Genomic DNA, 144,179 nt, shown 5'->3' with positions numbered 1-144,179 from the left:
TTTTCCGAGAAAGTTGTTCACACCTGAAGGACATATTAAAGAACGAACAAAAAAGAAAATAAACCACAAAAACCAACGATTTTCTTAGCAATTAGCTGTTTGTTTTTTTTCTCTACAAAAATCCAAAACCCTAAGTATCAGAATTGTTTAATGGTTTCTGAATCAAAATCCTTGTCTAAAACTACTATATTTGGGGTAAAAAATTTCCCGTCCCTGAACTTTTATAAAATTTAAGTACAACTTTTGTTTTGTCAACATCGTCACAGGATGTAAAGAGTAACATAGCGAGTAATTATAAAAACATAACTTTTCTAACCCACTGCAAACTTTTTTCTTTTTGCAATTACACTCATTTGAAATCAACCTTGCTCGTACTGACCAAATGGTCAATACCTTCTTCTAATCATGTAAAGCAGCTCAAAGAAACATCACCTATAGCTGTAATTAAATTTACCTCTTTATGGCTGGCAAGGACATCTTTGACAAACGGTACCAAAATTCGAAAATGAATTAAATTTAAAAATACATCATCGAGACTTTGAGCAACTAGGATGCGAGTGAATTTGCCATAATTAATGTTTGAGCTTGATCTGTCCAGTAACACCGTTATAATAACTCTGAAAGATAATCTTGGTATGATAAAAGAAGCTGCAAAATTTGTGGGAATAAAATTTACTAACGCTCACAATCTAAAGATAATTCGATGTGCATTCTAAACCATGTTGAAAAGGAGAAGGTATTTCATGATTTTATTGTCGCAAAAGGTAAAATCACAGTTGTCTTCTTTACCTCCTCTGAGGGATAGTAAATGAACAAACAATGAAAAAATGGCACAGCCCCCCCCAATCAAGATCAAGGTCAGGGTAGTCGAAATAAATAAATAGATGTTTGCACTATAAGGTCAGACTTATCTACCACACTATTTCACATTTATGCCAAGAATAGTTCTTCCGATTTCTGCAAAGTGATGAACAGTTCCTGGAAAAATTACCAGCCCAAAATACCAGGAGTCGCCATGTTCGAGTGATTCTTCCACATTGATAATTTCAGCAATTACATTACAAGAAACACCAAGAATTTCATCGCTTGCAGTTCCATCAAAATTAATAATAAAATGTGTTATTTACCTATTCATAACCTTGAATAAGCGGTCTTTTTTTTTGTTCCCAAGGCCAAAGGACCCCGCTTAGGACATCCATTGAAGGTAATGATGTCACACCTGAGTTGAATATATATGGCCACATTTATTCAAATGCTTTTATTATTTGACAGGCATTGGTTACATTATATTTAATGTATTGTATATTTTGATAAACATACTACTTAATGAAATTAAAGTTCAATAAATAAAAGTTACATTGCTTTAAATCTTTCTTATGTCCATCAAATTAGAAGACATAATATAATATGATGTAGAACTATTCTATTTCGAAAATTTTAAACATCAATAAAACAATAAATAAAAGTTTTAATTAAATGCAACGGTAACACAAAATATTTCATTTCTTTGAGTAATATTTTTTTATGACTTATCAAAAAAGTAGATTTTATCGAACATTCAGATAAATTTTTTTTGAGATGGTATACTATATCTGATTTTATGGACTTTTTAGTTTTAAAAGATGGTGGATTACATTATGCTGTTGTAAAATGGAACATAATCATTTTAAGACTAATCAAAATGATTTAAATTCTATGGAGAATTTGAAAAAAAATAGACAAAAATATTTACTTTCAAGTAATATATATTATTCGATTTTTTACAATACATATTTTTTATCAATTGAAATCAAGATAAATTTATATTTATTTTCAAACACTGCAATTTTTTTATGTTAGTTAACACCAATTTTGGTTTAAACTTATATTTCTCTTTCAGGTCGAAAGATAACTTTAATAATTTAATAGACCAAACCATTATTTGTAGAAAATTTTCATTGTATTTCTTGTTTCTTGTATGTCTTAAACCAAATTAATAAATATGGGTTTCAGACTACGAGCATAACTATCCCTAAATTTTGTTACAAAGTGTAATTCTTAACAAAAAAATTGCTATATACTTAAGAAAGGCCTTGCAAATAATTGTCCTCAACCATGAATATTACTTTTCTAAAAAATACATATTATCTTTACAAAAAAAGCAAGAGCCAAGATTTAAACTTATTACATTATTTGAATTTCAATTTAAATAAAAAAGAAGCACATATCTTATTGCCATTTTTTACGATAAAATCTGCATTAAAATCGTCATCTATTTTTTATTTGCCACAAATCCTACTCAAAGTAAAATCAAATCTAGTCAGATTGTTAATTTAGGATTTTATGAAAATCTGTCTCCCTTTTGTACTTTTTATACTTATGCAATATTAAAAAGGGAGTATTATGTACAGACAGCACTGTATCAAATGAATGACATCTCTCAATTCAACTCATATTAAAAAAGAAAAATGTAAGAATTAGTTTATATAAAATTTAAAAAAATGAATGTAAATTGAAATGACGTTTAGCAACGAGCTAAAGTACTCCATTGCTCATCAAGCCGTTTTTTTTTCACAATCTCTTATAATCATTTTTTTTAAATTCTTGATGAGAGAATGTTTAAGTATTGAGTGAGTAGTAGCAAGTAATAGTAGTTTGAGTGTAATCATGAAAAATGGAAGGTAACATCAAGGATTTGTGTGTGATTTGGGTGTTATCTTCTATATTATTCAAACAAACTGTGTCTGCTGTTTGACTTCTAATAACTCTGGGCAACACGAGGTTTTACTACTAGTGGAATATTAAAATGGATATATTCGTAAAAATTTTTAATCTCTCCTATTAAAAAGTCAATTTTCGATTAAATGAAAATAGGGTTATAATTGAACTTTAACTATTTTTTGGAAATGTAAAAATTAAATTAAAAAAAACCTAATTTGATAGCAATTTTAATGCCCATCCAAGAAGCTGAAAGAAACAAATTAAATGATATTTATAGTAACTACATAATGAATAAAAAAACATCTTTTTGTCAAATTTATTACCATTTTACATAATTTATGATATTACAAAGATATATGTGAATGCATTGCAGATATGAAGGAGTATTATTATTTTTAGATGATGCACATTACAAATGTTTTTATTTGTTCGTGGGGTTCTTATAAAAAATAATACTACGAATTACTTTTTTATTTATGTAGCAAGAGTTTGGAATACCAGCAGTTATTTTCACAAAGATAAATAAGGTGTAAATATGTTATTTGATTAATAGATGATTAAGTCATGATTCTAAAGACAACATTTGAATCTTAACACAATTAATCCTTTGATCAATTAAATTAAAAGAATTATTATATTTACAAACATCATGCAGGTAACAACACGATATTCAATTGAATAAGCACAAATAAATATTAGAACAACTCGTAGTTTATAAACAGACCAGTATTGAAGTAATAATAAAAATACCATTATAATACTGTCTTACAATTGACCAATATCTCATTTTGTGGACTTGTTCTAGTTTTGAACTATTTGGTAGATAAGCCTCGTCAATGACTTGCAGCATATACCCAAACGTTTAAAGGAATATTTTACACATTCAGCCACTGAGGTTCTAATAAGGGATTCATTTTTGAGCCTGGAAACAGCATTGTCCTCCCCTTCGAGAATACCAGAGATTGCAAAGTCAATTAATTCAAGATTATGTACAGATGGAGGCAAAAATAATTTTCCCTGAAAGTGCTCATAAATTTATTACACCTTCTTGGACTTCATTTGCATTGTGGACCCCCCATCCTGTGTCAGAATATTACTGAATAGAGTAAAGGAATTTCTACACATAATCCCCTTCAATTAATTACATAATTTATTTGTAAAAAAATATTTTAAATTGTAAAAGACTCTTAAGTTGAGTCATTGTTACTTTTTTAATACTTTTTGAAAAACTAGCAAGAAAAAGAAGGAATAACATAAGACAAATTTCATTTTTTTTGAAAATGTAAAAAAATGATAAGGGATAAGCGGATTCCAATTTTTCTAACTTTTTTTGCTCAATAAGGCCGTTTTAGAAAAAACAAATACTTTTTAGTATTTAGAAAAATGTAACGAGGTAAGAGCAATGGTACAGTTTTAAATCTAATTATAGGAGTGAATCCTAATTTTCTCCATATCTTTGAGAATAACCTTTCGCCACTGCAGTGCTTTGAATCTTGCAGGCCTATATTCTTCATCTTTCTTCAATTTAAATACTTATTTTGTTTTTATAACACTTCTATTATCAGATCATTTCTCTATTTGATCTCTATTAAAAGAAGTTGAAGCTCCTCTTTCTGATACTTTTAAAATACTTAAAAGGTTGAACAATAAGCCTAGTACATATAATACATCATAAAGGGTGCATGGTCTATCCCAAGTAACATTCGTAAGATTTACATTGCCAATTCCAATTACTCTTCACGACCTTCCATCTCAAATTATAATCTTCATGGACCTTTCCCTCATTGTTTTTATTTCTTTAAAAACACTTTTATCACAACACATATGACTCGTAGCACCTGAATCAATAATCCACTCCATTGAATTACAATTATCTAACAGGGCAAATTGCTTAATAGTAAGTCCGCTCAAACTGCTCTTATGTTGATATTATGTAAATAAAGACCAGGGAGCGACTTTTGAATTTTTTTAGAGCTTGATAATCTTATAAGTGTTTTTTGTTTTGTTTCTTAGAGAGACTTGGTGAGTAAATTTGAACAATTTTATGTTCGTACCAGGGTTGTTATTATTTTTAAAGTCATTATGATTTCAAGAAATTTCAATAATTGTATAAAAACCTATATCTTAGATTCTAAACAATCTATCACTTTTTTGGTCTGTTTATTCACTCCAGAGAACAAATCATATCTTTTTAACCCTCCGTTGGTGACATGGGATATTATACAACCCACGATTTAAAAAAATGTTTCTTATTCCTTCGAATCTAGATTTTATTGCGAATACTTTTCGGTATGATGCTGAAACATTAAATCAGATTACCCAGTGGTCCATTAAAATCTTAAAACTTTGAATTTTTAACTTCAATATGACATAATTTATCAATTAATAATATAATTTTCAATAAAATTAATGCAATAAATAGATGTCTGTCTGAGATATCTTTATAATTAATGTAACTGCCCAAAACTGTAATGATAGCTTTTGGCCTGCAGCAGAAGGCCTGGCACATGTACAGTATGTAGTGGTCCTTCATGGTGTCCCAGTGATGAATAACAGTGGCTTCGAAGGGCGAATGGATGGCATTATACCTATATGTAGACCATAAGTGTCAAAAAAGAGTTCAAAAGAATTGAAAAGACTTATTCAAAGAGTCTTGCAACGGAGGAGATGGGGTTATTAAATTGCTGGTGTCAAAAGTGGCCTCTCCACCCTCCCACTCAATTTTTTTATAGCTCTCTTCACAGTCTGGTGTGAAACTCCGAGATCTTTTGCATGGCCCCTAATGAAGTTGAGGGGATTGACTTGAACTGTTATCTTTAACTCCTTTGGGTTCAGTTTGGCCCTTCTTTCTCTCGAACTTTTAGGACTTTTTGACGGTGTAAACGGTGGTTTGAAGACGCCCAACTACTTGGAGTACACAAATGGAAATTTGTCTATCACGTTCAAGTGTCATTTTCTGGACTTGTACGTAAGCGAGAGAGCTCAAGTTTATTTGATTTTGTATATATTTTAATATATCAAAATATAAATTAAATTCAATCACTCAACCTTCATAAATTATTAAGTTAGTTAGTGTTCAGATTTCAATGGACCACTAGGTATATGAAATTCTTTATGTATCTTGAAAATGAGAGAGTGCTTTATTTGTTTCTGAGCTATTGACAAATTATAGAATTATTTTCTACTGTATCAAAAAAACTTTATAGAAAATACATGATATTACTGTAAGTATATCAAATTTTATCTTTTTCAACCCCCAAATTCATGTTGTTAATATTAATTTATAATAAGGGTTTACTTTTTTCTCGATTATATAACTATGAAAAAATTAAATAGAAGAGAATGGGGAAAATATTTTATTTTGTTAAAGAACATTTCTTGTTCGATAATAGTTTTTCCATTCAAAATAAATAAATTCTTTACATTCTCAAAAATTTAATATTATTTTCTCCAACTACAATTTTTAGATTAAAAATTCATAGGTAGAAATGTAAAGATAAACATGTACATTGGTTAATTGATTTTGATAAAATATCCACTTTGATATTGGGGAAGATAAACATCTTTGGAAGTACATGTATTAGTATTTGCATAGAAGTAAATAAATATTAATATATGTTGTTACGATAGGAAATTTGTATACTTAAATTAATCAGCTATGAAGAATTAAAGCTTAAAAGTTTGGATAATCTATGTTCAAGAGCTGAGTTATTTATTTACAAATTAAGTAAGATGTCAATTCACATCAATTGTTCAAAAAATTTACATCTAGTTTAGTAGTATATATGTATTCTATATGTTATTTGAGTTAGAGGGTGATGAGTAAGCGAGAGCAAGAAATATGATATTACTGAATTAAGACCCATATAAATATTAGCTGTTGTTATATTATTATTATTATTTTTTTTTTTTTTGGTTGGGGGGAGAGAGAATGAATTACAGTTTTAAAGAGAAGAACTTTCTAAATTTAAAATTGCATTAGTGTGAGAGAAATATTATACATTATATTTAAAATTCATATATATTTATTTTATTATGTATTTTTAAGTCAATTTACACCAAAAATAGGGGAGGATTCTTCTTTAAGAGGGAGATGTTTAACATACACACTACATATTAAACAATAATCCAAAATGGAAGGACGTAGCTCAATATAAATTATTCTCTTGAATTCAAGGTGTGTGGCTTCGTACCCTGGGCGTTCCTAGAGAAGTAATAATATGGACTTCAAAGACTTCCTAGGTCAGATGCAGTAGAGTCAATATAATGCAATTAGGTTTACTTATACATAATCAATACAACTCCATCTAACCAATTAAAGGAACATTTTTGGAAGAAAATGAAAGATCACACTGATCAACCCTTTTTCCATTTCTAATCGATATAGTTAGTTTTTTTCTTTACGCAGATCACCTTCTTAGTTATCACTCACTATATCAATTAAAAATTGTTTACAATGCAAGAAATGTCGGTGGAGCTATGGTGGATATTACTCCACTAGTTTTTTTATTGACTCAACTTGTAGGTAAGCATTGCCCTTTTTTAGTCTGAGCTACTAATTTCTAAGTATATATGCCATTTGGAGGCAATGTTTTTATTATCTATTCAAAAATTGGTACACTTATGTTCGCTTTCAATAAAAAGTGAATTAGTTTGATTTTTTAAAATTTTCTCCCAATTATATAATGAAATACTCATATTAATGTTAAAAACATATTAAAATAAACCTGAAATTAGTTTGGTCTTCAAGATTTAAATTAACAAAATTATAATTTTTTTTATTTATTAATCGTATGCTTTATTTGTATGACCCATACATAATTTTCAAAATATGAATCAAATTATGTTTTTCATCTTGGCTAATATAATCGATTTGACTAATCTGCAAACTGTAGTCCGTACATCTATTTGCAAATTATAATTTACATCAACTTAATTATTTTAGGCATCTTAGAGAGTTAAAAAAACATAGCTCCAGTTTCTTCAACTAAAAATCTTTTTGTGTATACAACAAAAATGAAAAATGAAGAAGTGACAATTGAATAATGGGTATAAGCTCCAAATTTAATGACTTTTGATCTTCGGGTTTAATTGACAGTCAAATAAAATACCAAATAATTGGCTAATATAAAATGAACATTATAGAAACATTTAGGATATTCGAAGCCTGAATTCCACATAAAGTTTCGGGGTCAAAATTACCCATAACAACATATTTGTGTAAAACACCGCACCCAAATGTCATTCTTATTTTTCCACATAAATGCAGAAACATAAATATCTTAAAAAGAACTGAACGTAACGTAATGGTGAATTAAAATACAAATTTCCAATACAAACAATTTTCAGTATAGCATTTGTTGAATTGGACTTTCCTATTATATCTCGTTTACAATACTCTCTGTTATCTATAACCGCAACTCACATTTTTGTTTGTCCTCAGGCTCTCTTGTTATCTAATATGATATATGTACCTTATAGGTATTATTTGTTTTTCATACAAAAACGTTTTCTACATAAATATTACCATCGTTTTTTTGAAGTTTTTATGTACGACATAAGTCCTTCTCCCTATATTTTTTATATAAAAGCAAAGAAACTTAATAAAGTCAGTTTAATATCTAATCATAAAATATGTTTTTATTAATCTTTTAAATTGTAAATTAGCAAAGGAATCATATTAAAGTACAGGCATGACATTTTTATTTTATCTTTGAACCTCTTTTGGTTTAATACATCTGAGTTTATGACAAACAATATCAAGTAAAGTTTTATAACTTAAAAATAATTAATCAATCAAGACTTTTCCTTGAAAAATTATCTTTTCCAATTAAAAAAATGGATGCAGACAAACTAATTGTGATTACATGATGAATCTACTTGTAAATGTTTGATACGATAAAATACATATAAATATATTTATTTTTTTGGTTAACAGTTGTTATATTTAACAACTATTTGTCATTATTAAATCTATTATCTTTTCTATTAAAGTTTTTTACAATCATGAAAAATTAATGAAAAGATAAAGTTTGAAGGTAAAAATTGTTGTTGTACCAGATTTGTCACATTATTTGAAAGTCTTAGTTTTTACACCTACTGTATTTACAGATCAAAAATTAAAATATTAGTGATATATTTTTGTAGAAGTTATTTAATTGTTTATTAAATTTGGAGATCCATTAATAGAGAGAGAGAATGAAATAATGAACAGTGTGTTTGAATGAATGCCTTTTTGAGGAAATAAATAAAGGGTATTAAAAGTCTTCTTGGTAATTATTTTGTAAGTTAATTTTAAAGAAAATTATATAGTCCAATTAGTTTATTTTACTTTGACTTTGATGGTTTTCTTATTCATTCTTAAATAATGTATAAGTTATTTTCAATTACTCGTTATTTCGGTCCTTTCAAATTGAAGTTTTGCTGAAGATTAATATTGAATATTATTCAATAATTAATTTACCTGGGATTTTGAAATTTAAAAATAATATACCAATGAGCAAACTTAAATATAAAGACAAAGGGGAAAATGACCACAGAAATCTCTTTACATATTGAATATTTCTTTAAAAAGGTACATAATTCATGGGATTAAGAGAGTTAAGGAAAATCCACTTATAGATCCTTTATCACTTTGAAGCTGTCCCCCTCTATTAAATCCCAAAATATGAAGGGTTTGGAGGCTAACGGGATCCATGAAACTTATAAGGACAATCTAATCAATGAGGATGTGCAACAAGGCACCCAAATTGATGGGACTGTTTTGATTTATAAGCTTTTATCATTTTTGATTGATTTTTGATTTAATATGTATGAATAAAAATAAATGAATTAACTAAAATAATACATTTTTAGTAATAATAAAAATGAAGTTAGTATTTGCTAGGTGTTACACTATTACTGACTAAAATGTGTATCAACTACAAAAGTGAAAAAATGGAAAACATTTCATCAATTTACAAACTTTTATTTAATAATCATACATTCTTGAAAACATTACAATAAGATTTTCTGTGTTGGGGTTACGAAAAACATAAAGCAAGTTTTTACAAATTGATTGCTAGGTGCATTAACGGACATTTGTCGTTTAATTATATGTACCATAACGTAATAATGATCGTTCAAAAAATAAACAAAAAACAATGCTTAATTATTAATAGTTGATATAGTTTTTTTCTTTATTGGTTGATCAAGCAATAACGCACTTCTTCCATTCCAATTAATGTCGTGGTTGTTTATTATTAAATTTATTTAAAGTACTACATTAGTAAATATTTGAACTAAATTCGAACCACATACTACTGTGTTGTGTTTATGTTATGATTATCAATAAATTTAAAAAATGAAATAAATATTATTCTGCATAAGAACACTCATTAATTGACCTATTATGACATATATAGTGTATGAACAATACCTAAATGGTCCTTCAGATAAAATGTTTTCGGCCAATTTTTCTAGAACCTAATACAATATATTTGAATTTAGATATCAAAACAGTGATTTAAATAGCTGAAAGTACTAGTTTATGAAGAACTTTGCCCTATATTGCTTAGTAATTTTAAATGTAAAATGGAGTATTAACCTTTTTTTAGAATCTATTAATAAAACTTGGCACAAAATGAATATATTTTTGACTATTTGTATTTCTGTGTACTTTTTCGAAAAATACTTAACAAGTTTTTTTTTTGTGATCATACAGATTTTAGAACTTTTATAAACATTGAACAATCCTTATTTAATATGTCGTTTTTCATTCCAATACTTATTTATCCACCGTTCCATAATAGTTCAGTAATACAAATACAGAAAAAGTGTATTTTACATTACAATTCAAGGTAAAAGTAAGAATGTTATAAATGTTTTTGAATGCATTGTATTAATGTAGGTTCTATATGTTATTAGTAGGCCTTGTACGCTAAGGGCTGTACTGCGATTTGGTTCGATATAACCCTTATTATTCGCTAAGTTTTTACCCCCAGTGCAATAATAATCATATATTATATATTTATATAAATATATGGTTTACTAATATGTATACATAATTAAATTAATAGACTAAGATAGTGAGGTTAGATTTTAATCAATGAGCATCCTATGATATAAGAAATAATTTATATACAAAAAATATATAATAACTTACAAAATGATAAAATACAGTTGACAAATACCAAATGACGATATTATGACTGCTAATCAGTCTTGTTTATTAACAGAAAATGTAGAAAAGCTCATATGTTGGGCAAAAAAATATGTACATTCATGAATTTGGCTCGTAGTGAAACGTAAGCATAAAATAGCGTATTACCTATATATTACATTTTTTCAATCTACGACCTTAGTTGAATGCAAGACATTTTTGTAGTTGCAACTTGCATGATAAGCTATGGATAATGAACAATAACACTATGGATTAGTTGAAAAGTTATACTTATAAGGCCTTCTTGGACAAGAAGTAGAAAAGCTGATAAACATCTATGTAATTTCTGCATATATTATTGTTAGATGAGGAGTTGGATATTTCTTACTTCTTACGACCGATTGCAACTAATCAATTTAAACGTCATGATAGCTAAGCTGTTAATTTTTGGTTTCTGTTTTTTATACTGGACATATTTTTTACAACTATAGTTATTATTGTAACATAAGTGAATACATATTTTAAGAGGAAATATTTTATCGGGATGTCATAACGTCATAGAACATCATGAACATTCACCAATTAACTACATCTAGAGGCTATAAATGAAAGTTTAGAGATTTTTTTAGATGTAACTTGTTTATTACTAATTAGAGAACATTATTTATGAATTTGAGCACTTCCGGCCTCAATCATACGCTCTACGTGAAACCGGAACGCATTGTGTACGTTGATAGCGTATTGTTTCAACATTGATCGCCACCACTTTTTCCACCGATTGCTTTAGGCCTCAAAACAACTGTAACGTTGTCTACATGCATTGCTTTTAATTCACCACCAGATGCTATAATCAAGGTAATTCAGATCGGGGCTCTGCGGTGGCCAGAATTCCTTGGTCAGAATTTAATTTTATGGTCATCCAATCCTACGCAATTTTCCCGTATATGCAGGAGCATCTTCTTGTTGAAAGCAATAATCGGCTATCTTTGATTGCTTTGTAATCTTGCGAGCCTAGGGAAGCACTTTTGTTTACAAAATCATCAAGTAATCCGTGCTAGTCATTATGTATCCAACATGGCTTCATTTTGTGTCCTTCATATTATACAATGACGAGCATCATTACTGAGGCCGGATATTTGGTAGTGGATACTTCATGGAGGTTGCGTTTGACTACGCCAAAACGTACAACCTGATCAATTTCCTTATTGTAAATTAGATCCACTATAAATTTCTTCCCCTCCGAGAAGACCAAAAATCGGTTTATGTGATACCTCAATGCATTGTTAAGCTTTTTCCACAGATCAAATCGTAATTGTTGTTGAGTTAGCAAGGGTCGTTCAATATGTGGGATAGACTTCCCACTTATTTTTTTGCGACAATGGACACTGTTGAACGGCACATCGGTCGCTTCTTCCCAAAGTAGGTCATCGTCGTCTTAGGATTTTTCAAATAATATTTTTTGCCATTTGCTGCCTTAATTTGATCGGACTTCCGCTTCTTTGACGATCACAGATGCCTTCACGATTGTTCATCTAAACCCTGGCCCTCCATACGGTGATTTTGCACACATTAAGGATCTTTACAATATCAGAATGGCTAAATCTGGCGCGGACTAAACATTTCTTGCCTCTTTTTTCTTCATTTTCGTTGATATTTATCCACGAAACTCGGTAACTTAGGCGTTTAAATGGTAAACACTTTTTGACAGCCCAGTATATCCGTATAATAACACCTTAAAATATAATCAATTCATTAATGTTTCAGATGAAAGAAAGATTAATTATGTTGTAGCGTGTTGCCACGTTTTCACCATAAAAAGTTGTCTTGTATCGATTTTTAATGGACTTGTCAATATGTTTCTAAACATTTGATAGAATGTTATTTACCTCTAAATATTGAACGTATCGACAAAAACTGTACAAAAGTGTAAACACCTTTCTCATTTTTATGGTATAACTGGATCTAAAATGCAAATAAAAAAAGAAGAGACTATACAAATAAATTAATAAACTTTTTTCATGACAATATCCCATTTGGTCTAGATTTCAAGCTTCATGAACTTTAATTCCGATAAATTATGATTATTTTGAGTAGATATTTTATGACCTAAGTGAGAAATATTAATATATCATACAATACATATATAGCCTATCCTACACTACAAATAGAGTACAAAAACAGAGCAAACAACAATTTTCAGAACTTTTGGATTCTTCTATTCACCTGACTTTAACACTGTTAATCTTGAAATCGGAGGTGTGGTTGAGGGGCAACCCAATGTTGTTTTTAGTATCAACGAGAACTCCTTGATGGGATTCACAGAGGGTGCAATTTTAATTAAATATGCAATATATTATTTTATTATACTATTACTCATTTAATTAATTTATTGGCAAAACCATTTATTTGCATCCTTTATGTAAAAAAATAAGGGTAAATATACCATAGGTGAAAATAAAGAACATTGAATTATATGCATTTAAATTAATTTTACTTTTAATATGAATTATCCTTTAACCCTTTTGAACTCAAAAGGTATCAAAAAATATTTTTTGCTAAATTTTGATTTTTTATTTATTTAAAATTTATTAAAATATCTACAATGTACACACAAATACACTGAATCTAATGTATGAAATATATTTGCACATAACTAAATTTTAAAGTTTAAAATTTCAACTTCCGAGAAAAATAGTAAGCAGTTACGACAAATTATTACTTTATCTAAAATAATGCAATAGATTTTTATATCAAATAATATAAGGTTTTATGAAAAGATTCAAATATAAAATTGTCTATTTCACATTAAGAATTTATATTTCAATTCTTCGGATATTCTTCGTAAAGATTATTTATATTTATAAAATAATCAAGTTGATCCCATTTTCCAAAACAATTTAAGACACTTGTGAACCTTTGGGTGTTGAAGAAGCTTTTTATCTATAAAATTAAAACTGAATGATTTAATATCTCTTTGAGTACCTTGTATATAGTACTCTACTTGAAAAAGCAATTATGGAAGATACTTTATCTAGTAGTAATTTGGCATAGAGTAAAATATTTTAGCAATTTCTTTGATAATTTATAAAGGAATATTACAGGGGATATTATTAAAATCATTAAATAAATTCAGTAAGCAGATGGGGACACAACAGTCGATAATTATAACGGGAGTTATATAATCGTAATCTTTTCTTTGACAATAAACACATTTCATCTTAGTTTATGGAAAAATTTCACTCATTTTGTTGGCAATTATTGTAAGTGGGATCCACCATTATTCTAATCAATTGATTTATTGCAGTTACTACAGGAAGACTTAAATTGAGGGGGGGGGGTTTTTTTTCTGATAAATCTTAAAATAGTCTTATCAAGTAAGCAGTGCTAGTTCCTTCATTCGAGCAATTCAATCCACTTTTAACTGTTTTTATTTTTTTCAATCTATTGTAAAAGACTTGCATCAGTGGTTATAAAAGTGAAGCAAAGACTTGTTTTGTTCTTCTTCTCTTAATCTTCATACTTTTTTGTAGTAGTATTTAAAAACAATTTAAAGTCCGTAAGTAATATTTTTAAATACCAATAAATCATCTGAGTCATTAACAACAATTTGATCCTTCCTCGGATGCTGCAGATTCATTCGTTTATCTCGTACTTGATGGTTTGGGCTCGGTCGACAATTGAACAAGTTGAGTTATGCGGGGGTAGTGAGGATTGGGTGAGAAGAATAGGGGTGACGGGAGGTGTAAATGAATGACGTAAAAGTTTGTATTTTAGTAACCTACGTAAATGAGATAATTTCCGATATTTTTCCACGACTAAGGTGGTTTCTTTGGGTAGGACGGGCGTTTCGTAGACGCACATGATGATGGTTTGTATAATTTTCATGCAGTGAATGGTGTTCTTTCCCTTTTGAGCGTGAATGCCCCTATACGTGGAGGAAAGGTACATGTATTTTGTGCCAGCAACGACAGTGCCATTTTGAGCCAGCATATCAACACTGGCGTACATGGAAGCCAACGTTTTAAAAAATAAACGTTGTTGTAAAAATGTATTGAAAATAGCCTTTAGTGAATTCATTTTTCATCAAAAATATTAAAATTTAACTGTTTTAAAGTAAATACCATCAGCAATAATAAGTATATTGCGCAGAAAATAATAGATTGACCAAAATAGTCAAAGAACATCAACTTCACTACGAATTCCAACAAAAACAATTTCGAATCTATAGACTAAAACCAAAATTTATTGTAATAATAATAGATATATCAGTTTATATACATTCATATATTTGATTAACAGATCAGATCAATAACAAATCTTAATTAATCTTTTTAAAATTTTATATATAGTTTCAAGTCTTAGCTATTTAACAAAAAATTGAAAAGTCTTTTAAAAACAAGGGCAGTAAGCAATATTAATTTTATGGGACACAAGTCTCCCAAAGGAGTGTAATAAACCGTTAAAAATATTAGAAAATCAAATTTATATCTGAATGAATAAATAGTTTTTATAATTTATTAGATAAATAATATTTAAAGTTTTTAAATATCGTAATTAATATAAATAAAAGTAAACAATTGTATAATTTAATTACAATTAGAAATCAAATCGATCATTGAAAAAAAGTGGATGACAACAATCAAAAATGACATTATTCTTTTTTTCTGAATCGAGTTTTATTTAATAATATCGACATAGACAAAGTTATTGAAAATTTCACTATAACTTTTATGCTATGTAATTAATGTCTTAGAGGGTCATCATCTGGTAAAAATTTGCAAGATTGGCTGTTTGAACAATGTTTTTAATCTAGAAATATTTTACAAAAAATTAAAATCTATAATGCAAGTATTTTAAATGAATAACAAATTATTATTCATAATATTGAAAGTACTTTTTTCCTAATTGATGTATCTCATTTTCAGAAAAATAAATTTTACGCTGTTTTTAGCTAAAATTTCCTGATTTTGATATAGAAATATTTTTAGTAATTCAATGTATATATATATATATAAAAAATTTAAAAAAACAAACATTATTTAAATAAAAACTTCTATATTAATCTGTTCATAAACCCTATATTTAACATTTGGACAAGTTTAGTTAGTATTTTGCACACGCTTTAAATTATACTTTTAATTATTATTAAAAGCTTGAGATAAAGAGTGAGGAATTGAATACACTATTAAAACAAAAGTAATTTCCTTTGATCAGCTTTTACAATTACTTGTATCAATTTTAAAGTATGAAAGCCGTTACAAATTAGTTAAATTAGTCGACTTGAAAAAACTGTTGCAAAAAGTAAGAAAGTTCTAACACAAAGAGAAAAAATCAGAAAAGACAATTGTATATATAGTATGTTTGTGAAGAAAATGCATTTGTATATTAATGATTAGGCTCCAATGGAGCATAAAAGGGGAGACGTGACCTCAAAAAAAAAAAAAAAAAAAAAAATTGTGCACTGTCTGTGAAAATAAAATGTGACCTAAGCCATAATTAAAGTTGAAATGACATAAAATAGCTCAACCATCAAAAATACAAAAAAAAATCACGAGGCTAAATTAAGTATGGGCGAAAGATAGAGAAATGTACAAATTTTAAAATTAGAAAAGGGAAAAGGGTATTGGTTTCTTTTTTATTATTCTTTAAATGATTGTCCTTGTGTCTTTTTTTAAATGATAATTTCTTATTCACATTAAGAGTAATTTAAAAAAAATGAATAATCATTTTTATAATGTATTCCCTGGACTTATGCTAAATTAAATGTAGAAGGTTAGCTTCTTTATGGCAGTAATCATGGTATGAATCTCTGTAATTCTGTATAACTATAAACTTCGTTCCTTAATGTTTCTCGCTTTCTACGAAATGCCTTTCATTAGATATATGTAAGCAAGAGTTATAGTGTTACAATTAATCCATCTGACCTACAACATGTATTTTAAGCCAAAATACAAAATTTAAATTTATTTCCTTAAAATTGAGCGGGAATGGAGCCTATACACATTGAGTTAAAGAGAATATTTTTTCCTGACAGTAAGATTTGCTATCTTATGTCGCTCTACAAATATCCTCACATTTTGTTGCATAATTTTAAGTATTCATGGAATATTAATGAGATTTGAACTACATTTTATATTAAATACAAAAAATTCTACATTAATAGTCCCCTATAGCCTTGATATTCATATATGAAAACTGTTGTTGTCAAGGTGTACCTACATGTCATTTTAACAATCCTTAGTGTCCATATTTCTTGTTGGTTTTCGTGTTTTTTAACTTTAATATGTTTAATTTACCCAGATTAATATTTAATAGTTTTTATTTTTACTTAGAATACTCTTTGCTACTTTATTTTCGAATCCTACCGTGATTACTATTTAAGATTTTTCAGCACTCAATACAAAAAGTTTTATTACAATCATTTTTGAAAAAATAATCCTTGCCTCTACGATGGTGACTTTCTGTGCCATTATATCAAGCGTAAATAAGCTATTTTGAGGGTTGACTGAATCCTCTCTTATTTTTCTTTCATATATTTACGTAAATAATTTCCTAAGCTTTCCTGAGAACATATTTTGTGCGAAGTGATCCACCGGCTGGCCACTGCCACGTTGAAGGCAGTGCAGTTCAACTATCGGTGGACCATTTAAATAAAAATGAAGTAACATTATATAACGGGAGTAAACGGGAGAATTTTAATTTTTTGACTATTATTTTTAACATATATTGAGTCAACAAGTGAATGAAAATAATCAAGATTGTTAAACAGTATATTTCATAATTACTTGTACTGACATGGGGGACCTTATAATCTCCCGCAACGAAGTTGATAAGTACCAAATTTATAAATACATTTTTTTGATGAAGCTGTAATTTTATGACTCTTCTTGTTTCACTGATTATTTTATTTATTTTTTTATGTTAATTTAATTGATTGGATAGAGTTGCACTGACTAAGAATAAGTAAACATTTATATTATTACTTACTATAATTTATATTAATTTACTCCATCTGACAAAGGAATCTTCTATGAAGTCCATGTAGGAACAACCGTGACGGAACCTTGTGAACATTAAATTCAAGAGAATCATTTCTCTAAGTACGTTGTCCATTGAGCTACGTCGTTCCATATTAAATTGTACAAAATATTAAAACATTTAGGGTTATAAATAACTGCACATTACACATAACTACCTAAAACTTCCTGTGATGCCGAGCCGATCAGCCGAGTTGGTACTAAATCAAATACATTCTAAGACTTAAATACTTGAACAAAATTTTTTAACTAGATAATAAATATCAATCTACCGATACAAAATTCAAGCATTTTTAATATCAACTTTTATATCATTAATTTTCCCTATAAAAATATTTTTGAGATTGCAAATATCTGAAAATATGAACATAATATTAATAGAATTCTTTGAAACATTTTTCATGTTATTTCATTATTTAAGGTATTTAACACTTAAATTTTTGTTTGACATTGTAAAAGAAACAAAAAAATGAATAATTGATAATACCCTCTAGAGTATTTGAAGTTAATCTAGGAAATACTAAGTATCAATGATGACTTTATATCAAGAATTTAGTTAAAAGTGGAGCAAAACCCAAGTAGTACATATTTCATCATTTATCTTTTTGAAATTGGGGGTTTCAAAGGCTATCGAAGAGTAACTCAAGATTATAGTATGATATGGTTTATTAATAATTTCGAGTCATAGTGCAAAATAACCCATGAAAGAGGATAATTATTTACAACAGTCGTAATATTTCTACTTCAGCAAATTTATGTATTACTCGAATACAAAAGTCATATTAAAAGTACTGAAAAGGTCCATGGGACATGGGGAGGGACAACTTAACTTATCATTTAGGTGTCGGAATAGATAAATGCATTCAAGACATATTTGTTATATATTTACTGCACTCAAACTTTAAAAATATATATATATATATATTCATCCAGATAGATGAACTTTCTAGTTGTATGAAAATAATTTCAAGAACAAATATAACAATTAATTATGTATTTGCTATTGTTTGTAATAACTATAAAAGAAATGTGGATTTAGTTCAATATTGAACCTAGAACACTCCAATTTCGGTGTTTCATTACACATTGGACCTTAAAAACACCTTAACTGAGAGGCGGATATAATAAGCTGGGCGGTAATGTCTTTTCTCAAGCTTTTGCAAGCTTTTTCTATCCATATTCTAAATGGACAATGTGTCTTTTCACCTTTGTGCTATGTGTTAAGTTAGGGTATATTGTACAATATAACATGAGGAATTATAAATAAGGCAGATTTTTCATTTGTTATAGCTTTTATGCGTCGTCAAACTTGAACATCAGAAGCTCTACTGACTAGTTAAATAGATTCCACCACCTCTCCCTTCATCTAAGTATCCTTAGATGGACAACTATTATTTCATCTTTGAGAATAACTCTTCTTATTCCCTTGTTATTTTGAAAAATATCATATCGAATTTTCAGGTTTTCATACTCCTTTTCAACTCTTTCACCTTTTCCCGTTGAATATACAATATCTTTGAAATTTTTGTAGGGCAAGTTAGATGTCCTATTATTCAATGAAAAAAACATATTTTTATAAATCACTATGCTAACATTAATGGCGAGAGGTTAAATTTTTGACCACCTATTTTCAAAATGAAAGAAAATGTCAACATTAATTCAAGACTAAGGATCCCAAAAAATGGCAGTTAAATTTTAATATGTAGATTTTGAATGTAAACTTTACAAGATATTCGGATTTATTTTGAAGCCATAATTTAAAATTGAATAGCACTCTCAATTCGAACTAAACTATTGACTAATGTAATGCCTCAGTAAATAATTTACTCTGCAATAGTATTTCCCCCCCCGTCTAAAACCCACAGTTATTTTTGTTACTTAAGCTATAGCACAAGAAAATGACAATTAAATATTTCAAGGGTAGTAGGTGTTACCTTATAAGCAATTTTATTTTTAAATAGCGTTTTGAGTATGATTTTAATTCAAAACCATATTTTGAAATGAATAACTATATGGATGAAAAATATTAGTTTCTACTTAGGCTGCTATTTATATTTCTTGCCTAATAATGATAATGCGAATATTTATCATCAAAAACGGTGTGATTTTTTTTCAAAGTATTCTCCTTCATAATTTATAGATATTTGCATGCGCTCAAACCAACTATCAAAGGTATTTTTCCACTCCGATTTAGACACCTCCAAAACATGGTTTTTAAACGCTTCAACAGCATCCTTTGGCGACGAAAATCGTTGACCACACATTTTTTTCTTGATGTTCGGGAATCAAAATAAGTAATTGGGTGCCAAGTCAGGGGTGCACGGCGGATGACCCACCAATACTACATTTTGGCCTGCCAAAAAGGTGGTTTGAAACTATATGTGAGAGCTCACATTGTCATGTTGAACTTGTTCGTTTTTCGAATTTCTCCGAAGACTTAAGGCAAACAAATTGTGATGTACAACTCAGCATTGATCGTCCTACGATGTTCAAGCAGAATAGTCGCCGCATGCCCAGTTTTGCCTAAGAAACAGGCGACCATTTGTTTGTAAGTGCTTCTTCCACGAACAACTTTCGTTGGATTTGGCTCGTCTTCAAAAATCCACACGGTCGATTGTTGTTTTGTTTTGGGCGCATACGCATAGATTCGTGATTCTTCATCTGTAACGATCTTATTAGGATCTTTTGAAGCACCGTGAGTATATTTTTTCAACATTTACTTGCATCAATCGACACAAGCCTTCTTTTGAGCAAGTTTCAAATTGTGTTGGATCCAACAAGAACAAACCTTTTTACGGCCAGTTGGGCATGCAATATCGAACGTAGGCTGGTGGAAGAAATGCCCAAGGATCCTCTATCTCATAGTATGTCACATAACGATCTTGCATGATCACTTCACGCATAACATCAATGTGTTCTGGCAAAATGGCCGTTATTGGACGACCTTGACGGAATTCATCTTTGAGAGAGCGTCGACCACGATTGAATTCATTACAACAGTTTTTCACATTGCCATACAATGGTGCTTCATCGCCATCCAAAGATTTAAGTTCATCAATGCACTCTTGTCGTGATAATCTACGTCGAAAGTTGTGAAAAATGATCCCACGAAAATGTTCACGACTTTATTTCATTTTTTTGCGAAATTAATTTTTTCAAGTCACTGTAAACAACACAAATGATGGAATGTACGTCAAAACATTCTGAGTACACTTATGGTACAGAAATGTCAAACTTACCAAAGGAAATGTCAAATGGTAATTTTGGATAAATATATTAGTAAAAGTTATTCGAATAGTTGTTTGTATTATGAATGAAAAGAAAGAAACAAAAATATTTGAAATGGTTTTTAAGATAATATTATTTTGTTAAGAGAAGTACATATCCTTAGATTAATAATTTGTATATTGCATTTTATTAGCCAGATTGAGTTCAACTATTTCTTTTACCTGCAATTTCAACAACAAAACAGCTCTTTTATGATTTAATAATTTAGTTTTTGTTCTTTTTTTTTGCTACAAAAGTGTCATATTTCTTTTTATGCAAAAGTATCATCATTCCAAGGTTTAATATTCCCATATAATAATCTAAAAACTTAAACAAATCCACATTGTCTTACATTTTTATTGCACACATAGAGTTTTTTACATATTTTTAAAACGTGCAAAATGTTATCTTGAAGTTGAAGTGTGAAACTTTTTATCTTTGAAAGCGAACATTCATTTGAATTAACGGTTGTGAAATAAAAGAAAAATAACATCAAGTTTTAAGTCAAGGTTTTTTAATTTTTTTCAAAAAAACATTGTATTAAAAGTATGTTCCAAAATATATGTTGAAGTAGCTTCAAAAATTGTGAAGAATACCACTCCGTAGTTCCAAAATAGATTTTTTAAAAAATATTTCAAAAATAACACTAAGGATTGTTTACACAATACGTAACAGTTGAAGTAACCATATTCTGTCAATTTTGTGACAAGTTTTTATATAAATGTGAAGGATAATATGATATATAAAAAAAAAATATGGCATGCTTAAAAATTAATTTAGAAAGCAATTTGATTATGAAACAAGTAAAATGTGAGTTAAAATTCCTTCCATGGGAAATCCAAAATGAAGCGAATATGTAAAGACACTCCTATTTTAGATCTGGCTCATGATCTTCTCTTCTTGACTTTATTCACTAACTCAGAGATCTGATTTACTTTTAAACAAGCTCGGTCTACATGCTTGTTTTTCCTCAACCCTTATTTAGAATAAACTTTTTAAGATTACTTCATCCATCTAGAAGTGTTTTAAATGAACAATAATAAAAAATAACAATGTATAATAGTTTAGTTATGATAAATCTAAAATGGTAGAATAATTGAATATAGTTTACAAATTTAGATAATAACCTTAATGAAATAAATAATACTATTTTTTTTAAAGTATACAAAGCAAAACATATTTATTATTTTTGTCAACTTTACTTTAAGTAATAATTAAATTAAATACAATATTTCAGGTGGGGTCGGATTATATTATTCAAAAGCTAGTTGATAGTTTTATATCAAAAAATTATGCAATGTATATCACACCTTTATTAAGTCTTTATCAAAATAACATTAACTTATATTGCTTTCATCAAATAATAAATATAGTTTTTCAGTTGTTTTGATGTTAAATTTTCAATGATTTCCAACACTTTTCATGTGCGTTTTTTTTCCTTCATAAAAAAATAACAACAAAACAATATGGCATTTGCAAATATCAGATGAAAAACTATTGATCTAGGATTGGAGAAACCCAAAAAAATGTAAAAAACACGCGTATGAAAAACAATTCTCTTGAAATCAATGTCCATAAGTTCAAATACCGTTTGCTTTTAGATTGGAATGTAATTATATTGACTTAATTATCTATGTTGGATGGTTTAAATGAAGTACTAAAATGTTTAGTCATACCCAAGCAATACAACTCCATCTAACTCATAATGGGAGAAAAATCCTATTGTTCTTTAAAAAAAAAAAAAAATAACATATCTCGATTTAAAATAGGCAACATTTTGGATAGGACCTCACTGATGTATCAGCAGTCCAATTAAATCGGCCGACTGTAGACGGTGTAGAATAATCCGCCAAAGTTTGCCAATTAATGACTACTAAAATGTTATATATTTAATAAATATACAGACGTAGGCAGCTACTTCAGCCGTTTTTAAAGTGACCTATAATAATATTTTTTAACATTATTTATTTATCTATTTTCAAAACTGAAGTAATTTAATAAAGTTCAAAGTATGATCACACAAGTCACAATTAAACTATAAAACACCTCTGCGATCTTTACAAAATATCAACATGATATATTCCTATAAATATGATTTTTAAAATCTGTAAGAGTGAGGTATTTTGCTATTGTATAACTATTTTTACTAGGTTCATAAGAATTCATAATTTTTTTTTTTAACTCAGTTGGCTGATTCAAAAGAATTACTGCATCAACTCCAGTATATAAAGGGATTGCAGACGAGATAGTGAGTTAAAAGATCTTCCGAACTAGTCATTCGGAGTTTCTTCCTCTAAGGGTAACTTTGCCCTTCGAACATTTATTCAAACAGGATTGAGATGATTTTTACGATCAGACTAGACCAGAAGTTCATAAAATTTTAAAGCTGACTGTTTGTGAAAGTAAAAATAGGATAATTAAATATTAAAACAAAAAACATTTTAAAAAGATCAAAAAAGTTAAAAAAAAAATTATCAGTTTAATAGTACAAACAAAATATTTATTCATATAAATAATTAAGAGATATATTATGTTTTCATTTTTTTGGGTTATTTTGGCAATAAATAAAATTTATTATAATTAAAAAAATATAATTTTATTTTTTTCAGATGAATTAAGTGAGAAAGTCTTTATTTTTGCTGAATATTAGCATGTATCTGACTTACTTTACTTGTGTATCTTATACGAACTTAATCAAACATTTTTGCTCCTCAAAATTTACAGATAAAGTAGTTAAACTTAATATAATGTACTTGAAATTAAGTAGAATATATAGTAGTTTATGTAATTTTCGACTGCGTTTTGCTCCATCCGTTTCTTCCCAAAAACAACAGTTTAGATTGCATTTTGTTGTCAGCTATACATTTATTTTCTTTATTTGCATTTGATTAAACTCTTTTAGTTGTTAACAATTCCCAACATTTAAAGAATAATAACTAAATAAATGTAAAGAATTATCATTATCGTAACTGAGATTTTTATTCTATTTTCTGTTTCTTTTTGGAGAAAAAAAAAGTAACCACTTGTGTTTGTTAGGCATTTATATAAATAATTATAGATTTATAATAATTATTATACTATATAAATTTATATAAATAATATAACTCCTCCAAATGATGTCATTTTTATTTTCAAGAATGTCCAGAGGAGAGGTTATTTTTTCTATTTAGAGATGAATAACTAGTAACAGAATCTACATAGGTCATGGACAACGCGCTCAGGAGAAATTATTCATCTGAACTCAATGTGCGTAGGTTCGCGCCCCGGTATTTCCTAGAGAAATAAATATATTTTATTTAAAGAAGCTTCACACAAGATTCCTAGGTGAAGTGGAGTAATTGTAATACTATAATGTTTACTTATACTTAATCAGTGCAACTCCATCGATCCAACTAAAGGAACATTAAAAAATTATTATTAAATATAATTTTTCTTTTCCAATCGATGTGTTATTTGATGATTGATTGAGATTCACCTAATATTTTTGCCCTAATCAAAATTACTATTTATTTTCAATACATACTTATATTACATTCATGGATCGATACAAAATATCAAACACTTGCATATGATAAAAATAAGAACAAAAATTGGATTTTACTATTCATTAATGAGTTATTGTATGAGTTTGAATAGTTAATTTGACAAAGTAATGTAGAGACGTAATTTTTTATTCTGCAATAGCACTAAAAATCTAGCTAATTGGTTCAACAGATATACTAGATTGTTTCAAACACAAAGTGAGAGGAACTGGTATTGTGTTCCATGAATATACAGGGAGCTGGGATCAGATTGTTGCCTACTTTAAACCTTAATAACTTGTAGACAACATTATCAAATAAAAAACCGGTTACCAAATAGGAAAGCTATTCTTGTCAGCTGACGATAAGTAGTTCAGTTAGCATCATCCCGTCATCATATGAGGAGATATAGAGCTATAAGTGGAACGAGGAGCTTTCGAGGTCCGCTGTAGTCATGGCATTGGTTAATAATGGAGATGAAATCTCCAATTCAACGATTGCTTCAACATTAGGAGTGAATTTACGGACTGTTCAGTGTATCTGTAAGAAGCTAGAGGACACCTGGGATGTTGATGCCCAACCCAAGGAGGAGGGTGCCGACAGGAAGGTCAGGGACACCGAATTTGTCGACAAGGTGAAGAAGATGGTTGAGGATGCCCCTACAAGATCTATAAAGGCCGGAGACAGGCCCTGGGTGTGGCAACAGGACTCAGGACCCTGCCATGTGTCCAAAATCTCTATGTAATGGTTAACAGAGAACTGTATGACGTCGTAACCAAGGATTTGTGGCCTCCTAACTCTCCCGACCTTAATCCTTTGGACTATTTTGTCTGGGGCTATGTCGAGAAACATCCCTACAGACATCCCGATAGCACCAAGACCATCCTGATGGACTCCATCAAGGAGGTATTCGGCAACATGGACAATGAGATGGTCGGAAGAGCCTGCGGCTGGTTCAGAGGCCATATTGAGGCCTTTATTGATGCCAACGATGATTATATCAAATGAATGGCTACTCTATACCTATATGCTCGTCATAGTTTTGATTTTCAATAAAAAAATTAAAAAATGTATATTTTGTGTTGTTTTTTGTAGAAAAATATTTTGGCGACAATTTGATCCCCGCTCCCTGTATAAGCGGCAAAGTTAATTAAAATATACTTATCTGAAAAACTGTACTATACCAAGTCTGTACTTATGAAAAAATTGCTATATTAATGTTAAAAGAAATATATTTTAAAATAGTTATTAATTTTTATGACTTCATTTGAAGAATTGAGTAAATTGTCCTGACAATTGAAACCCTGATTATAAGAAAAAGTTTAAGTTTATTTTGAATTTGATTTTATAAATTTTTTCTTAAACAAAGCCCAACTGTAGAAGAACAAACGATAAATTACAAAATTTTTGCTCAATAAAAGCTTGAAAGAAAAAGAATATCAAATGAAAGTATTTACCAGGACCGGCGAAAAAATCTTTACATTTCGTTTTCGCTACATATATTAAGGTTTTTGTGAATGCGGTAAATTTGTTATAGTTAAATTCTAAAATAAAATAATATGGGAACAAAAAATAAAAAGATATTTCTAAGTGTCTTAGAAGCCGAATAAATAGCGTATGAATGTGACTTACGAATTTCAGTCCCCAAACTTTTTGGACACTTTGCAAGAAACCAACGGAAATTTTAAAGCACTTGGGGATCCAGACCAACTATCCAGACATGAACGTGGTGTTCCAGCTGGATGGTGCTTCTGCACACCCATCCAAAAAGGCCCAGAAGTGGTTGGAAGACAACTTTCCTTTCTGGGCAAAGAAAATGTGCCCCCCCCCCTCCATAATCATTAGATGCCAACCCATTGGACTTCACTTTTTAGGTGCATGTTGAGTCCAAGGCTTCCCATCCGTCATACAAATATCAACAACCTCAAGGAAACTGTGAACTGGCACTGAGATGCTATGTCTGATGACTACATTTGGAATGTGTGCAAGGCCTTTCATGGCCGCCTGGAAGCCATCATTGCTGCCAAGGGAGGGCTACATCGATAATTAGGGTATTCAAGGCAACCTATTAGTTATTTTTTATTTACCCTATTACAATTGGTTCTTGAAATACATCTTGATAAAGTTCTAGATTAAAGGTGTAAATTTTCACCGCATTCGCTAAATGACAAAATTGAATGTACATCGACAAAAATATTAAAAATTTATTTATATCATTATTAATTATTGTTAACATATATACCTCCATTATAGAAATCTAACAGAAGTATCAAACACTGTTAAATATACATTTTCCCCTATATTTTCTTGCGAAATGAAAGCAAGAGCATCTTTAAACCAATGGTACTCCAACAATAGAGCAGGGAGAGGGGTGGAGGAAGATTCAAAGACTCCTTCATAAAATGTATGTCTTCTCTCTTTTGAGGAAAAATATTATTAGTTGATACAATAACATTGAGGGTGAAGGACCCTGTTACAATTGTATGAGTGCTAACATAATTTTGCAAAAGAAAATCGTTATAGTGTAAGTATGTTTTAAAATATAGACTTATTTTTATGACATTATTTTTAAATCACAGTTGATAAAAACATGTTATTTAGTTTTTAATTAGTTACAAGATTGACTCTGAATACCTACTAGAAAAGTTTAAATTTTTTATTTTAAATGTTAATTTTAAGATTTTTATCGATAATAAATTTTTTGTTTGTAGTAATAGCAATGGATTGTAAAAAAATATATTCAAAATCTATTTTTGAAGAAAGATACATTATTAACTAACTGGTATCTCCTATGTATCATCTGTCATAACTGTCTGTTTAATGCAACGATTAGAAGAATTGTAACCTAGATTTATTTTAAATAGAATGAATTTTATTCCAAAATATTCCAACCTAGTGCACCGAAAAATATTCTCTACTTTCTCTAAATATAATTTAACGAGCCCTTCAAAGAGAAAAGGATTATGCGTAGACATTTTCTACTTCTCGAGATCCTTTTATAAAGGAATATAAACAAGATCTTTATTTTTTCACAGTAAATTCCAAAAATTATCTTTCTATGATATGAGCAAACTAAAAATATATGGTTTAAATAAAAAAATATATATTTTTACTTCAAAAAACTATGTATATTATCCAGTGACTGTGACTACTCTGAATTTTTTCATTACTACATATACCACTTAATATAATTACTTACCAAAAAATATTAGATAATTTAAAGTAAATTTGGTTAAGGTATTTTAAGACTACTGTCATTGGTAGTTATATCCCTATTATGACACAAATATACTAGTTTTTAAATTGGGCCATAGCATATGCTGATAGTATGTCGTATGGCAATACTTGGTAATGATTGATGTATTTTGCCCATTCCAGTAGTTCCAGTTTCTCATATATGACATAATAGCATTTTTAAAGTACATATTTATTTGGTTCGTACCAGAACTAAACTTCATTATTCAAGTTAATTATTTGAAAAGGAACAGCATTTCTTAATCTTAAAGTAAAAATGTGGAATCGACGTAGCTTATGGACAACGTGTTTGGGAGAAATAATTCTTCTGAACTCCATGTGCGTAGGTCTCCCCAGTCATTCCTATAGAGAAAAAATATACTTTATGTATATTGCCTTCACACAAGATTCCTAGGTTATACGGAGTAAATGTAATATTATAATGTTTACTTATACTTAATCAGTTCAATTCCATCTATCCAATTAAAGGAATACTAAAAAACAGAATTATATTTCTATATTCAACTATATAAATATCTATTATTTTTAAATTTTTCAATTAATATCAGTCAAATATATAAAATAATAAATAACATTATAAAAACTCGACTTTTACTTGTATTTTAAAGTTTGGTCTTTTCTTTGATACCTTAATTATGTAAAGTAAAAAAAATATAGACCATCTAGTTTGATTTTCTTATATATTTTTTTCTTTTGCTACTGATGTATATAATTGCATTTGATTTTATGTTATTTTGTATTTGGAGATGAGAGGAAAAAACTAAAAAAATGTATTTGACTACACCAATCTATTAATACAAAAAAATCTTTAGAAATCAAATACATATTTCATATATAACTATATATTTATAAATAAATATCCAATATTTTCACAATTACAAAACGCATATACGTTGATTTTATAAAATTTGTTGGTGTGTAAATATTCAGTTAAATTTTTGGCCAATTATTTATTTTTTGATATTGAATACATTACAGAAAAATTGTGTAAGCCTACAAATTAAGTGATTTGCTTTAAATTTGTAAAAATAATGTAAGTAAAATGTATTTTCCAAGTCTATATATAAATTGTTATAGAAAAAATGATAATAATTTGGCTTTATAAAAAAAAATATCCTTATTCAATAGCAATTATCAAGGTATTTGATGTAATTATAGATGAGTAAGGAGTCTTTGGCCCCTTTCGTGAATATATATAATTACATTATGCAACAGTATTTTCACCCGCTGGATGAAACTATCATTTATTGAATGTTATTTAAGCCATAGAACCGGAAATGGACCTTTAAAATCTTAAATACAAAAGTTTTGTACTTTAAAGCTTTTTAAAATAATGTTTTAGGGCAGATTTTCGATTTACAGTCACATTTAGAAATGAAATTACCATATAAATATATTAAACGTAACGTCAATTGATAAAACATTCCAGTATTCGAAATGTTAAATATTTATTATGTTATCTTGCATACAGTTCCGACAAAATGTGTCGAATTGTATAAAAATAAAGTTAATTTGAAGTTAATATTTTTTAATAGCTTTATATTATATATAAAAATAAAAAATAAGATTTAAATAAAACTTTAGATATTTTCCCAAAAATAAAATTTTTTGTTATATTATTTTTCTTTCAGATTAACTTTTAATTTTCTTATAAATTATTCAATAAATAAGTAATGTAAAGTTATGTTTAATAATGTTTCACTGTGAAATTTATCAGTCAATTATTTGTCTAATTGTAAAAAGTAATTACTATTTAAGAGATAAGAAGATTATCCCCAATTGAAGTTTATTTCATATCCCATATATTTAATTACCATGTTAAAGCAACGAATAGAATTATTTATATTTAATTCCAGACCCTTTCAGGCAACCTTCTTTATTGCATATTTATTGAATATTCCATATGAAAATTAGAAGTTAAACTGAAAAAATCAATTGATAAAACATACAAAAAAATAGCCTCTTTGTGTCTATGATCCTTCATTTCACTTGATTTTTGTATGATTAAAGACGTTTTGTATGAACTGTATGTAAGATAACTTAATAAAACGATTATATTTTGAATACTTGAATGTTTTTAATTAATTGTAATCACTTTTAATTTCTATCTATATTGCTGTTTCACGCTAAAATATGGATTTGAATCGAAATTATACCTTTTAGCCGTCAGATGTTCCAAATACTGAAATTGCTGCATAGTGTAAATAATTTTTTTTTCTAACATTATTTTGTTTGATTCGAAAAATACATCTTTTTTTTTACCCTTATGTACCCAATCGACATTAATATCCCAATTTTGGTTATGACACTTGTTTTAATACCAAATTTTAGACGATTTGTTTATATCCAAGATATCAAACTATATTTCATAATTTATAAGGATTAATCAAAATTGAGTTTTGAATATTTGGCAAGCTACTGAATATCATCATTTTTCAACATTTAAAAACATAACTGTAAATCATTATTCAACGAAGTAATCTGTTAATCAATTATATGTTATTTTATATATTGAGACACCTATGTTTAAACGTATGTCAGTTTTGGTGTATTAATCATGAGTAGTTTTGTTTGAATTCCTTGGAACACTAAAAACCTTCTCACATTCGTTTATAAAAAAAGTAGGACCTTTCATATAGAATTTGCAAACACAATCAAGCAACGTTCAAATTGATTTTTATGGACATGGAACCACTAAATGTAATCAACAGCCAAAAGGTTACAAAGACTACACGAGGTGCATTATACTTAAAACTAATAAAAATAGTCCATTCATGGAAAATATCAACAATGAAGAAACCATCAATGAAAAGACTTGCCACAAAAGGAATATGGAAAAAGGAATTGAAACTTGAAATCACAGCAGTGTATGTGAAGAGAATGTTGAGATGAATAACAGAGATATATATAGCCTTACCAGCAAACCCTCATATTCATAAAAAAATTCAAGGTTGATGAGGACTCGGTAACTTTCTACATCAAGAAGTATAAAACTAGCTTCATTTTTTTAATGATGCCAGGGTTTTTAAGACTTCAGAATAAATCGGAAAAAGTTTTTTTACGAAAAAAATTTAGAATTATTACAGTTATGGATAATAATGCAGGGATACATATTTTGATTATGGGTCATTCATTATGATTTTTGTACATATATACTCATACATACATAAATCTATTATTTTTTCATATTTCCCTTGAATACTTTGAATGTTGATTTACGTAATGTGTACTATGTACAAAGAGTCTTTGTCTACAAACTTGTAACAATAATTATTGTACATGAAAATAGGTAAACAGTTACGTTTGGACTAGCCTACATAAATCCCATTATGAGACTTTTAGTATAAAAATCCAGATTTGAGGTAATATTGTCCAAAAATGGAATATATGTCAACATGAAAAACAAGATGTCTAGTTTAACTTAGGGTCACTCTTGCATACATCCAACATGATTTTTTCCCTCCCCTCGTAGTTAGTCGAAATAAGTTCAATTTTTAAAATAGAATGGCTATGAAATGAAAGACAGAATTAAATTATAACAAATTTGTATTGAGTATCAAGGAATTAAAATATTTTTTTTGGTGGATCTATTTATTTTATATTATCAAATAATAATTACCAACTTTAAATATTTTAATTCATGAAGACATTCAATGCACAATTGTTTTAACTTAATTCCCTTTTTCGTTTCGTTACTATGCTACTATTAAATAATAGCTGTTAGTTGGCCTAAACAAGGAAAGAAAAAAAAAAGAGTGCATGTTTCGTGTATAGAGTATGTACATTATTAACATTTTTGTAAGGATTTCTCCTTTACTCCCCATTATATTGTTTTCCAATCCTAACATAAATACTTTAATGGGCTTTATAAACATAAGGAAGAAAAAATGTATGATTACCCTTTATAACTTACAAGATGAATGCATGCTCATTATTTGCTGTTTTTGAAAAATAAGAATTATTCTCCATTTTAATATTTTTTTTATTAATGATAATCTGTCAATATTGAAAATTTTCATTTTCCAATTTCCTTTAAAAGTAACTGAATGACTGTTGTTGCTCATGTTTATATACAGAAATAGACAATTTTCTTCATATAACAACTCTGATATTGGATTTGTCATTTTTCAAAAAACAAGTAATATTTGTACTTTTTGATGAGTCAATAAGTTTGCAACACTGGAAAGTCATAAGTAAGAACTTAAAATTTTTTCTATTTAATGATCAATAGATTATATACTTGTAACCACATACCTAAAGTTTTTGATCTCAAAATTGTCAAACTACTCAAATAGAGCACTCCAAAACTTTTGAGCCAAATACGATACGTATGAAGTTATAGAGCTTGAATGGTTTTTCAGACAAAATATTCAAGATTGATCTTTCTACCAGGCTAAACATTACTATTTATACATTTTCACACACAAAGTATTGAAGTCCATGGTTGAATCCTGCGTAAATTTGGAAACGGGTTTATGAACTATTAAATTATCAATTGAAAACCAAAGAACATGATGAGTTAAAAAAATAGTATAATTACTAATTTTTTATAATAAATACATAGGTATGTTCCTAATATTAATTATTATAGGTACTCAATGCAATGTGCATTAACATTTAATGACTAAACATTTTTTTTAAATGCAGTAATTACAATTAAATGTTTTGAAATGAAATTCCATATTTGAAATCAACATAAAATTTAAGACAAACAATAAGTATATTTTTAGGTGGATTACTGTTTTTTTATTACTCAAAAATTGGCTAATACCAATAAAAAGGATTAACAATATTTAAATAAAAAATTGTGAAGTATCAGATTTTATACGAAAGAGCTAATAACCAATTTATTAAGAGTGGATGAAACAATTACTATGCAGCAATATCTCACAATACTTTTTGTCTGCATGTCTCACGCTTGGAATAATTAAGAAAAAGCTACATACGGAAATATGAAAATAAATTAGAAAATTACTGTTAATCAGGAGTAAAAACTTTTTTAGAACAAAAATAAATACACTAGGTTTTTATGGGATACTTACAAAGATCCCATTCTAAAACAGAGGGTTCTATTTGTTATTTTTCTTTTAAGTTATAATATGGATTGACTAATTAACGCTAATATTAAAATAATTTATCCAACAAAATTTTACACATCCATGTATCGAGGAACAATCCCAAAAATATTTTATTTTTGGACATAAAAGTTTTTTTTTCAGATTGCGATACCGAACAAATATATTCATGATATTTTTCAGTTTCCTAAAGTTGAATATTTTATGTGTTTCTGATGACATAATATATATTTTTCAAACTAGAAACTTTAACTTAAATCTGTATAAAAAAAAGCAAAAAATATTCAAACAATGAAAAAATTTTACGAAAGCCATTAAATTATATTTGTTTAATTTTTTTTTTTAAGTGTCCTTATAAACAAAGTTAATAAAAAATAACATATTTTATATTTTTTCCCATATTTTCCACCATTGATTGACTTGGCAAAAGAAATATTATACACCACAAATTAACAATTTAAAAATTTATGAGTAAGACTATGGAGCAAAAATTGAAAAAGTGAATGAAACAATCATTGTTAAAACAAAAAATGAATTCAATTTTGATAAAAACTTTATGATTGAATAAATGAAATTTTTGAAAAAAAGTGAGATTATAAAAAATATCATGAAATTAATAAATACTACTTTTTTTTTTTTACTTCTGACACTCCAGTATTTCTTAGACATATTTTGTTCAGTTTGTTGTTCAATGAAATATCATAATTATAATAATTTTTAATTTATTTATGATAGTAATTTTTGGTTTGATGTGGTCTTCAAAATCAATTTATAATTATGTATCATTTTATAAATAGTTTTATTAGGGAAAGGAGGATTTGTTGTTACTTTACGTGTGACTAAATAAATAAACTTTTTTATTAACATTTATTTAAACTGCAAATAATTTATAAAAATTAGAATTACTTAAAATTATATGGTGAAGATGTATTTACAAAAATATAATTATAAATAATATTAAAAGCGAATTTACTTTTAAACTAACAACTAGCTCTTTTTTTTTTTTTTTTGCTCTTTCTAAAAGTTTTAGTATTTTCTGCAACTTCAGAAAAAGTTCTTGATACTGTTGATGAATGATATCCCAAGCCCAGTCCCGAGCACCATCAAACATCCTAGGGATCTTCATTCGAACGCACCATATCTTGCCACCTCCAAAATTAAAATAGTACGAATATCCTCTGGTACCACAGGTTCTCTTTCAGTTATATTCTTTGCTAGGTAGCTCTCAACATAATTAATAAAGCCTTCCCTATCAACCTGGCTTTAGGATTACTTCTTTATTTTTTGATGACACGTCGAATAGAATTATCACCGTTATTATTATATATCACCCCCTCCTCCATAGGTTTACACAAATCTAAGAATATGTAATTGTGGTCATTCCAACAAACCGACCGTATCGGATTTTGTTGAATAATTTATCACAATCTTTACATGGCGTCTTGAAAAACAAAATTCCTGTGGATATTTGAAATTGAGCGTTTAATTTTCTTCCATCAGCTATTTGGGAAGTCGAAGACATAATCTTATACATACATCTCATTACTAGATAGATTTAATTCCCTAATCCATACATCCCACCTTGACAACGCAGAGTACACTTCAGAATTAATTTACAAACCAAGGAACGGGCACATTGTGTAGCTTGGCATGTCTAATAAGAGGAAAAATAAACTTATCGGTAAAAAAAGCAGAGGGAACACCAATATTATGTACTGTTATCTGATTTTTTGTGAGTGCCTCCCGTTAAAAAGACACAAGGTCCCGTACATTTTTGAAAAAAAAAATGATTTTCATGATTCTTATGAATAATATATTTGTAATTGATTCACAATTACAAATGGGATCAGAATATTTTATTGATAAATGTGTCATAAAATACAATGTAATATATTTATATATATATTTGTTCCATATTTTAGTTTCATAGCCTATTACGAAAAAATCCGTAATTTGATAGTAAAAACTGATTTTTTTAGTTTCTTTACATCTCACATAATATTAACATTATTGCGGTCTCTAATGTCACTAATGTAATCCATCATATGTTTATATTTACTTTGAAAAATTGACCTGCAAATTTATGTAAATACATATATCATACCTATTTATATACAATACATAAACTTCAAATAAGATTTAACATAGGCTTTTCTCTCATCTTTTGAAAAATTTGGTCTAAAATTTTTCTTTACATATCTATAAATGTGCAAATGACAATTTTTTGGGTTAATAAGTGACTCAGTTATATAATAATGGAACTAAAAAAGCTCAATTTTGGAAAGTTTGGCCATGGAATTATTCCCTTTGTGAAAAGTTTGACGTGAGTAAAACTTGCCGGGCAGAAACATCACCTTTATTTATTTAATAAAAACTGGAGTAGGTCTACACAGCTTTGCCTGGGAAATTAAGGAATAAAAACTAGTTATAAACTCTTCTGTACATAAGGTTTTATTTAAAAGAGACTATGAGTTTTGCAGGAGAAATAATATTCAAGCGCCGACGGTTGAACAGTTATTCGCTCAACTTTCATATCGTCAAAGATTCTTTGTCTTATTCTTTCATCATTTTTTTTTCTTTTCTAAAACTTAATACTTATTATCTATCAACTGTATTATTTTTTTTTTTTTGAAAAAATTTGATTTATTAAAATTTTAAGGATATACAATACTAACATGCAGCGATAATCAATCTGAGAATTTCATGGTTTTTTTTGTTATAAATGAAGTGGTTGTCTGTTAGTCAAAAAAAATGTTTTTTATATAGGGCCGTATGTTGATTTTTTTTTTAAGTTCGTTGTTATTTATTAGCTATGAAAGTAATTGGAAATTAATTTATTTGATTTTGAATACTTTGAGAAAAAATCTTGTGACCCTGCAAATTAAAAAATCTTGTTTGAAATGGTAAAAATGATCGTAAATAAGATGAATTACCTAAGTCAGTGAAGTAGTTTTAAACTAAGATAATGACTAACGTTTGACTTATTAAAAATTAATTTACTCTTATTATATATGAATTATCAAGGTTAGTGACTGAGTTATGTGAGGAGACCGGGGTCTATGTCACCCTGCCATGAATATATATCATTATATACCTAGTGCATAAACATTTTCGCCTACCAACTAAAACTTACATTTATTTTAGGTTAATTAAGCTATGGAAAATGAAAAGGACCATTAAAAACATAACCATAATAGGTTTGACGTTAGAACCTTTTTTTAAATAATATTTTTAGAGCAGAATTTTGATTTCGAGCCATTTTACATATTGTAAAACAATATCAATGAAAATTAAAGAAAATAACAATTGATAAAAAATATATAACCTGTAAAAAAATGGACTTTATAAAAATGCAAGAATGCCTATGTTGAATTTGCTTTAGAAACGTTTTGTGTATCACCGAAGTGAACAATTTAATAAAAGTTGAATGTTATAGTATATCAGATATTTAACCAAACATTTCTTCTCTCAAAAACACAGGAAAATCCGTTTCTAACGTAGTGTATGATTATTAATATTATACAGCATCATACTTCTAGAAATTTTGTTTATCTTTCTTTGATGAGAATACATTCTATATCGATTTAGTTACAATTTGGCAAAAATAATCAGGTCAAACGTAGTCCTAATAAAATTCACACAATATTTAATACAAAAGATCCTACATCAGTAATAACGCTATGGATTGTACATAAAAAGCAACAATCCGGAAAAAAAAGTGTGTGTTATGTATTTTGTCCAGACGTCTTTTTGTGTTGTGTAAATTAAATTCGGATATAGTAAAGTCCCAGCATATATTGGCATTTTAGGTGTGTAAAAAGTGTTTTAAGTCCTAAACGTGCTTTTTTCGTCATTATATTTGGGATACAGTGTATTGGAGGTCAGTTTCTGAGAGCCGAAGATTGTCTCCTGAGATCCGTAGGACAAAGGTGTTTAATTTAATATATACCGGGCCGTGCAAAATTATTTACCGATGATGTAAATATACTTTTTAAGAGGTTTTGTGGCAACCAATCGGATTGTTTCAAATTTTTACTGTAAAATAAACAAAAATTCTTCCTGTGAGAGAGTAACAACTTCCAAACGTGAGACCATGTCTAATCAGGAAACAAAGAGGATCGAAATTGCAGTCCTCCTCCGAGTGGGAGTGCCTCATAACAACATTAAGGAACAGGTTGGGGCCTCGTTGAAGACAATTTACAACGTTTCCAAGCCTTGGAGGCTGGCGGTGATCTCAAGCATTCCCCTGGGGCTGGCAGGAAGCCCACTGTCTCAACAAAGCAAGTGAAGGCAGTGTTCAAGAGGACTCCCAACAGGTCCATTGCCGACATGGCCAGAAAGATGGGAACGTCGACATCAACTGTTTCAAGGGCATTGAAAAGGGCTGGAGGAAAGTCCCTGAGGTGTACTGAACGTCCTCTGCTAACTGAACGTCAGCGAGAAGTCAGACTTGAGCGTGCCAAGAAAATCTTGAATGATATCAAGAGCTCATCTGGACGCATCATCATTTTTTCAGCTGAGAAAACTTTTACGGTCGATCCTGTTTTCAACAGGCAAAATGAACGTGTTGTGAGCTTTGAAAATGTTTGGAGATCCAACGGGAAGGCCATGAAGCCGGTATGGTTCCCCACTGGCTCAGCGGAGGATTATGTGAAGATTCTGGCGTCCAAGGTCCTTCCGTGGATCAAATCCATAGTCGGCAACTCTCCTTGGGTTTTTCAACAAGATGGAGCACCCGCCCACGCTTCCGAGAAAGCTCAGCAGTGGCTCAAGGACAACATGAACTTTTGGCCAAGGACTACTGGCCCACTCAGAGCCCAGATCTGAACCCACTAGACTTCCCTATCTAGGCGCACGTGGAGACCAAGGCCTGCAAAAAACGGCACAAGAACATAAATGCCTTAAAGGCTGCTGTCAACAAGGCTTGGGCCTCCATGCACGCCGATTACATCCAGCAAGTCTGTGGCAGCTTCAGACGTCGCCTGACCAGTGTCATTGAGTCAAATGGTGGCTACATTGATTAAATTTGATCACAAACTATTTTAATATTCTAAAAATGTATGAATAAATTGTTTCTCAAGTCATTATAATGTCATTATTGTCCGCGATATGTTCTGAACAAAAATAGGTAAATAATTCTGCACGGCCCGGTACATATTATATAACTTCATTTATTGAATTATAAAGAGATAGTCGAAACATTTAAAAAAATACGCCCATTAAACCTCCTGATAAATCTCCCCTTTTCATGGAAGATGTTTCTCAAATGTCTTGAAGGAAAATAAAAGCGGTTCGTGTGAACCTGGTTAATAACTTTAAATGGGAGACTTTTGTGCTCACAATAGAAAAGGCGGAAGGTTTAAGCTTTAGAGGAGATAATGTTAAACACATTGATATTTACGATATAACAATGAAATATGGTTTTCATGAGTACGAAATTGCAGGAGTTAATCCTAGATTTAGCCTTGGTCAACCTTGTTTTTATACTAGATTCCCTATAGACGTTAGGGGTCGAATTGATGACTTAAAAAACACAATGTCATGAAAATATGGACTGTTCAATCGAAAATGTCACTTTGAACATAAAAGGAATTGACAATGTTAGTATTAATAAAAAGAAAAATTTGGTGGTAACGCTTATCAATACTTTCAAAAGAGTAAATGAGGCAAATGTGTTTGAATGGGTAAAGCAATTTGGGGAAATATATATCACTATCCCCCCCTCCCCCAAAATAACCCATTGATGACAAAGTGGAGGGAAAATATAGAAGTTATAGGGAGATTTTGCCTGACAGTGACTACATCGTGGAAATTGTAGCTGATCCTTTGTCTATACCTCAAATTTTACCAGTGCAAGAAAATTTAACTAAGCTGAAGTTTTCTGGAGTGAAACTTCAATGTCAAAGATGCTTTAATTTTGGTCCTTTGAAGCATTATTGTGTGGAAAAACGACTTAAAACTTTTGAATATGAAAGGACTCTGAAAAAGGCCATGCAAGAATGTCTTCCATCACAAGTACAAATTGAAAGAATAAAGAGGCTCAATTGGTCGAAGACAAGAATAAAGATAAGTGTTCCAGAATTGATGAAGATCTTCTATCCCAAAACAAATTGAAGGGTAAGGATAGTGAGACCCAAATTGTAGAAGAAAAAAGATGAAGTGAAGTCTTCGGGAGTAAACAATGATCCAGCAAATGATGATGTAGAACATGTACATAGCGATTGTTCGGATAAGGGAAACGAGTGTTCTCTTTTAGAAAATTATAAGACGAATGATGGAGAAAGTAGAAAGCCAAAAACACAAACCAACCTCATTTGGACGTCCATACAATTCTGGAAAGTCGTACTCGTGCTTCCTCTGTTGGAACAAGAAGTAAGCCAGATACAGATCTTTCCCCTGTAAAAGAGAAGAAACAGTCAAAGAGCTCTGAGTCTGATGTTTTTTGATAGTTGGTGGACCACTCCTGTTATCTTGATATTTTTTTTTACATTATTATAAAAGGAAGCTATCAAACAAAAAAGTACAGACCTTAATTGTGGACTTTTTTCCTAATAAAATTTCCAAGGAGCACAAATTGAATATGGGCATCAATAGAATCATTTCTTTAAATAGAAGAGGGGGAAAGATAGAAGATATATACATGCAGTCATGAATCACTTCATGTCAATGGATCCTGACATCGTATGTCTTCAGAATATTAAATCAGAGATCTCATCTTCTTGCTCGAATAACTATTCAATTTACTTACCTTACAGACTGCATTGTTTCTTTAGTGGAAATAGATCCAATAGAGGAGTCTTTACTCTTATTTCAAAGAAAATCAAAAAAATTTCCTTTGTTAATGAGTTCTCCTACAAAAGTGACTGGCCTAAAATTCCAATTTCTATAAATGGGATGAGTTTCAGTCTAATAAATGCCTATGGGTCGAATAAAAGGTCTACTTCCTTTTTTCAAGCAATGTTTAATGACCAAATAAAGGATTAAACTCCGTTCCTGCTAATGGGAGATTAAATGTTGATCTCCATAAATTTGATTAACACTATCCAAACCTCTTTTTAGAAAATAAGAAGGAAACAATGTAATACACCAGTCAAGTGGATAATGTTCTCAATAATGGATCAATTTTTGCATGCACGTATTTGCAGATACGGAAGACTTAAGAAAAATTTTTAAGAAAGACAGATTTTCTCCCCCCAGTGTAAAAAAACATATTCATGAAGGAAAAGTTATGATTAAACCAATAAATGTGTTGGACTACTTTCATTCCCATTTCCAAAACATTGTAGGCACAAAAAGAGGCTACTTTCTGAAAAGAGAGGTAATTTCCCCTTTTCAAGGGAAATATATCTATATATTTTAAGGATGATAAAGCCTGTAGTCCAGATGGAGTTTCGTGTAAAGTCTATTCGTATTTTAACGATGAAGTCGTTCCGTATCTTTTAAAAATTCGACGGTCCATGGAAAAGTTTGGACGATTACCCAAATCACAAAAAAAAGGAAGAATTGCATTTTTTCCGAAAAAGGGAGATGGGACAAACTATTACCATTCGATACCAATTACTGTTCACAATTAGTCATATAAGATTCTCTCTGGAGTATTGGCTATACAGTTGTAACCAATCCTCAACAAAAAAATCGGAATTGAACAAAAAATATTTTTAAAGAATAGGAAAATTTTCGATGTTTCACACAATATTCAAGCTGCAACTGACACAGTGGAAAGTAGGAATAGACTTCTGCATAGCTTTCCAAACTATTTCACGTAGCATATTCTTAGATCTATAAAAAGTTTCTTCCGAAACGTTTTTTAACCCCGTACGTGCCTTGCTATATAACGGCACTTCAACGATATCATTTTTCAATTCTTAATTTTAAGGCCCTCATCGTCAGCTGACTAACTAACTATCAGCCTATTCGGAAGCGTGAGTTGAGAGGTATCATCTTGGCAGCTTCAACCCGCGTTGTCTCCCTCTTAATGCAAATTCCTAAATCAGGATGTGAGTCATGGAATTTTGCAGGGGAAGGAAGAAATACGGTACCTTTCATCAAAGTATTTTAAAAAGGGTATTATGAAATTTAACAAATATTTACCATAATTGTTAATTTGCAAATTTAACATTGTTTTTTTAAGATTAATTTTTAGAATATTAGTTGAAATTCTACCCCGGAGCATTAAGTATAAACTATAATGGTTATTTATGTACTTTTTACGCAATTGCTCCGGTTTATTTATATATGTATGTTCTATATAATATTTAAACCAAATAAAATATGTTGAAAAAAAAAATATGATTTGATAGAGGTTGCTAATTAACAACGAATGACTATTTGGTGATCTTAGAGAAATACGTTCTCTGACAGACCTACAAAATCACTAAGCTGTCTCAAAAGTATGTTTGGGTATTATCATACTGCAAATAATGTTCCAGAATGAATGGCAAAAATATTAAAATTTGCTTAAAATAACTTTAACATTAGCAAAATCTCAATTTCAAACTATTATATTTCTCTAAATAGCTATATATATAGTACAGAAACAACATAAATATATATATATATTTATATTTTAATTAAAATTAAGAGGGAAAGCCCTTTTAACTTATTTTCAAAATATATTATTATACACACACAGTAATTCATTAAAATGATACTACTCAATTAATTAAAGATATAATCAAGTACAAATTTATATTTCCAATGTTTATGAAATTGATTTGAACAGTAATTTTCGCATTAAGACTGTCTATTGTTAGGTCTTTATTTTAATTTTGTTTTATTAATCGATAACTATCAAAATTGAAACAGTTTGAGGGGTTGTTGTTGCAAAAGTTGTGTTGCGTCTCATTAATATAAAGGGGTCAAATTTAAAATAAGAAAAGGTTAATAAATCTATATATAAATTCAATAGTAATAATTTAAAAAAAATATTTATTAAGAAATAATTTAACATTTAACTTAATTTTAGTGCTTCTTAAAAAGTAAACCTTTGCATGGACAAGAAGTCTCATTTGACATCACTATAATGAAAAATATATTGTTATTGTTTGCTAAATATAATAAATTAAGAGCAGAAAGTAATAAATAAAACACTTCCAAGACCTTTCAATTATAAATGTGTGGTAGCTGACAATTTTAAGCCAATAACCAACATGAAGGAAAAAACATTATCTTCTTATTGTGAGTGTCTTGGCTATATTTCTTATTACTAATATAAGTATAAAAAATTTCAGAACAAATCATTAGGAATATTTATTTTAGACAAAACGATTTATTTAAAATATCTCACTTTCTTGTTTTTTGTTTGAAATTGGTTTTGTCCTGACAAACCACATATGTAAAATACAAATGTGGATCAATTATATATGATGTCGAATTATTGAAATGGTTTAGAAATAAATATATTTATGCACATAAATATTTAGTTCTGAACAAATAAATATAAAGAAAGGGGCAAATTGAAATAAAATTATTTTTGTAAGTTTATGGATTAAAATGAAATACTTTGATTGTAAAATTTCAAAAAAATATTTGACAAAAATAAAAGAAGTAAGAAGACATTTTTTTATGAAGGAAAATTTCTGTATATATTAAATTAATTAAATCACATTAAAAGAGAAGGCGGCAAAATGATAATGCAGCCATTCTTTGTCTTAATTTAAAACCATATTTATTTACTATTAAATATTTATATTTGATTGCAAGGATGCGCCTATTCTTCTCAACTTTTTACTTTTTGGTTTTAAAATTAATATCCTATTTTAAAAAAATCCCATATCTTTGAAAAGTAACAGCAACATAAAAAAGGTAAAATATATATCAAAAAGGCTGTAGACAATATATCGATTTCTTAATCCCACTACTGGTTGAATGATGGATCTTGCAATGATATAGGGAGGAATTACTCCAAAGTTGATTTGCAATTCTACTTTGACTCCAGCAAAAGCTTACACTTATAACTACCCTGCAAACTCACAGTATTATTTCCTTTCTTTCATGAGTATTGAAAAATTATGTCCTCAAAGGAAAGCAATGTTGAACGATTCCATAAGTCAACGTAAGAGAAGCATTAGGGCACAGTTTACTTGTTTTTATACATACCTACAAAAATTTAATGAGGTTATCGTTTAATAAGACTAAAAGTTTTACTAATGTACATTGGAATAAATTGAATAACTGAAAACAAACTTTATTAATCAATTGTTTTGTTGGTCTTAATTTGAATATTGCTTTAAATATAAGTTTTATATACATACCTTGTAAAGTTAAATTCATTTTGAAAGTTGAAACCAAAAAAGGCATCATTCCATTTCAGCGTAATAATAAATATAGAGCAAAGGATTCCTCTTGAGAAATGTACAATATTCATTAAAAAAAATTTGAAATAATGTGTTTTTTTTAATGAATAAAGCTTTATAACATTTTCTATTAACGCGCATACTTTGATATGTATACGGAAAATGGAATTTTTTGGGTTCTAACTTCTATATGGGTTTTTCATTAGGCAATATTACTTACATTCATAGATGAGAAAGCCAACAATATTTACAAAATATTGTGGGTGTTAATTTTAATATAAGTAGGTAGACTGTCCTGTATTCGGATCAAGCGGTGTTAAAATCAAATTCAATTTTAGCTAAACAGGTCAAAAAACGCCCTTTGAAGACTCAAACTTTAAAAAAATAATATTTTCATTACAATATAACAGAAAATCGAATTAACAAGTTACCCTATAAAATGGATACCCTATTACACACGCTAAAATAAAAGTTTCGAAAAAATTGACTTTTTTTGTGACCCTTGACCTTTTATATGACCTTAAAACTGTGCTACATAAAATTAAAATGTTATTTGTCTGTTGCATTAAGTATGGCTTTAATGATCATGACATTTGCCAGTTTTGTTTGTTACTCTGAAAATACATTTTGAAAAAATACCCATTTTAGTTTGGTCAGGTTTTTTTCAAGGGGCTTGCATGTTTTATGTCAATAAAGATAATTAATACTTTAAAGTTTATCTACGAATGAAGTTATAGTTGTTAAAAAAAAAGAAAGTTTCTTATCTTTTATAAAATATGGAAATTCCAAATCATTTCAACAAATTTTTGACCTTTTAAATGATTAAAAACAAGGCTTACAACATTTTCATGATAAACCAAATTATAAAATACTATTTTCAACTCATAACTTTATGTTGGGTACTATTTATGAAATCTAAAAATGGGACATATTAGCCGAAAAAAATCTAGCTGAAGTACTCTGTACCACGTCAAAACAGCTTAAGAGGGTTCAAACTTTACAAAAGTGAGTCTTTTTATTGTCCCCAGCATAAAAAGTCTTTTTGGAGAAGATTTTTTTTTTAAAAGAACAGAACAGTCTAATCTGTACAGTCTACAACCATAAACAAATTGTTTTATTCACTTATATTTTTGTATATTTATTGAAGTACATATTCAACACTTAGATTAAATAATATGAAAGATACTCATTTATAATTCTTTTTTTAAAAGAACATATCATATTATATATGTACATACATTCATCAGTTTTCTACGAAGCAGAATCCCAAAATACTCTTCATTTGAATTAATTTTCCTTATTTTTTAAATTAATTTTTGTACATTCAACTCCATTATAAGGTTTATTATGTATTCTATTAACTTTATTACAGAAACTTGAACAAAATATATAAAACTCAATTTTTACTTAGCTTAAATATCTATTTCAAAATATGTATATATAAACGTGGCCTAAATGGATTACCAAATGCAGTACTAATGTTTATTAATATATTTTGGGAACATAGGTTTTTTCGGTTACGAACGAAACTTTTTCCAATATCTTAAATATAATAGTGGCAAAGCACTTAAAATAATTTGGATCTATTGTGCTTGTTTATTAATCTAACTAGTTACTAATTAGTAATAAAGTATCAATGTTCCTTAATCGAACAAGATATTCAATTTTTTGACTAAATAAGTAAGTTATGAGCCTACAAATCCATACTCAGGTTCTAATCTACGTTATATGTAAATAATTCTGTCCAATTTTTGATAGTAAAATGGAACTAGATGGGGAACTAGTAACTGATAACTATATCTGTCATGTTCTTACCATCGTCAGGTACCGACTTACTAATCATTCTAGGGTTGAGTAAAACTTACTTGACCATTGTGGAAAAAACTTAACAATGTCTGTAATGGGGAATCCTATAGATAAGGGTGTGTATCTTTCTACAGAAGCAATTGATTTTTTTCTCAGGTAGTGAAAGCTTATTAGACGCCCAGAAGTGACGCAGCTGACTATGTGTACTTTAGTACAAACTAAAGCCAATCAGACATCCCTAGTTTTTTGGGTGCACTTTTCTTTCCCTTAGGGCACTCGAAAAAGAATGTTAGCAAACAATTAATTGGAAAGGTAACTATTCAAATTAAAACAAATCAATATTCAACTGTAAAAGTATCGAAGAACAATTAATGCTGGATATTTTGCAAATGCATGGATGCTTGAGTCAAACATCTTTCCACAATCATACCTAATATACTTTTTTTTGCGTTATGCTCCAAGAGAAGGAGTACCAACATCTATGAATGCCAAGATATAGTGCTTTGATGAAACTTATCTACCCTTAGCAGAGGGTAATAAAATTTTACATACTTAAGTCTTGTATTGTAATCATATCTTGGATCGTTCAAATTTCTTTGGAAAGAGCCTCAATCTTTTGAAACTGCTGATATTCAAGAAGTTTTTTTAATTATATTTGTTGTGTAGCTAATTAATAAAGGGGACCCATTCTGTAGAATATCATTAACATCTTTTGAAACTGCATTCCTGCAGCCTTTGTATATTTAACGTATTTACTTGATGATAATTTAATAATCCTGTTAAACTTTCAAGTTACTTGCTTGGCAGAAACATTTGATTCAAAAGAGCTGACAAGTATATTTTCATGGTTATTTAAAACCCCTCTTCTTCAATAATCCATATTGGGATTTTAAAACTTCGATTTCCCAAGACACTGTGGAATACAATTTCATTTTTTTAATATGAACTAGATTCAAGACGATACTTGCCAGACAAAAAAGAAGGTGAGGCGACAACATGATCGACTCTTGAAGAATGTAGCCCCTCCTTTGAGATATAGCCTTAATTAAATCTACTAACTTACATTACCATATAATTTTGTTTAGGATGAGCTTAGTTTAGGATGAGCGATTCGCTTATATCTCCTTTTCTAGTTCCACATTTAAGTCGCAAATAAGGTGTAGATGAATCCTATTTTTTTTTTATGAATAGTTGACTGAAAACAATTTAACGACTTCTTGTTAGGGCCGCAAGTCTTTATTATTAAAAACAATGATTAGTAATTGACAAACTTACGCAAGCAATCCCCTATACTTTGTATAATGAGTTTTAAAGACATAACTTTTGTTTTGTTATATGAAAAAACTATTTTTCATATATCCATGAAATACTAAAACAAAATTTAAGGGTAAACAACAAAAAGATTTATTTAAATTTGAAACTTTTTAATTAAACTTTATAATATGAAAGCATTCAGCCGCTACGAAAAATGTATGCTTTAATATATGAAGTTTTTTTGTCTTTTTTATATTCTGTAAGAATATCATATCTTAAGTGCATACAAATCATAAGTAAATGTAAGCACTATATGGTTATTAGAGTGGTCACTAATTTTGAAATAAAATAATATGAAAGTGATCATTTTAAGTATGAATGTGGCTTGTTTAATAACAACAAAAATAATTTTGGCTTCTGTCTAAGTCTTTTCCAAACTCACAACGTATATTTGAAACATTTTGACAAATTTTATTATACAGTTGCAATGATATTTGATTTTAGATATGTAATAATTTCTGATATATCGATCAATAACCTTGTTTCAATTTGATTTGAACTACATACGTGAAATGATTCTTTCTTGAGACATTTTATAATTAAATTTTTGATCATTTGTTATTCGTCCATTTCCTTTCTTGACTTTTCTTGTTAATGTTTTACAAATGTAATTTTTTCATGGTACATCAAACAACAATATATTATTACAACTTAAAATCGGTTGATTTCTTTTTATTCTTGAGATCATAATTTAAATGTAATTTTCCTGTGAATATATTTTTGAGTGAGTCTATTCATATTGTGTCTATATTTATTAAGATACAATAACTTTCTTTACAAAATAGTTGTAAAAAAATATATATATTTTTGGAAACTTTAGAGGGCAATATTGAAAGGCTTTTCAATGAAGGTCACCACTGGACCTCAAGATTCTGGAGAGCAGGGATAAGGAGAACATTCCAATCTTTACTTTGTGGGACATTCGGGAAGGCTGTAGGACGTTTCCGGTACGTTCTGAAATTGTGGTCCATTTAACAGCGATTATATGATTCAATGTCAAATTTATGCTATAATGTTGAATTTATAAGAAATTATAATAAAATCGTTTAATAAATAAAGTCACAGTAGCTTTCACTTTATTTTTCTAGGCTTATGAACGTTCAGATGAATAACCTTTTATATAGTCTTTATACCCATTAATCTTTTTGGTTGCCATTATTTAGCTATTTTAAATTTTTCTGGCACGGATAATGCAAAATACAATGCAAATAATGAAATTTACTGATTTTTTCCTAGCTTCAAAAAGGAAAACATGACAAAGGATTGACGAAAGGGTCTTGACATTGATAAAGTCATTTCCTTTAACATAAGGTGACAGAAAAATAGAATGTAACGCCACATCCTCATTAAACACTTATATATACCTTATATAATTTGTCTTATGGATGTTAAATCTAAAGTTTTCTCATGCTACAACATTGCATGTTTATTCTTTTTGCTTAAGTTATTGTGTGACTTCTTTACAGGGAATTGATCGATAACAAGGATACTGAATTTTATAATCAGGAAGACAATAGATTATAAATTTGTAAAATCATATAGAGGCTCTAGTAATTGATTTATAATACTAATTTTGACATATAGCCTGAATTTTTTTGTATAAATGTATATTGTTCGTATGAAAATGGTTCATGCTATTTTTAAGCAATTATATACAAAAAAAAAAAAACTATTTCACTTTTACTTATCCCAGTAAATGAATATAGATATTGAATAATAAGGAAACTGTGGAAATAAGTCTACTCGTTTGCAATTAATTTTGGAATTCAATTTACTAGACATAGTTGGTAGATGATTTTTATTTAAATAAAAGGAAATAAAACAAATACATATGAATAGTACGGGGATTAAATTCCATATTTCTAAAACCATCCAAAAATAAATAATTATAATGAGCTAGTGTTAATAAATAGCCAAAAATGAAATATACATGGCCAGTTAATTGCAAAATGGCGAATATAGTGCCTTCCTTTTAAAATCAACTGTCTTTTTTTTCGTTTAAAAAAAATCATGTTTTGATATAAAAGATCATTAATTAGTATAAAATATTTTTAAATAACATTTTTGCCGGAACTTTATAAAAGTAAAACATTTTAAGTAAATTGGCTCATTAGCCAGATAATTTGCTCAAGTTATGCAGTCAGCAGCAATAACTATCGAAGATTTTGAAGGTTTTTATAAACGACATAACCGGAGTAGAAAATGAAGGAAAAGCGTACATAATTTCAACATACAAATGTAAGGAAAGCATCAATTTTTTGAAAACAGAAAATCAACTTCCAACAGGAGGTGAAGACTTTAGAGAGTTTAATCCCTAACTAAACATGGGAATGAGCTATACAGTTGTGTGCAACTAGAAAACAAATAGTTGATGAGCAATCAGAATTAAACACAAGTCTTCAATCTAAGCTTAGGGGACGTCCTCACTAAAGTAGACAATGAAAGTAGTGCCGCCCAATACAAACTTGATTACTAATAGTTTAAGAATACTGACAGCAAAAGTAAATGAAATTTCGTAGCTCAGTAACGGAAATAGATTTTACAAACATCTTAGTGTCCTTAACTATACTGAGATATTCGCCTGTTGTGACACCAGGATAGTGAATAATTCAGACTACGGCATATTTGACCAAATATATGCTATTTCTTTTTATTAAAGAATGCAAGGGAATCCCCCATGTTGAGGGATTTCCTAACTTGTACAACAAAGGCTGACTTCGAGGAAAATGGAGAAACAGACAAACAAAATATGATAGAGGCGAAGATTGATATCTTTAGCTGTAGTAGTATTGTAAAATCAGTATTTGCACACGCTGAAAATCATCTGAAAATGTCATAGAAAAATAAACATTTATGGAAAACAACCCAAATATTATTTGTGGAGACTTTAATGTTTCCAGAGAGTGAGTGGAAACAAAAAACAATGCCAAAACCCACACAAATACGGATGTATTTGAAGCCTGGATCAAAACAACAATATGTTTGATATTGTTTAAGTTTGAAGCAATTAAGACTATACCTACATAAACTACAAAAATTTCAAGAAAAATCAATCTTTAGAACGAATATATTTAATCCTATGCAACAATGAAGTAGCCTATATGATAGAAAACTTCAAAGTAAATAAAATTTGTGGTATATCTGATCACAAATTTCCTCAAAAAAATGTTTAAGAACACAGCAAATGTTGCAAGAAATCATGATGATATGGATGAAGACACGGAAATATTTAATGTATTTTAAGAAATACTCATAAAAAGAAAATAGGTAGTCACGGATGAAGGAAAAAAAAGAAAGGCGAAAGAAAAAAGATCATACAAAGAAAACATTATAGAACTACTAATGTCAGGAGATGAGAACAAAAAATCAAAATTGGCATTTATAAAAAGCAAGGGAAATTTATTGAAGTATTAACAATAAAAAATATGAAAGTAATCAAAATGTACAAAGAAATATATAGTTGCATGAACTTATATCTTTATGATGTTGAAGTACAACTGAACGACGTCGAGAATACGGTGTAGAAGATTATAAAAGATTATTACATCAAAATATACGATGGATCTGAAAGTGCTACTAAAATTTCAAATTGGATTTCTAGCTGAAATTGTCTCCTAAAAAGAAAAAGAAACTTACTAAAAAAATTTACCATTGAAAAGGTATATGAATACACGAACAAAAATTAAAAAATGGAAAATCCCATGGTACTTTTGGAATAAATGCAGATTTTTATGAAAAATTTCCTCATACAATCTCTATTTAAAAAAAACTACTGAAACAAAATCTTGAAACAACAATATCTTCCCGAAGAAACGAAAGCAATGAATTTGAGTACTCTTCAAAAAAAAAAAAGAAAAAAAAGAGCAACAACAGAAATTATGAACTTAATTTTTGAAAAAGTTTTAACAAGCTCACAATTTTTTTTTACAAAAAAAAACTGATTTATCGGTCAAGTAAATATATCTGTTTTTGAATAGATAATATGGCAGGACAAAAGAAATAAAAAGATAGCTAGATTATTTATTGACTTTACAAAATCATTCGATACAGTATCGCAAGATCATATAATTTATCAACACCAAACTTTAAATATACTTCAATTATATATTTGATGACATCTATCTGAAAAATATAAAAAAAAGAAATTTCCCTAGGTGGAGGAGTAAAAATAAATGTCAAAAGATGATGACAAAGAGACCCCTTAATCCCGGTACTTTTTAACATGACAATAAGACCACTACAACTAATAACTGTGGACATATTAGATGGTATAAACATAAACAGGAAAAAATTTGTAAGTGTTTTTATGCTGACGTCCCCTCGTTCCTATTTGACAAAAATAACGTGTGAAAAAAATTTATATCTTTGTAAACCTGATAGAGGTGCTTTATTCCTAAGAGAACTGCAAATAAATTGGAACAAATCTACATTTATGATGAAAATGCTGGAAAAAAAAAGTTTTAAATAATTTGAAAATCAGGAAAAAGAAAGAAGTGGATTGTTGGGGAATTATAGTGGACAAAACAAGTACATACGAAAGCAATAACACATTTGTGGAAATATTTTCCAAAAACGAATCATTTCTGCCGAAAAGCTAAATCTAAACCTAATAGATAGAATAAAAGTGTTGAATCAAATTATAATTCCTTCATTTAAACATCGGTTCAGAGTAACAAACTACTTCAATCATATGATAGGTTAAAATTTGTGAAAATGAATTTAAAAAAAGTTCAGAAATGATGGGGTCTTGTAGAGGAAATTAATAGTCAATAAACATTATAGCCATCCTCCTTGGGCAAAGGCAGTAAATAACATAATTAAAAATAAACAGGTGTTGATATCGCCTTAAAGAATATAGAAACAATTTACTTCACTATCACTAAGATGAATATCGAAGTATCAAGAAAAAAAAGGAATAAAGACCATCAAGGAATTAATGGCATCAAATAATATAACTAATACAGCCCTAGCACTACTCAACTTACAAATAAACTGTAGATATGAAAGGAGTTACAAAAATAAGGGCAAACATTATTCTAACCGTGTTATGAAGGGTAAAATTTGGGTAGAAAGATGAAGTGAGACAAATTTAATTTTTAACATCTTTTGAAAATGACTGGAATTGAGACAGGCCAGCTGATAAATTTCTGCTATAGAATTTTTGACAGGGAACTAACTTCAAGACAAATTCATGCAATATATAATACTACAACAGGATCACTCTATGTTGGAAGCCTATGAACTCAAGAAGAACATATTTTCAAATGCTAGGATGTGGGGAAAAATAATAAAGATTATTGGCCACTTTTTAGGAGATGGTCGACCCATACAAACACACATCACTTCACTTAAGAAAAGCGTTGAGGCATTTATTGAAAAATCTCTGGTAAAGTTTGGGCTCATAGTAAATAATAGGTGCGCATTAGTCAATAAATGCATTGTTAAGTCCTTTATAATGGTATGGTAGTAGCAGCGATGACAAAGAGTATAAAATATTATTTGTGAAGTGGCGACGAGGGAGCTCAATGAGAAAGCCTACGATTTTGACTTGATGCAGACAAATATAGGATTATAAAATGAACTCCCTATTTCATGACCTAGTTTTATTGAAGAAGAAAACGTTATTTTAGTTTTTTTATAATATTCTAGTTTTATATCGATACTCACCAGTGTAAAACATATTAATTAAACAAATGTCATTGGTGATGCACCATTGCTCCCGTTAGTCTTATAATTTTTATACTACTATTGAAATACATTTATTTCATATTCCCCATTTTTGACATGCTATTTTAGTTTTTACATTAGTTTTTTATCGATATTATTTACACGTAAAACCGTTACTTAAAAGAAAAGAAAAAAAAGTGTGGTAATATTATGTTTTTGTATTTGTTAGCTTGTAATAATGAGTAATTACTTGATAAAGAAATATATATATATTTATTTTTAGATTCAATTTAATATGTGGAATAAAGATATAAAAATATTTATATTTTTATAAAAATAAGTTTAAGTTATTTATTAGAAGAGTTTTTTTTTTCATCCATTCGGACATATGATGATATCCTTTTTGAAAAGGAAGGATTAAATTTTAAGGAAATAATTATGTGTATTTCTACTGAAAATTTTTGCGCAAAAAGTTCTTTTTACTTTTTCATTACAAAAAATTACTGTTTGACAAAATTAACTAATTTTACCAATAAAATACACACAAAAAATCTTTTTATAAATTGACATTTATAAATACTTATTATTTATACTTCGTTTATCAATTATAAGTAATGCAGTACTACTTCTTAAATTTAATAAACATTTTACAAAACTTGAGCTGTTGTTGATGTATTTCCAATCAAAAAAATTTATTTTTGAGCCTATTAAAAACTGAAAAATTTGACATTTCATATAAATTTCTTCAAAAAGGTATGATAAATTGTAAATTTATCGTCAACAAATAATAATTAGCTTTCAATATTTTTGGAAGCGATTTAAACAAAAAAATAAAGTTTCTATTAGCGGATAAGAATATAGATAAACAAAGAATGATCACTCAAATGTATAATTACTGTATGCATGTAAAATACCATATATGTATAATACTATAAGTAGAAATCTCATTCTACAATATTAACATATCATTTTAAAGATGAATACACCAAAATATTTTCTGCCTTAAAATTTTCAGTAGGGTCCTACTTTTTAAGGCAATTGTCATATTTTGGCAACCTATAAATAATTTATTTCTGATTAATCAAATATAATTTCAGTAGGTATAATTTGTTAAAATATTTACCAAAAAAACAGAATATACATGAATTTTTGAGATATGAAATATTCCTTCATCAAGTGTTTTCTATTTTTCGCCGTCTTCCTTGGAGCAAAAGTAAAAGTAGGAATGTAAAGCCTTTTCAATATGTAAAAATGAAAATTTGACTTGTAACATTAGATAATTGCTTAGAAGAAAGTAATTGATATGCTTTCACATTGATATGGGGAAGTCGACAGCAAAGTAGTTGACTTGCATGTCAACCATGTCGTTTTTGATGTCATTAAGAAGAGGAGTTATTATTTTTTGGGGCTCGCTTTCCCTTCTCTATTCATACACAAGAAAAAGATTATTAGAAATTCTGAACAATCCGTTCCATTCCTACAAAAATCATTTCTTCAACATAGTTTCTAAGTTCTTTTGATGTATTTTAACTGAATTTGATTTTCTACGTCAATAAATAATCAATATTTACAAAAGATAATAGTATTATCATTATTTTGTCAATACTGATCTCTGTATATATACTTAGAATTTTATATATACAGTTATACTTGTATTTATATGACTGTGTTTATATTAAATCAGGTGTGGCTACTCGCAATAACATATATATAATAAATCTTTTGTTTTTAGTTGATTAAATCAAGTTTCAGTTGAGGGAGTATTCTTCCCTTTTCCTTTTTTATTATCACAATCCAACGAAAAGAAAGATTTATGGGTTATTGAAGCTGACAAGGAATAAAACACAAGAATAGTTGTATTGGTAGTTTTTCAAAGGTTTTTCTTGTATTTAGTACGTTTTATTTGAAATTTTATGACTTTTTCTACTATTTTTCTGAGTCTGTTCCTCCTATTTTCTTTAAAAATCACTACTCAGCTATTCTACATAGTTAATAAAATTTCAATTTGTTCAAATGTAGGGCCACTAATCTTTTCATTTTCTTGGCCCCGTCCACTTTTTGTTGAAAATAGAGTTAAATAGAAAGCAAATTTGTTAAAATTCAAAGTCTAAAATATATTTTAAAAAGTATATATTTATATCAAAGGTCTTTACTGATATTGTTGAAAATATAATATATGTAAATATAGATTTAAAATAATATAAAATATTAAGAAGAATTGCAATACTAAAAACACACATAAACGTTTTAATCTAATTAAATCACCAAACCAAGGCTTAACAACGATTAAAATATTTAAAAAATTATTTATTAAAACATGACATAGTTAAAGTAATGAAGCACTGTTGTAAAATTCTTTAATTTAAGAAGGTTATCTCTTCAAAAAAGTTAAAGTTTATACTGTAGGATTATCCTCTTCAACGTCAAATATTAATAAAGGGAACCAGATAAATGATATCATCAAGAATATATGTCCGAAAACAAAACTAAAATAATTTATTTAATATTCTTAAATGGATTAATTTCAAAAATATTAATTTCGAAAAAGATACATATTGATTATCCAAAAATGCAAGTGATAATTTTATATAAATTACTTCCTGAGAAATGAGGTATTCAAGTACCAAGTGTTGTAATTGTTCCTATATTAGTTATTCTACCTTATGAATAATGTATATTTACGCTTAATTAGAATACAATATTCATGTAAAAAGTATAATAATTAATAATAGACAATAGCCAGCACACAGCTTTAAGGAGGGCTATGAGAGTTGAATGTCTCCGATCTTGACCAGTTGTATTAACTCGACTTAAATATAAACAAGAAACTTATGACGTTGCTACATTTCAGACAGCTGAAATGTAGTCATGTCATAATTGCCTAACTTAATTCGAGTTAGTGCAACTGCGCCCGAGAGTTGTACAAATGGTCCAAATTCTGGCTAGTATAAATTTAAAATACAGTATATTTTAGAAACCAGCAAGATATTATTGGTGTATTAAGTATTCCTGTTTACTTTGAAAATTCAAATGTATTAGCAAGCAAGGAGCGCTTTAATCACTTTTTTAACAGATATGTCTGCATTTAGAGTTACGATATAATTTATGACGAGATTTAAAGTGTTATTTTTACGCTATTTGGGATTTCGGTCTTTTCCACATATTTAAATTAATATTGATCAAATCTAAAAATAGTATAATTTGTATTATATCTTAAAGTGGATTATGAATAAATAATTAATTGTTCAAAGAAAAAGTTTAATTGATTTTTTCTTAAACCAATACACTTTTTTAAATTCCTGACTCCATCTATTGCAATTATTGTTAACGATTGTTGAAGTTGTCCATGTAGCTGAGGATAGTTTAAACATTTAAATATTTTCAATTTAATGTAATGCATTATAAAACGACTGACTGGTATAAGTAATAAACAGATTATAACAATAAGATTTATGTTTCCTGCCTAAATTTTAAGTGTGTCTAAGTCAAACCACCTAAAAAAAATTGCAGTTTGCATCGATACGTTCTATTGATTCAAGACTTTACATCTTACAATTGTAATCATTGATTATTATCTTTAAGTTATTTGTCAACTCTAGCTTCTTATTGAATATTATAAACGTTGATTTTTTTCACTCAAATTAAGTGCTGTTATGCCTTGAATATCACTACATTTGAAAAAATAGAATATTCATAAGTATTAAACCTTTTTTCAACATTTTGAAGGAGGAGTTGAAAGACACAAATATCAGGGTAAGTTATTATTGGAAATTCAACTACATAATATTGTGTTTGAAGTGCAGTAACTCCTTGAATTAGAATTAACATTTACGTTAAAAATAATTAACTAAGCACGTACCTATACAAAATTAATGATATACTTTTTGTATAAGTAAATTAGTGTCCAACGTTAAGTGATGATGATGTTTGGTATTTTTGTCCTAATTCATAAAAATGAGGAAATTAAATTTTAGTTCAACTTTTCGGATGTAAAATGATCTTTTCAGTACTCTAGAAAAAAAAATCCGCCAGGCCTTCCCAAAAAAATACTTTTAACCCATGAATGTGCATTTTTTAAATCTACTTTTACAGTAATGCGAAGAAAACCGCGAATTTTGTTATCATTAAAGCCTGTTTATACTTAAAACAACAGACATATAACATTTTAAGTTTATAAAATACAGTTTTAAGGTCATATAGAAGGTACAAGTTCACAAAAAAGTCAACTTTTTTGAAATTTTTATTTAAGCGTGTGTACCTGTTAATTCGATTCTCTATTGTATTTTAATGAAAAATTATGTTTTAATATTTCAGTCGTTTTTCGACCTCAATAGTATTTGAAAATGAGATTTTTTAAGGATATTCTCTATTTGTAAAGGGATTCAGAAGTTTCAATTTTAAGCTTATATCTTTGAATTTCAAAAGTTTTATACGAGTTAATTTTCTCAAGTGACACATAAGAATATATCTTCTTTTTCATTTTGAATAAAAACAAATTGTTGGCCAACGAAATACTTTGGATACTCAAATGATTAAAGTTATAGAAAGAAACTTGATACCCATTCAAAACATTACACCAAATCTAAGTTTAAACTTGGCACTCGTTGTGAAAAACACTCTTGCAATTTGAGGGTTTATTGTGATAAAAAATTTCCAAGAGTTTGAAATTGATATAATTTGACAGGCATACCAAATATTAACAATCCATAACCTTAATATAGAAAAATGGAGTATATTTAACCTGACAAAAATTAGTTCAAACTTCTTGAGAGCTTCATATTAAAAATTCCTTATAACTATGCGGTTGGTATAATAATAATTAAATAAGTTTTCTATATATCAGATTACATTATTTTTTTATAACATTTATTCTTTAAATTAACATTCATTCCATTCCTAACTAAAAAAGTATAAGGTTTTTATTATTTCTTTAGATGTTGTATGTCAAAATACTATACAAAAATATTATTATGAGCTACTGTAAATATATTTGGTTTTATTTTTATGAAAAGTCATGTGTAATTATAATTTCTTTTGTAGAATACATAACCAAAATGGCTTGTTCTAATTAGCAATCTAAATAATGTGTTTAATTTCAAAATTGTATCATTAATAAAGAGATATTCCGGAAATTTATGGACCAAATTCGGACAACCATCTTTTTATAGTAAAAAACATTTACCAATTTTAGCTCACGTGCTAACAATTATGAGTCTGCTCGAAAATACCTTTGATATTCAAAGAAAATGTGTACAACAGACTATGTAACGAAATTGTTTTTAAAAATTGTATATATTTTTTAACTTCTATAAGTTGAGTAATGTCAAAATTGAGAAGTGTCCCACATAGTCAAGCTCAATTTTTTAGCTCATGGTATGTAATATTTCATATTTAATGTTAATTAGTAATTGATATATGTAATGTTTCATATTTAATGTTAATTAGTAATGATACATGGAATGTTTAAGTGGTAAATATGAATAACTTTTTTGTATAAAAAAATCCAATTAGTTCCTGATGAGTTCGTAACAAAAGTTATTTACAAAAAACAATTTATTATTTTTTTTTTTCGTAGTCATGGTTACTTAATTTTACGTAAAAATAAAGACTTTTTTTTTAACGAAAACAAAATTCTTACTAAATTTTGTTAGACATGGACATTCTTTATTTAATTAATTGAATATCTGAGTATGTGAATTATTGTTCGTCAACTATTATCTTAATTTAAGGGACATTAGGAGTTGATGAATGTGTACAGTACATTAAAAAAATGCTGGTACAAATTAATTGTCTACAAAAATTGGCAAACTTTTGAAAATACCAAGACTTGCAAGATTAATTCATAAATTATCCTTAAATGATGCATCATTAGCTGGGATCATTCTTCTAATTACCATTGAGATTAAGACCTATGGGTACAATTGGAAGGAACTTGTGGAGCTAAAAGAAGTACACTGTTGTTTGTGTATGGACCACTGTCCACTTTAAATTGCATTTTAGACATAAAATAAAAAATATCTCAAAGGGCAACCAGAAATCTTTTAAAAGCTATTTATTATCATTTAAAAAACTATTTAAGTTCTTAAACTGGACTTCAAAGCCTAAAGGAAAATCTTGTTATATGAAAAAAGACCCTGCAAAATTTCAAATAAGGCATCAATTTTCCAGTAAAACCCTTATAATATATGAAATACACCCTTGCAACTGTCTTTTTTTACCGAATATCAAAAAGCTACTATAATAAAATATACATTATTATGTAATGTAATTTATTTTGGAAAAAAAAAAAATGAAGAGTTTAAGGCACTTTTATTCAAGATAATGTTAAACTTCTGAACCATGTTTTTTTGAATATTGTAAGAACAGGATCCTAAATTTTCAAGGTAAATAAGTAGGTAAAAATCCAATATATAATACAAATCAGTGATCAATTTGTTATTATATATTGATCTACAATAATACATAGAAATTTTTATCGTTCAACACTATGAAACATTTATTTATTTATCGAAAATATTATATATATATAATTTCCAAGTAAGAATATTTACTTGAAGGAACAAGAAACACCCGGTTAATATTTATATTCATTACAGGATAAAAAAAAACACTTTTTTTTTTTTATATTTATATTATTGTTTTGATGAATTAATGATTTTATTCAAAATAGAATATTATATGCTAAACAATGTTTATTTTTTTTCGAAGTAGTAGATACACTGATGAGGTAGTGAAATTATAAAATATATAGATGATATTTGATGAAAATTATAGTTACAAATGATTAAAAAAATTACTCGATCAAATATATTTTAGACTTTTCTCTGTTACCAAAAGACTCCAAAACGACTAAATTGATGGAGCTGATGATGGATTTTTGTCTATGGTGCTAAAAATTATAATTGACGAAATGTTTGAACTCCTAGCACCCATGTGTGATATATAATTAGTTTATTGGCTTTTTGTGTGCCATGACAAGCTGTAATAAAGTTTAAAGCTGTCATCATTTGTTGTTAGTTCTCATGATAACATAATGTTTATTTGCTTTATCTCTCAACCATGAGAATCTTGCTAAAAGAAAATTTAAATTGATAATTTTGAATTTTCTATGTACTTTTTGATTGTAGAAATATTTATTTTTATATAGTAAATAATCATTATAAGGGATATATTATATATTTTCTTGAAGTGCAACTACAATTTTAAAATTTTATAATATAGGGTTTATTATATATTCGAAGAAGTAGATTTTGGTTTGTATATGCACTGAAATAATCAATGACAGTAAAAAATAATTATTTATTTTTCTTTTATTATAGTTATAAAATTATTATTACTGATAATAACTTTGATTTATATAAATTCTATGAATGGCTTTATTTGATGGAAAATGATGTCTGTAAAATAATTCTATACTTATATACCTACTTATTTAAAATAAGTGGTCCTAAAGGGAATTATTTTAATAGTTGACAACAGATAAATGTCACCATTATCATAGTAAAAACTGATTAATAGTAGTTATATTAAATCTGTGTTGATATATTTCAAACATATGTGCAAAAAAATCCATAAAAATATTGATAGTCGAGTTTGTTGTAGTCAATCCTTACATTTACATCTAAATTAGTCTTTTTTATTTTTATTTTGTTGAAATAGTAGTTGCAGACTTAAATCTGTTTTTCTTTTTCATTTCCACATAAAAAAATAAAAAATTGGGAAAGTTTGACAAAATTAACAATGTTTAAAGGTGGAAAAATTAATGAACGATTATGCCTTTGCTGTGAAAAAAAGCAATTACAAAAACATTACACGCAACACATTCTAAAGGTTTTTTTTTTATTCAACTATTTCGCAATTGCAATACAAATTAAAATTGTTTTTTTTTTTTTCTTAGAGTAAATTCAGTTATCTTGAAAACTTATAAAACATAAGAATATGTATCGTAAATTGTTTCTACGTTAATAAAGAAATGAGTTACTTTTATTGAAAAAAATTGGCAATTTGAAAATTTTTTGCTGGTTGAGCTACCTTTTAACATAGCTGAATTTTGATCAAATTTTACACATTTTTTTTTTGACAAAAGGAACGATTTTGACAAGGGCATTTCATCAAAATAAAAAATATGAAGCACCCTATTGTACATATTAAGTAAAACTAATGCAATAAAACAATTTTTTTTTTTTTTTGGGGGGGGGAAGTAAAAGTTTAGAATACAGCTTGTAACTAGTGTTGTATAAAATATAACTAAATCACATGAGTAAGATATTTTCCAGTTGGATATCCGAACAACGTTTTTTTACTTGATTAATAGCTTTTTTCGAAAACAAAGAAATAATTTCTCAGTAAATTTTGAGTTGTTAAATTTGAGATCCGAAACCAACATAAGAAATCCATTGTATGCTTAATTACAAAATTGTCTTTCAATTCATAATAATAATCTAAATTAGTTCCAATTCCTTTTTACTCTTCATATTTTGATTGTATTTTTATGAAAGATGGATCTCAACAAGAGTTGTGTTTTGAGATTGTTTTTATTTTTCTAAGCTGCTATAATTATTTTTAAACTGTTGAAGATGTAGTATAAATGTATAGAGTACGTGAGCTCAAAAATGATGAATAGTAAGACTGAGGATTTGTTGGGAAGTTCTTTTTGAACTCTGATATAATTGAGAATGACATCGGAATAACTCCTACTTATGTCGAAGCTAGATATAGTCTTATTTATTTCCTCGTCCTGCAATAGATCCTTAAATATAAGTTAATCAACCCTCAGAACAACTAAGTTGTATTTTTTTCATAATATTTTTCAAATTCTCAGTGTTATCACTTTAATTTTCTTAATTTTAATTAACATCACATCATATTTTTTACAACTCTGATGTCAATATTTTAATGATTCTACACCTACATGTGTTATATATAAGATTTTTAGTTTTAATTTGGGAATATTTTATAAAAATTAATCATAGATTTATTTTTTGTATAATTGTATCGTTTTCAGTTGCAAAAAATATTAATACATTTAAAGAATATATATATTTTTTTTTACAAACTATCTTTCTCAAATAAATCATTAACGAAATATATTGATCAGACAATAATACAGGTAAACAATTTTCAAAATAAAATCAAAGTATCATTAAGAGATCATACATCTTTTTGATTTTGACATAAACTTTGCAAATGAGCAAAGTTTTCTGATCAAAAATCATCAAATTCTTATTTTATGGTTTATGCATGCCTGTTTCATTCATTTTTCATTAAATATTAAATTATTACTGTACACAATGCATTCAATTAAAAATTAATCTCCAAAAAAAAATGAAAAATAAGTTTATTTATTTATTTATAAGTAAAGACGTGCAATTCTTCATGGTGCATATTTAAATCAGAAAACATAGGTTAGAGATGTGTTTTTTTAATTAGAAGTGAAGATTTATAATCTTGAAATTATAGCACAGTTCACTCATGTGTTTGGTCTTTAAAAATAGTTAATATGCACGTGTTTCGAAAGGTTAGGCCTAACTTTTTCTTACGGTCAAAATATCCCAACCCATCAACTATGTAATAAGGAAAGATATGTTTTTGTAAAGGATTATATATTTGGTGATAGAACTTAAATGAGCATCTATCCAACGGAAAACATCGAGCTATTCATTACATAAAAGTCTCAAGCTCAAATAAATTTCTAAATGTTCGTCCAATGTGCATGGAATAAACGATATCGACATAGGTTTTAATTATTAAGTATTCACAAACTGTGATTACATTTTACAACTTTCAACTACGGGATTGAAGAAATCACTTGGACTTTGCAAATATAGGGGTTTCTCTTTGGCTTAATCATTGATATGTTTGTTACATGTTTAGTTAAATACTCTTTAATTAATGACTCAATTTAATATTTACTCATTCTTTTAAGTCAGGAATAGAATTGAATTGTCAATGGATTGTCCCTTGAAAACTTGGATCAAGGCTCCAAGATTAAATCAAGGTTTCCCAAAAAAAGATCAATGATTTTCTTACCAATTAAAAATTAAATCCAAAAATTATATGCTCTACAACTAAATTAACTTATAAAATTGCTTATAATAGATTTACGATATTATGAATATGCTCATTAGTAATAACTACTTAATATAATTCCTTCATTATCTGTAATGATAATCTCAACAAACATTATAATTTACGTTATTTTGCAGAACTTATAATAGTCACTAATTAATATTTGTAGGGCTACTTACATAACCCTTTCATATTATGATTCAAGAAACGTCAGGACCATTTGCTGATACTTTACGTATAGCAAACAAATTATTAATCATAAATAAAATAAAACATTTTTATTTGTTTATTGATCTGAAGGATAGAAGAAAATAATTCTTTCAATCCATGATTTAAATGTTGGTAATTCTTGGACCTTTTCATGAGTTGGTGGTCCAACTATCCCCATTAATCAAATGAAAATTCCTTGAAGGACCAAGATGCATAAGGTAAAACTAAGAATAGAATAGTATGAGAAATATCTGAAAATTTGATAAAATAAAGTCAGGGGTTGTATATCTTATTATAGAAAGTGGGTCCAAGCCTCTAATAAAGTTGAAGTTCTAACAGTGTAGGGTACAACTATGTCGTTTGCTGTTAGAGCTAAAAAAAAAGTGTATTCTATATATATTATTTTTTATAAAATTAGAAAAAATGAAACTAAATATAAATAGAAACGTCTCACTCAAATCTCGGGGATGAAGACAGTGGTAACTTTGGCTACGCTCTCATTAAGATATTAATTTCCTCCAATCCAAAATTAATACCCCTCTAGGATATTAGGTTATCTGTGTCATTTTCATACAAAAAGCGTCTGCTTTTTTGAAGAAATAATAGCAGATTTTTAACCAGGAGATAATTCGAGTAGTGGCGTGCTATAATCAGTATCTAAGAAACAGAATGCATAGAATGGTAAAATATGATTCACATTTTTAATGCTCCCCAAAAAGACGATTATTTTGATATATTTAATACCCACTGCCTAAAGATAAAATGTTTAAACTTCTTCCAGCATATGATACATATAAAAAAGTTTTAATTTAGTTATTTATTACCAATTGTAGGATTGAAAGTAGATTTGAAAAATTACTGAATCTAAGCTCTAATTTTAATTTTCGTTAAAAAATTATTATACATCTCCATTGATGTTTTTTTAAAGCGAGGAAGCCAGATGACAGATGATATCCTGGAGATCAGGACAGAAGACATGAAGAATAGATTTGTTATACTTTTTTAGATGTGTTCTTTAAGTTACCAAGCGTGAAGTATCGACCCAAACCTTCTTCTGATCAAAAGATAATGGTAATTGATTTTCGACACTTGAAACTAGACTTAAATTTTAAGTGTTTATATGGGTTCTAAGTGACAAGATATTTCACAAATTATTATGACAGGATCTAAAAACTACTTTTATTTTAATTAATCTCCGTATTCTGTATCGATGTAGTTATTTATCTTCTTGTTTTGGCAAATTACAAGGAAAAATTGCAACTATTATCAAAGCCTTTTACAAGAGGAATAATGGTTATTTCATCGAAAAAGGGCACTTGCACAGATTTCCTCCACTAGAGGCTAGTAACAATACTAAATGTAATCAAAACTGATTAAACATATTTGCAGTGGAAGCAGTTTCTGAGAGTGAATATTATGAACACTTGTTCCCTTTTTGATTTTTCCAAAGCAAACGCCTCTTTAAAAATAAATATATCACGAGAGCTGTAATTTAAGTTCTTCCCAATAAGTACTTAAATTTAATGAGAGGTTTATTTTATAACGGGACCTCAAGCGTCACACTTGCAATTTTCAAGGGAAAGATATAAAATAAAGATTAAAAATAATCGTAAAGGATGCCCTGTACTACTTCTTCTTTTCATTTCCGCTCTTAATGAACTGAGTAAAAACTTCAGCGTCAATACAGGGATTTTGGAGTAAGTGTTGGACAACAAAATCATGTCATGGATCTTTATGTTGATGATAATACATGTGTATGAAGATATCAATTATGTTATGCCAACTTCCAACTTCAATTAATGAGATGGATAACTAAACATTGTCTCATGATATATTTTAACTTATCTATTATCTACATCAATTATTTACACATCACATAACGTGGATACATTCATATATACATAATAATAACTCAATCTTTTATAGATATACTTTAATGATGAGTTAAAGAGTTTAATATTAATTACTTTATTATTATTTAATGTGACTCAATGGGTTATCGATAGTGATGAACTAAATATTTATTTTGAGAGAGTTCGAAAAAAAAATAATAACTTTAAATCAGACTTGATGCAAGTATTTATATTGCTAGACAATGCATAAGGCTGATTCAACGTGCGAAATAATAAATGCTGGACAGTTGCATTATTTAAAAAAACACATCACAAATTACTATATGTGTATTTCAAAAATGTCTGAAACAAAAATGATGTTTGTTTGAAATAACAAAAGCTATTTAAATTTGGTCATACCTAGTCTTAATAACTATCTATCATTTATTGATTGACATGTAACTCGCATAGTTGCTTTGGAGATACTTTGCCAAATAGTTCTGATATCAACCATAATTTTCCCTTGAATAGTTTTATGTATCGCATAGGTTTTCTTTAACAACATATATTGTACGGTTAAAATCAATATGATTGCAAATATATAAAGGAAGTAATCGTATCATTATTGATGAACGAGGTTGTAAAGCCTCGTTCATGGACCACACCTATGCTCAGGGAGGTTATATTTGTTAAGAAGATTCAGCACCAGCCCACAAGGCTGCTAAAACTAAAAAGTGGTGTGAGATGAAATTTCATTGAGGCCCCATGCAAAAGATTGGCCTGGGTTATCTTTTTTCTCCTCCGGATTCTGTTTGGCCTTTTCGGCAGTACTTACTGACGGTGTAGAAAGGATCATGGAGACGCCAAACTGTTTGGATTGTGTCATGAGAAATTTGTTGATCATTTTCTTTAATTTTACGTAAGCCAGAGAGCTCAGAAATATTTCGTTTATTATTTATGCTTTAATTTATCGGTATATGAATTAATCTCCATGACTCAACCTTAATTAATTTTTGAATTAGCAAGTATTTAGATTTGAATGTATTTATTATTACTCTAAATAATTTTTTTTTTGGTCTGCTTTTATTCTTTTCTATACATTAGAGTATTGCACAATTACTTCGTCCTTCCCTTTTGATAGTACGTTTAGTAGTTTTGGCTACATCTACAATTGAAACATATTCAGGTTTTGTGTCAATAAATAAATAAAACACTATTCAACAGACTCCTAATACAGTAATCATTTACACCATTTTTGTGAAAAATTAACTTAAGAGAAGATCAATATTGTCCCACCCCAATAATAATATAAGTATTAATGGACTAACCATTCTCATCTTGTAATCCGATGCGGCAAGTTATCTTTCAAAAGATTTAAATTCCTCCTCCGTATTGGCTAGTACCAAGAAAAGTTCAATAAAATTTGAATCAATTTCCTTATTTCCCCTTTTTAGAAGTAAGGCGATTGTATGACTAGCATTCTGTCCTCTATCTTTTGTAATTAAGTGTTTATTTCATTTTCAAAACTGCCTAAACAACGAAATGATATAACGAGTTTAAAGCATCAAAAAATTTAAAAGTAAATATTATAGTGAAAAATAACCAAAACTTATATATTTATTTCCATATACCCGTATGTTACCATATCAGAACACCATAAGATTTTGTTGAATAAGGTGACATTAAAAAAATATATTTATTTATTTTTTCAAATCATATTTAGTTTTATACAAAATTCATCACCGTATCAGAATGCAGAGATAATAAATATAGCCATGCATAAAATTGAGTACTATTGTTTCATATTACCGTCTCGATGGGGTGCACATACATAACATAAGCTCACAGTTGCAAAGTATCCAGCCATAACATTGAAGATTGCATCTTCGTCCTCAAAAACAACAACTGCATTTTCACTTTAATGGAAAGAAAATACTAATGGAATATCAATTGTGTTTATTTCTTGATTATAATTGAATAATTAGAGCAGCATGAGTATACTTTATTTTGTACATATTCTTGATTTAATTAATAATGTAATAATGCTATTAAGATTACAAGAAGAAATGAAAGCGTTTTTGCTATATTAATATACCATACAAAGGAATAGTAAATTAATTTCTCCATCGATCACATTATTTTTCTTTTCAGAATGACGATTCAGACATTACAGAGGAATTTTGATTTTTTTGTTGAATATGATTAGATTTTTTATTCGTGGAGATTTATTTAGGAAATTTTCAGTCTTTCGAAGTCTTTTAACAATTCAAACAAAAAAAAACCTTTCAAAGATTGTATTAGTTAAATAAAGAAAGTCCATGCAGTGGCATTATAGACAATGAGTCGTCAATATGCCCAAGAACATCCCAAAAAAATCACCACTTATGGAGTGGGCATTTGTTATGTGCTTCAGATCGGAAGACAATAGCCAGTTTAGAGGAAGCAATTTCGGCCATAACTGAAATTTGGCTTTCTACGTTAATGTTCCAAATAGTATGGTGTTTGAAGGTATCATCTCCATTATTCGGCCAAAAACCAAGTTTATAGGAATCAGAGTGTTCCTTGTCACACTGCTATTGAAACGCAAAAATAACAGCCGCTAATTCAAAATTTTCAAGGTTAAGTCGGGGTTGGTTCCTTTAAACCCAAACCTTTTCATCTTTACTGATATTAGTAGGACGTAGTTGAAAGTATATGCAATACTACCAGTTACATATATATGTAAGCACTTAAATAAGACCTTCTTGATGCTTGGTACAAAACAGAAATTTTCCAGGCATGACAAAGTTTCTGACCTCGTATTGAGGCCATTGTAGAGGCCAAAGGGAGTTATATAGAATCAATAAACCTTGTATATACTCCTTTATAATTTTTGAATATTATTTTTCAACTCTTTTAGCTCGACAATTAATTTTCAGTCTTTAAACGCTAGCATATCATCAGTAGTTTATTGTTTAGCAAATTAATCAACTATCCTTCAAGATCTTGGTATAATTGAGTCAGCTAAAAGCTAGTGTTGAGCATTTAAATGTATGTAGAGTATAGATTATACAAAAGCCTTTTAGCCTCACTTTGTAAAGAACCGCATTTATCCAATTAATGAAGATATTTTTTTCAAGGACTAAAATATATCTTTAATACATTATGTATTAGTCCAAAATGTACCATATTAATGGTAGGGTAAAAACTAAGGTTTTCTTTTTCATAGACTAAGCCTTTCTAAAATATACTTCTGCTTCTGCTAATTCAATTGTTATTTGAGCTTCAAAATAGAAATGCAGAGTACTTACTTAACACATTTCTGAAATACTATTTACGATTATTAATGTAGAAAATAAGATAATATTTCTTCAAATTGAATTTAAAATATTCCTTTTTTGAATGGCAACTAAAGTTACTAAATATCATTATGCAAAATCCTTATTTATTCGACCCAGTCCAGTACTAGGAGAGGTCCTATAAGTCATTTGGACTGGTCTTTAAGACCATTAGTCTTTCAAACTAATTGGTTTTAGAACTGATTGAAAAATAGGAAAAAAACTAGTAGGACATCATTACGGACTGGACTTTATAAGTTTTGCAACTCACCACGACCGGACCGCGACTGAATTGGAGGGGAATGTAGTCTTCAGTTCTAAATAAATACCGACACAACACTTGTTCAAATGGTTCTTTTCAGGCTTATACAATGTACTCTATAAATAATTTTTTATTTTGATAGTTAATTTGTATTGAATGGCTTCTATATAATTTAGTAGAGCAAAATGTATGGATGATTGTTAGTAATACGTATACTCGGTGGTCCATTGAATTCTGAATACTTATTTGTTTTGTTTTATTTTATAACACTAAATTGGTTCAGGATTAGACATGTATCTTTTTTTGTTTGTTCTTTCAGAGTATTTATACTAAAGTACTTTTTATTTGTTTACCGATAAGCAATTAAAACATAAATGTATTTATAAAAACTGTATGTATGTTCATACTAATATTTTCTATAAATTTTTGTTAGTTAATGTAGTCTTTGTAAACTATATAATGGAAAGAAAACAAAGAACATGATATTTTAACATTTTTTAGCAGAACTATTTGTCACCGAATTTATTGCATTTTAGACGAAATAGACTATGTTGATGAAGAAGACATTTCAAATTTATTATATGACTGTGATGCTTAATTTATACGTGATGATGAGTTGTTACAGAAACAAATGCATAAGAGGTTTCATTGACCCTTGAAGTCAACATTCACGTCGTTGTAAATGATACTTCAAAATTTTCACTTTGATGATAATCTCAAAGATAATAAGAGTGACAATGCATATAAAGTTAGACAACTGGTAGTCTATCTGAACAAATCGTTTGCAAATTTTTTGTCTACAATTCTAAGTCTCAACAACAAAGGCATAGGGGAGTCGATCTCATGGATCAGAGAAATGCATCATATCAATTAGATTGCAAGACATTAACACGTTTTTATCATAGAATCTTCTTTCATTTTTTGATATAGCATGCCCAAATAGCAATATCCTTATAAATATCGGTTCTTGACTACAAAGTTATAATTGCCAAGAGTCTGATTAAATATTATGAAGGACGTCAAAGGGCCACCCACTCGTTTACAAAAAAAAGATTAACTTTTATAATAGACAATTTTGGTGAGCATTTACCAAAAGTTTGAACAAGAAAGAAAAACATGACTGTGCAAGCAAAAATATAGGAATTCATAGTTTGATCATTAGTATGGCTGGTAAACTTGCTTTATGCTTGGTCAAAGATAAGAGTTGTTTCGTTATGTTTCACATGTAAAGCTTTATTAATCAATTTTCCATAGAAGAATGTGTACTTGTTTGAATAAAAAATAGAAAGTATATCAAAAGAATAACTAAATATTGAAAATATAAAATTCCATGGTTTAACTTTAGTATTTTTTTATAAATAATAAAAATTACCACTTACACCCAGAGAGAAACCCAGTGTACTATCCAATTTCGGCGAATTGTCGAAGTTATTAAAAAAAGTATTTCTAATTAGTTATAATATGAGCAAAACGATCAAGAATTGACTAAAATTATCTTTGATTTTCTTTTCAATTCACTGTGGTTTTGAAAGGATTGAAATACAAATGTTAAAATTTTATTTAACGTAACAGTGAAAAGAATAAAAAAAAATATAATAAAGTACTACCCAAATGTAAATAATGTATATATTTACGTGCCACACAAAAAAGAATTAACTAAAAATTCCTGGAGGTGAGCCTCACGTCCCTGGCAAAAGTCATAATGTATTGTATTTCAAAGACTATTCGATCTGTAATAGAAACTATGCTTAAATATACCAATCTTTAGTTTTTGTAGGTAGATGGTAATATGAGTGGAGAGTCTCATTTCGTGGATAAGATAGCCTTTATTTAGTATCCAAAGTGGGGAGATAGGGTTATCCTTTTGTTTAAAATTCGATGGAGCGTAATTATTCCTTTATTAGCACGTCTATGAGACAAAGTGATGAGGCCAAGTATTTTGATTTTACATTAATAGTTCTCGTTATCTCCAAATGAAGGAAAAACGACACAAACCTGTTATTTCATAGTTCGATATATATAAGTTTAAACAATTAATTACAAATCAAATTGTACCTGTTCTCTCTAGCTTATGTACAAGTCCATAAAATAACATTTGAATGTGATCAAAAAAATTCAATTTGCGCAATCGAAGTAGATAGGTGTTTCCAGGACCAGCGTTGAAAATTTTCAAACTTCCTAAAGGGTTGTCGCTTTTGGATGATTTTAAGACTTCTCTTAAAAGTAGACTGGCTAACTCATATAATCCGGACCTTTCCTTTGCAAAAATCTGTAATAAACTGTTGTATATCATTTGAGATACAAGTCTATCTTATATCAATAAAAGAAGAAGATAATATAGACGCATGGAAAATGATATTGAAGAAGTAATGATGGGAGGATCTTTATTCTTACGGTTATTTGCTTGTGGTTCATGGAATGCTTTTAGCATCGCCCAAATTACCAACGACGATATGTCTAGAAAATATTGCCTCAGAACGTAACCATTTTCATAGGTTCTGGGATCTGTTTATTACAAGAGACTTTTCTTCTAAATGTCTTTAAAAAATTATCGGAGGTCAGAAAGTGCTTATTGAGTCGGAATCGATACTGCGTTTTTTTCATGCCAATCTACAGGAAATAGTTGGAGGTAAAAGGCATGGATTTCCTAGACCTAAGAAAAAAACTAATTGCTTCGTTTTTCCTGAAATAAATATCTCTGAGTATATCAAAAACTCTTTCAATGACAATAAGACATGTTGGGATGATGGTATCAGAGGAGAAATTCATACAATGTGTTTAAAAGAAATTGCCCTCAATTTAGTTAGTTTTGGTTGCCATATGGAGAAGAAGGGCCAACTCTCTGCATCTCTCATTCGTGGTTGAATTTCTCTTATTCCAAAGAAAGGAAATCGAACTTTGCTTAGCCATTGGCGTCCCTTAACCATCATCAGCGAATCTTACCGAATATTGGCTGGAATTCTAGCAAAGCAAGTGGAGCCTTTACTAATTAAAAGACTGGGAGTTGAGCAGAAAGGTTTTTTTTTAAACAACCAGATCTTCTTTATTTCTATAAATATTTAAACTGCTCTGGAATCAAATAGGCAGAAGAATATTCAGGCTGCCATAATTACTATTGATTTCAGTAAGCATTTGAAACTATATAATGGCAGATTGAAGGCCACGGATATGTTTGGGTTTAACCTTTGTTCCAATGTGGAAGAGGCTTGAAAAGCGGCGTCAAGTAATTGTAAAGCTCTCATAGACTAAGAAGTAGCTGATGGATTGATCATTTGTGACGTGGAATTGAGGAAGATTATTTTATATGCTGCATTCTCATCGAAGATTCCGCGACGGCAGAACTCGAGGAAGAAAAAGCCGGATATCTAATAAAATATTTTCCTTCTGCCTCAAAAAGACACTATAAAGCCATGGAATTTATTATCAGCAATACAAAAAAAAAATCGTGGCAAGGTTATGAAGTAATAACTTTTCTGGGGGGATTGTAGTAACTTTTAGAATGACTGCATTAAGACTTTTAAATGGAAATTTTTTCTCTTGGGCAACATCCTTTTCTTTTATATTATTTTTATATGTTAACTTTTAAATCATTTTTGCGATACTTTCGTTCAGTGCACCTGCTTTGTTTTCGTTTTTATATAATTATATGTGCTGCATGTTTTCGATTTTATTTGTTGTCTCAACTATATACTAACTTTTAACCTGAAAATATTTTATTACCTGGATTTTCGTCGTGATGAATGTGTGTGGTTTTTTGTTTGTTATGAAGTCATATTGCTGATGAGCTGTTTATATTAGAAGTCTTAAAAAGGAAGTTAACTGTAAGCTTTAATGCTTTTTTATGTTCTATATCAATGTAAATTTCTTTTTTTTTTATTTACTTATTTGTGTATGTATGTATACGTGTAATGTAGATGAATAAAGACCTTGAAGAAAAAAATTGCTTCGTAATAAATGACAAACGCTAGTGGATTTATGTATGTTTGATAATAAATTAGCTTAAAAATCTATTAAGTCCATGTATTTAACGATTTTTTAGATCAAATCTAAAAGAAGAAATTTTTTTTTAGAGCTGAGGTATTGTTGTCATAAGATACTTGGCATGAATGTTTCTGCTTTAAACTCATTTTCTCCTCTCATTTTAAGATAAATTGATAAGCAAATGAAATCCAATTATTGGGATATGATACTCTCTACAATAGATATTTAATATATTTATCGCAATAATAAAATAAGAGTTATATAGATTTTACAGCTTCTTAGCAGAAAAAAACATTCAAAGTTCATATTATTCGATTTTTTGGTATAGTAGGTATACGTTTATGTATTAATTTATGTGCATCCTCCATTTTCATTATGTGCAAAAAAGTAAATAATGTATTCCCTTATTAACATTAATCAACCGTATATTATGACTTTTGTATCCATTTTTATTTCTATATTTGTTTGTTAATATCACTATCATTTTTGTTCCACATTTTTTATGATTAAATAAGAACAAGGATTGTTTCATGTACAAATAGAAAAACATTTTTATTAGTAGTAGTCCAGGAATTCCACCAAATAGTTTTAATTTCAACCCAGCTTCCATTCCGGCAGAGGCTTTATCCAAAATGTTTATGTGGAATAAATCGGCATGTCCGGTATATTAAAAAGAAACCGGAAGTTGCATGGTTACGTATTAAATTTAAAGAATATTTGGAGTAAAGCTACTTTGCTGGTATTGTAATTTATTGATAACCTACAATCAGCTTAGAGATCGTAAGAAAAAATTAGTACAAATATCATAGGGTAACTAGAAAGAACATAGATAGAATTTACACCGATGTCGATCTTCAATTCTACTATGAGTTCAACTTGGTGAAAAGTCACCAATTTATCTATCTGTTATTTAGTAGCACAAACACTTTATAGACTATCGAGAAAAAAATAATCTATATTGACAGGTAAAATTAACGTCACAATAGTTTTATGTCATCTTTTTTACAACTGTACTCATGATTGACACTAACTATATAATGATACAATAAAATAGTTAGCTTTATAACTTTATTCAAAAGTTCCATCTTTAAAATTGTTTTTTCATGTTAATATTTCATGACTTCCCTCATCTAATGTGAAATATATAGATTAATTTTTACAAACTTTAAATTGTACATTAACTATCGCAGAGTATGTAAATTAATATATTTAATATTATACACATGGTGTTGTTTTAAGTCAAAATAAGTGCCATATATACATCTTAGCACAGCGACAAAAAAAATTAGTAGCCTACGATGTATCAATGCTATCAAATATTCAACTTTGATTTATGATTAAACAATACATTTTGCTTTTTAATATATGTATATATAAATATACAAGAAATAGAGATTAATCCATAAGGAGATGATTTTATTGATTATTCGCTACAACCAAGAGACTACAATTTTCATACAAAACAGTTCAAAGTTTAGACTATACAGGTAGTTTATTATAAAGATTTTTATCAAATAAGTTTGTACATAAACTCCAAGACAAACTGAATGTCTTATATAGCTGAACCTAATGTTTAAGGGATATTATTGTAGCTTATGACTAGTACAATATCAAAAAGGAGTTACATAACATAAACTAGCCCAAACTTATTGCTCTATTTTGGATCAAAAAAGTCAAATGTAAATAAACGGATTGAAGTCTCCAAATCTGGATGTGATACGTATATAAAAAAAGAATAGTTGTTGAAAATATTAAGCATCTGCATAACAAATTAATTTAGTGCTGTAAAATTTGTAACTATATATCTTGTATTTTTCGAACATAAAGTCCTCAAAGAGAGTTATTGTATATTCAAAAAAGTTTACATGTTTAACTTTAGCTTTTGTAGCAACAAAATCAATTACAATATTGGAGAGTTTTGGTGAAAATACGTTTTTTGTTGGAGAGACACTAATCATATAAATATTTTAGTGCTGTCAGGATACCAGTTCCGGTGTTAAAATTAATATAGGTATTTCTATACTAATTAACCAAAAAGATAGCACCAAGTTGTCCGTACAACAATTTACATGCACTTAAATTTGTGTCTGTATAATTATGTTTGAGCTAAGTTGATAGTATTCACTCAGAAATTTGATAAAATTATACAAGACAATTGCCACTCTTACATAGTTTTATAAAAGAATGTACAATTTCGCGTTCAGAAATTTGGAGGGTTACATCATCTGCAAGAAAATGTCTTTATGACGTAATAGTGGAACTGGTTCTAATATCCATTTAGTTCAGCACAATTTGAGAGGATATGCAAAATTCAGAAAATAATTGGTTGAACTTCTCATTAATCGTCTGTGAAGCGAGTAATGGTAGAAGGGCCTCATTCCAGCAAATGAGTCTAGATAATGTTCCCTGCATAGCTAGAGATGCATTAGGTCTTAATTTAATGGAGGTAAGATCTGTCACATGTGATACACCACATAGACCTGAAATATTAGTGATAAAGCCTCAACAGCTGAATTCACTCAGAGAAAAAATCAGATTTCCTTTGTTTATTGATCTGAAGAGAGAGAACCATAATTCCTTCAAAGCACGAGTTGAATGTCAGGAATTCTCGGACAGTTTGAGAAGAGATAGAACATTCAATATAAGACTAAAAAATGCGTGGGGGTCAGTAACATATGATGAGGTGGCTGACCATCTATCCCAATTCATAAAAGTAGAAGGCATTAAAGTAGTGCAAGCGAAGTCCATTAATGCCAAGGAAATTAAAAATTCCCTGTTATTTCAACAATTTCCCCATCTTTTAAAGCAGCCCAGTTTCTCCTTAAATATTCTGTCAAGAGGAACCCTCTTCAATGTGCCTTCTTTTATACCAATAAATTGAGATATTTGTCAACTAGACTTTGATAGGGCGACCAAGCAATGTTCTAAATGCTTTGAATTTAGAAATGGCAGGACCAAATGCAAGCAATTGACTAAGGGACGAAAAACGTATTCGCAGTGGATCAAAATTAGGCTATACCGCCAGGCAAATGGACAAACAATCATATTCCCGGAAGAAGTAAATTTCAAAAACTCTCCAAGTCTTGACGGACAACATAATGTTAATGAAAGCCTGAGGAATCTACAAATCAACACGAGGAGATTGAAACTCAAAAAGAAATTTACGAGTCTACGAGTTCAAATAAATAAGCGTACAGACGACTTAGCAACAGAGACTTCGACTAATCAATCAAACAAGATGATTGCTGGGGAAGAAAATAGCATCGACGAAGAATATAACTCTCAAATGGATGAAAAAACTGTGGGGGAGGAAAGGAATGGACGGAAAAAAAATAAAGAAAAAACATTCAGAGGAAATTATGAAAATTCCAGACCAAGACAATTTACAGGATGAAAACCAGAATACTAAATATAAATCTGATACATCCAATGAAAATCAAATCCGAGTTTCAGGCATTCATTAAAAAAACCGGATGTGGTGGATGCAGCTACTGAAAACAGGAAGGTGCCTTAGAAAAGTTTAAGAAACCAAAAACACACAAACATAAGTGTTTGACATTACGACCTAGAGCTGTGTTTGTTTCAAAGAGATCATCCCCTGATACAAGATTATCACCCAATAATAAAGAAGCACCCCACAAAATGCAAAAGAACTAGGGTTGCAGTGATTGTAATTCAAGTTTAAATTCATTTTACTATGATACAGAATGTGAAAGAAACTATTTTACTTCATATGACTATGGAATATTATTCCTGCAGATTATTTTCATATAATTTTTGAGATAAATATGGGTAGGAGAAGATTAGTTCACTTAAACAAAAAATTCACGATTGGAGGAGAGAAGAAACGAACTAAAAACGCAAATAAAATGGAAAAGCAAACTGGCTTCGGATCTAACTGTATGCAGATAAATATGGGTAATACATATATCCCTGGCAGGTTACAAACTGCGTAAGATGATAGATGAAAATATAATAACAATGGCACTTCTTACGGATCCACCTAACAAAAATGACCGTTTGGTCCATAGACATCCCTGCTATGACAATTTTTTACATCATTGTGGCACAAGATGGAGCGTAAGGGTGGGTATTACGGTTTTGAAATGTTTAAAGGTGATTAGCTTAATTGATGGGTGTAATGGAGATATGGTGACAATAATATTGAAGCTGAAGAAACAGCAGATTGTTGTGGTATTCTATTACACGGATATAATATTAGAATGCGCCTCTCCATTGCTTGAAAAATGGATATAAAAGAGTAAAGAAGAGTTCACACCCATTTTGATACGTATGATAATAATGCACATAGCATATTATGGGATTCTGAAACTACAAATAAGAGAGGTGAAAAAATAAAATGGATGTGTGTAGCACTTGAATTGAACATATACAACGAGGGGAGAGAGGTTACATTTGTAGGAGGGAGGAAAAAGTTCCCCGATTATAGATGTCACCTTCGTCAACGACTACATGCTCCCCAAATTCTCTTTATAGGGCGTTTCCGAATAACAGTCAATCTATAACCATAAATATTTAATGTTTAAACGTAAAACTGAAACAGAGGCCATATTATGCAGGAATCTAAGGTTAATCAAATGGCAAGAGTATAATAAAAAGCTGCATCCACTGAAAAAGGTTGCTACATCTTGATTGGAAAACAAGATACATGTGAAGGCAATAGAACTTCTAGGTACCGAAATAACGAATTCACTTGTCGAAGCTCTAAATGAATTGGCACTACTGCATCCAAAAAATATAAACGAGTTACAACATGGTGGACAGAAGAACGCACAAGATTGAGAAAGGAAACTAAGTGAACTGAGCGAAGAATAAGAAAAACCCAATGGAGTAACGATAGACTTGACTATTACAAATGTAAAACCGAATATAGTAGGGTTATCGAACTGGAGAGACCAATGCATTGGAGGGAGAGGTACACAGAGTTGAATTCTTACGCAGCAATATCAGCTAATATAAAGTGACAAAATGGGCATAATGGACCGAGTATTGGGATGTTAAGTAATAAAGATGGGAGGATTTCGGCATTGGATGGCTAAATAATTTAGTGAGAGGGCATTTTGGTGAGTCATACATGGGTCAGATGAAACATATAAACAAGGAAGACCAAAGGTATTACTTGAAAACATGAACGCAAAATGGACGAATGATATAACTGTTTCTCTGACTCGGCATATTTTTAAATCGTTTAAAAGATTTAAGAAGGCTGGACCAGATGAACTTGCCCCTGCAGTTTTCCAAAACTTACCAGATGAGTATAATGAGAGAATTGCTTTGTTGTATAAGCTATCAATTAGATTATCGTATGTATCAAAAACTGGAGTAATGTTCGTGTAATTTTTCTACCAAAGCCAGATAAAATTGACTACAGTGTTTCAAAAGCCTATAGACCAATCACACTAACTAATACCCTATTAAAAGGATTTGAGAGAGTAATTTATAAGCATATTAAGTCCCTGAAGTTGAAAGCTTCTATGATAAATCAATTTGGATTTCAAAAAGGAAAGTCCACAGTTTCGGCGATAGGAAAAGTGGTAGATAAGGCTGAAAGCGCGGTACATTGTAAGAAATATCTCATAACAGTGTTTTTTGACATAAAAGGAGCTTTTGGTAATCTTCCATTTAAAGCCATAGATGAAGATGGGTTAAGTTTGGCATTGATGATTGTACAAACAAATTGTACAAGTTCTTTAAAAAAATTAGGAGGGTTGAATGTCTCAACAAGGATGTAAAGTCTCATTTACTCTAACAAAAGGATGTCCGTAAGGAGGAATTTTATCCCCATTTGTGTGGAATTGTGCTATTCAGGATATAATTCTGAATAGCCTGCTCTAATATTGACAGTTAGATTTGCGGATGATATAGCTGTGATAATGACTGGAATAGATATGTCAACTAAGGGGTCTATCTTACAAAAACAGGCAAATGAAATGAACAGATCTGTTGAAGAAATTGGTCTTAAGTTTAGTGATAATAAAACAAAATCAATGTTATGTACTTGGTCTCACAAAGTGAATACACCAATATTACATATGCACGGAACAATTATAGAATGGGTAAGCCAAGTATCTTGGTTTGGTTATCAATAGAAGATTGAATTGGAAAGCGCATTTGGATTACATTATTAAAAAGGCTAAAAGGGCTTTATTGTCTACCTGTAAAATGATTGTGACGTAGTTGGGTTTAAAACCACTATTTACTAAATGGATACGTAAGGCCTATGTCGAATCGATTTTGACTTTTTGAGCAGAAATATGGGCACCGTGTATAATAACGAAGGAGTTCTAGATTGAGAGGTTGAGAAAAATGAATAGATTAATATGCCTACTGTTTTGTAGTGGGATGAGATCTACACCACTTAGAGCTTTGGAAATCTTGCTCAATGTAGAAACTTTACATATAAGCATAAACCGACGAGCACTATCAATCTGTAGGGGAACAGAAGAAGGCATTCGTATAACCTGTACCCTACAAATAAAACCAAACGAGGGACTTGACGGATCCAAGAAGAGTTTAAATCAATTTTAAATTTTTTTAAAGCATCAATAAAGGTTACTGAGAAAAAAAATTGGCATAATATTTCACTTTAAATAGAAAAGCAAGGAGTAACGATTTGTTCAAAATTTCTCAACATTTATAAAGATGGTTCAAAAATCGATGAAAAAGTTGGATATGTCTGGTGTATAACTTATCAAGATACCTGTATCATGGAAGGCTGTATCAACTTAAAATGATACAATACTGTTATTCAAGCAGAAGTGGAGTGTATTTTAAAGATATTACGTGCTCTCAATAGTATGAAAAAGTCCGTTCAAATGCCTATCAAAATTTTCCCGGGCAGTTCAGTTGCTATTAGCTCCATAGCTAAAAATGAAAGCTTCTTCACAGGTCAACAAGTTAGTGTGATATTAAGTGAATAAAGTGTTTGAAAAGGAATGTGTTAATAACATGGATAAAAGATCATTGGGGTAATAAAGGAAATGAATATACTGATGGGCTTGCCAAGTATGGCGGAACTCTTCAAGAAGAATCGGAAGTGGAAGTTCGAAATAATGCTTTTTTGCCCGAGATAAATAAGTACATAAGGAAAACATGGAAACGGGAATAGATAGAAGACACAACGTGCCGCCAAATAAAATTCTTTTTGGAGGGGCCTACTTCGGAATGAAAACTTTTTTAAAAACAGGAGAGCATCTATAATCATTATAGTTGGCTTCATTACAGGGCATATTCCCTTAAGGAAGCATCTAAAGGTAATGGAAATGGTGGAAGATGCATCATGCAGATTGTGTGGAGATACCTCTGAGACTCCAATCCATTTATGGGTAGAGTGTGACGCCCTGGAGAGTATAAGGAGGGAAATATGGAAGACTCGGCCTAATAAAAAATAAATTTAACACTACATTGAAGCCATTAAAAAGATTGTCTATTTTAATGATGTTTTTTAAATCAGTGTTGTTATTTTTATAGACTGTTTTAGGGTCTTGTTTTGGTCTTATAAATTTTGTTGTAAAAGTTGTGATTTTAGTAAATGAAAATATATCCTAGTCTAAGGGGTATATCTTATATGGGTGGCTGTATTTAATTGGGGTTTCCGTGGCTTTAGGGGGAGGTGGTTATCCCGTTTACGTATCCTTAAGGCAATTAAAAGTAAAAAAAAAGACAAAGATTTATTTAAAAAAATGTGATGATAATGTTGATTTTTTGCTAGTACACTCACCATAAAAAATGGGATAACTTAAAAAATACAAAATGGAACAAAAATCCGTGGAGATTTATATTTTTAAATAAATCTTTTTCATTTTTGTTAAATTATACATAGAATATTTTTCTATACTATAAGCTATGATATCTTCACCACTATAAATTATGAATAAGTTATAAAAGTCTAAAGAAGAATTTCGTTTTTCATCATTTTTAACCTAGAAATGGAAATATGTCGATTTCAGAACACTATACAGAATCAATAAAAACATTATAAAATCATAAAAACACTTTTACATATTTTTAACTGGTGATTGTTTTAAAGGTAAAAAATGACTCTGAACGATAATAGCCCCGAATTACTATTATCCTAGATATTTCAAAATGCATATGTCTGAGATAAAAACTGAGATCAGTTTTGGATTCTGCGCTCATAAACTCGATTATTGTCTTTAATTCATTTTTACAATATTTCCTCCGCCTAGCTGTTCCTTTGTGTTATTTCAAAAAGTGTATATGTATATATAACTATAAAGGTATCACTTTTAAAAAATAAGTTTTAAACCAATTTTTGGTTCAAAACTCTATAAATGGAATTACATATTAGTTATCAATGGGTAGTTCAACAGGAAAAAAATAGGATTTTCTCACTTGTACACCTTCTAATAGTGATGGCGTTTCGTGTTATCAAAGAGTGCTTGAAACTAGTTTTTCGATTTTGGAAGAAATAAAATAATTTAACTGTTTGACAATCCCTCAGGTTTTGATAAAATGAAATCATTTATTTTTATGTGTTATCATGATTATTCGTCCGATAAATGCATAGAAGACACATATATATATGCATGAAAGAAATTGTATTTATGATTACGGGGTTTTTTATTCAAAAATTAGTGTAAAAAATATAAAAAGCGCTGAAATACTCAAAACAAAATTCTATAAAATCAGATATATATTTTTGTGATTAGTGAGTTAAATACTACTGGAATTAGGTATTAAATTTGAAATACTCTTTTGTATGTTCACCTATATAATTTTTGCTTTATTTTACGATTAGAAAGCATAAATATACAAAGGTATATTAAACTATTTAAAGATTATCAGAAGTATGCTAAAAATATATAAATATCTAAAAATTTCGCATGCCAATAATAGTACCTGATTTGTCGAAACAAACTCAGATAGACAACTAATTAAGAGAATTAAAGTTCTTCTGAATGCCCATGAGAAATACTCAGACAGATCTGGCCTAAAAATTAATGAATAAAGGACTGTTATCCTCCCGATTGGTTTGTGGTGTCTGGATAGATCAACTAAAATTAAGGGTTGGTCCATTTCTGACTTAATTCTAATTTTTGCCATTGAATGGCAAAATATAAGCTTAACTAAATTCTACTATCAATGAAAAAGAAAAAAAAGGAGAAGTTTTAATATTCTCAGACGGATTGATTTGTACAATATCCAAATTTTTCCCTTGGTGTTACACAAGGCTCATTCGTTACGCCTCTTTGCTAAAAAAAAGCTATTATGGAAGAAAATATGTGGCTGAAACCCATTTTCCATCATAAATATCTCTCCATTCTCATTAAACCAAGGAAATACTTTGTTAGTGAAATAACTTTGTCGTCCACCATAATTCCTAAAATGTATCGAAAAGTATTTATTAATATATAACTCATAAACCGGATATTAAATGGAGAACAAATATTTCAAATCTCTGTGCATTTTTATGATAAAAACTATTCTATCAAATGATCTATTGAAAAAATATCTACATCATTGGGCACTGCTCATCGTATCCTTTGGTCTAAAACACCTCTATATGAGTCCAATACAACTATTGAACTCATTCAAGAGTACACATCAAAAAATATTTCTTCCAAAATACAGACTGACCTAGTTTTCTGGAGGTTCTAGCTTTATGCAATGATATGATAAGAGTTCATGATATTGATAAATAACCCTTTTCAGTCTTTGTACAAGGTAAATTTAGTTTTTTTCTGAAATTTTTTGCAAAATACCACATTTCTCCGTCTCCCTGGCATTTGAATATGTCTTATGAGCAATAGTTAGTAAGTAGTGTCAATAAGCTATGTGACCATTAAATTAATCTTTTAGACTTACCTAAACACTGGCACAAGAAAATTCAATGCTCGCTGCTCCATATAAACGATGACAAGTGGTTCACAGCACAACTTCAAATATCAGGGAATATTATTTTTTACGGCACTCCATGCAAAGACTGTAAAATAACTTTTAATTCTACCATTCATGCCTTTGCTGATTGTCTTCATGTTTAGCTTTCAAAAGGAACCATATCACTGAATGTCAATGGACAAGATAACCTCAAATCTAATTTAACAAAAGAGATGATATTGTTTGGAGTATCAAATACTAGGACTTTCTTTGATGATATTAAGGCATGAAAAAAAAATTATAATTATTTAAACTAGGATAATAAATAATTACCAATGTATTCATATAATAAACTTTACTTTGAGCTATGGGATTCGAGAGAGTAATGCACAACAAATTATTTTAGGAGAGAGAAAGCCTTTGCCCCCTCCCCATTTTATTATTTTGCCTTTTTGAAGAAGAAAAAAACCAAACTAACTAGTCTATGATCCGTGACCGTGCGAGCCAGATATGGCCTCCAAGGTAAGAATTCATCTCTTCAACAGTATATAGTACAAATTATATCCAATTTTGTATATATAAATTTAGGTTTCTCAAAAGTTGCATATTAAAATTTAAATTTTCTATGACACCTTGCTTTCATGAATTAAAGATTATTATAATATTATAAAGAAATAAAAAATATTAGAGCTGAGTTATCCAATAAAATTATAAAACAAGCACCATGTCTTCTACAGCTGAATAATATGAACCATAATAGTGAAAATCGAAATTTTATTGCTTAGTAAAAACATTTATAAAAAAACAAAAGAAAACACAAGTGTGAAAGTAGTTGAGAGATAAACTAACAAAAGCTACTTACAAAATAAAATCATAATTACAAATATATTATTTAACTTAATTCTATTATTTTTTGTTAATGAATATTTACTTCATGATCAATTTTGTAAAATAAATATTGAGAGGTGAAAACGTTTATTCAAATATAGGGTTATTATTATATTATTTTTTTGAAAACTAAACCATGTTATTTTTATCAGATCCAAACTTAGAATTAATATTATAAAACCTTTTTTATATCATATGAAGACCTTGCGGTCAAATTCAGAGGCAAAAGTTGTTTGGGATCAAAGACCAATATTTTTTTAACAGATGGAACAACTTATCAAGTGATCCATTAAAATCTGAACACTTTGAAACATCGACAAGACATAATTTATTAATTAACAATAGAATTTTTAGTGCCGAAAGTGGCCTTTCTGCCCTCACAAGGCCCTTTCCACCCAATTTTTTGATAAGTCTCTGGACAGTGTGGTGTGCAACCCCGAAATCTCTTGCATGGGTCTTAAGGAACTTGAGGGGATTAGTCTGGGCTATTTTACTCTAATCCTTCGGGCTCAGTTTGAACTTTTTTAACAAATCCCTTCTTCTACTTCAACGTTTTTGAAACTACTGACGGCGTATAAGAGATATATTGAGATACACAATTGCTTTGAATGCACGAACAGAAATTCGTCGGTCACGTTCAATTGTCATTTTCTCGACTTGTAGTTAAGCTGGAGAGCTCAATATGTTTTATTTAGTAACTAATTGTTTATGCTTTAATATTTCGAAATAGGAATGCATTTCAATCATTCAACCTTCATTAAGTATTGTATTTGTAAGTATTCTGATTATAATGGACCACCTGGTAGCTCAGATGACAATACACGTTGGAAAAAATATTAAATTATATTCTACATGGATGGTTCGATTTGTGGTCCCTCCTAATGAAGGATATATACATTATCTGTGTATTTTTACTTACAATCTCTATATAAGATAAAGTAAATTTAGTGATATAATTTCTGCTTAAACGTAATGAGTGCAACTTCATCTAACAAACTTAAGAAGAAAAAAAATAACAATATGTGAACATTTAAATATATTTTTAAATTGAAATAGAAGATAATCAATTCTGTATTTTGTTTAGTCAACACTTTATTCTAAAGTGTAGATATGAGTTGGCAAGACATAATTGGAGTAAAATTATTTTAAAAACAAACTTTTTATAAGAGTACTTCAACATTACTTTTACAATTATCTTAAATATAGAAAGTCCGAAAAAAGTTCAGGAAAAAGAGTCTAAATGGATGGTTTTATCTTTAAAAACCAAGGGCGAATATAAATGCGACAATATTTTAAATTTGTTCAACATTTTAAAAAAATGCTGTGCTTCAATTACTTTTTTTATTTTTAAATAAATATGACTTTTCAATAACCTTTTCTTTGAGAATGTATAAAATTAAGAACAAAAATCTACCAAATACAGGGGCTCTTTTTTTTGTTTAATCATGTGTATGAGCCTAATTTGCTTTCTAAATCTAACACTATGATACTTATACGCCAATAAATGAACTACAATCACAAAAATTGTAAAACATAATAATAATTTCAAGAAAATGCATTATTACCACAACAACAAAGTTGCATTTGCTCGAATGAAACGTTTTAGATGCATTCCAAAGAGTACCGACCATCAAATGTTAATTATATGGCATTATTTAGTTACTGTTTCATAAAATTTGGAATTTAGAAAATACAAATTCACTAAAACACATTTTCTGATTCCTTTGCAAAAAAAAAATGTATTTCTGATTTCCTTCGTATAAGCAAAGATTTGATTGTAAACTATCTAATTAGATTTTATCAGCGCCTATATAAGTACTTATATATAATAAAATGGAATTAATTTATAGAAAGCTTAATTTAATAAAAAAATATAATCTGATTTTCTATCACAATATAAATATATATTATATATTTTTTGTTAATTAAACTTTTTATTAATTTATGCAATAAATTATGTAGTTTTCCTCTTAATTTCTTGAAGAACATCATATTTAAGGACAAGTCCTATGGCATTCCTAAATCATCAACAATTCCTATGTATATTTTGCCTAAGGTGGATAAGTCTATAACAGTATATTAATAAGCTGAATTTTGATAAGTTGATTAATTTCTTATTTATGAATTTTTACTATAAAATAAAGAATAATCCAACAGTAATAAAGAGTTACATGATGTGACTCCTTTTTTTGATTTAGCTGTTGACAACAATGTTGAGATATACAATAAAGATTGCAATAGTTTAAATGCCGCTTTGTTAATAATCAATATCGTGTTTTTATTCATAAATTTCCTACCTGCGCACTATTTTTACATTTCTTTTTGTATTACTTTAATTCCATTTTTCGTATTTATAAAATAATTTTAAAATAAACAAAATAATTAAATAAAAATAATCATTTAACAAATAAATTAATTCATTTTATTATTATCTATGTATTTTATATTACCTGAATAATTGCTATTGAATAAAGTATTTTTAATTCTTGATGGCATACATTAGAAATTTTTTTTTATCCAATTCTTTCTTTGTTTCATTTCTTACATTTTAATAGTATAATAAAAAAAATAGTCATTAGAGGGTAACAGAAATAAAGTAATAAAAAAAGTTTGTGCATTTTATGTATAGATAATTTTTTGATAAATTCTTTGAACTAACTATATAAAATATAAATAAGTATTTGTTGAAACAATCAGGCCTAATGAAAAAAATCAAAGATAATTTTGACACTTTATCTAAAATGTATACTCTGTTTGATTTTGGTTACATTCCCTTGTATGAAAAAAAAAATCCTTTTTTTTAAGTGTAGATAAAAAAATTATACCCTTCATTTTTTGCCAAGTTATTTCATAATCGAGTACACCATAAAGATGAACCATAATATTCGTTCATTTTTATTCCCTGGGTATTTTGATTTTTCTCTTTTTGATCAAAGAAAAGTAATTTAAAGAGAAACTATTTATTCAATTCACTACATAAGTCTCCCTACGTTTGTTGTTTGGAGAGAAGGGCGAAATGCTGTACTTTTATTGTAAATGTTCAATTATTTTCTTTAAAGAAGGCTCTATTTGAGGTATTTGATAAACTTAATGCATTAGTGCCAAGATTCAACTGATTTTATAGATTTCTACACCCCCCTTCATTGAAATTATTTTTTGTTTTAATAATTTATTTGTCTAAACATTTTAAGAATATGCCCTGACTAATTTTTTAGTAGTAGATAACATCAAAAATAGTACACTGGAAAAAGCGGATAAAAAAAGTTGTCCAATTTATTTAAAATTTGATAACAACCCATTTATTGAAATTAAAAAATTAATCTATAGGACTCAAATATTATACAGATATTTCTCAACTACATAAATAAGATAAAAAAATGTATATTCAAAAATCAAAAGTTAAGGCTCTTAACTATTAAATTACGTCCCATTAATAAAGGTAAAAATATCAATTATAAAGTACTTTCTATCTAAAGTCAAATACAAAATTTTATTTTCCAGAAAATTATTAGCAAGAAGATAACTTTTTACACAAAAAATAATTGTTCCTAATATTATTTTGATCTTCTGACCTTACAGTGGGTAATTTTGACTCAAAATTTGATAGGAGGGTTAAAACGATTTTATAGTATGTTTAACTATATATAATAGTTAAATTGATAACTGATAAGAAAATAAAGGGTAAATTGTTCTTTATTTTTGGGAAAAGGCTTTTTCAAATTGTATGTGGACATTGGGACTCACGAAACAGCCACTTGGCTTAAGTGGCTTTTTTTATACTTATGACTTGTTTTCTTGAATTAAATTTGAACCTCTTGATACTTTATATTTAATAATCGTACTTCACTTGATTTCCTTTTTTATAAAAAAAAAATGAAAAATTGTATTTTATAAGAAAAAGTCGTCACAATATATATTTTCCTGAAGAAAAGTTCTTGTGAGTTAATGGTTATAACTTGGCCTTAGTTATGACATTGTCTTATATCTGCATATAAACAAATATTTTTTTTAATCAGTGTTAGATAATAGAGGCCAAAATAAGCATATTCAATTTTATCTTTAATAAAATATCCATTAATGAAATATGTAGGAGATCCTGTACAAAAATTTCACCGAATAATAAAACTAACTAATAAATCTTCTTTCTCTTACAGTCACTTCATAGACATAAACATCGTCTTTTTCACTTTCATCTTCGCACAGACTGCCTCAAGGAACAGAATATACTAACTGTTTTAATATCCAACATCAAGAGTTAATTTGGCTCAACCTTATTTGTTTAAAAATCCTCGTCCTATTTCAAATAGGAATGAAAAAATACCGATCCCACAATATCTTACTTGATTTATTTTATTGTTGTTTATCATTTAGTTTGATTAAAATTAAAGATGCATATGATGTACAAAGCGTTTCAAGATCGAGTGGGAGATGATCAGAACTTGGATATACACAATAAGTTCACATCAAGTCCTACCAAAACTATCTTGGGTGCCTTAACTCCTCGATCCGTTTCTAGAGATCCAATCATTCCAAAAAAAAATATGAGCCACATACAAACCTATAAAACCAGCATTCCTGAAGTAAGTCTTACAAATTCATCATACCTTCTAGAAATATGTATGTACCATGCTGGCATAAAGTTTGAAGTTTAAGTTTTTAAATTAAATCAAAATAATATGTAATTGAGCCCAAATATGAATACAATGTCCAAGGTTATATAATTAATATTAAAACGTCTCAAAAATATGGAAGCCAATTATTAGATACGTCTTTTTAGTTTAAAAGTAACAATTTTATTCTAATGTGGTTGACACTTTCCATGACTTTCGTTTGAAAAACAATCGTCATATATATTCAACATTTTTAATTCTCATTGAGAAAGGATCCTATCATTTATAAACTAAGAGTGAATATAATGACGTTATAATGGATGTATCAGTCACACAACTATATACTGCTATTAGTCAGGCTATATTTTTAATGTTGTAGAATTTTCAGATCTCTTTATCAACTGTCTACTCCGTAAATCATAAAAATGTAGGAAAATAAATTTAACACATGGAAATGGAAATAAGAAAAACGTCTTACCAGTATATTTTTAATAATAATCAACTTTTCTACGTATGATTAAAAAAAAAATACCAATGTTAAAATAATTTAAGTTAATTGAATATAATCTTAAACTTTTTGCCAACACTGTAGTACACATTGTGTATAATGAGCATAGACTAATTATATATCAATTCTTTAGCATATTGAAGAAATACCGTTTCGAAGACAAGATAAACGTATACTCTATGCAAGAAAAAAAAGAGTTGTTGACCGTAAGCTCATCATACTTTTGAATGCCATTGGACTATTTATTCTAATTATGGGTCTAGTTTTCTTTGTTCTTTACTTTGTATTCAATCGAGGTAATTATAACTATTTGTAGATAAATTAACTATATCAAAGTCTATTCAATCCTTATTACCCTACCTATACCACTTAAGTGTATTAATTAATAATAAAACAAAGTTAATAATTGATTATATACTCATAGAAAATAAACGTACAAGAATATTTGTTGTTCTTGGACCCGTACTCGCTGTGATAGGTATAGTTGTGATGATGTTCTCAATTGAAGTGTGTATGCGCCTTTGGAGAAATAAGAAAAGAGAAAAAGATCCAGAGATTGATGATGTTGAAAATATTCATCATATAAAACATTGGATCCATCCTGGTATATGTTTTTTTCATGACCACCTCTTTAAATTATTTGATATGCAAAAGATAATAATTTTTCAATATGGCAACTTCAGTTTACTTTCTTTTTTTTAAATATACTTTTTAATTAACTTAATTTTTTTAATTATAAGTGTGACGATGTATTATTAAGACATTTCAACTTTGTTTTTTTTGTTTTAAATCTCATTTGTCGTTATAAAAAAAGTGAATTACTTGAATATTGAAAGCTTTGCTTATATTGCTACTTCGTCTCCATTTCTATGCTTATATGTACTTATTGGGGGTGAGGGCCAAACTGTTATAACTCAAAAATTCCAAATATTCGTGTTATTGTCTATAGTTAATACTATACGTCTTATATTTCATGTTAATACTAAAAAACCACGAAACTCAACTCTTGAAAGGAATTTATCAGATCCATTTTATCATAAAAATTGGAAAACATCATTATTTATAACGAAAAAAAAGTAGATAATCTAAATTATGTAATTGAGTTACGACAATTTGGCTCTCATTCCACAATATAGTAATGTGTGTATATAATGTCTCTTTCAGAGCTGATCCCATTTGGTTGGGGTCATCGCGATAGTCTTTGGGAAAGTTCCATCAACGATGCAGAGGATATCCAGATTGATTTAACACAAGAGGGGCCGTCTACTAATCAAGAGAGCAATTTAGTCAAAGTCCTTGCTCACACTGATATCTCTTCCGATATTTTCGATGAGTCCCTTCGGTATAATGGTATTGATCGACCCACTCTCTCAATAAACCCTTCGAGTCCAATCGAGCAAATCTGTGGAGAATTCCAGGATCCACAAGAAAAAGTCAAAAACATTTTTATGAAACAGACTTGACCTATAGTAGCCGTGTAAATCAATTTGATTCACTCGGCACTTCTTCAAGATACCTTCTTTACTCATTTTATTTTTAAAATACCTTATAACTTAAATGTATATTAGCAGTTTCAAATGTTTTTAATTGTTGATTTCTTTATTTTTGTTTCATCACCAAGATCCTCATAGTTTATTCCCTCTTTTTATCAAATCAATGCACACCACCTATATTTTCTCTTTTTTCCTTCCTTTTGTGACCTCATTTTCCTACTGTCATTTCTATTCAAAACTACATACCTATGTGTTATGTATTCCTACTCTATTCAAACCTACACAATATATCAATATTTAATAATTCCTTATCCGACAAGGACTATCTGTTTTTTTTATTCATCTTTTAACAATTTCCTGCTTGGAAGAAATAAATAAAAAAAGGTTGAAAAAATCGATTTCAAAATATATTTCGAAATATTTTTGTTGTGTTTATCGTAGTTTTTATCGTTTTTTATGTAGTTTATCATCCCAAACGCAATATTGAACACAAATTAGTAAATCAAGAAGAATTTATCAATATTTAAATACAAAATGTGTAGTTTATAAATATTAATGGTCGATTGACTTTTTGGCAAATGATGGGTCTCATATTGAGATACTCAAAAAGTACTAGCTGTAGTCTATACACTTCATTTGATATATGAGACTTTGTTTATATACATTATTGTATTTACAAAAATGCATACTTTATCTTTTATCTATAACTTAATTAAGAAATTTAAAATTTTGAAGTGAAAATTATTGGCCTACGAGTAGTTTGGCAAAATAAATATATTATTATACTTTTGTTCAGTTTGCTCGTCTAAAACTGAATACTCCTTTAAATTTTACGCCATGCACATATTCGTGATTTTATTGAGTTGAAACCAGGTTATACTTCGAGGCAAGGGTCTTGACTAGTTATAAACAAAACTCCAGCAAAATCTAAATAGCAACAGTGAAACAATAGCCGATAATATGGAGAGACATCGAGTCGCAATTTAGGAACTTTCCGCGTGGGGAAAAACTCCCACTGAAATTGCCAAGGTTCTGAACTGCAGCCGCACTACCGTTTACAGCGTGGTAACCAAAGGGACTCCTGAGGCTACCACAAGATCTAAGTAAAGGCATCGAAGGTCGGACGAAATAGCTGCTGCCGTGAAAAAGGCTGTCGAAGACAAGAGAGGCAAGGTCACCGTCAGCGGCCTCTCCAGGGAGTTCAACGTCAGCAGAAAAACCATGGAACGGCTAGTTAAGAAAGATCTTGGCCTTAATGTCTACAAGAGAACCCCTCGTAAAGCCCTCAAGCCTGTAGACAAGGAAAAATGCCTAAAATTCATTTTTCCTTGTCTACAGGCTTGACGCGCACACCTGTATTATCATTATATGTTGAAAGGTTATTGATGTATATTACAAAAGAAAATGAAGCATCATATAATGACAGTAATTTATTTTGTCCAGGTTTATCAACATTATTATAAAGATTTTATTGTGTATTGTACGAGAATACTCATAACAAATAAATATATATATGTATTTCTTTTTATGGGTAATTAATCATAGTTATTATATTTAATGAAACTATATATACATTACTGTCTGTATCAAATAGTATAAGTTATCCCCATATCAAGTATTTGCTTTTAAGGATGTATTACAACTTGAAACGGAGATTTGGGATTACTAGTGATGTAACCATTGTCCCTGGGAGCGTAGCCCCACGCCTGGGGTAAGGTCATAGAATGTATAGTGACTGGCATTGTATATGAATCTGTTGAAAGAGATTCCTGTAGTACTTTTGATGATTTATTAGTTTGAAAGATTAAAATTGTCAGAAATTATTAGAAGTTCCTAACATGTATTTTTTTTTAAATTTACGTATGCAAAGATTTTTACAACTTTCACATCCTCGAGAGATTGCCTCATTTTTTTTTCTTCTCAACTCAATTTCTCAACTGTATTTAATTATCTTCGATTTTTTTTATGATACCAGTTTCATTCCTGACATTTCTTGCGGATCATAATACTCAAAAATGTCTGAAAATTACTTAAAGTCAATTAATTTTATAAAATACTTGCATATAAAAATTCTAAAAATGAGAGATCTTTGTTTGCATTAAATCCAGGGATCTTAAGTTTAGGAAAATTAAAAATATTTATTCAACAAAAAAGAAAATGTCTCTAAGCTTTGAGCGCCGTAGCACAATGGACAACACGCTAGAGAGAAATAATTCTCTTAAACTCAATGTGTTCATGTACGATTCTCGCTTGCTTCTATACACTATATATTTTGACTTCAAAAGACAATTCAATGATACATGTCATCATTCATTGGAGGTCCTCAGCAACAATAAATTTCCATTTTTACACTCCAAGTAGTTGGTTGTTTCCAGGAGCACCATCTAGGCTGTCTGCAAGTCCGAATCTTTGCAGAAGAAGAAGGGTTCTGTCAAAAAGGCCGAACTTGATCTGAAGGAATTAAATGAAACAGCCAATCCATATTCCCTCGAACTATGGGGGCCTATGCAAGAGATCTTGGAGTTTCACATTAACGGTCCAGAGAGCTAAAAAAAAAGTGGGTGGAAAGAGCCTTGTGAGGGTGGAGAGGCCACTTTTGACACCAACAATGAAAGAAACCAATCTCCTCCGTTACAAGCCTCGTTTTAATTTGTCTTTCGAGTTGTTTTTTTGACTATTTTTTGACACTTTTTGCCCCCCTCCCCAGCACTGACGTCAACCCCCTCGACTTTACCACCCTTTTGGGTGCATGTCAAGGGGAAGGCCCGCATTTTCTGTCATTGGAACACCAAGGTCCTCAATGCCACTTTCTGCAAGTACTGGGTCCCCATGACAGATGACTATATTTGCGATGGGTGCAAGGTTTCCACCGACATCTGGAAGCCACCATTACTGTTAAGGGTGGCTACATAAATATAGCTTGCTGAAGTGTTAAATTCTAAGTGGTCAGATTTTAATGGACCAATCGGTACATTACAGAGAGAGAAATAAAAATGATAACTTACATTGCAGCCATAATAACTACAGCTCCCAAGCAAAGATAGTATCTCCTACAAACCATTGAATATAATAGGCCATGATTTGAAAGTTATAAAAATAATATCTTAAATGTATGGATTAGCACTTTTTTTGTGGTTTTTACATTGTCATTTATAAAAATCTTACAAAATGTATAAATTAATGTATCATTCTCACTTTCAAATTGGTAAAAGAAAAATTTTAAAAAAGAAAAGAAATTGAGGTAAATGTATAATTTTTCGGGAAAAAAATAGTATAATTAGATATCATAGAGAAAAGAGCATTGGTATAAGGAAATATATATTTTTAGTAATGTAATCCATGCAACCTAACTTTTTCTCTTTACCTTTATTATTTTGGTAAATCTTGATATATATATTCAAGTATTGTCAAAAATAATCATATTATAGTTTAATGTCTTTTTTACATTCAATCGTGTATTTGATCTATACTTTAAAAATACGCATTATTTTTTTGAAAAAAATATTAAGGCCGATGAGGCACCAGGATGTAAGAAATATTTAGAACCCTATAAAAAGATTTTCGAGCTTCTCACATCTTGAAGCATGAGAAAAATTCAAAAAATATTTTTTTATTGGTGTATGTAAATGCTTTCGACATGTCGTACAATCCAAGAAAATTTATAATTTGCATGATTTTATCATCATTTACAGCTTCTAAAAAATCATAATGTTATTTCAATCTATAACCTAAAAGTTAAAAGAAAATGACTAGACGCTATATCCCTCCGTAAAAGAAAAATCATTTATTATAAAACATTTTCCTGAGCTGTTTATTAATTTAAATATACATATCTTAAAGCACTAAATACAAAATTTAAAAATGATGACTGTGTTTTTGGGTGGGGAAGGGTTCATATCTTCCTCTTTTTTAAACAAGAAATATCGCATAAAGATTAAAATTTTTATATTCATCGCTGCGGTTGATAAAAATATGATACCCAAAAAAATATTCATTGAAACCTGGATAGTTAATTACAAAACTTGTTAATAACTCAAAAACGAATAAAGTAACAGCCAAATAAATTGTAACTAAGTAAATGAATTCAATGTACGTTGGTGCCCAGGCGATTCTATAGAAAGGAATATACTTTCTACATATGGATTTCACAATTAAGATTCCTAGATCAGATGGAATAAATGTAATAGTATTTATAATTTTCCTTACAAGGTGGAGCTAAAATATAAATAACACAAGTTATTAATAGAATATTTCAGTCTCTGGGATAGATAAACAACAAATGGAAAAAATTAGATTCTAAAATTACCCGTGTTTACTTAAATCTAATGCATTTTTGTTAAAAAAAATTCAAAATCACAATAATTAAGAAGAAGACAATTTTAGAATAATATAAACTAAATATTACATAGGATACGCTGCTTTAAAAAAAACACCACAATTTGCCATTATATTTTTGCATAAATATTTATACAATAATAATAACCTGCTTAATATTCATAGTCATTGTTTTTATAAAATAAGTAAAATATTTTAACATTAAAATAAATTAACTCTATTTATATATGCAAGGAAAAAAAGAATAAATTAATTTTTCTACACTACATTATAATAATTAAAAAAAAAAATAGAATTAAACAACTAAAAACTTATTCAACATTGAATAAAAGTCCTTAATTGATATACTAGTACCTTTTTTATAAAGACAACAAAATAAAATAGCTATGAAACTAATAACTTATTAAGTTTATAATATCCAGAAATATGAGTATCTAAAGTTTGCAAGTTGAAAAAAAAAATTACTTTATGTTTTATAAAAAGTTTTTGCAATACTTATATTAAATATAAACCAATGAGGAAAATATGAATATTATAATGCTATAATTTTTTTATTTTGTTTATTTATTAAAAGTTTTTTCATTAAACCTAGAAAAAATTACAAGTTGGTAAGATTATCTAACTTAGGTTTATTTAATATTTGTAACAGCAAGAAAAATCCAAAAATTAAATTTTACGAAAATAAAATTTCAAAAATTCATGATTGCTCATAAAATATTTAAAAAAATTCATAGTTATTCTCAAAAAATTAATTTTTTTTTCCTAAAAAATATTTAAATATTAAATAACTTTTGGGAAAACCTTCAAATGTATTTTTTATTTTTTAGGAAAAATTTCAACTTTTAAATATATGTAGGAAAAAAATTTCAAAATTCATAGTTATTCATATAAAATGTAAAAAATGAAAAAATAAAACCTGATTACTAAAAAAACGAAATTTATTTAAGAAAAAATTTCTAACATTATATGAGTTTTGGAAAAAAAATTGAAAATCCATGGTAATTCACCACAAATTTTAAAAAATTTGTATAATCATATTTTTTAGAAATTTTGATATTTGGCAAGGGGCTGCAACCCCTCCAGCCCCTACCTTGCAGACCCCCCTGGATATAAAAAAATAAAACGGGAGTGAATATATATATGATTTTAAATTCTTACTATTTTTTAGGGTGTGAGTTTAGTTGTAGTTGAAAATCCAAACAATGTTTTTATTTTTACTTTCTCAAGCTGTTATTTAATACCTGAGGAGAAAACATATAAATGTTAAGCAACTACGTGGTACTGTGCTCATGAAAAACATGGAGTAACACTGAGGAGTTCTTGGGGAGTTATCTTCTATATTATTAAAGCAAAGTTTGTATAATTGTCGACGCATTATAACTCCGATAAATATAGAGTACAACAGCTATAATTAAATAAACATGTAAATGTTTAGTTAAGAAATGTGACATATAAAAGAATATTTAAAAAGCTGCTCTGTATTTAATTTCCTTTAAGTAATATTTAATTCCCTGTCAATAAATTTCCTTTAAAATCCTTTATATTTAGTATGATTTGCTTTTGGAATTAGTGGGAAAAATCATGTTTATGTTGCTAACATTCGAATGATCAATTAATGGTGCTGAAAATAAAACTTTCTACCAGAGCGGGTAAAATTATAATAGAAATTTCATTTGGATAATTACCTCACTCAAGAGTTTAAAATCATTAGCAATAGTTTAAAAAAGAGAAAAACATCATAAATATGACACATAAAATCAGTATATATGACACTTAGAGTATTTTAATTATTATTTAGTAGCTAAACAGTATTTTATAATTCTAATTTATAAGGAAACAAATCTCCATCACAATTTTTAATAAAGATTTATGAATTTTATTATTAGTTTTCCATAAATTTGGTTCCTTTGCTTTTCTTTCAGATTTCATTGACGTTTTTTCTTTCATAATATGATAACTAATTTGTACAACGGTAGTTACAAAATTATAATGTTTTAATTATTATATTATATAATACCCACACAATATTATTAAAAACTGATGGATAATAATTTAATTTCTAACGCGGTTACAGAAATGGCTAAAAAAAACAACGAAAAAAACGTATTTCATTTTAAAACAAACAACTGAACGATTATATTTCAATTTTTACATGAATTTTTTACTATTCCATCTATTGATGAAAAGGTCATTGAAATATTCATTGATTTACATAAAAGTTTGTATTAAAAAAATTGCTTCTCATATTCTAAAAAATAAGAATACAATAATTCAAAAGGAATTAGAAAGGAACGACATTTAAAGAAAAATTTAAGTAAGTTCACTAAACCTTTATTAAATAAATCCCAAACAAGGCATTATCAAGGTTAATAAAGAATTGGATATAATCTGATTATTTAATACATTATAATAAAATAAACTTTTTATTTATAGTTATAAAAAAAGAAATATCAACAAAAAAAATCAAAAAATGTATTAATTGTAAATTTGGTTAGCAACATACTGAGATAATTGTGACGTAGCAATCTCTTGATTGTATACTGTTAGTTCTATTTGATTTACTTAAATTAAGCAATTTATGTATTTTGACATTTTCACTTTTAAAGTGGTTCAAGTGTGAGTCCAAATTTGTTTGGTCATCATCAAAGCAGGCGTAATTGTAGGAGTATCGCTGTACACAATACCCATTCATGAGTAATTCTGACGAACTTAAACTGAGTTTTATCAAACCAAGAAGCCACCATGCAAAAGTTTTAAATTTTTCTTTCCTTTTTTGGGGGTTTTAATAATAAATATATCCGGGTTTTTGGATTTTGTTCAATTTTGTTCTTGAATAAATTAAGTACTTTTACATTCGATTTAAATGGACAAACATAAGTTATAAATTATATTATTTATTTGAATTTATTCAAAAAAATGGACTATACACCACTAGCATTGAACATCCAAATGCGTCCCCTCCCTATGCGTCTGTGGAACAAACAGGCTCATACTAGTATATGTGTATTAAAATGTGTCACAGAAAACAAAAAATGAGCTATCACGGCCTTAAGCATCTCAGAAGGTGCCACATCTAAAACTTAATCCTTATATTTAAACTAATTTTCCCGGGATCCCACCCAACCCTTTTTCTTCTTCTTCTTTTTTTTTTTTTTGTCTGAAAATGTTTATGTATGAAGTAAAACTTTTTTTCTGATGAAGTAAACTTTGATTGTGTTATATTCTTAATATAAAACCTGTTACTTATAGATAATATGCTATTTTTTATACTATTAGAAGTTATAAATGCATTCTTATGAAAAGATTATATACGTGCTATTCCTCCGAAGACAACATCTAAAATATACTTTGTAGATATGTTGATTAATTTAATTATTCAGGAGTCTGTATTTACTCGGTATGCATTTACTTTTATGAATTAGTAAATATATATTTCATTAACTTCAACGACATATGAAAAGATTTATAAAAATGAAAACAATTTGCAAATGTTTATAATATTTCCTTAATCAATAATTAATATTATTTTAATATCTATGATATATGTTATGTATCTAACTTGATACTGATGGTTTTTTTAAACTTCCTTGAATTGGTTCTAGATATTTAAATTGAAAAATTGTATAAATAAACCTTACAGAAAGCCTCTGAAACAAGTTTCACTGCCTTTTCCATAGATTAAGAGTGTCATAGAAACTTTATATTTATATGTTCCTCCTTGGCTTTTATAAGTTCTTCATGAGACCGATATTGTAAGATTGGAGGAACTGAGATTGTTTTCGTGGACTAACCAATCATGCTCATTAAATGATTCGATCCATTGTTAGTTTAATTTGAAACTATAAATCGCTTATGTGGGTCATAGTAAATTTTTGCATTCAAGAGTTAGTTTGCTACAAATTTAGGATTTTTAATATTATCGTATACGAAAGCTGTGACCAATATATTTTCACAATTAGGAAATATTTCACATCTATATAGTAACTTGGAGCTATATCTTCGAATCATCCTTATTTTTTTTTTTTTGTAGATTTAAAATAAACCACATGAGACCGTAATAGCTTAGTATACGCCGGCAGTACCATTTTCAAGAGATTTTAGTTCGGTCTATTATTTTATATATAATATTTCAAAATTATGTAGCTTAGGTCAGGCATCTGGTCTTCTAAAAGGTTTGGTGATTAATAGATAAATTGTAACCAGAAAGAATGTTTTCTGACTAAATTTCTAAGACAATGTCCCAAATGTAGCGCTTGTTTTTAGTTAAATCTACCAAAATATATGTACTCATTTGTTTTTCTTTCGCGTAACAGTCTTGAAAGAATGATTGACATTTCTGCTTAATTAACCTTTATGAATTATTGGGCCTTTATAAATACTTAGTCCTAGCTGCTTACCATTTATTTGCGTGACTACCACCTTTAATTTTGATTCATTTATATGTAATTGACACACTATCCATAGAAAGAAAAGTTCAAGTCTTCTTACTAGTCCGGACGAAATTCATACATTTGTGTTACAACCCTCTCAATGGATAGTTACTATGAATTCTAAGCTTTAATCAGCTTTTGGCAAAGATTTAGTACTTGTATTGCCTAATTTTCCGCTTTTAAACTTCTTCGTGGAATATGATCAATATATTCATGTTGGGCTGGTAGTCGTAAATAGAAGGAATACTAATACGAATTTGGTTGGTATCGCTTTTAAACTTCACAAAAGAAGGAAAAAGTGTATTTTAGTTAATTTAAATTTCCAACTTCAATTCATGAATGTTACAAATCCCAACCTTAAATGATTTATTTTAATAAAATATAATTTAATTTCAGTCATAAAAAAATGAGACAATTTTATGTTAGTCTACCTTTAATTACTGTTATATAATCCTCCCTTTTAGTGCAAAATTTATTCTTTGATCAGAAGGTGTGATTGCTTCCCCTTCCCCTCTAATTTTCAACACTATTAAACATTTTGATAAGATCGATCTTGTTATCTAAACTGATGGGTCCTTAATTTCCAATGATTTCTCTTTTGAGGATTTGATATTAATTTTTCTGTACTTCAGTATTTCCCTTTTATTTTTATTTCTGCATATTAAGGGTATTTGATGGTGAAATACATATAACTACTCCATATCTTATAAAAAGGGAATTACATAAAGTGGATACTGCAGTATTTGACAATTTTTGCAAAATTAGAGCAGCTGTTACGGTTATGGTCAGAATTCTTGAAATTGTGGATTATACATTAGGCATTTTTAGTCATACGGAAATCTTCCACGTTAGAAAAATCTGAAAAGGATGGAGCAATATAACTTAATATAAGTTATTTTTATTTTTCTTGACCATTTCCTGACTTAATACTTGGACGTGAACCCTTTTTTGTGTTTTAGAAGGGACGGGTCTTGTTTAAGAAACATATTGCAGTAAACACGTCATTTTTTACTATATACTTATTATTAAGAAATAAAAAGTGTACATTAGTTATAAACATTTTTGGCCAAAAGGGTTTGGTTTAGGAAGGATACCAGGAAAATTTATTTTAATACAATGAGTTATTTTTACTTATAGCAACTTTTAAGATGTTTAAGCCATTTCTTAAGTAATTACATTAACATTTTTGTCCCCCAGACCCCTCAGGTTTAAACTAATAAATGATCTCAGAATATGTAATTTTGGACATTCCGAAAAAGCAAGTCAAATAATGTTGAATAATTCCCCACAATCTTTGCATGGAGTGCTGAATAACAAAATTCCTGGGGCTATTTGAAATTGAGCTGTCAATTTTCTTCCAACAGCTTTTTGGTAAGTCGAAGACATAATCCTATGCATCCAATTGCTCGATAATCTAAAGTCCCTTATCCATCCATAACACCTTGACAACACAGTCTTCTTTTGAATTAGAAAAATTCATTTTCAAATGCCACGGAACGGACATATTGTGTACAGTATGTCCAAAAATTGATGGTGGTTTTTTTTAAATCATAAAATAAAATAAACAAGTGATTTTGTTTGGCGAAAAGCTTTATTTACTACCCAATACGACAAGCTTTATGATTAATACAATTTTTTATGCGTTTTGGCATCCCTTCATACAGATTATTTAAAGTATCCGGAGAAATTTTTTCCCAAGCTTGACAAGCAGTTTTTTTAAATTCATCCTCTGAAGTTGCTCGCAGTTTTTCATTGAGTTCCCTCTTGACAAAGGATCATAAATTTTCAATGGGAGACAAATAAGGACTGTTGGCAGGTCATTGCCTTTGCCCCAGAAAGAATCCAAGTTGTCTGAATACTACTTTTGTTCCTTTTTGTAGTGGTGAGAAGGGACACTATCCTGCTGAAAAATGGCTCTTGATGTGTCAGACAACATTTTTTTTCTTCAAAGGAGGTCCAGTTTCTTCAGTACAAGACAAAGCTGACATCAGAGACTTGCTGAGAATCTCTGTTACGTAGTACTCGGCCGTCTATAACGGCTGATAACGGCCCAAATCTGAATTTTCAGAGGAAATTTCACAGTAGGAGTGGGTTCCACATCTCCATAATCTCTTGCCCAAAACCGATCTATTTGGAGATTTAGCGCATGAATTAGCTCAAATGGACTTTCCTCACAGTAGAGTATACATTTCCAGTCATCTGCAGTCCAGTTTTTCCGTTCACGAACTAATTGAAGGCATTCCTTTACTTTTCTGAAAATTTGGGGTGCAGACGAGGTTTGTTTAGCAAGCATTCAAAGATTGCCTCAGATAGTTGTAGTCAGATGACTTGGATATTGGATAGCCCTTTGAAGTCAATCTTGCTGCAAGTTTCATTGTGGATTGCCTCTTTTTGGTCAAAGTTTTTGAAATCACCAGTTTGGGAACTTTGCTAATTTTTTTCTTCTATCTTCGACTATCTGATTTGCAAGGGTTTGTCCATCCTTCCTTTTCTTACACCAATTCTCAATGGTCCTAAGAGGAATCTGTAACCTTTGAGCAACGCCTCTCTGAATTGATCCACCCTCTATCATATCAACATCTTTGTCCCTGGTCTCCAATGAGTACTCTCATTTCGGATATTGAATTTCAACTAATATACTGTGGTATTTTCTGAGTCCTTTTATACTGAGGTATGATACAATCATCGAAAATTATTGCCTTAGAAAAATTCAATATTGGTTAATGATTTTTAATCATTTTATTCCACCCAATTTTTTTTTTCAACTATAAAACGGATATTTTTACTACCACCATCAATTTTTGGACATACTGCAGCTTGGTATGTCTAATGAGAGGAAATGTAAACTTTCCGGTAAAAAAAACAAACAATAGAACACCAATATGATGGATTTTTAGCTAATTTTTCCCTCCCATTCAAAAGACACAGGGTCCCGTAAACTCTTGAAAAAAGGGTTCTTTCCATGATTGTTATAAAAATATACTCGGTCGTTTCATAATCGTAAGTGGGAGACGCTTTCCAAAGATCCCTTTGTGTTGCATCAAGTGAAGGGGAAAAGTCCCAGATATATCCTTCTATAAGATTAGATCCAAGTATAATATATTATAATATGAACTTGATGTTATCACATATATTCACTTCATGTTGAGATTCTTCGATATATCAACCGAAACTATAAAATATTTTTTAGATTATGTCCACAAAAGATTTGAGTCCACCATCCGATCGATTTCTTGGTCTCTTTAATGCTGAAATGTAATTCCAGTGAAAAAGATTATCCAACCAAAAAATTTCTTCCAATATGGCATCCTCCGCCAGTATTCTTATAAAAGATATCCTGATACACACATTTACAATGACAAAAGTGTGATAAAGGTCTATACTTCTTTGAATACACTCTCGTTTTTAGTTCCAGCCAATTTAATTCTGAGAGACCAGAGCTATTTAGTGCCTAACAAAGTTATCATTCTTTTGTAAAACAATTTGAAATTTTCAAACCCGTGAGCCAATTAGAAGAATTGAAGTCTTCGATTTATTGATTTTCAATCCCAACTTTTTTTCAAACGTTGTAAAATAAAATAATAAAATTTATATTTTTCTTTGTAATTGAGGTTCCGAGTTTGATTCTATCATCACGGTTACATCATCGACATAAAGATCTATAAGATGTTAAATATTTCCAAAAATGACACCGAATCCTTTATATTGTTTTGTCATGGCGGCTCTTAGCTCTTCTATTGAAGCTGCAAAGAACTTTTACTCATGTACATCGGTTAGCTCTCTTCACTTCCAAATGTTACTGTCAATGATCCCTTAGTTAGCAATGCTCTGATAGGGTTAAAAAGTGGTTTGGTAATAATTTTTTCAACGATCTCAAAATTGTGCTCCCTCTGCACAAAAAGAACTTACTGAGGCAAATTTTAATTTACTAAGACTATTATTAAGATAGTACAGGCCAATTCAGTTTTTAAAAAAAGTATTTTTGTTTTGTGGGCATTTTTATACTTCTTGTCCAATCCCAAATAGTAGATAAGTTAATTTTATTCAGAATTTATAGTCAGAATAGTAGCAGTAATTAAAAGAGGCTAAAGATGTCAATTTTTCAATTTTAAAGAGCCGGAAAGGCCTCACACATTGACAGTTTAGATTTTGTCCCTACCAAAAAAGTAGTTACGCAAGGCAATAAAAATATTGGCCAAAACCTCACTGTCCAACCTCAATTTACAAAGGTTAGGGTAGTAACCTATGGACTTTTAATTAATGTTTATTTTCTTATTACTATAAAAAGGTTTAGTGATTATTTATAGATATTCTGTTACTCCAGTCCTTTTTACATAAGTAAACTAACATATAATTTAGTCATTTCATCATCTTGAGCTAGTATAACGCAAAAGCGCAGCTCATCTTAGATTTCCTAGATGCTGAAGTTGATGAGGGGAACAATGATAAATGTTCTAGGAGCCTAGCTTTTAAGTTAACCGCCAAGATGAAAAAAAATGAGGAAGACCACTCCAGGATGTCAGGAAATGAAGTCATAATTAAAGAGGGCTACAAAGTTCTTGTTATGTTTGGAAACGAATATAAAGGAGGATCCCACTACGTCGACGAATCGCCTTGCCAACAACTTTTCTTTCAAAAAAAACATAAGGAGGACTAAAAAGCACATCTCAAGTTTAGTTTATTATGGCACCACGGCACAGAAGGTTTGAAAGCTATGAGGCTCGAGAGGTGCAAGAAAATCATCACATGGATCAAGGCATGGGTCAATTGTGAAAATTTTCTTGGCCACGAAGAGTTTCACAATTCACTAATTCCCAACTGCCGGAACAATTGCTGGCTTATGAGAACAAAAAAAGTGGTCCAAAGGGTTTATCACACCAAATTTCAAGCCCAAACAATGGACTCCGTGTTGATGGAAAGACAATGCCTCGGTTCTTTTTCAAGACTGGACTGTACAGAAAATCGGGAAGGATCTACTATGAAGTGCTTATGTACACCATCTTATCTTGAGTGAAGACTAACTATCTGGAGGGCAACTAAGTGTGGACATAGGATGGCATCCCCTCTCACACGTCCGCCAATTGCCAAAAGTTATGCGCAGATAATTTTGTCCTTTTCGTGTTTATGATTTTAATAATAATAATAAAGGTTTATTTTTAGACAACAGGCGAACATGCTGTATTCTGTTTTTACATCTTTCAAGATTTAAAAGTTTGTTAGAAAATTTGTTTGTTTGTATGGAAAACCAAACTTAACTTTTTAGGTCAAGACAAATTGGTGATTGTGAGATGAAGTCAAGTTTCAAGTCTTCAAAATATGAAATTAAGTCCAAGTCTGATATTCAATCAAATTTCGTGTCTCTTCGATGAGTATTTCAAAACATCATGGCTTGCATGTTAATTTTGATTTGTTGCTCATATTTCAGCCTAACAATTTATTGTATTTTCATTAGTTTTTGTATTTAAAAGAACACTAAGGTAAAATATTTCCAAACTTAAGAAAAAATGATTTTTAAAATCGTATATTGTTTTTAGATTATTTATATTCCATGATAGAATCTATCCTTTAAATAATAATGCAGTTTTTATCCTGGAAATAGGTACGATATATTCTATTTATGAAAAAACTAAATCAAATTTTTAGTCATGTACTGTATATGTATGTACACAGTCTGTAGTCACGGTTATTGAAAACATAATTAATAATGAATGACAATTTGCTCATTATATTCCTGTGGTATTGTTATAAAATTATAATTCAAAGGGTTTCCTTCCTATTTAATCTAAAAATTTAACCACATTCAATCTATGTATCAATTCAATCTATGTATCAATAATAAGTTTTACAGAACGACTATATTTGTGATTTAGGGTATGACCAATATTCGCTCATAAATTAATTACCACATTAAATTGCTCAATAACAGAAGGAAACAAAATTTCAACTTTTTTTTTGCCCTTGGAAATGTTTTGGATTTTCATGATTGTTTTTACCTTGAGAAACATCAAAAATATTGAAAAATAAAAATTTCTATTTTTGCTTTTTTTTGTAAATAATTTTCAAACATCTATATGATTTTGTGTTATTTTACACCTTAAAAGATCTACATAAAAGATAGAAAAAAATTAAATATATAACTTGCAAGTACATATTTTCATATTCAAAAATAGTTTGATTGTTTATTTATCTTTTTTTGAATCACAGATTTATTTATTTTTTAATCTCAAAAAATTAACCCCTTCTTTAAAAGTCTAGTAAATTCCTCATTTTAATATTAATGACAAAAATTACAATACGACGTAAAGTGAAGAAATTCAAATTTATAATAAAACAAAACTTTAAGTATAAGTATATTTATACTTATATCAAATAGTAGAAAAGGTAGAATTTTTGGTTATAAAGGTGATTTTTGTTGTTTTAAGGGCAAAAACATGTTGATTTGTTTAATTATTTATTCATTGAAAGGTACTTCATTTGTATATAAGTACACTTAATTCAATGTACCATGTCCAAATAATGAGAAACAGACTGTAGACTGTACACGGAAAAAGATATGCATGTAAACTATACATATATGTTTATAAATATGTACTTTAAGCATGAGAGCGCTGAATGCATATAAAATTCATATTTATATATTCGATAACTCAATTTAACTTGTTAAATGTTATGACTACCGTCATAAATATAACTCACATAGTATGTATAAAAATTTGTTCTAATCAAGTAATGCAGATCTTAGATTTACTTTTAAGATCGCTAAATTTATTTTGCGCATTATTTTATAAAAATATTCTAGGGATGTTGAATGAGAAAGCTCTTTGTTCGAAATGACAACTTGCAAATGAATAATCATTTATACCACCATTTGTTTTTTTGTTTTCTTTCGTTTTTAACCAGAAATAATATAGTTTTAAATCGCATGATATAGCAGCTCCACATGGCTATATATAAAGTTGTATAAAATATTACCTTAACACGCGAAAAAAAAATTCTGCTTGGCAATCTTAAGAGTATTTTTATTTACTTTTTTAAAGCTGGTATCATAATTTTCTCATTCTTAAGGAGATTACATATAAGAAAAACGTGTGCGAGCTTATGGACAATGGAGAGTAAAAGTGAGAGTTGGTTGCAGAGTTATAAGAATAAGTGCTTGTTGGACTCAGAGTAGAATAAGGGATCGACATCAGAGTATCCGTATGCCCTTCCCAGATACGGAGTGAGATACAGTTATGTTTACTAATTCTTGTCATAGCTGTTTGCAGATAACCTATAGAAACTTCATAATGGCAAAGTTGTCATTTGTTTAAACATTTTTAAATTGCCAGGATTACCATGTTAGTTTTTGGTTTTTGGTTTCTGATATTTTATATAGCGGCTGGTCATATTTCATACAATTCTACTAATAACCTATTTATAGTTAAAAAAAATATTTATTTCGTTTCTTGAGTTTCTGATGCAAATTCACCATTAAATTTTGTCTTCTAATTTACATCATATCTAAATTACAAAATTATAATATCTAAGAAATTCTTGTTATTAATATATCGTTCAAAAATAATAAATGTGTAAACGTATTAATAACTCACACTCTGATGGACAAATAAAAGAGGATTGTCGAACTCAAAATTAATGCACTATGAGTTAATAGATATAAAAACATATAAATGCATATTTTGAAAAATGATTTCTATGCAGATGATGGGAAGCTTTTTTAAAGGTTATAGCTACTTTTGATCCCTTCATATTATTATAAAAGTCTTAAAATCGTCCTTGAATTGGAGTTTATAAAGTTTTTAAAATTTTCATTTATTTTTAATGCACTACGAGTCAGAAAGTGATGAAGCAGAAAATGGGAAGGTGTATGTTTTCCCAGTTTCCCAAATCCTCATCGACAAACATCAAGGATGATAAAATTTTGATCTATGATTCACTTATAAATGCTTTTTTTGACTATGCACATAACCCTCATATTCGATCAACTTAAACAATGGCTTTGTTCGTTATCTTTTGGAAAAGCTTCCATTTGTCGTTAATTCCTTGACTTTTCTCCGTTTATTCGTTCATTTTTTCGTTCTTTAAAACTCAGAAAAATAAACATGAACGGAGAAAATTTTGTGTGAAACGGAAATATAAATGCCCCTACGACTCCATATCAAAAAAACTCAGAAAATGCAGAGCTAGCCAATTTGAATTATTAGTATGTAATTTTCTTCGAATTATAACCTTTCTATAATTATTTCCATAAAATGTATCAGTCTAACCTGGTGTGACATCGTGTCTCCACAATAAGTGGCCGTATCCATTTTTCAAATTTAGAATTGTTACAAAATAGAAAATCTTAGTCTTAATGGACAAGACTTGAAAGTTTATTATTATAAATTTTTTTTGCTGATGTAATCCTCTTTATAAGATGGCATATCTGTAAATACCACTAATTATAATTACTAAAGTGGACACTTTTCACCTGATTTGGACTCCCCTGCTTATTGCTTTAAACTCAGTTTATATATGAAATTTCTGATTAGATCATTCATTTTTTTTTAAATCCATAAAATTAATGATTTAAAAATAAATTTAAAAATTTCTTTAAAAAAAAAATGAAATAAGCCAACCCTAATATAAAGGTTTTTCTAAAAATATAGAATTTTAGTTTTTTTTTGTTAGCCCAGATGAGATAAAAGTTGAAAATTAAGTTAGGTCAAAGAAATTTATCATACATCATAAGTATTAAGTAATTAATGTACTGTAAAATTCATATAAACAATTTCAGTTGACCATAAGTTGACTTAATTTATCAGACAAATATATATTCTAAAATTAATAAAATACTTACATAAATTAAAGATATAATTGGTTTGTCTTCGTACCATTTACTTTTCCAGTCAGTAATAATCTTATACACTTTAAAATTTGATAAAAATCATTAAATTTGCAGTCCTTGATGGACAATTTTATGCAAAACGATATTTTAAATGTACTGTGTTTTCAGTTTGAGCTGTGGTTTTGATAACAATATGTTATATTAAACTACACAAAGAATACAATGGTAATAAATTGACTTCTTTCTTCATAATTTAAATTTTAATTTCCCTGTATTAATGCTACAAATTCAAACAGACATTCCATACATGTCCTATTTATTCTTGATATCTTTTCATTTAATCAGTTGTTCTTTAAATGATAACTTGTTCATCAAGAAACGTTCTTCTCCATTACAAGATAGCTATAAAGGAATTGAATAATGAACTTTGACACCAATAGTCAATGAAATGTTAACTTCAGTTAAGTTTAATAACAATTATTTACTCAAGTTAAAATAATACACAGGGTGGGGCAGAAAAACGTGACTGTTAATTAATATTTATTTCCTCATTACAAAAGGTTTAGTGATAATCTTTTGATATTCTGTTTCCGTTGTCCTTTTTACATAAGAAAAGTAACTAAACATTTAGCTTTTTTATTATCATGAGCGAGCAACAACCAAAAGGTAGCACATCTCAGATCAGATGCTGGAACTGATTAAATGAAGATTACGGACATTTGTTATTTGTTCTAGGAGCCTTTTTTAAGTTGGCCAAGATGAAAAAAAAAAAGGAAAAGAGCTCTCCAAGATGTTAGGAAGTCAAGCTATAATATAAAGAAGAATACAAAGTTTTTGTTAAATTTGACAAAGAATATAAAGGAGGATTCCACTAAGTCGATGAATCGCCTCGTCAACGACTTCTTTGCGGCTCCTATGACAATCAGAAGACTTTAAAGTAACCATGGGATATGTTTCTTTCACAAGGACCCCACACCCACTTTATGATAGAGGGCATATTAGCCAAGAGGCTTGAGATGTACAAGGAAATCCTCACATGGATCAAGGGAAATGGGTCAATTCTGAAAATTTTCTCAGACAAGAAGGGATATAGAGTTGATCAATTCTGCAACTGCCTGAACAACCACTAGCTGACGGAATCAAAAAAATACTTCCAAGGGTTTACCACACGAAATATCCTGCCCAAAACAATAGTCTTCAGCGTTGTGGCCTTTAATGGAAGAAGGAGACTTCTTCAAGATTGGACAGAAAATTGGCCAGGAGGCCTACTATTAGGTGCTTAGGAACACCATCTTGCCATAGCTGAAGTTAAAGTAGCCGTAGGATAACTACGTGGGACTCAGGACGGTGCCCCCTCTCACACGTCCACCAAGTGCCATAAGTTCTGCGTAGATAGCATGGCTTGATTCTGAACCAAACATATATGACCCCCTTTCGCAAGAGATTTGAACCCATTGGATTTTTCTATATGGGGCTTTTTGGAGAGGGAAACCATCAGGACTTCATTTGCCTATTTTTGAAAATATAAAATTATAGATGTATTTCTAAATCCATCTCTCGATTCCAATTTTGCTGCCCTAACCCATAGAGTACGTTAAAGAAGATATATGGAAATATATTATAATGAAGTCTCATTTACGTATTAGCGTTTCCTTCCTCCAAATCCAGTAATACTTGATAATGCTCACGAGTTGTGACTTTTTTTGTTCATCTTTAGAGCATGAAATCTTTCACTAGACGATTTAATGCTCCATTTATATCTTTAAATACAAGATTTCAATTGAAGCATAAATAATTAGGGTTTCATTAGCAAAATCGTATTTTGTACTAATTTGTCTAGTTCAGTAGCTATATCGATTCGATAAAAAAAAATTGAAGCACACATTTTCTCGTGGTTTTGAGACAGATTTTTTACTTTTCCAAAATACTTATTGTTCAGATACCAAAGAGAAAAAAATACGTAAAGGTAAACAATTTATACTTTTTTATACTTTATTATATTGAACTATTAATTTTTTTCCCAATATAAATGAAAACAAACAAATATTGGAGCTGAACTAAACCTTATATAAAAATACTTTTTTTTAAATGAAATTTTATTATTTACGGATAAAATGAATTCCTATGGTATAAAAACTATAGAAAAACCGAAACATTATTTTGTTTCACAAAAAAAAAATACTTTTGATTGATTCCTAAATATAAGGCTATGTTTTTTTCAATATTAATTTTTATTTTTAACAATTTTCCAATTTTATATAATCACTATTTAATTGAGAATCACTGTTTAAGCTTGTAAATACATTTAAAATGATATAATTAAAAGAAAACAAAAAAAAGATAATTAGGCTATACCTTAAAAAAGCTTGGTATCCTTTCATCAAAAACTAAGGAAAAGTAAAAACAAGTTTTGTATATTGTGAATTTTTTTTAAATTATTTTAATATATTTGTTTTGTGTATTTGGTTAAAACTATTTTTTTTCGAAATAATCAATTCTGATGATAATATATAGTAAATATGTTTTAATGATCCTCATTTAACTTACACGTCTAGATTTTCATAAAATATATTAATTATACGATCCCGGCATACTTCAATTTTCTAGTGACAATATGAAATTATTTAAAAAAATCACATTATGTTTGAATTTGTCCAATCTGTTATAACTTATAATAAACATAGATTATCCCTATCGAATAAGTAAAAAAAATGGGAAAGGCCTTTCTTTAATTATAATATCAATGTCAAGGATGGCAATGGATGGAAACATTATCAGTATGACTATAAGGAAATCGTTTTACTTTTTTTTAAATGAGCTATGTCAAGCCCCAAAAATATGAAACAAAGGTAACTTACATTTTCTCACAAGAGATTATGAGATTTAATAGTCAACACCAAAGATTTGCAACAAGTGGCGAAACCAAGAGTTGGTACAAGGTAGTTTTTCTTAGCGGCACTTTTTTTGTCTCAAGGTGCGTTGAATATTAATCAATGACTAAATACTCATACTCTGTCAACTAAATTAACAAGGTGAAATCTGTAAAAAGAAGATGAAGTTGCTTATTGTATAAGGGGAAATGACAACCAATGATATTGTGACGTGATCTGTGGTATCTTAAAAGTGAAATCTTACTTCGGTATTTCTTCCTACTCAAAGATTATAAATCGACCAAGCTAAAAGGTACGTTTCTCTCACTTTTTTTTCAAGCTACAGTCAGTATTTTGGGATTTATATAAGTAGGAGAGTATTCTGAAAATATATGTTGTCAATGTTATTCTCAAACTATTTATTTATGCACAATATGTGAAATAAGTAAATGCAGGCAAGCATATGATATCAAAAAATAACTTAAATTGCATAGTTACTTTCTTTTATAAAATATTTTAATATTTCAATACATGCAAAAAAAAAAATACTTCAATTATAATGACGTTATATATTTCCCGAACTGCTAAAAAAATTTTAATTCATACAAATTTATATTTGTTAATATAAAATTAAAAAATATCAATAAATAAGAATTTGAAAATTCAACAAAGGAATTGTCTCCACTAATAAGTTTAAATATTTGTACGAAAAATATGGAACAAAAATACAAAATTGAAATAAGCAACAATTATGGAGCCATATCGCTAAAAATTGTTTTTAGGAGGAGCTGATACCAATTATACACAACTCTCATAACTATGTTTGTATGTAAAAGTCACCTCTAGGAAATTATTAAATCAAATAAAGAACCGCCGTATAACTATAAAATATTGCCGAATTTTTAAAAAAACAAATCAATTTAAAAATTCATCAAAAAAACTATTTACATGCCGAATTTGACCATTTTAGGAACTATGTATACTCGTAAACAAATATTTATATATATATACATCAAAATAACTTAATCGTGGATTTACATAAACAAAAACAATTTATTATATTTATAACCATGGTAACCATGTTTGGCATTTTCGTAATGATTTAAACATTTAAAAAAAAAAATAGTTTTCAATAATTCTTGATATTATATTTTAGTTAAAAGTAATTACACAAGTATTAAAGTAATTTTATAGTTGTCAAGTAAAAAAAATATATAGGGGGTGACAGAAGAAAGATAATTTGGTAAAATTGCCGTCTCATTTACAGCTTGGATTTCAAAAATGGTAATTTTAACCAAAAACTAGAAATATAACATTCAAAATTGTAGATTTTGTTTTCAATGCCCAAATATACACGAAAAAACTTACAAATATTTTTGCTTTTTAAAGAAAGAATGTTCAATCCTGTGTTCTGAAGCATTTTGTTCATTTATAAAAAAAAATCAGCTACTTTAGAAGTAATAAAATAAATATTTATTGGTTCCCACTAACTAATAATATTGGTTAACTACATGGTATTATATAATTGCCTATATAATATCAACTGGTTTTATAGGTTTGTCGATATATCTCTTAACCACACTTTTTACAAATTTAAATGACATAATTTTCAACTACTATTTAATTTTCCAACTTTCATAAAATTGGAATGAACAAATTACCAGTCAATAAAGTCTTCAAATCTTTATCAAGCAAATATATGAAATATATTCATTTATGTAATCTTTCCATCTGCATGATGTTACTAAACAAATTATTAAAAGAAGAAATTTAATTAACTTACCACTACAAATAGATGCAATAAGTTTATAAAATTTTATTTTGTATTAAAATACTCATTAATCGCAGTTTTATTACTTATATATTATCTAGGTATATAATATAGAAATGTTTTAATAATACTTTACCACTATAGGTTCAAATTTAGTAAGAATTATAAATATAGATTGAAATGATTGAACACTTCATTTAAAAATCCTCAGATTACTTTGTGAGTTTATTCATCAATAATACTAGTAAAGAAATATTATGTAAGACATAATATTATATATTTTTTTATTATGTAAACTAATTTCATAATAAAATTATTAAATATATATTTATATAATTTTACCAACTATAATTTTAGTTTTTGCTTTCAAGAATTGAAAATCAAACTTCTAAAGAGATTTAAAAAAATTAAGTAAGTGTACTATGAGCATATTCTATTTTAATTTTTTATCATACAACCCAAATATGATATTTCTTTAGTCTTTATGAGAGGATTTTTTTATTTTTGTAATTGTTTGTTTATTGCTTTTAAAATTTTAACTTATTTTTAGAGTTATGCTTAAGGTCAGTATTTTTTTAATCCATCACAAGTAGTTGTCTCTTCTTAAAAGTCTCAAAAAAATTATAAATAATATCTGATGTTAAAAGACTTTAGGGAAAGAGCGGTCAAGGGAAAAATAAACAATTCAATCTAAAAACAAGGAAGACTACGTTAGGAAGGTCTTATACATATTGTATTATTACTTTTGTTACAATGTCTATTCCTATTGCATTTCTCAAGCCCCAACTCAACTTTGAAAGTTTAGGAAAAGGGATTGATATTTCTGGAGAGAGTCTTCTTTAATGAGCTGAGAATAATAAAGGTTAGCAATCAGAAATTTGGAACGGTCTTTTAACTTTAATCCGATAACTTTCAGTAAAAGTAATATCTTTTAAATGATTCTTATACTTAGAACTGATAAGTATTGGTTAAAATGGTTCTTCCAATTTCATTAATTGTAGTAGCCGTCTTTAGTTCACTTACATATTTATTGTTAAAACTCATTCAATGAAGCAAGATATACATTTCTCTAACCAAAATTAGATAATCTAGTTGTAACGTGCACTCACAGAACGTTAGGGGGATAGTTAAGACCCATCTTTTTAGTAGACTCTTGTTTTATAAGAGGGGTGTTGGAATCAGAGTCAAGTAGCTTTCTTACCTTAATAAAATTTTGGTTATATGGTTTCACTAAATAACAAATAATTATGTTGGAAATACTTATGTGTTTAATAATATTGATGTGATTAGAAAGAAGAGTATTTCTTTTTAACATTAATTAAATAGTGAATTAGAATTAACTGTTTTTTCATTCTTTGTGGAGTTATTTTGTAACATTAAGTATTTATTTTCGTTATAGTGATCGTTAGACATAGAATTATTTTTATCTTAATTATATTAATCTTTAACGTTTTTAGTAGTATTGTTTCTTGAACACATTAAAAATAGATTAATCTCTCGGGCCATGATGGCAATGACAAAGATCACAATTCCTTTTACAGTAATGCCTTATTCCATATGTAATGAGACATTTAAAATAAATCCCTTTTCTTCAACGAACATACTTAAATTGTAGTTATTTTGGGGGCTTTGAGATATTTCATGCATGTGTGGAGATTATGCGTTCTACAATTCACAAAACAAAATAAATATCTGTTTAAATTAAATTTTGATGTCTTTATTGATAGCTGCTTCTTCCCCTGGGGTTGAATTAATGAGAGTAGACTCTTGGAATAATTTCAAAGGCTCGGAATCCTCAACCAATATCGAGGTATAATGTCTACCTATTTCATTTTTTGGAGATTTGATGGTATTTGATTTTACTTCCAAACTTTTATTTCTATATTGTGCTCATCCATTTGAGGATTCTCTTTTTCTATCTTCTATGTCCATGACGGACGGAGAGTTTTAATCACTTTTTCGATGGACGCTTCTTCCTCCGACGTGAACTTGGTGAAGTTATGCCCTTAAAATATATCTTGAGATTCAGGACTTTCAAGAGATCTCGGGATTGAATGATTTTCTTCATCCATTTTTTAATATTTTTCTATAATATATAAAGAAAAATATAAGTTTGAATTATTATTTCAGCTTTCAAACAAAATAGTTTTAATAATTAATATTTTTTATCTTATCTACAGTATTTGAATTAAATGGATAGATTACTTTCAAAATGTCGTTCAATAAGTTATATTAATTAGTTTGTGTTTAACACAATTCTCAATATAATTAAAAAATATATATATTGGTACACAAAGAAGTCCGACTGAATCTGTGCAGTGTTACAATCACAATGAGTCTTTATGCTTCAAAGCCCACGCGTATGGTTTCATTATGCCCCCTTTAAGCTTCAAATAATATACTACAGTCCCTTTTTCCAATATACTACAAGAAGTCTGATCGATTGGGTGAGTTGTTGCAATTACCCGCTTGCATTTATTTCTATTCTTTCAATATACTCAAGGAAGCCTGATTGAATGTTTGTGGAGTTACAATTAATCCTTCAAGTTTAAAATACCACCACTATGGTTTTATAATGATCCTCATAAGCCTCAAGGTCCACGTTTTTCAATGAATCCTCCGAAAATATATCGAAAATCGTATATTATCAAATGAATCCCTGAATATTTCGAGAAACCACGATCCAACTTAGGTTCTAAGTTGGCTGAAGGACTATGTAATGATGTAGGCCTCTCTCAATAACCAAGGATAATGAAATTAATGGACTGTATTACTTACTCTATAGTAAAGCACTAGACATTAATTACAGGTGTATCGGTATATAGTTATATATTTGGACCGTCCAGACCGTGGAGCGATTTTTTTTTTTTTTTTTTTGGTCTCATTATATGGACCGATTTTTTCGGTCTCATATATTAAGAGAGACTGTATCCGTTTATTTTATGTCATATTATCTACAATCTGTCACCCCACCCCAACTTACACATGTAAAAAGCTTTTTTATGACTCCCCTTTAAGTATTTCATTCATATTCTTCTATGGATTTGATTGATTGCTTCTATTTTCTAATGAAATACGGATATGTTACATTGCAAAGAGAAAAATCCAGCAGGATTCCTTTGCCATCTCTACAAACAAGAAGGCGTTTTGAATGTAATTTAATCTATTTAGGAAAGGAATTTCCCCACTCAGGAATTAAATAATAATAACAACTTCTCAGGAAATGAAAATCAATCTTCATAATACCAATTCCAAAAAAATGGCCAGCTAAAAAATTCATATAAAATACATCACTGTGTTTTTTTTTGTATCAGTAGGTTATGTGATTATTACTTTTACATTGTTCCGTTTATGGAACTATATACATAATATCAATGAATATCATTAATGATATGTATTGTGTAAAGCAATAATGCAAATAAATTGCAAATCATCGAATATACTCTATATATATATGTACGAATAGATTTACAGAATTTAAAAAAAAGGGTACACAGCCTAGTCCGGGTAATTATCCAAAACTAATTTTGATGGCATAAACGATTTTATTACTTCAATTAATTAAACACAAATCCATATCTAATATGGATAGCGTTTTGAGACTAATCACAGCAACGCCTCAGTTTCTAGAATTCAGAGACATTGGCTCAACTCATTCAATAATTTCATCAGACGGGTGTTTTCTACTTATTCCAAAAGTTAAGAAAATATACATTCAAACTCCTCTCTTATTATGTCAGCTCCTGAGGGAATCCCTCAAAAAGTTCTTCCAAGCACTTAAGCTTTTAGGGAAATAATCTTAACTTAAGGTGCAAGTTTAGGAAAAATTAATTCTATATTTTTAATGGATTTATCCAATTAATGTTGATATAATAGCCAATAAAAACAGTGCATACATGAGGGTCGGACTCCACATTGGGTGATTTATTTCAGCGATATGTATACATATTTAAGATATATGTTATTGTGTTTTTCATATGGTTTGATAAGAAATTTTTATCAAAGGCCAGAAATAGCTAAATAAATAATTAATACAAGTTTCAATAATCCCAAATACCTTATAGTGGTAGTTTCAACCAAGTGTGAAGATCTTCTGTGATATAACTTTATTTTTTAACATCCATACATGCTCAATTTTGTAGATCTTTGAACAGGATGTAGCAGAATAGTTGTAAGAATGATGAAATTGATTTTGATATGTCTAATTTTTATTTTTATATAAGCATTAATTTAACACATATTATAAATATCAAGTTCAGCAGTTCTATTATCGGTCTTGCCCTCGGTTCTTTTATTTCATCAGTTTTGGTCTCGGTCTTGGTTCAGCTTTATCGGTCTTGGTTCCTGTCTTCGGTCTCAGTTCTTTTTTATACAGGGACTTAAAACAAGGGGCGTCACTAGAAAATTCGGGCCCAGGAAATTATATTAGATAAAAACAGGGTTGCAGCTACCTTATATGCAGAGTGCCCTGAAAACTAAGGTTGCTTAAGACAATGGGTTTCAAAGTTTCTTTTATTATTACGTACTGTTATACCTCATTGTGTATGGAGTTGTATAAAAAGGTTTATAAAAATAAGTTAAACATTCTAGACGTTTAGGTTAACTCTATACCACAAAATATGGTTTGATAACTCATTTTTGTATAACGAGTGTGTCAGGCTAAAGGTTATAGTAAAAAGTAAAATAAAAGTGAAGTACATTATTTAAAAATAAAACATAAGGATCGTCACTCAAGATGAGGTTTAGCAACAACTTTATATAGCTAAATTTCAGCCAAAAACTACTTTAGCCTCTATATTAATGTACTTACTCCCTGACTCAACACGTCATAAAAAAAATATATACAGCTGTTATTATTATTATTTTATAATTGAGGAGAGAACATCTATATATTGAGTAATTACGTGTGAGTGTGCTCATGAAAAACGGAGATTAAGACTGATGATTTCTTGTGGAGTTATGCAAATTTTGTATTTTCGTTGAAAACTAATATCTCTGAGTAATACCTTTAATCAAGTACATAAAAAGTACTCATTGATGATTTGGAAATTGCCCTTATAATATATTTTATTATGTATAATATTAGCAATGCATAAATATATATATATATATATTAGAATAATAACTCTTTTTGAAATGAAATAGTATGAAGGTGCCCTTTAACAGTATTTTATCTAAAAATCAGATAAAACTCGATACGGCCATTTTAAGTATATGCCTTATTTTAGAATGAAGTTGCAAAAATATATTGATTATATATATATGCCTAAAGCAATATTTCACTATGATAATGAGAAAAGTCAAGTAAGTCATTGTTTGTCACTAATTTTGTTTCTGTTTGATTTGAACCAAGCTAAATGATTTTAACTTGAGACATTTTCAATGTCTATAACATAATATTCCATTGTAATTTATGAATTATTGACATGTTTTATTAGCTGATTGTTAGTGTCTTCCAAAGGGAAATTGTTTCAGTCACATCTAAAATCAATAGATTATCGCAACAAGAAAATACGACTTTTTATTGTTTACCAAAAATAATAAAGGGCCTCTTTCAAAAACCTATAAAAAGGTCGAGCATTTTTTTTGGACCATTCCATAAACGTGTCAATAGAGAAGGGACACAAAACATGTAGTAGCTTGGTTAAATTAATAAAAATAGATTTTTATGGAATCATGAAAAACAACTCAAACCCCATTTTGATATATTTAAATACTATATTTAATCACAAAATTTTTATTCAAAATTAGCATCGAAATGCCAACTAACAGATTGGCAGCTCGGAGAAGATCCATGATTGGGTGAAAAGTTAGGCAGAAATTATTCTTTAAGGCTGTTCAAGCTGCAAAGTCCAGGGCTTGAGGTAAGGGCTGGAGGAGGGCCACATAGAGGCAAATCAGAAGTCATCCCTATTGTTTCCTACGTAAGTTTTGATTTTCATAGTTGTGTGGGACTGTAACAGACTTCTTGATTTTGCAGGCAGTACGGATAGAGATGCCAACGGTCACTGCAGCATTCCCAACCTGACACAGTGGCGGAGTAGATCAATTTATTTTAGAGCTAGAGATATGGGATTAAATGAAAACTTGTTTATTTTTGTTTCAGCCGTCGTTTGGTTGCGAAATGAAACTCCATAATTAAAAATAACCGAAATTGTAATCAAATGGTGCTATACGTTTTTGTTCTGAACTTTGTAATTTAATGACGCAATTCTAACTCTACAATATTCCGTTTTTGGTTGTCCCTCACACCCTCGTAGCAACGGTCCAGCTTACAGCCTCATACCAAAATTAGCCAATAATTTTAAAATTGCTATGGTGATGATTGGAAAGGGCTTAGAGTAAGGCCAAAATTATTTTTGTGAGCCTTAGACATGCGATAATAATAATTGGAAATTTTGTAGAACCATATCCATGGCTCTTTAATTTACCTTTTATGGTAATGGTTTTACAAATCCCTTTTATCTCAACCAAAAACTAGCTTTTTCATAACTTACTATTTTAGTATTTGTTGTGAATCGGATTGGGTAGGATAATTCTAAAAAGTAGGACTTCTGAGTTCTAAAAAAACAAAATCTGCAAGGTTAGTAAAGATACAAGAAAAATAAAGAAAATGATATTTGATAATATATATAAATGTATGGTAAGCTTAGAAAATATAACTTTTTCTCTAGATATAAAAAGTTTATATATGGTTTTTTTTCTTTTGGAATAATGATGGAATTATAATCTTCCCTTATATTATGCTTGTTCGTCAATCAATGAGTCTTTCCTAATATAAATAATTTCTAATGATAATTATTAACGGAGAAGTGATCAGCAATTTTTCTACTCGAATCGACATTGGAAATAAATATTTTTGTTATTTTCACACCAGCCATATCATATGGATATAAATTACATAACTGCTAAAATACAAGTTCTGTTATATAAACTTAGAAGCACAAGAACATCATTGCCTAAGGATTTTATGATAATATTGAAGAATATTGTATTTATTATGTTAAAGAATTAAAACTAATGTTTTATAATACAAAAATAAAAAAGGAACCTATTTATAAATTAAGGTGAAATATCCTTTAGACAAATTGGCTTTAAGGCAAAATGTTCAAAGTAAAATGTCTGTAGGTGAAATAGTTTAATGCAAAATTGCCTAGTGTCAATTACTATATTGGAAAGAAGCAGATTGTACATTATAGCAGGCATTATATTTTAAATTCATCCCTAAACTATGGTATTTGGTTTGAATTGTGTAATAAAGTTTACATTTTGAAGATATATAACAATTTTATTGAACTAAGAGACAACAGAGTACTAAAAATGTTGTTGTACATACACCAGTATAGTGTTTTTCAAACTTTTTTTCCGCCAATGCACTTTTCAAAAATGCCTAAAATTTCAAGAGACTCCATTATAAAATAATTAAAATGAGACTGCATAGTATACATGCAAATGTTCTGTTTATTTAGACTCGACAGTAATGAAAAGACTATATATACGAATTGAAAATAATAAGAAAATAAAGCTTGTTCGGAACCATCCCTCCATTTACCAATTCCATATTTTTGTTTCTCCCACTTAAGAAGAAGGGATGCTGTAACCCTAATACTGATCATACCAACTTTGAGGTAACTGTCGTATTTTTGCAGAAAAAAATTAGGATTTTTGAAATTTTTTCAAAAAAAATTGAATTTAAAACACAATGAGGAACATTAAAATATTTTGCTAATCTTCCGCGTATATGTATGTATGACATCGAAATCTGCTCAGAGATAGATGAAACATTGATGAACTTCCTATACATTCAACACAAACGGAATATCTCCATAAAAAGAACTACTACTCCCAAAATCCTAGGCGGGCTTGGAGCAATAGATTATAGAAGCTTTTGGAAATCTCTTTTAGCTGAATGGATTGTGAAAAGGATTTTTGGAACTCTACAGTATCTTCTGATTGTTTTAATCTCCAATATTCCAACTATGGGGTACGTTCAATAATAAGTAATTTATGTAAACTCAAATATTGGTGCTTCCTCCTTAATACAGTAAAGGATACTTTTTATAACCTTGAACTAATCATGGGTGGGTACCCCTTTTTTGGAATGTATTTAAAACATTTTAGTGAATTAATTTTATTTTGTTTCTTTTTTTTTGTGTAGTTTTATTATTCTTGGGAAATTTATATGGTATATTTTTACTGTTTTTGTATTGTTATTTATTGAAAACCAGAATAAATTGATAGTGGTTAAAAAAATGTAGGATTTTAACATGATTAAATATATTTGTCCACCTGCACAACCCATTAACCGTGAATTATAGAATATTAAAAGGGGTCCTTGATGCTCAGGGAAATAGTGGTGATTAGTGATGACTCACTGTTTGGACCTGTGGTTCAATTACATAACCCGTGCTCTAGATTGTATTATTGGATTTATAAAGGGGTACGTAATGCTCAAGGAACTGCGTCGAATAATTACGCACCTCTTGGAACAACAGTTCACTTGCACAACCTGGGTGTGTTATAAGATATTAAAAGTTGTCCTTAATTCTCGTGAAAGGGGTGGCGATAGGTTAAGACCCACTTTTGAACCTGCGGTTGACTTGTAAAACCAGTGTTCCTCAGGATGTCGGTCGCGATAGGTTTTGACCCCTCTTGGTCAATGTATATTTTTCAAATTAATATAGTGAGATACGTGATTAATACGTGAGAATTCCTTATCATACAATAGTTTGATTGTCTGATTACACTATTAATTTCAATGAAAATGCACACGATTATAAAAGTGTGTCATAATTCATAATCAAATATTTAATGTTTAAATTGCTTGCATTGAATTGTTTAACCTCCAAATTACTCTCAATCATTTTACCTTACAATGTAAATGAACGTAAAATTACCACTCTATTGGAAGTTTTATAGTTTGCCCGGACAATATGCACATTATCTGTAACATAAATATGTAACTCATTTTAAAAATTGTGAAGAATTGATATGCCAATGATAGTCTGGGTGTAACTAACAGATAAATAGCGGTTGGTATGATTTACTTCATGATTGGCTAACTATCAAACGATTTCGAGTCTTTTTTCTGTTTCTTTTTGGAATAAGGTTGCGTTATACATTCAAACTAACGGCATGTTGATTGTTTTGCTTAACCACGATATTGTAAGCTTCCTTTTCACATCATCACTCCATGGACCGGAAGTCTCAAAATTTTAGTATTATGACATCCCTAAAATTTACATTTTTAAGCTAAACATACTTTAGAATTTTGCATTTTGATTTTCGTTTACAAATTAATTATCAGCGTGGAAAAAGGATAAAAGTTCGCAATATGATTTTTTCTGATCCCTCAAATCATCAATCGATATGAATTATTATTTTCTATCGTTACCTCGTTTACTTGATTATAAATTTCTTCTTTTGATGTCAAAATATATTTGAATAATATTACATACAATCATTAAATTAACTATGTGTTTCTTTCGTATGTATATTGTACACGCTGAATACTAGAATGTCTATGGTCAATGTCATTCATCAAATTGCTTCGATTCAATTTTCACCACTTTCCCGCTTTATGATAAGAGGATAACATGGCTTAGACAAAGAGGCTCATAAACAGAGACATTACAGACAAATTAATTTAACTTTGAGGCCATCTACAACGCCCAAAATGACCGTGTTTTGGCAGTATCCTTTAGGGGCACCGGATCATCACCAGGTGCCAGAAGACGACCAGTCTCATGGTCTGGGTCGGTATAATATCACACGAGAAGAAGATTTCCCCTAATTTTCTTGGAGGAGTGTGTGAAGATTAACTGAAACGTCTACAAGGCCATGTTGGTCGATAAAGACCTAGCTTCAGGACAAAAATAGTGACGCATTTAACATTTTTGGCTACAACAAACCAACCTCGTACACTTCAAAAAGTGTGCACAACTGTTGTAAAGAAAATTTCAAGGGCTTCTGGGAAAAGTATATGTGGCCTCGTAGCAGCCCTGACCTGAATCCTAAAGATTGTTTTATGTGATCTATCCTTCAGGCCAGGGCTTGTACCAAGCACCAACTCACCAAAGACACTTTGAAGTGTGCCCTCATCGGTTGAATGCGCCAATATCTCTGAAAAAACTGTCAATGCTGCATCTTCCAAAGTACCACTCTATCTACGCTATGAAATCTGATAAAGGGTGGCTATTACAAACAATTTTAAAAAATTAATTTATATTACAATTTCAGCATTTTTACAAAAGTGTATTACAATTATTAACCTAATATTTAATTTATAAGCTAAACATATCTTCATAAACTTATTCCTCAACCTGTAGAAAAGGTACCTTGTAGAAGAATCTCCGCTTAAAATATAATTGAGCGATATATCTCAATTTGATTCAAAGATATAGTCGATAATACATTTTCTACATTTTTGTGTCACAATGATTTATCTTACAAAATTGAATGGCACAGCATTCTCTTAAAAGTAGTAACCGAATTGAAATGTCAACTGTCGATGTTTCTGCTTCTTTTCTCCAGAATTATTGTTCTGAACGTTAATTACTTGAATTACTACTATTTTTTATGAAGCTGTGAGCTGTTCACAACAATGACTTAATAAAAGTGTTGAATTAATGTAAAAACACTAATTAGACTGAAGTGGTATTAGTTCTGTCTTAATAAAACTTGTCAGTCCAAGGAGCAATGCTTAAGCTGCAACTTATGCAAAAAAAAAAAAATGGAAGTTACAACTAAGAAATGAGCTTGTCGGAATCCATCATAAAAAAGTATGGAGGCCTTGGAATACAATTTCAAGACACCAAACCTGTTATTGATTTATATGCAGATGATATTACCACAATGCTTGAAGCAAATTCTGAAAAACAATTAGTGAAAAGGATTGAAATAGTCATGAACTTCTTTACAAAATTCGGAGATAATTCAGGACTGGAAATTAATTGAGAAGAAATATGGATTCCCACTTTATGCGCATGGTGTCCACAGATAACAGAAAAAATTATGGGCTGTCCTATTAAAAACCAAATTGAAGTACTAGGGATAGTATGAGGGAAAGATGGTGAGGCGGTTACCCTGAATCAAAAAATTCAATCGAAAATTAGAGGTTGGAGATCACTCAATCTGCAAAAAAGAATCGATGTTTACAATAACCTAGTAATTCCATTGTGCAAGACTACTTCTCTACCCATAGTAGGAGAAGGTGCAATGAAGGAAGAAGTAAAGTGGATAGGAAAGTTGATTCATAGCAGGTACATAGAAGCAGTAAGAAGACCTAAATCTCAAATGGGAGGAGAACTGACACTTCTATCAAGAAGTTTACCTAAAATCTATAAAAAGATCTTTATATACCTGACAACAAATTCGAATACTGAGTGGGGCATGGCTAAATCTTCTAGTCAAGTTTACGTATGGTTGATGTTAGGATCTAACAACACAACAATTCATATTTTCCAGCCTTGTCCCCCCTGGGGTGCGATCCAAAGAATTTTATGGAAGGTAAATATTTAAAAAGTTGGATTTGCCGAAATCATGGCAGACAAGGACCTTAAGCTCAACGAATACCATTGCAGACGCTATACAATTCAAGGCTGAGCTCCAAATCGCCAATGGGCTTATTTATTTTGACTTCACTCAGAAAGACTCTGGGAAAATGTACAATTCCAACATTCATGCATTTGCGGATTGCCTTCTATTAGGATTCCAATTTTTTTAATTATTTTAGATATGATAGGATGAATGAAAATTTTGCATGATCAATTTTATTATTTGTACACATGCGACCAATTGTTCAGACAAAAGTAGGGCCTAAAATTATGCTCCTTTAATTGCAAAAGCGCTAATTGCTCACAAATTACCAATGAAGAAGAAATTTATAACAAGGACGTTATACCAATTTTAATTTCCTCCCCTACCCAATTATGGATTGCTCAATATGAAGATTCACGATCTTGACAACACTGATTGGTCATGGGCAGGTAATATCATTAGCTTCCTTTATACGAACTCTGGAATCTGTTTAAAGACCATACACAAGATTGTAAGAAGATACAGGAGGTTCAAATGCGGCAAAAATGGTTCTTAGTTTCTGTTTTTGTTAGTTGGTTGTTTTTTGTTTTTTTAAACTTATTTTTGTTAAGTGTGCAGTGTGTTTATATTTTAGTCTTATAACTTTATCCTCGGTTTTATTGGAATTTTGAAGTGTTGCTTTTATAACTTTATAGCTGCGTTTGATTATAAATATTTACATTTTTATTATGATGTCTTATGTCCAAAGGGTTACATTTAAACTATAAGGTATATTTATATTGTATAACAATGCAACTTCTTGGGAATTTGATAAGAACAAAAACAAAATGAGATGACCTCTTTTAAACGAAGGATTTATAGTACTTGGAATAAGGACAGTGTAATAATTGAACCTTCCATGGATGATCGATTTATTAATTGTGTCATATTTGACTATTTTATTACTAATTTCTGAAGTATATGGGACAGTATAAAGTTCAATTGCTCTATATTTTTCATAAATACATAATCACCATGTAATTTTAATACATTAAAATAAAATTATATGTTAAATTCATTATTAGTATTTAGAATTACCAATGTAATCAAATAATGCATTTAAAGACGAAAACATTGCCACTTATGCAACGTGCATATAAAAGTTGCAACTCGTACATACATTGCAGTTTCTACAAAACATACATAATTAGAAAAATAATGAAGTTTAGCATCGACATTTGGAATATTGCAAAGATTAAAATCAATTTAAATGTAAACATCATAAGGATTCAAAATGTTTATTGTTCAGTATTTACTGATATAATACAAGGAATACAAGCAAATTGAACATTTTTATCCAATCGTAACCTCAACTGATAAAAGGAATAGAAGAATTTGAATTTACGTTCTATATATAATTTGTACTTTTCTTGTTGACAACAGTTAATTAACATTGGTGGATTTATTATTTAGATATTATCTAAGAGAAAGTTAACATACGGAGGGTTATTAATGTGTTAAAGCAAAATGTTTCACAAATTTCTTATGTTTTTTGTTCAACTTATATTTCCAAGATTACTCAATTGTAAAAAATGTTGGCATATGATTTATTTTATAAATTGAAATAAGGGAAAGTACATTTGAATTACCATAAAAAATGGGGCATGAACAAGCTGAAAAAATATGAATTATCGGTAATATGGTGTGACTGCATGTAGTTCAGGGCATCAAAATGACTATATAAAAACAGTATTCTTCTTAAGTTTATTTCCTTAAACATTTACTCAATACAATTTTGAATTTGAATTCACAAACGATAGATAGTAGACCTTAATCTTGTCTATTGTAATAATGCCAAATGGCATATGTTTCCCATGCACCATATTAACGTTAAACACGGAAAATTGCTTATCAAACTTTATTAAAACTAGTTTGTAAAGACAATAAAAAACAAAATTTAGTTTATTTCCCTTTAATAATAACTGAAATCGAATAATGGCCTCCCTCAGCCAGAATGACAGACTCAACTCTCTTCCTGAAGCTGCACAAACCAAAAGTTATTTGCCACCAATTGGAAGTTTTGCGTTCCTATTTTAACAATTAATTTAATTTGTGGAAAGTACTATCAAAATATTTGAATTATATTAGAGCTGTATCAGTCCTTAATATGGAACTTAAAATTGATCTTGTCTAGTCTCGTTTTCTACAAAAATGGAAGGATGAACATATCTTAGTAGACAATTTTGACCCTATCAGCGTTCAAAGTGATAATTTTTCCCTTTGATAGGCTTTTTTGTCTCATTCCGTAGTGTTTCTTAACATTTTATTAAGGGACACTAAGATAAGAGTAAACATTATTAGAGTTGACGTGTTTGTAATGAAAAAACTACCATGGAAAATTAGAAAAGGAAACAAGGTGGTTGCGTGTGATTTATATTTTTTTTGTTCATTATTTCATAAGTAATCGTGTTGCTAATTTATCGCTCTGAAATAAGAATCATCGCCTCTCTTTGGTTTAAATTATTTTAAAAATGCATAAAAAATTAATATATATACATATTAAAATATAATTATCCTTACACAAATACTATATTTTATAAATACAAATACTTTTTATAGCAGCAACTCCTTTTCTCCCCTCTCCCCTAATAAAAGTCATATAACAGGTAGCTGATACTAACAAGAGTCCTTATTCACGTGTATCATATGCCTGTGTCAATTCAGAACATGGGTAGTATTTTAAATAACATTGGTCAGTGGAATTTGAACTTTTTCCCCCTTTAATTGAGATCATTTGTGTTTCTGATGGTACCAGAACAAAACGTTGAAAGACAAAACGTGGAACCTACAATTTTTATACGGATCTTTTGGAACAAAGATAATGAAAAAACATAGAGATCTAAAACATCCAGACAACACACATAATTTCCCACAGGGTATTCGACAGTCCACTTTGTATTGGGCTCTAGCATCGACTTTTTCCTTTTGTTTGAAGAAATATGCATACATATTTATCATCAGACTCTATCATCTTTAGACACCTGCCCTGAGCTGCAAGATACTTAGATCTAAAAATCACATTAACCTCTTTGGATGATTTTTCCATTAATCATGTCATTTTGACAGTTTAGAACAGGGGTTGGCAACCTTATAAACTCAAAGAGCCGCTGGGACTAGTCTATCAGTAGCAAAAGAAAAAAAAACACTAAATGCCCCAAATACTTTTTATGATATAAAATGAAGCTAAAATACTGTATACGTATTTTGCTTATGTATTTACTTTTTCGATTCACTTCTAAAAATCATCAAGATCTAATAGAAAACACCATTCCTTTTCAAACGAATTATAAAGTTGCACTTAAATTTTAATTATACATGTAGGATACAAAAAATGGAGTTAGCTATCGTCATTTGAGCATTTTGGGACGTGCATCAGAACCTTGACCTCAATGCAAAAAAAAAAATGTCAATCTTTTTCTGTCCAACCCTTTACATCAGTCCTAAAACTTATTAAATTTGGTCCTTCATGACGTCAGTCTACTTATTTCTTCTTTTTTTTTATTATTAACAGTTTCAAAGACTGGCAGTCTTAAGGCCTGTTCCTAAGACTGGGCTGCACCGAATAAATAAGGACTGTCACAACGCTAGCAATAACTATTGTTGTTCGATCCTTATTGATTCATTACAGTCCAGCCTTAAGACTGGTCTTTAATCTTGTCAGTCATTCATACTATCAGTAATAGAACTGATTTTTTTTTTTAAAAAGAACACATAAACTTTAGTTAGGTTCAAGCAGCTGAGTTGATTGAAACTACGGAAGGACAATGAAGCAGGTTAGGAATCACCACCAGCACTTGAAAAAGTATGCAGAGCCCTCCAATTACTACTAAATAAATTCCAGGGCCAGGTATATTGTACATTTGTTCATTTTTATATAGCTTAAAGTAGGTTGACCAGACGTCCCGGTTTTACCGTGACTGTCCCATATTTAAAAATACCTTACTTCATAAATAATTGTATTGCTTTGTTAGCTGCGTAGTTAACGTACTTTTGAATTTATGAACCCAAGGACTCAGTATTCATTTTCAATTATTCAGAGGGGACGAAATATTTTATGAAGTCAGAACAGTAGCTTTTAACCTGCTTGGTGACCTTGCCATTCCACAAAACATGGTTGTGGCAAGGTATTTTTATTTTGTTCGTAAATCACTGGCAATTTTCCAGGCTGGTCATTAGAGTGTGTCTTACAAAACCAATTTTTACTAATCCAAAATCCGTTTCCCCCATGACTTAAGGTTTAGTATGGATAAGAATGTCCTGCAATATTTTTCGCAGCAAAAATTAGAAGGGCTACTTCCGGTTAGTTCTAAAACTTCTCCAAAAATGATGTTACATGCACAATATTTTTTTGTAATGTAATACGAGTGTAAAAAACATTTTTTATTTTATAAAACAAATTGCTTTGTTAATTAAAAACGAGGTTTTTCACTACACTTGTGGACCTTATCAAAGAAATATAGTGTAAAGTAATATAAAGCGCGTTGCAATTTTTCGTCCTTCGTTTACTTATTTTCAACAAATAATAGTAAACTAAACTATGTACAATACACGTATAAGAACATTTGTAATATAAGTTATATTCCTATTCTAAGCTTTTAAAAATAACAAAAACATATAAGATAATATTATTTTTGATGTGTATAAAAATATCAAAAAAGGATTGCAAGAGTAACATTGATTATTAGCTATCACTATCTAAAGCTATAAAATCTTACTTTTGAAAGTTCTTAGATATCTTTGATCTTGAATGATGAATTGTTAATAATTTATGATGTCTAGTTCTTTCATCCAATGTTATTTTAGCTTCTTTAGTAGTTGATGCCACACATTTTTCCACATTTTGGAAATGGCACGGGATGTCTGGTAAATCCAAAAGTTATCCTTCAATGCACTTCAGAAATTATTCTTTTTTAATATCAAAAGTTAAAGGAGGTTCCGTTAAAAAACTATTTGGAATCGATGATAAATCAAATAACTCGAAATAACTTTTTGCATTGAAGTTTAAGTAATAAGTTGGGCGAATATATTGCCTAACTGATCCAGTTTTTCTTTTTTCTCTGTCTTTCATAATTATATTGACTGCAGTCCTTCTGGTATTTTTGTCCGAGTGAAATAAAACTCCTAAAGGTATAGTTTCTGGGTGTGCACCAAATGAGTTAACTTTGAATGAATTTGCATTTACATCTCGTTCCTCTTTCGTAAGACGCTGACGTCCTTGATGCAATGCAAAGAAATAGTGATGAGAAGCATATCTAACGTGATGATTCGTTTTAATGTTTACCAATGCGAGTCCATAAATATTAAGAATGATCACTACCATTCTTTTAAGTTCTTCTGATGGATTTCTGGTTTGGATATAGTGTCTCAGAAAAGTTGATACTGTAGTAATCAATCTGGTATTGTGGACAGTTCATCGATGTTTTTTTAGGAAATACTTTATCAAAAAGATCTGACATCTTTTTCCAAAACTCACCAAAAAATTCATCACTAGATCAGTTTTGTACATTCCTCTTCTTTACTTGGTCCTTGATAAGAACCAAGAATTTGTCAATTTTTTGCTTGAGGTACTTGATGTCGTAGGAAAGAATGCTAGCCATCTCCCAAATACTTTTAACATTCATTGACATTGTTTCAACGATTTGAAGATGCTCTTTTCTTGAAAGTCTTACTCCATTGGGATATTTATTTTTAAGGTAGAGGTAATACCTCATGAAGTCTAGCTTACTTGGCAAAGGATTCAAGGGGAGATCGCGGGGACTTCCAAATAAAAACTGCTCCTGAGTGCTCCTTGTTCCTGAAGCCATGATGACTGCAAATAAATAATAGTTGTTTCTAGTTCGATAACTTATAGAATGAAGAGATTGATTTTTATAAAACAAAGGATATAATCATAACTACTCAATGCGTATTTATGTTCTTTGTTCTTCGAAGTACTAAGTAATTAATAATGACACTCGTAAGACCAAACACCCTACGGGCAATACTGTTACTTTCTTTAAAAGTAAAATTGAAATGATTTTACAGGCAATAAACATTTTACAGCAATGCCCATTTCGGGTACCTAAGAAACGCAAATTCTGTTGTGTCTTAACCAATGTCAAGATCTCAACTACAAACTCAATTTGATATTTGTTAAAAAAGCCAATAGTTTCTAATTTTTCACAAATAAAACTCCCAAATAACAAACTTTGTCTTATTTTTATTCATTTTTTTTGCTATATAAAAATATTTTAATTTACTATGAAGAAGTATAAAATTCATAATACAAATGTTCATATATATGTATTGTACATAATTTAGTTTACTATGATTTGTTGAAAAAAATTAAAAAAAGGAAGAAAAATTACAACGCGTTTTATATTACTCTGCACTATATTTCTTTGATAATGTCCACAAGTGTAGTAAAACACCTCGTTTTTTAATTAACAAAGCGATTTGTTTAAAAAAAAATGTTTTTTACCCTCGTATTACATTAAAAAAAAAATTATTGTGCATGTAACATCATATTTGGAGAAGTTATAGAACTAACCGGAAGTGTTGGCCGGAAGTAGCCCTTCCAACTTTTGCTGCAGGAAAAAATATTGTAGGACATTCTTACCCATACTAAACCTCAAGTCATGGTGGAAACGGATTTTGGATTAGTAAAAATTGGTTTTGTAAGACCCACTCTACTGGTCATTTCTCCAGTGAAATTTTCTCCAATGGCAATTTTACGTGCATGATTGCGTATTATTCAAGTATACACAGTGCCGTTGTGACCAATATTTTGTACAAATATTGACGTAGATTGATCCTTCCATATTTATTTGTTTATTTTTTTTTCGAAGGGCGAGGTTGTGATATGATAAAAAAGCTCGTTTTGATAAATGTACAAAATTCTGATACAACATCAAACATATTCTCATCATTTAATATTTTGATTTTTATTGCTAGGTCCGATATATTCAAAACATATGAAAACAAAGTCAAATTTGGAGATTTTGATGAAATTGAACCAAAAAAGGAGACCTATTACCTCTGCTTTCCAATGGACCAAACCGACCAATAATGGAGCGCTAAAATTTAGAAATATGAGCACCCAAAATATATAAATTGAGTAATTGGTTTTAAAGAAAAGTACAGTGCTCTAAGGATAATTTAAAACAATTATTATTGTTTTATATTTATCATAATTTATTGACAAATTTTGATATACTATATGGGCAAATCAAAATTTTAGAAAGATTTTTCTATGTTAACTTTTGCCTCGATCAGTATGAACAGTTTAAAACATACTTATAGACGTCCAAATTGGTAGTTGAAGTATATATGAAGTTTTTGTGATCTTCAAGAGTCTTGTTAGATGGATGCATCTCATCAATACCAGCACTGATACTACATTCAAACTTTTACATAAATGGAAGATCAGGATTTTGGAATTTCGGTCAAAAGTATCAATTCTTTCTTGCAAGATTCAAGGGTGATTATTCAACTCTCAGTTTTACGCCAAATTTATCCTTCCTCTAATTGGTTCTTGTCGGAATTTGGCTCCATCACTTATACGATCATGCAATTATAACCCTAATAGCATCATAGTAGTATTACTTTCAAAAATAGAGAAAAAAAATTGGTGATGTATTTTATCTCGAAAAATATCATAATGTTATGTATAACCAAACTAGAATTTTAATTTTCTCTATTTATTTCATACCAGTTTAGAAAAATGAGCAATTTCCAAACAAAACAAAACCCCCAATTTTGAGCAATTTTTTGAGTAATTGAGCAATCGCTCAGAAATTCCAAGTCTATGAATTATGTAATAATATATAAATGATAAAATGACTAAGACAGCACATAGAACTTGTGGACAATTCGTGTTTGTTGGACTATAACTTATAGAAGGTGTAGCTTATATGAAGGCAAAAAGTGATTCATTGAAGTGTTTACGCACAATTTAGCACACATAATGTCTCCCTTTTTATTATTACTTCACTTCATAAATTAAAAAGTCATTACATAATGGTAATAAAAATAAAAGAAAAGAAGAAGCTGATATTACATTATAACAAACCATGTGTACCTTGTCTAAAAATAAGGAAATAAGAAAAGCAAAAAAACGACTTAAAAGAGATACAAAATTCATCAAACGAAATGTTAAGTATTGTTATCTAATTAGTTACAATAAAATAATTTAGTTTATTTTATAATAATGCAAATTTGGGGGCCCATATTAACCTGAGCATTGGGTAAAAAAGTAAATCTACTGTGAAAGCTCTAATTTATTGAATACTAGCAAAGGGTTACCCGGCGTTTCTCGGTCCAAGGAGGGAGCAGTAAATCACATTGCCATTTCTTCTTAATGTGTTAACCGCTTTGTTGCGAGTTAGCATTATAATTATTTAAATATGGTGCCTGTGCTTAATATATAAAGAGTAGGTTTGCCAGGCGTCAAACAGGAAATTAAAGTTAAATAAGAATTATTCTGCTTAATATAAAACAAAAAATAAAGACGGTATAATTTTAAGAATTATTCTCTCCGTATGTTGGGTAGGTATCTTTGCGATATATTTGTATAATTGCAAAGAAAGGAAATTGAAAAAAATCTGTCATGGAAAAAATCCCACACCGAAATTTTACTATTTGCTTTGTCATGTCATGTCGTTCTCCAGAGAGTATCTTCCTATTAAAGTCTCAGCTCCTTCCATGTTAACTCTTTCGGAGAGATTATTGGAGTGTTCTTTTTTATATATATATATATTCCTAGAGCTGATATTGTCTTTTCCGCAAGATAAGAATCTTCACTTACCTGTCCAAGGCGATGTATATATTTTCTAAAAGAGAGTCTCCGATAGTCTAACATGATTTTTTTGTGTCAGCTTAATTTGTCGAGTATATGTGTCCGGGGACTGAAGCTGACTTTTGCATTTTCTAATCTTCCCTTCCCATTTGCTTCTTTCACATTCCATTTCTTCTATTACAATTCTTTCAACTCCATTAAATATCCATTACATATGAAATGACATTAACTATTAATATTAAGTTATGAGGAAATAGGGACTTTTTTGTAGATAATATCTAGGTTAAATTAATCTTCAGTCTTTGGGATATAGAAACGAGGCAAAAGCTTATGACCATCCAAGAAAAACAATGTACCGTACATGAAGTTATTGATGGATGTGGAGGTCAGTAATGTTTAAATTCGTACAAAATAATTGAAAGCTCTTTTGACACTAAGATGTAATTCAGCCTTCTTTGGATTTTTTTTTTGCTACTTAAAACTTCCCTAAAAAGTCATTGATGGTTAATTTGGATTGTGGATTTAACCAATATCACCAAATAACAACATTTAATATTTTTTTCTACTTCAACTCTATTTTTTTTTTTTAATCTTCATATTAAGAGAGTGGCGGCGTGAAGGATCAAAACTATTATAGAAATGGAGCAACCTTTACTTTTAAGAAGATAATCTTTTAAAAGGAATAAGGAACAATTTATCTAAAACTTTGTTAAAGAAAGTTTTGACTAAAAATAAGACTTATTTTGCCCCCCAAAATAACCCCTAAAATAGTTTAAAATTTAGTAAAGAAAGAGAAATTCAATTTTTTTATGTACTTTGACGTCCCAAGTCCTTTGTGTCTGTAAAACATACATACAGGGTTGTCCAGATAAAAAGTATTTAGAGGCTTACCTATAACGATCAAACTGGATGGGCTAGAATTTTTTTAAATTATTTGAAAGCTACATTTAATGAATTTCAATTATTCAAAATCGACCTTTGTTTGTTAACCTCGGGCACTTGGGGCAAGAACCTATGGCAGGCCTGGGGACCTTGTGTAAATCCAGCCTTGTCATTGTACTGGTTTTTCACTTTTAATTCACATTCCCTGGATGGGTTAAGTAGCCCAAAGAAGAAATTACTTCTTCCAACCCGATAGTGCACTGTCCCACAAGGCCAAAAAAGTGCAGGGTGTCATAACCGGAACATATCCTTACTTTTGGAACCCCTATTTTTTGCCTTAAAACAGACAGGACCTGAATCCATGCCTTTTATATCCCTGGGAAGTGGTCTAGCATGCAACCTCTGTATCATTTGTGTGCAGAGGCACTGAAGAAGTGCATTGACGATACAATGCCAAATGTGGATCTTCCTGGGCATTCCAAAGCTTCCGGCGTCGAGGTTATCAAGAAAGGCGGATTTCATTATAAATGATAGAAGTTAATAAAGTGTAGCCTTCAAATAATTACAAATATATTGTTCTACCCCAGTTAGTTCGTACGTTATAAGCCTTATAAGATTTTCCCAATGTATCTCGACCACCCTATATATATTTATGTTCGAAGTTAACACAAACACTACCAAATCCCATATATGAAGTATCAGATAAGTAACAAGATGACATCAGCAGCAGTTGTTAGTGATATGTTATTGATTCGGATGACAAAAAATTCCACACACTTTATACTTATGTATATGTTCTCTCCTCAAGAAATAAAGAATAATGATAGAAACTTTGTTATAGGTTCAAACATAAATGTTATTGATGAGTACACTGAATCGCTTAATAAGGTTATCAAGATGGCATAAGATATTGGATATTCAACAAGAAAAACTATCAGAGTAAAATCATTTTTCTGGTGGGCCAAACATCTTGCCAGCCTAAGGTATAAACTCAAAAACTCTAACCAAAGCACAGAGATGAATACCTTATTGCAAAGAATGTTTATCGATCTGCACTCAGAAAAGAAGAGAGATAATCATGGAGGAGTTTCTGCAGCAATGCAGAAGGTATAAAAGGTATCGCTCAACTTATAAGATTTAAAAAAACGACGTAATGCACTATTTGTCTTCTTAAAACTGATCAAGGTGACGTGCAATCATCTGCCAAATCCCTAAAAATACACATGCAAACTCATTTCCCCCAATGTAGACTCAGTACATCTTCTGGAACATTCATTCAAGTAAATGATTTTAACGTAGACTTCCTGGATAGCAACAAGGTCATGAAATCCTTTAACTACTTTACCTCATACAAAAGCTCGAAATGAACTGAAACAAGGTAAAGGAGATGTTGTTGGCAACGCTGACGACATCCTCCTTTTAATTAAAAGAAAACGTGCCCACACCCATATCAAACATCCAGCAGTACCTTTTTTCTTATTTTTTAATTCTCTGATAGAATCTTTTATAATGCAAGGAATGTGTTGGGCCAATTTCGTTTTCATGAATTTTTTCTGTTCGCTCGTAATAATGCTTGGTAGCGCTTTAGCCAGTCTCATATTTAGTATGCCCGTCATCACTTTATATTATGAGTTTAGTAGAGTAATTGGTCTATAATTACTTATATCTAAAACATTTTTTTCTGTTTTTAGGGAACAACATCAAAGTTCCTGAACTAATGAAACCCGAAACACCACCATAATCAAAGATCTCCTCGTAGGCACCATCAAAGACTGGAGTTAAGTCGGAAGCGAAAGTCATTTAAAATTCAATAGGGAGCCTTGATAACCTCAGGGACTTATGGTTTCTTGTATAAGTGAATAAGTATTCTAAAATTTCATTACACTTTATTGACTCATTTATTCTCCCAAAATGTATTTGGTGTCTCTGTTGCAGTCTTTGCATTTATATAAGTTCGAAAAAAATTGGATTGTCAGTTTTGAGACAATCTTTGGATCGTTGGATACTGAGCCGTCAGGTAACCTTAACATATGTAATTTTCTACATTGAGAGTATTTTTTCATCCGTTTAAAATTGCCAGTACCAGATATTTTGCTTTTAACAGGCTCAGCTGTTGCTCTTATTATATTAACCTTGCTTTTGTATTCCATTATTTTATTCTGCTTGTTGTTTTTTTCCTCTACAGATTCCCTGTGCGCAAAGATTTCCGCTTCGACCGAATTTATTTTCTTTGCCTCCTCCTTCCAAGCTAATTTCATAATGAGACTTGTTGAGTTTTCAATTTTTCAAGAGTTTGAAGAGATAAGTATATCCCCATATCCTGCCTTACTTTATAATAGTTGTAAATTGTTTATAATAAAAATATGCTAATATTCTCTTTTTTCTTAATTTTGTAAGATTTGAGAAAAAAAGACATTCATTTTCCAAAAAGATTTTTTTCTCGGGTAGCCTGATGCGAATTTGGCAAAGATGGGGAATGATCGGGAAGATACGAAGGAAAGCGTATACTAGAATTGGATTTAGCCATTCCTTAGCTAACAATTCGACTCCTCTGGAAGGATGAGAGGTTTTATATTGAGCTTTGGACAGAAAAATATATTAAGCAGGACATTGTCTAAGCGAGTATTAACAAGAGATAATACGTCAGGAAGATGTAATGTATTCAAGTATTGAATAATGTATTCTAATTCCTCTTTTTTAATCAACAATAATCCTTTTTGTTGTCGATGCTCGCCCTTTTTTCAAATACGGCTCTTTCTAATCCTAATTGTTTGATATAATAAAGTAAACCAATTACTTAAAGAATATCAAAATAATAAGAGTAACTTCCATCCCAAAAAAATATAGATATAGCTATACTTATGGATGGAAAACTATAGTTTCGTATAAAAAGCACCTCAATTAAATTCATACAAGACCAATTCAGCACATTTAATTTGCTATAGTTTATAGATCGATCAGTCGTATTACCTTATATAATAAGCATTCGATAAGATAAATAAATCACCTATCAGTCATATTTTTTAAACGATTCAACTGTAAAATTTATTTTAAATTATTAAATATTAAAGCATTTTGGGATTGACTTTAATTATTGAGTTTATTGGAAAAGAATATGCTTTTTCTTGGATCATAAAATCAAAATTTTCTTAATAAACAATTTATAAATCAAACTGCATCCAAAATGAGTATTTGGGTGTTCCCCTCGGAATGGTTCGATATTTTCCTTCTTGGTTGGTTAGATATTATCAAAAACTAAAGACTATAATAGATAGATTCTGGAAAAGTAAAGAATGAGATGGGCAACGTCGAACCCTATTTTTTCAAATGTTACTCAGTTTTATGTGTATTTTTGGATGTTAGAAAGTAATTTAAAACATTATGTGTTTATTTTAACCCTCTCAATGTTTGCATATTTTGTATGAAAATTGGTTTTTGGTGTTTTATGTTTGAAAGGAATACAAATGGGATGGTGATCAATAATTGAGAGGGAAAAATTTAAACCAGAATGTATAATTATGATTTTTATTTTCCCATTCCCTTTTAATTTATTTTTTCTCAATGTTATGTATGTTTGATATATATTTTTGTGAAATAAAGCCCATAAAAAATTATCATTTTGAGGAAAAACTTTACAAAAGATGCCAACAGCAACATCCATTCAAATAAAAAGCAAAAAATGCAACGTATACATCCTTCTTCTTCTAACAGAATTTCCAAAATTACAATTTACTTCAATATATCTTATGAAATGCATACTAAGATTTACTCAAAAAATTTATAATAAACGTTACTGAACATTTGATAATAAATTTTTCATACTTGGATTTCTTTATTAAGAAAACATACACAAATGGTTTAGAGTATATGTAAAATCAAAATATTACCCGTTTTTTTTTATCTTAGAAGAAATATTGAGTCCCTCACGAAGAAATTACTTCAAAATATAAAGACTAGAGTAATTTAATATTATGTTCATAACCCTTCATAGTCTAAAATTTTAGGTTTGTAAGCACCCCTACAGAAAAAGTCTCAGTATAACTAAAGGAAAATAGAAATACAAGGTTATACCCTAACAAATATACTACTGATGTTTGACTTCCAACTCGCTTTTTAATATTAACGTCATACTGTATTAGTGGTGCGTGTTTTGTAAAAATATGTCTTTCTTGCCCAGTAGTCTTTAAGATACATCAAATTGAAAATTATAGCAATAATGACGTCATATACTATGATTGGTGCATGTTTTTTTTCAAAATCTGCCTGTCTTGCCCAGCAGTCGGTACGTTACATAGAATTCCAAATTCTAACATGCCCGATTACATGATAGTCTAAGCTTGTATTTCTATTAACCTTGACAAATATAACATATATATATAAATATAAAGATATACAAATATGCAAAAATCCTCACTTCACATATATTTTGACACTCTAGAATGAATTTTTATCCCGAAAAGAAACAGAAAAAAAGACTTAAATCATTTGAGTATTTGAATCTTTTTGTTAAATTTTTGAAAATTATATATAATTTCAAACATTAAAAAAAAAAAAGACAACAGCATCAGGTGTTCTCGTGCAGTCTTCCATCCAAGTACTGACCTGACTCAATGTTGATTAGGAAAATCATATGGCATATAAAAATCGAATATAGTTTTTGTGTCCAGCCTGAGAGACTACATGTGTGAATAAGTTAGTTTTAATATCCTGAAAATGATCAGACAAGAATTGGCTTTTTCAACATGATATGACCTTTGCCAAAAATTCATGCAAATTTGCAATATTTTGAAAGCAGCTAACTCTACGTATTTTTCCTTGTCGATATTTCTACTTCTTTTTCTAGCTTCTGATCAGTGTATATTAAAGTCCTTGCCATAAAAAAAAAAGATACATAGAGACGACAAGGGATTTCTATTGGCAATTTGGCATAGTAGGGGAGTAGAAGGTTAAAACCTTCAGTCTGCTGCAAGGATTAAGAACAATAGTCTGATTTAAAGCTTTAAACCAAGTAGCACATCGAGCACCGTTAGCCTGAGGAAATAATATGGTCAATATTTTTCATTATATATTACAAGATGTCGCTTTTCCAGGACGTCACTCATTTATTTACTTTACGTACCAAGTAGTATTAATAAGTAATACTAATAATACATTTATTTTAGTCTTAATAAATATTTCATATTTACATTACATTTGTGTCATGATTCTCATAATTACTTACACAAGATTTAGCTATTAAATTTAATACAGCGAGTGATGTAAAAACTAAAGACTTTCAGCAAATACCACTTTATCACTCATATAAGGTAAAGTAATGAATAGATTCATAAGATTTAGGTTATTAGTATTTCCAAAGACTTTAAAAAAGGAACAAAAAAATTAGAAATGACGTGAAACATAATGGTCAACAAAGTTCTAAAAGTATGGCAATGAGATTGGCAGTTAATAAAATAAAATGACCAAATGTTTATTTTTGTTATGTTGAGTTAGATCATGCTATTCCTAATTCCTATTCATATTTTCCTGCGACACGAATTACTTATGTCTTGTAGTATATACTTGATGATGGTATTTTAAAAAGCTCATCCGAAGTGATATCTTAAAGATATATTTGTTTAACCTCCATTGTTTTTAGGTTGTTTGTTTTAAGATGAATTTAAAAAGAGTTCGATGATTCCCTCAACTCAAAATCGAGTAATTAGCAAGAATTCTGTTAAGGAAAGAAAATCGTCAGAATACGATATTTTTTGTCTCTGTGTCTTTGTATATCCTACTCATTTTCGACTGGAACTAACAGACCCCCAGGTTGTAAAGCTGTAGATCTTTCCAGATAGTTTCACTAATTGAGCGAAGTGTAACTTCAGAGAAACAATACGTTTATGTTTGTAGCATTTACCTTGTATTGCCAAACTATGCCCCAGATAATTTTATAATTTGTGTTAGTTTCTTTTCACAAAATTATTTGGGTTTTTAGTAAAAAAAAATATCAAAAAAAAATTACCCTCTGTTTCTCCTGTACTCGAAATCTGAGTTTGGAATGGACAGACAAGTTGTAAGGTTGTCCAACCCCCACAACAGTTTTACCATGTTACATAATTTTATAATCATGTTAGTTTTTAGACTTATATTAAATGATTGTTTTACTTTATTTTTCCATGCATGTTTTAAGATGTTTAATTGTCCCCTTTTAATAATATTATATAACTTCCTATACATCATCTTTGTTTCCTCAATTCATGATGATGAGTATCAACAACATTTCTCTCTGGTGTTTTTTCTTTATTTTAAGGAACTGGTTCTACATACATGGTAGTTGTTTCCCCAGGAATGACTTTATCCTCTTTGACTACCTTTTTTTGGCAGGGTCGATCTCGAACAGGAGATGGGCACTTAGGAACAGTCAACGTCTGCTCTTGATTTCCAGCACGTCCAAAATTATTGATCAATTTAAATTTCACCATTCATTTTTCAGCAACTTTAGACTCTAATAGAGCAATTTGTCCTATTAAGTGTAAAAATTTTCTGCTATTTGTTAAGCTTAGTGTTGCTGAAGTGACAACGTTGTCCAGGTTTTTATGGACTTCAGTAATACTTGATTTCTTCAATTAATTTTTTTCTAATTATTCAGGTTTTAGGATTACTGTATCACCCTTTTGAATGATTTGTTATAAGACTTAAACCATTTTATGCTAATACTTAAACATTTAAATATTCATGTCTCCATCTTTCCAAAAACCTTTAATGAGTTTATCCTTGACAACTATATATTACCGTTTGGTAACGTAGACAAGATTTATTTATTTGGAGTGTATACTACACCCTTTTGACGACGATGAATCAGGAGGTTTGGAGTAATAGCTGAAGGTGATATGGGATCTTGACCGGATTTATGATACTTGTTATTTCTATAATTAAAGATGCTAAAAAAAAATCTTCACATATCCATATCTCATTCCTATTTCATTTATTTTTTAAAATTTTTAATTTATATGGATATAAAATTTTTTGTTATATCTATTGTATCAATAAACTTGTGCATTTTTTTATGTAAAATTCGTAAAATATACGATTTGTGTTAATATACAAAGTATAGGTTGGGTGGTTAGTTTTCCCCTGTAATTGCGTTGACATTATTTCCAAAATTTTGTTTATAATAGTCATTATAAATATAATCCACTAATTTTCTGATTTAACTTTAGTCATAACATATTTCCACCTAGCTAATGCTCTATGATAGTTATTATTCATTTGATAACCTTTAACATTAAGATCTTTCCATGGCTGTAAGTAATTTATCATCAGGTTCATGTGGACTTATCTCCACGTTTTCTCCTGACCAAAATTTGTTAGTCAAATTTCTCATGTATGATAGCAATGAGTCTTTAATGCTTCAACGCCCACGCGATCATACTTCTTGAAGTGTATTAGAAGAAGAGACTCTAGTATGGTATTTGAAGCTTAAAGGGTCATTGTGATTGTAACACTGCAAAGATTCAGTCAGACTTCTTTGCGTACCAATATATATATTTTTTAATTATATTGAGGATTGTGTTAAATACAAACTAATTAATATAACTTATTGAAAGGCACTATCAAAAAGTACAATGTTGGTCCAAGTCTACAAGTCAGAAGATTTTGATTGAAATATAGCTTTTCTTCTATTAGCTTCTGAATTCTTAGCTGCCATTCTCTTTTTTGTTAAAAATCGGACGTCACCATTCATTTTAACACTTAAATTTTTACCCATGACATCAAACAAAGGGAAGGAAATTCTTTGAGAAAAGCTTTTCAGGAGAGTCCTTCCTTGCACTTTAGCCCAAGGAAGGGTGATAATGTCTGAGTTTAAACTGTTCTGCATCTTGTCAATGAATGTGGCAACAAATGAAGCTCTAGGATTTGGGGTGCCAAGTAAACTGTCTTTCTCTTCAAGAGTAGCTGTGATGTAAGAGAACATGGAGTGAGCATAAAGGCAGGAGATGTAGAGAAGGTTGCATGGAGTCGGCAACTGTTATGTATTGCCTTTTATTAAGTAGAGTTTACGTGTTGATATATTTTAATAGTTAGGTCTATGTACATCCTTTTTAGTATTAATCCCTTATAGAATATATATTTAGTGTATGATTGTACCCCCAATCTAAAGGTCTTCTTATTGGCTTTGCTCCGGTCCGTTACTTCCGTCTGTTTGTAGTGCTTGCAGAACACTTCAGCAACCCCCTTCGACTCATTATGTCTATGAATTCTTTCAGGTTTACATGCTGATTGGTTGGGCTATCGAAGGTTATTGATTCCGTAGGTGTGTCTCTGATGATCATTAACTCTTGGCATGATGTACAAATGATCTTCTTCTTCAAAGAAAAACCACATATCCGGCAACAAAGTAGAGAGCTTTACTCTCTCAAAAGGAAGCTAGTTTCTAGAGGTCATCTGGTTGCCACTTAGTACAAATGAGTTCAGCTTTTACCAGGTCTTTTTCCAGCGTAGCTTTAATTTCTGAGGTAGTCAGACCTGAAAATTTAAAAAAGTAAAATATTGTAATGCTATTATTATATTGTAAAAATAAGTAATACTTAAATAAAGAACCTTACTATTCACAAATATCTTATTTACCTGAGAATTTGACAAGACTCAGAATACAAATCTTTTTCTCTGCTTCCAGGATCTGTTTCACGCTGATGCAGTAGCCACCTCCACTTAGTTGATTGTGATTAGACTGTTGTGGATTGTTGCCATAGCCCGTTATACACCCTGGAGCAAAACACTTAGTAGACATGATTGGAATTACAAAACGCATTAAAAATGGCGTCCTCAATAATAGTTATTAGTTATTACTTATTATCTTACCAAACACGTTACATTGTTGTTGGTTTTTTTTTTCAATAGACCCATATTGCACATGTATTTGAATTCATGTTTGCGCGTGCCCGGTCCTGCTTACAGGAGTCCTTGAGTTTTATCATCCTTTTGGCACAACGTCAATCTAATTGGGTAATGAAGATAAGTCGATCATAATCACAAATAATCCATACATTAGAATATACATCGACCAATAGTCCAAAACAACATCAGAGTACTTGGTTCATTCATTGGAAAATACATCATGAGTCGCAGCAAGAAAGCAATTATATCCAAAATATATCAGCGTACCAGTTTCATAAAGAAGCTTGGATTTTATAGATGGGATCGTAGTGATCTATGAAACTCCTCCAGGATTTCGAAATGTTACATATCATTCGTCTAACTGAATTCGATGAAAACTTGTGCAAGGAAGTGTACAAAATTCTTCCCATATTCCTTGATCTTTGCACAAAATCTAACACCTCGATGAAGAGAATAATGTCTCCGCAGAGGTGGGGAGGTCTATGAATTATTAGTTTCCGAGACATATGGAAAGCTATATTAGCCGAGTTGTCGGTGATATTCTTAAAAAAGGACTTATACAACAACTATATCATAGATAATACCATAAACGAAAAGAACTGTCATCAAGGTGTGAAGTCGATTTTTTTAAAACTAAGAGCAGTTGGTTATATAAATAAACTTATCGCTATTACAAAATAAAAGTTCCAATTGCTTCAACTATCTTATGGCCTAAATGCTCATCTAGCTGTTGCATTTATAGAAGTGAATCCTTCGCCTCTGAGAAATGACGTGGAAGTTCTTAGAGACCTAGAGGGATTGCATCACAATCTTCTGGCTACATTGACTTTTAAAAGGCATATATGGTTACTGAGGAAACCCCATTTGAGACTACCTTGATTAAATGATATCTCATTCAGGAGACAGGTAAAAACAATGAGTGTCAAATCGATTTGAAAATTATGGTTGCAGTAGTCATTGGATGTGGTAAAGTCGGTATTAAATCGCAGGAGCGTTGATGTATCCACTCCTCAGGCTTGTATGAGCTTTGAAAATACTCTCCTTACTCTACCAGAGAAATGGTTCGCGAATCTAGTAGTGACAGGAACACTGAAGGTATCACGATATCTATCAGATAACCCTAATTGCTATTTCTGTCATTCAGAAAGAGAGACAGCTTCACACCTTCTGTGGGAGTGCCCAGTTTTAAAATCTGTTTACTTTACTCTTAGAGAGCTGATAATGAAACTATTCGGAGAATCAGTAAGCGGAAAGGATTTTTTCACAATAGCTTCCAATGACCAAATATATCATCACGCAGTCATCATGAAAATGCAATTCTGCAACCACTCCATGAATGCATCCAGCTCCAAGCTTGACTTTGGCGTGATAAATATTTTAAGAAACTATATTAGCATTTTAAATACAATTAAGCATAGGTCTTGAAGATTTTAATGAATATATTTTTGTGTTTTATATGTTTTTTAATAATCTATTTTATCATTCTGTAATATGTTTCCAGTATTTCAAATTCTTTAAAATAGTTTCTGGTTATGAAAAAAAAAAAAAAATTATATAAATTATTTATATTTATGGTTCTCTTATTTATTTTGGTTATATTTTAAATAAAAATTTAAAAAAAAAAAAAAAATTATCTTGAGGGGAGAGACAGTTTGTCGTAACACAAAACATTACTTTCAAGAATTAAGTTTGAAAACACCATTCTTTCATTATAAATAAAGGTATTTTCGAATATTTAAAATAAAATGGAGCCGAGAAACTGATTTCACAGTCTGAAATTCTCTGTTTTTAAATATAAATACCAAATAACCTTGATATTACCCTTGAATATGTTTGTTTTTTCAATCTAAGGCATAAAATTATATGTGGCCCGTCAACACAAAAGCAAGCTATAAATTATTTTTTTCCTCAAAATTAATACTTGATTCAGTTTTGAAACCGTTTACTCTTTTTCCGTTTATTTAACGAAAAGTTTATATTCGTCCTTCACCTTTTTCACAGTTCATTCTGAACTGTGAAAAAGTAAAACATGAAAGAATAAAGTTTTGTGGGAACAATAAAAACTAATGTTTCCACAATAGGGTAACACATCCATTAAAGTCAGGGATTGTCAGTATAAGTGTGCTAGAGGGAGTATTGCGTAGTTTGGAGTTATTATGTGTCGATGAACTTTTCTATAAAATTTTGATTTGTACTCCCATAATGTTTTTTTATATGATATGCTGGGCTTTGGCTACAACTCTCGTTACCAAACATCGTATAAAGTCACATTCATTATTTTTTTGATTTTATATATTTGGCCGTCATAACAAAAGTAATCTAGAATGAATTTTCTCAAAATTGAGTGTGAATTACATTATAGATCGACAAATTATCGTCAATTTCACCCAAAAAGTTATATCGTACACTCTTTGGGTGATTTGCAAATTTTACTTTAAGTAACTTATATTGATTGTCATAGGAAAGGAATGATAATTCGAAAGATTTTATTTGAAAGACCATATTAGGGCCAATATAAGTCTGTTAAATCTATTAAAAGTTCTAAACTATAGCTCAAATTCTTCGGTACTTTAATTCATCACACAAATTTATATAAAAAGCCTTTAATTAAGTAATATATGTAATGCCCTTAGACACCTAAAAAAGAAACTAACTAGTAAGCATGCTGAATGCTAATTTATTACTGACTCTAAAATACAATTATTAAGAAATCAAAAAATAGAAACGAAC

At 29.3% G+C, this 144,179-nt stretch overlaps 1 protein-coding gene across 3 annotated transcripts; it reads left to right on the top strand.

Annotated features, from left to right (window-relative positions):
* Positions 1 to 27,103: 27,103 nt before the first annotated feature.
* On the top strand, positions 27,104 to 89,515 carry LOC121120744 (uncharacterized). 3 transcript variants are annotated; one of them, XM_071889623.1, is made up of 5 exons: positions 27,104 to 27,189; positions 86,651 to 87,076; positions 87,748 to 87,910; positions 88,039 to 88,218; positions 88,779 to 89,515. In XM_071889623.1, the coding sequence occupies exons 2-5, from the start codon at positions 86,885 to 86,887 to the stop codon at positions 89,075 to 89,077; spliced, it is 834 nt and encodes a 277-aa protein (XP_071745724.1). In that variant the 5' UTR covers positions 27,104 to 27,189; positions 86,651 to 86,884; the 3' UTR covers positions 89,078 to 89,515. The 3 variants fall into 3 exon arrangements, with proteins under 3 accessions (XP_071745724.1, XP_040571532.1, XP_071745725.1); XM_040715598.2 differs by lacking the exon at positions 27,104 to 27,189 and adding an exon at positions 82,088 to 82,130; XM_071889624.1 differs by lacking the exon at positions 27,104 to 27,189 and having other exon boundaries at positions 86,743 to 87,076; positions 87,748 to 87,820; positions 87,878 to 87,910.
* Positions 89,516 to 144,179: the final 54,664 nt, after the last annotated feature.

Source organism: Lepeophtheirus salmonis, chromosome 6 (genome assembly GCF_016086655.4).
Source record: "Lepeophtheirus salmonis chromosome 6, UVic_Lsal_1.4, whole genome shotgun sequence".
Lineage (NCBI taxonomy): Eukaryota > Metazoa > Arthropoda > Copepoda > Siphonostomatoida > Caligidae > Lepeophtheirus > Lepeophtheirus salmonis.
This window is presented reverse-complemented; position numbering and strand designations above follow the sequence as displayed.

Bases quoted from the DNA above. Each gene is read 5' to 3' on its own strand.
- LOC121120744 (XM_071889623.1), top strand. From the start codon at position 86,885: ATGCATATGATGTACAAAGCGTTTCAAGATCGAGTGGGAGATGATCAG. The intron at 87,911-88,038 runs GTAATTATAACT...ATATACTCATAG, and splicing joins TTACTTTGTATTCAATCGAG to AAAATAAACGTACAAGAATA. The intron at 88,219-88,778 runs GTATATGTTTTT...TGTCTCTTTCAG, and splicing joins AAAACATTGGATCCATCCTG to AGCTGATCCCATTTGGTTGG.